Here is a 131710-nt window from a genome sequence, read left to right on the forward strand (position 1 = left end):
TCTGCTCAAACCTTATAGACAAAGGGAAGCAGTGGTGTGCATGATGGTAAACGTTCCTGAAGAGCTTCCGGTCGAGCTTCCGGGACTAGGCTCAGTGACGAACAGGGAAGACACCGGTCAAGTCATTAGTGACCTTATCAGTAAAGCACCGCTGTCGCCCGAGCAGAAAACCGAACTACACCAGCTATTACAAGAGTTTCAAGGTCTGTTCTCTGAGAGGCCTGGTAGGACTTCTGTACTTACTCATGATATAGAACTTACCTCCACAGAGCCAGTACGATCCAAGGCGTATCGGGTGTCACCCCGCCAGAGCGATATTATGAAGGCTGAGGTAAAGAAAATGCTACAGCTCGGTGTTATTGAGGCAGGTGAGAGTGATTATACCTCCCCTTTGATTTTAGTTGAGGTACCGGGCAAGGAACCTCGTCCTTGCGTCGACTACCGCAGGCTTAATTCCATCACTAAGGATCAAATTTATCCGATCCCTAACATCGAGGAGCGCCTTGAGAAAGTTAGTAGCGCTCAGTTTATTTCCACCCTAGATCTTGTCAGGGGTTATTGGCAGGTTCCACTTACAGAAGAGGCTAGTAGGTATGCGGCGTTCATTTCACCAATGGGAACATTCCGTCCTAAAGTGTTGAGTTTTGGTTTGAAGAACGCGCCATACTGTTTTTCAAGCCTCATGGATAAAGTGTTGCGGGGACAGCAAGAATTCGCTTTACCGTATCTAGACGACGTAGCGATATTCTCCGCATCCTGGTCTGAGCATATGACACACTTGCGGGCAGTGCTAACCCGCCTGCGCGAAGCAGGCTTGACAGTAAAGGCTCCTAAGTGCCAGTTAGCACAGGCCGAGGTTGTCTACCTCGGTCACGTGATTGGTCAGGGTCGTCGCCGCCCCTCTGAAATAAAAGTGGCCGCTGTGCGAGACTTTCCGCAACCGCGCACCAAGACCGATATTCGGTCGTTCTTGGGTGTCGCCGGCTACTATCAGAGGTACATCCCTAGGTACTCTGATATCGCGGCTCCCCTGACGGATGCTCTAAGAAAAACAGAGCCTCAAACAGTCGTCTGGGACGAGACAAAGGAAAGAGCTTTTAGCGCCCTAAAGAGTGCCCTAACAAGCCAGCCTGTGCTACGATCGCCAGACTATACAAAAGGGTTCATTGTTCAGTGCGATGCTAGTGAGCGAGGCATGGGCGTTGTACTGTGCCAACGGGAAAATGGAGAAGTAGAACACCCCGTCCTGTATGCTAGTCGTAAGCTGACCAGTCGTGAGCAGGCGTATAGCGCCACCGAGAAAGAGTGTGCGTGTCTCGTGTGGGCCGTTCAGAAATTGTCATGCTATCTAGCCGGCTCGAGGTTTATCATTGAGACGGATCACTGCCCTCTCCAATGGCTGCAGACCATCTCTCCCAAAAATGGCCGCCTCCTGCGCTGGAGCCTCGCTTTACAACAATATTCCTTTGAGGTGCGTTACAAAAAGGGGAGTCTCAACGGTAACGCCGATGGCTTAAGTCGAAGCCCCTAACGTAGGAATCAGCCTCAAAATTGTTTGTTACTGATGTTTTTCTTCCTGAGGCAGGATTTTTTTTTAACATATTGCTTTTGTTTAGTGTTTCAAAGTGATGATATGCTTTCTAGTGCAATTTTTCAATTTGTGGACGCGTTCTGAGTGATGCTAGACTACTGTAAGGAACTAGGCAGTGGTATAAAAAGGGGAAAGAGCCTGGCAGGGCTTAGTGAGGGTTGTGCCGTGCTTGCTGACTGAGCGGTTGAGTTTCAGCGTAGTTCTAACGCTTGCCGGGAACGAGAACAAAAATGTGAACTCTCCCGAAGTCACTTTGCAGTGTCCCGTGCGAACCTGAACGAGAGAACGAGGCCTTCTCTGTGCGCTGCGCTCAAGAAACGTCGAGGGACGCCCGACTTCGGTTATGTGCATCATCGAGCGACATCCCTCCGGACAGCGGATGCAGTCCCCTGTCCATCGGGATCTCCTTCCCCCGGCGGGGCGGTCTGTTGCGATTCGCCTGCGACACGTGGTTTTGCCGGCGCGACTGCGGCGGGGCGGCAGACATTTTTGGCCCGATCGTCGTCGCCGCAACGCTCATCGCCAGGTGTTTCCAAGCGCGACTGCGGCGATGCGACCGCATAGGGATCATCCTCGCATTCCAGTCATTGTGCCCGAAACAGGCGATGCCAAAGCAGGGACCATCCTCTCATTCCAGTCATTGTGCCCGAAACAGGCGATGCCAAAGCAGGGACCATCCTCTCATTCCAGTCATTGTGCCCGAAACAGGCGATGCCAAAGCAGGGACCATCCTCTCATTACAGTCATTGTGCCCGACCGGCAGCGCTACAACAGGGTGCTACGAGATCGTGCTCGACAGGGTGCTACGAGATCGTGCTCGTCATGGTGCTACGGCATCGCTACGACAGTGTGCGTCACCATTAGCCCATTGTACATTCACGTGCTCGTCTTTTGAGGGGTTCCTTCTTGCCCTCAACTGCGAGAGTATAAAAACAGCTGCCCCCGGACGCAAAAGGGAGGGCTCCGATTTCTGCTGTTGAGTGAAGTGCTCTCCCGTCTCTCTACTTCGGTCAACCTGACCGCCAACTCTTTGCGATGTTAAAATAAACAAGTTGTTTTGTTGTTACCAGTCGACTCATGCTTTGCCGGGACCTTCGGATGCTTCCAGTTGTACCCCAGGCCGCCAGGCCAACGCTACCCTTGGGGCTTGCGACCCAGGTACAACCACGGGCGTCAGCGCCGAGTTCCCAACAGATCGTACCAGCAGTCCGATCCAAATAAGCCCTTCACTCGCCGTAAAAGTGATCGACAATACACTTCACAAAGCGCAATCGATATGCAAACCATTGTACCGCATCGTGCCGCGAGGCGTCCTATATCGACAACTCAGCCGGAATTCCCATACGCTACTCACCTTGGTGGGCGGGGCGAATGCCAAGGCGTTGTTCGGTGACGAAAGTGCGTTCTCCGCACTGAAGGTCATGATTCCCGGGAGCTGGGGTACGGCAAAACGGCAAGGGGGACCAGACTGCCGACGGTCGTCGTCGTTGCAAGGGCCGGGCGGAGGTCTCGCCTTAACAGTGGTTCTTACGTCTGCATAGGCAGCCCCCCCCCCCCCCCGGACAGTAGCTCGCACAGTGACCAAACACACGTACTTGTCGGAAACCCATCAACGTATATTCTTTTTCCCTGCGCCAAGAAGGCTGCCGTACCATTGTTCACAAAGCTTCTACTACGTGTGTGATGTCACCACGGCGATCGTCTTTTTATCATGCCGACCGTGCCGTTATCACGATGCTGGTCAATCAGGGAAAAACCTTTTAGGTTCGCGGAATGTAAAAGGCAGAGAGAATAAAGCAAGCGCGTTCTGTTGCTTAGGTCCCTCTCCGATGAATTCTGGGTATTAGAACAAACTGCCTGTTTGCTCCGAATACTATCTGTACTTGGAATAAAGAACGCTTCATAGCGTGCAATTTTATTACGGAACTTGATAATACTGTAAAGACCAAGTTAAGGAACATAATAAATGTGAGAACGACTGATCTTTATTTGAAAACTATTCGAAAAGTATTCGATATTTGATTCGATTCGGTATCAAAAATTACTTTCCGCATACGCCTGCAGTAACGAGACGGGATGCCTTTTTTTTCTTCAAACGGATGAAAACACCGATATGATCTACAGGTACCAGCGTCATCTGTTAACGTATTCCTGGCCCTTGCACCAATAAATCACAAGTATTATCATCAGCTGTGAACATAACTGATGCCGACTGAACCAAGGATAAAGCTGCCGGTTTATACCATCACCAGCTGTCCCCTCTCCTCGTGTCATCGCTGTTGAATCTGGCAAGCCTCTCGCGAAGTCCATCGCGATGTTCGTCGCCACTGCAGTTGCCGAATCCAAGGGGTCCACGTTGTCCGTGGTCCCCGCGTCCGGCTGCAGGCCACTGGCGCTGACAGCGTGCCGCGATGGGTGGTGACGAAGATTTCCAACCCGAGCTGCTTGTTGTGCACCGCCAGCCCGTGACTTCTCCAGCCTCGCTTCGTCAGCGTACTCCGCGGACAGCTTTATCGATTGTGTAGATTGCGCCATTCGTGAATCATGATGGTGATAACGAACACTGCAGTAAGATAGCGTTTCTTCTTCCTCTATAGTATACTGACGGTTAAGCACGCAGCCCGTGCCCAGACAAGCCATAAATTCAATGTCGACGAGAACACTTCACTATGATATCTGGCTCCATGGGCCCAACCATTGTATATACAGTAGTTTATGCCGTTTTGCAAACTTTCGAAATTAAACAAAGAAAAGAAGTTGCAGTTTTGCCCAAAAGGCGAAGCATCGATTGTGATAGCAAATTAGTGAATAGCCATACGAAATAAGGATTGTGGCTTTATCGGCCGTATAAACTGCCGAACACTCGCTCACTAACTAAGTTAACAAGCACGGTCTCACGCGCTCACAAGCAAACATAAACACATCACGTGATTAGCGCGGACACCCGTTCTCAAAACGCTGGCGTGAGGAATAGCGGCAACACCAGCGAGCGAATCGACCTTCGTAGTGCGTCTCGTTTCAACGCAAAACTAAGCGGCCAGAACGCAGCGCGCAGGAAGCTATGAGCCGCCGCCGAACCTACATAGACGCTGTACTCATGGGAGCTCATTTTAAAGGGGTACTAAAGGCAAATACTGAATCGACGTGGATGGTTTAAATACCATACAGAAATCTCGCAACGCATGTATCGCGCCAAGAAAGGACTTAGTTTACGAGAAAATTGCATCATAAGGGTCCAAATACCTCTTTCGTAATTCAAATCTCCCGCCACCCAGTCGGGGGGGGGGGGTTAAAAGTGACGTTGCATACGTCGTCATCACTACCCTCTGCTGCTGTTGGTGAGTAAAACGGCGCCCGACAGACGGCGGTACCGAGCCAAGATATTTGAAGAAAAAAGGAGCATGAAACAAAACCAGGTTGAAAAAGAGCTGGTGCTGGCAAATTTCCACTGGAAGAAAGCCGAAGAGAAAATTCCTAAGCGCACAGCCACAGCTAGGGTTAGACGAGGTTCCCGTTAGGCTGGTTAATGAACTAGGACCAAAAAGTAAGGAAGCTCTGGTGAATGTATTGTAACAAACTTTAAAAGATAGACGAATACCAGACAGTTGGCGACAAAGTAGAATTATTTAATTTATAAAGGCTGTGGCGATGCGCGACTCTCACACGTCCCTTGATATTTTGTTTTCCCGCATAGCTCCCGTCTCCTGTAGTGCGACTTCGTCGCGTGGTCTGGCGCCCGCAGCGGTCGGAGTGGTTGAAGCGCAGTGCGAGAGATGGCACGAGTGTTGCGCTGCTAGCGCCGCCTCACGGCGGGGTTACTTCGGTGCGGGAAAGACAAGGCACTTCCTCTTGGGTTCGGTGCTGCGAGCAGCGCGGACGTGCCGCGCGTGCGCCGATCCATGCTTCTGCGAGACCGCCTCGCGTGGCCGCCTTCGAACGCGCCACCCGCCGTGGTTGCTCAGTGGCTATGGTGTTGGGCTGCTGAGCACGAGGTCGCGGGATCGAATCCCGGCCACGGCGGCCGCATTTCGATGGGGGCGAAATGCGAAAACACCCGTGTGCTTAGATTTAGGTGCACGTTAAAGAACCCCAGGTGGTCAAAATTTCCGGAGTCCTCCACTACGGCGTGCCTCATAATCAGAAAGTGGTTTTGGCACGTAAAACCCCAAATATTATTATTACTATTATCGAACGCGCCACTGTTCGCGTGACCGTACACGCGAACGACCTGTGTTGGGATCCAGCATGGGGCGAACATATTCGCTCGTTATCCGGTCGCGGTGAGTGGGGCTCCTAGATTTGTCGCGCGCCCATCGGCATGTTTTGTGGATAGCAACTCGGCTAGCAGGACCCGCCGTGGTTGCTCAGCGGCTATGGTGTTAGACTGCTGAGCACGAGGTCGTGGGATCGAATCCCGGCCACGGCGGCCGCATTTCGATGGGGGCGAAATGCGAAAACACCCGTGTACTTTGATTTAGGTGCACGTTAAAGATCCCCAGTTGGTCGAGTCCCCCACTACGGCGTGCCTCATAATCAGAAAGTGGTTTTGGCACGTAAAACCCCATAATTTTTTAACTCGGCTAGCAGGCATTGATCTATGAAAGGTACAATAAATGCCCTTGTGATTGTTTGCGCTACTGTGTTGTCGTTCTTTTGTCCCAAGAGCATGGGTGTGAGAATCCCACATCTGGCGCCCAACGTGAGGCTCTTGGGACATCGGACGATAGATTTAACAGTTTTGCTTCGCTCGAGACCTTTGTTTGAACCGAAGCGTAGGGCTAGCGTGAATTTTGATCGCTAGCGTTGCCGGCATGCTTTCTTGAGCGAGGCGACGGTGACTGTAGTGTGTTTGAACATGTAAACATGCTAAGCCTTTTCGCTAGTGTTTTTTTAATGACATTCATCGGTACGAGAGCCACGTGGTCTGCATCCTGGGAGAGCGAGGCTTAGCGCCCGCGGAGCATTGGCAAGCCTGAAGCGAGTGAGTACGGAAGCTTCGTGGGTGGTCCGAATTTCTTATGTACATAGCTTCTTCTATCTCTTTGACTCTGATGAAGTCGCGGCTCTTGGAGCCGGGTGGCCACGGGCCACGGGTGCCACTACGGGCTGACTGGTATTGCGGTTGTTGTCAGGGTAGCGACGCTTTAGGCCTAAGGCTTAACGAAGCTGCCCGTCGCATGCGGAGGGACATGACCTAGTGGACCGTAGCGTTGAGGTGTTGCACTTTGCTTCCCTCATTCTAGTTTGCGTCGCACGAATTGAAATTACTCGTTCGACTCAAGGAAGCGAGCTTCGTTCACGTGAACTTAGCATCTGAGTAGCTGCCCGATCTTTTGCTAGCCGAGTTGAACATCGTACCACGTGGGCGTTGCGCATGCAGACTTCCTCTCCCTTGCACTACTTTAGTGTTTGCCGAGTGCGTTGAATGTACGCAGCGTGAGCAGAGTCAACCCTGGTTTGCTGTCACCTGCACATCGTCTGCGCTGCTGCCCCGGACTACATCGAGCCACCCCGGGCGATGGTGATGCTGTGGCCAGTTCGGCGCAGCGGTTTCGGCGGCCGCCTGTATCCAGCTCACAAGCCTCGGCGGCGGAGAAAGAGCCGGCGGTCACCGACAGCTGCTGCGGCTCTCGCCAGCAGGGCGCGTCGGTGCGAGCGACGCTTGCTCGTGCCGACTACTGCGTTGCTGTTTCCGGAGTCCTGGCCTGGAATCGTGCCGTCGAGTCTGCAAAGCTGCTGCTGTGACCAGCGGACGCCGGCGGTGTACCCAGGGACAATGTCGGCTCGCATGCTGTGGACAGCGTGTGGACATTTCCTCGGCGCGGCCACTGCTGCATATTTATTTATTTATTTATTTATTTATTTATTTATTTATTTATTAGTATTACCCTGAGGCATTACAGAGGGGAGTGGAACATACGGGAACATACGGGTTCTACCTTGTTCGCGAAGCGCGCGTTGATGTTAGACCGTATGGCATGTTTCACCAGAATATGTAATAAACGAGAAGAAAGGGGGTTAAACGAGGGGCCCGATTTTTATTAGTCATATGAGAAGCCAACAAACACTGACATTAAGGACAACATAGTGGAAATTACTTGTGCAAAGGCTGTGGGTTCGGTTCCTACCTGCGGCAAGTTGTTTTTTCATCGACTTTAATTTCCATTAATTTATCGTTTCTTCATTCTATTTATTAAGCACAAGTAATTTCCCCTATGTTGTCCTTGGTGTCAGTGTTTGTTGGCTTCTCATATGACTAATAAAAACCGGGTCCCTCGGTTAACCCCCTTTCTTCTCGTTTCTTACTAACGAGGGTCTCGAATCCGGCAACATTGATGCCTTCAGGTAGCATATGTGGGTTTATTGACGAGTTGCTTTCACCCAAAAAGATCACGTTCTCGTGACGCCTGCGGCAACAAGGACGTTCCACGGTCGCCGCCAAGGTCTGTGAGTGGTGGCGCTGGCTAACACTCCCAGGGTTTACTAGTACTCATAAATACCCAAGAAAGTGGATGGGGAAACAGCGCCGCGGTAGCTCAATTGGTAGAGCATCGCACTCGAAATGCGAAGATTGTGGGTTCGGTTCCCACCTGCGGCAAGTTGTTTTTTCATCCACTTTAATTTCCATTAATTTATCGTTTCTTCATTCCATTTATTAAGCACAAGTAATTGCCCCTATGTTGTCCTTGGTGTCAGTGTTTGTTGGCTTTTCATATGACCGGAATATGTAGTGATATAAGGTTGGGGGGATGTGGGGATGCGCGACCCTCACGCGTCCCCTGATATCTTGTTTTCCCGCATAGCTCCCGTCTCCTGCAGTGCGGCTTCGTCGCGTGGTCTGGCGCCCGCGGCGGTCGGAGTGGTTGAAGCGCAGTGCGAGAGATGGCGCGAGTGTTGCGCTGCTAGCGCCAACTCACGGTGGGGTTACTTGGGTGCGGGAAAGACAAGGCGCTGCCTCTTGGGTTCGGTGCGGCGAGCAGCGCGGACGTGCCGCGCATGCGCCGATCCATGCTTCTGCGAGACCGCCTCGCGTGGCCGCCTTCGAACGTGCCACTGTTCGCGTGACCTTACACGCGAACGACCAGGCGTTGGTATCCAGCATGGGGCGAACATATTCGCTCGTTATCCGGTCGCGGTGAATCGGACTTCTAGAGTTGTCGCGCGCCCATCGGCATGTTTTGTGGATAGCAACTCGGCTAGCAGGCATTGATCTATGAAAGGTGCAATAAATGCCTTTGTGATTGTTTGCACTACTGTGTTGCCGTTCCTTTGTCCCAACAGCATGGGTGTGAGAATCCCACAAGGCAAGGGCGAGAAAGATAAAATTCACTCGTATAGACCGTTGGCCATTACATTGGTAATATACAGGCTAGCAATGCAGGCAATCAAATTAAAGCTGCAAGCATGGGCAGAGAATAATAGCATTTTGGGAGAACTTCAGGATGGCTTCAGAATAAGTAGGCGTTTGGATGATAACTTATTTGTTCTTAGTGTATTGAAATAACAAAAGTAGACAGCAGAACGTTATATGTGGCATTTTTAGACATTACAGGAGCGCATGACAACGTAAACCGCAGCATATTGTGGGATATTCTGGAAGGGGAAGGCTTGGTGACGATTGCATACAGCTTTTAAGAGAGATTTACCTGGAAAATACCGTTTGAATTGAATGGAAAGGGGCGAGGAGAAAGTTGCTATCAACAAGGGACTGAGGCAGAGGTACCCTTTATCGCCACTGCTGTTTATGAAGTACATGGTAAGGATGGAGAGGCCGCTACAAGGAAGAAATATCGGCTTTAATCTATAGAAACTGGCGGATACAGTAGTATAGCAGCAGCTTCCAGGTATATTTTATGTTGACGACACTGCTCTGCTAGCTAACCCGCAAGGTGATTTTCAACATTAATCAAAAGACTAGCGCAAATAACAGGGACACAGACAGAGAAGATGACAGGACGAGCGCTAAACATCAACTGAGGTTTTACTGCGAGAGAATGTACATATATAGATTCAGTGGTGCATGCGCACACGGGGTTAAAACAGTACAAGCAGAATCTAATCAAAATGTGGCAAACTATTCTGTATGTACAGTTTTTTTTTCTTTTTTGGACAAGGCAGGTGATGTCGTGCTGACACAGTTATCACCTTCCCTGTCAATGTGATATGCCTCACAACTCTCGCGCCCCCACCTTGTGCCTCCCCTACCAAGCACACACGTGGAATCAAACGCAGGCCCGCAACCACACCGCTTACAATGCTTGGCCAAATGGCCGCCCCCCGCTAATGAATCTGCCAGCGTTCGTAGCACTCGTAACCGTTCATTTAGGCAGCGGCCAGACTGCCCCACGTAGCATCTACCGCAAGAGAGAGGTATGCGGTATACGACCCCAACAATGCAGGGTACAAACTTGCATTCATGTTTTATGGCGCAGACCGGTTTTATGGCGCAGACCGGTATACCGCATACCTCTCTCTTGCCAGTTTTGCGTGCGCTTCAGACAGTTTCCGTAAAATTGCGCGTATTGTACGGGGACCGTAAAGCCCCTTAAACTTCGTAAAATAGCGACACTCTCCTCCTCCGTCTTCACTCCTCCTCGTTTCTCCTCTCTTTTACGCTCCCTCCTCGACCGTGGCGCCACCTGCACTGCTCGAGCGGAGCAACGACGCCAACATGCACTCCTCGCCACTCCGTAGACGCTTCTCGAGCAAAAATGGCGCTGAAGCAAGGCGCGAGGGCCCACGTGATGCTATTAAGCCAATAGCGACGCGGCGTTGGCCTCGGCCAGAGCGCGCGAGCAGGAGGTGGCATTCTTCAAAGCGTGGCGCTACTTTACAAAGTTTAAGCGGTTTTAGGGGGCCGGGGTATGTGGAAAGGTGTAATGGTTCCAGGACTTACTTTCGGAAATACGGTTGTGTGCTTGAAATCAGGGGTACAATCAGGACTCGATGGGAATTAAAGGTCAGTGGGACGCCTCGAATTGGGCGCTCACGGGAAGACTACAAATGAAGCTGTGCAGGATGATATGGGCCGGACTAGTTTTGAAGTGAGGGAAGCTCGCAGTAAAATTGATTATGAAGAACGACTGAGGAGTATGGAAGAAAGTAAATGGGCTAGCAGAGTGTTGAGGTATCTGCACAGGAAAAACACTGATTCACAGTGGAGGAAGAGAACTAGGAAGCTTACCAGCAAGTATGCGGCTTGTAGTGTGAGAAACACAGCAACAAGGAACGTCAAGCGGAAAGTCAGAGATGCTGAAGTAATCTCATGGGTGGCGGCAATCCAAAAGAAACCAGCCATGAGTAACTACTTTAGAGGAAAAAACGAAATCAGGAAAGAAACAATTTATGATAACTCAAAGGGAAGCTCATTACTTTTCGAAGCGAGATCGGGATGCCTTAGAACACGCACCTATAAAGCGAGATATAAGAAGGAACAACAAGCATGTGCTTGCTGCGGTAAAGCTAGGGAAACTATGGAGCATGTTTTATTAGAATGTGAAGACGTCTACCCAGCGGTCGATTCAGGCACCACTGGCCTCCTTGAAGCCCTTGGGTTCAGCGAGAGCAGGAAGAAGTAAGCATGTCTGCAATAGAGATTAGGACTTCATAACACTATAGATGAGCTAATTGAGGCGCATTCTATGTCACAAATTGCAAGGCTCTCCAACACTAAGCCAGGGTGCAAAATTTTAGATGAAGTCGGAATACTGCCTCGAGGAGGAGACGTCTCTAAGTTCAACATACCCAAGGAGATGGAGACGCAATTACTTGTGGACCCCACACCTAGAAATATTCATCCTGTCCACAACAAGGGCAGAAAGGACGCCAGGGCCAAATACATTCTGGGTAAACTGCACCAACAACAAAGCTCAGCTCTTTTTGTCGATGCAACTAGTTATGGATCGGGCAACCGCTACGCTATTGCCGTGGTCGATGAGAACGGAAAATAATAAGCACGGCGTCACTAAGAACGAGCTCAATCCATGCCGCCGAAGAAGCAAGCATAACACTTGCAATTACAATGAGAAGCTCCACGATTTTCTCCGATTCTCGTATAGCTATAAGGAACCACTAAGCGGGCTTCGTCTCAATGGAAGCACACAAGTTACTTATATACAGTCTTAAAACTCATAATTACGAGCAACTGGTTAACTCACACTAATCTGGTTTCCAGCTCATCAGGGCGACTCGGTCAGCCCCAATGGCTGCAATCCTAACGAGCAAGTTCACTCTGCTGTGCGAGATCTCACATGCCACGCATCAGATCAGGAACTGCTCCAGGATGACTGCGGCTTCTACAAAGACCCACTTACTACTTTTCACGAGATCACCTCACACTATAGGGACGGCAGGAGATTTTTTCCTTTCCCCCATCAGAAGCTCAACCGAGCTCAGGCAGTCACATTAAGAATGATTCAAACTAAATCTTATCCCACACCTTTTGTGCTTAACAAAATTGACCAGGATTTTCCCGCGGAATGTAAAAGTTGTGGACACACTCCGTGTGTATTTGATCATATGTTCTGGCTGTGCCCCAACCAAAGGGTTTCGGATCTCAACAGTGAGGAGGATTGGAGTCGGCGCATATCCAGCGAAGTCCTCCGAGATCAACTCCTGGCCGTCCGGAGAGCTCACGACATCGGGAAAGCCTTTGGTCTACCGTTGCCTACGTGGGCGGAGCCACCGACTTAGCCTGGGGGCTTTTGCCCACGGGCCCTAGTTTCTCTGGACCAAAATAAAGTTCTTGCCATGTCATGCCAGGCGATAGGAAGATTGGTGCAAGAGAACTAGGGAAACGACAAAAAACGGAGACGTACAAAAGCAAAGTTCGCAAAAGGGGACCAGAAAATTTGGTTATGGGAGTTCATGGCGTTTTTTTTTTTTTCGTTTTCAACCTAGGTAGGACATAAGGCAGTATAATAACAAGAGCTTGGTGGCGCAACCCACCACCCCATTCCAAAGGGGGCGAGAGAGAGATAGAGAAGTTTAATGATACGAAATGCAGAGAGGTCGGCCTGAGGCATATTTATCTAGCCAGCTACTCGTCTTTGGGAGAAGGGTGAGAGGGAAAGAAAGAGGGAAGGAAGAGGCACATGATGGATGACGATGACGAGAGAAGGAGGATGTAAAACATATGGCAAGCAATTTGGCATGTTCAAAGCCTACAATCCAGGCCCGTACTTTTCAAAAAATTCAGTAACGCCTGGATGGCCTTGCAACTCGATTGAGTGTCTGGCCAAGGGACTAAAATAACGTCCAAAGGGGACGCTCATAGCACCCATCCATCCATCCATAAGCGAACGAATACAGCGAAAGATGAAAGAGCGAACGCGCAGCGGGAGGTGGATAACGCGAGCCACGATAGTCGAAGACCGTTATTAACTCTATGGCGGAGACCATAGAGTTTCATATTAGTATAACTAGAGGGAAATCTGGCGCTGCGATCGTTCAACCATCATGGGAATGATAGGAAGTACAGGCTACGGATTGGCATTCTGTTGACTGGCAAACTAGTCTACAAGTATTTTTTTGGCAGTTTCGGTTTCGCTCCAAAGCGTAATTGCTGTAACCTGCAGTGGGACTGTGCAACGCAAAGCTCTCTGCCTTTGTTATGTTGCTTCTGTTGCTTCTGCCTTTGTTTGTTATTGCTTCATTATGCATTGCTCGTTTGTGTGCTCATTGAAATTCGTGTTTTAGGACTTTGAGAACACAAACTTACTTGTGGTAGGAAAGATTGCTGCTTCCTGGCTGTAGTCTAGCGTCGCAAAATGGGTATGTGCACAGCCACGCCGTAACGCTTCGGAAGCGGTACGTCAACATAAAATAAAATGAAGCATACAGCTGGTAGGAGGCCTCAAGCATCCCTGCTAGCAGTGGAGCAGATGTGCTTAAAAGTACTTGAAGACGTTCAGCAATCGTGACAGCCGACACAGCCTTTCGAAAGAGCGAGAGAGTTCGCAAATGCTTGTCGTCTGCGAGAAAAGTCCCGCGTTCGCTGCGAGCAGGCGTCGTAGCAGACAGACGACACTTGTAGCATTCCTCTCAGGGGCGCAACACTCTCTCACAATACAACATTTTTATTTCCATAAATACTTGATGAGTATTTTTATATAGGTACATGCACGGTTGTTATTGCAGTTGTAAAAAGAAATAAATAATTACTATCTGGCATCAAATTGGGAACAGAATTGCACAAGAATGCATACCCTGTTGTGTCCTGGTGATAAACCATAGTAAATTCCAAGTCATACAAAGTTTATGTAACGTGTTGTGCATATTTTAAGACACTGCAGAAATAAAATTAGATTTTACACCATAATATTTGAGTATAGCTTTGTTTACCGCGCTGCAAGCAAACGCCACTAGTCTAAAGATCGAAGTCAATCCGAAGCCTGTACTTCCCTTCATTCCCAGTAGGTTGAGGCAACGCTCATGAGAACCCCGGTAGGCACTAGCGCCACATTTCCCTCTAGGGTATTTATTTAGAAACTCTATGTTTCCATCCCTCCATAAAGTTAATTATAGTGTACTAGAATAATATTCTAGCACACTATAGAGTTAATATAACCAGGATAGTAACTCTATGCATTGCTCCCATGTAGGTTGAGGCAACGCTCAGGAGAACCCCCGTAGCGCTACATTTCTCTCTACGGTATATATTTAGAAACTCCATGGCGGAGACCATAGAGTTTCCTACAAGAAACTCTATGGCGGAGACCAATGAGAGCGGCCCCTTCAGTCACCGTTTATAAAGCTTTCTTTTAGTTTCGAAACTGCTCCTCCCAAAGCGGGCACTTTTGGCTCCGAGGCACTCAGATGGCGCTGCGGTCGAAGTTTGCGCTACGCTAGCCACGCTGCCGTGCAGCAGCGCTGCCGACGTTGCAATAGCCGTGAGCATTTGCATCGCGTTTTTTTGTCGAGTGGTCCTGATTTTTTTCCCCTGTAAGTGTGTGTGCATTATCATGAGTAGTGCGTAAGCTGCGCTTCAGCAGCTTTCGGTGTATGGTATGGTGTTGTCGGTGTGGGTTCTCATGTTGCCCTTGGGACCTGCAAGCACGGGCCTGCAAGTATGCAAGTAGCGGGGGCTGCTACTCTTAAACGCCAGATTTTTTTAATTTTTCGCTGTCAGAAGGAAGGTGGTGCGTGTGATTTATCTTTGTTAAAATGTGTTAGGATTGGCCTGCAAGCACGGGCCTGCAAGTATGCAAGTAGCGGGGGCTGCTACTCTTAAACGCCAGATTTTTTTAATTTTTCGCTGTCTGAAGGAAGGTGGTGCGTGTGATTTATCTTTGTTAAAATGTGTTAGGATTGGCCTGCAAGCACGGGCCTGCAAGTATGCAAGTAGCGGGGGCTGCTACTCTTAAACGCCAGATTTTTTAAATTTTTAGCTGTCTGAAGGAAGGTGGTGCGTGTGATTTATCTTTGTTAAAATGTGTTAGGATTGGCCTGCAAGCACGGGCCTGCAAGTATGCAAGTAGCGGGGGCTGCTACTCTTAAACGCCAGATTTTTTTAATTTTTCGCTGTCAGAAGGAAGGTGGTGCGTGTGATTTATCTTTGTTAAAATGTGTTAGGATTGGGCAGCCAAATGCCAACGTGCCGGCGCAACACAGAGAAGAGGCACTTCTCTCCGCCGACCGATCCGCTTCTCCTTGCAAAGTGGGAGAGAGCGATGCCCCGGGCAGACAAAGTTTGGAGAAAACATGCAAAGTGTGCGACACCCACTTCCAAGAAGGGGACCATTGTGAAGTCGTATAAACAAATAATCTCCGGAAAAGTGATCGAAATCGAGTGCGGAGTATGGTCTCTCAGGAGTGATGCAGTTCCTACCATATTTCCCAATCTCCCGCAATACTTATTGTCAAATTGTAAACGGAGAAAATCTCCGAAAAAGATATCAAGTGTCGCAACAAACGCAGGGGCAACTAAGAGCGACGCTGCAGAGGCCACCGTACAAGAGCAACCGGAGCCCGTGAAAATCAGCTATGTGAATGTTTATGAGTTGGTGGAGAAGACCGCGTCTTTGCGGTTGCCTCGACAGTGTAGATCGGCAGCTCTTGAAGACGAAAGTGTACAGCGATCACAGATTGTTCTCTCAGAGGCAGGAATGGAGGGAGAGGTATACACAATATTGAAGAGTGTCGTAGTTCGTGAAGATATGAGCTATATAGGTAGTATCTGCCTGCGGAAAACTGGTGCCGACGTTGCCCTTGGATATGGCAATCACTTAAAATCACATAAAATGATGAAAGTGACCTCCTTCATGAAGTGCAAAAGGGATACAATGGCTTCACAAGACTCTCTACCTCCTGAAGCAATTTGCTTGTGATTGAACGCGAGTTTGTGACTGGCAGCCTGCATGGTTTGTCCTTCAAGAAAACTCTGCGTGAAAAGCATAGAAGAGACCGTTGTGCAAGCATAAAAAAATAAGCCTTTGGGGACCTTTTCTGGAGGGTTTTAGATGCCCTTGCCAAGACAAGGACAAACTGCATCGGTTGCCCAGAGCATAGCTGTGATTTTACAGCACAGATTGTACTCTTATATTTGCAATTGGTCACACGGATGCACTTTTTTCCCGTTAGAAGAGCCAGGAGAACGACATTGCCAATAGAGCTCGGAGGGAACGCAAAAAAGCAAAGCTCGTGTGAATGGTAAATGAAGTGAAAAGGAAGGTCTCTGTAAGTGTGTGAAAAGATTTAATAAACTATAATATGCAAATACAAGTCCACTAAGAACGTCTCTGTAATGATTTTATCTTATAACTATTTACCAGAGGTAGCAGAGCATTGCCAACATGATATCCATTTATCAGGTAGCCCTCTATATGTGCCTTAAAATCTAAGAAGTCGTACATGGAACCTCTCTGTAGGTGACCCTGGCGGGTGTATCTCGTCCTTTATAAAATCGGGGGAAATGTTCAAGCTTTGTTTCAATGTTTGTAAATTCTGACTTGCGCGATTTCGCGTTCGGAAAACAGGAATAAAAATTACTCGCCATCAGTGTGACACGGAGAGGTAACATTACCTTTCAAGCGCAAGTGCGAAGTAAACTCATTTCGCCATACAGATGCCGAAGGTATAAAACGCCAGCCCTGAGATGCACAGATGATCAATGAGATTGACACGATTTATACCATTGCTTATAGATGTTTTGGTCAATAAACGTTGATTCACACGCCATATATGCGACAGCGCAGTTTTCTGCAGCAGGTTTAAAGCGTTTAAAAGCAATAAAAACCAAAAGCGCGAAATGCACACGCACAAAAGCGACTATTCTGCCGAGAACGAAATGTAATCGCCAATGCCCATCTTTTTCTAAATCACTGATCGATTGTACGCATACGTGGGCTAACTCCTCAAACTGGTACAGCGCAGATAATGATGCCGTGAAGCGTGAAGTTAAGCGCCGTGCGAAAGCACAACGGAACGCTAAGCACCTGTAGCAGACGACGCGCTCCCTTTGCGCAAACTTCGACAGCAGCGCCGCGGTGGCGGGTACAGAGGCGGGCTGCATACGCGCTCCGGGCGCGGCGAGGAGATGCGGAACTGAAAAGGATCTATAAACGGTGCCTTCAGTGACGTGCTCTCGGGAAACCAAACTCCATGATGCAGACTCACCCGACTGCTCGTTTCATACTAATCGTCTGCTCGCGCCGCTCACGCTTGTTTGCTCAGTTTGGTCTCGTTCGTGCTTGTTTCTATTGTCACGGTGAGGAATAAATTGGGTGAACAGATTTACAAAACAATTCACACCGCAAGAAACCGTGCAAAAGCAACACACGTATACCAGCGCAAAGCATAGAAGTGGTCGCAATTGCGTGCGACGAACGCGAGCGATGATGTGATATCGATGAGGCTTCACCCTTTAGAACGAGGCCCGAACATAAAGCGCCGTCACTTGGAGCAATTTTTTGCTTGGAGGATGGCAGAAGCGCACGCAAGTTGTTGACGCGCCCTATAAGCACGGCAAGGCGCCGCCGTTCGCAGACCTCTGATAACATTTTTACACCGTGCTGCAAAGCATGCGTCGTGCCAGCCGCTCATCCCACTTAACTAAAATAACAAGAGCGTGATAGCGCACCCCATCGCTTTGTTTAAAAGAAAGTACTAATAGCATTTATCCACTTATTCACCTTTCGTTCAAATCTCAAAGGCTATGTTTTTGCTGGTCGAATACGGGGGAAACAATTTGGACGCCGAACATACGTAATGAAGTCGGATTTTGGGTACCACTCCATGGTACCACTTATCATTGAGCTCTGCAGAAACATGCATGACCTCCGCAACTATTGTAACAATATGTCTCGGAGCCTCAGTAGCACTCGCCGCTTGCCAGCGATGACTCCAGGTTGCAACGACAGATGACGCTGCACTATTCGTGCGTGCTCCCTCACTCCAGGTCGTCATCGCAAAAAGATCCACGTTTTCGCCGCCGGACGACACTGCTGTCCTAAACATAAGTGAGTGTCATCATCATCACGATTATAAATTTGAGTTGTGTTTAGCCGTTCTTCAGTCAGCCATGAGTCAGCCGCATCCAGCGGCCGATAATGGCGTTGTTGCGGGTGCCGTCTGTGCATTTCATCAGCTGTTGCTTCGGAATATAAGTGTGAAGAGACTACTAATTAACCACATGCACTGAGTACAGAAACGCGACCTTTCGTGCCAACGGATCTAAAAAAAAAAGTGAGTAGTCCGTTTCCTAAGCTTCCTTTTTTTTGGAAGCTGTGCTCGTAGTTTCGAAATGCACACCTTCTCGTTAAAACAACGGGGCGTATCGTTGAAGCATCAGCAGTTGATTTCTTTTTTCTTCTTCTCGAGTACTTTTAGTTCATCTTAGCCTCAGCTTGACTTCCCAAAGCAGCGCATATACTGTCGTGTCATACTGAAGAGCTGCCCCAGGCTTTGTTTTTCGCCAAGCAAGCGCCCCTTACTCTGACAGCTATTTAGGCAAGTGTCACATAGGACAAATATTTAAAAATCTTTCTATGCACCGTAGGGTTCGCGCAGATCGTATATAAGGGCGCCACAGTTTGCTGCCCGGTTAAATGTAATATTGAATTAAGCGGGTTGTCATCGTCGCAGCACGGGAGCGCAGGCATTTTGTAGTGCATACTCTTGTTTGCGTTTTACCGTTTCGCATTTGGTTGACTATGACCGTTGTTTGTGTCTCATGCCGTGTCCTGCGTAACCGCGCTCAACGCAGTGTAAATTATGCGCCTTCATTTGTCACAGGCTATGGGCGCGCCAGCCTTCATGAAGGAATTCCGCGAGTTCATGAACCTGCACAGTGACGGAAGCCTGTTCGGAGGCAGTGCCCAGGCCCGGCTCGGCAGTTGTGATAGCTGCCTGACCAAGTTCGGGCTGCTCAAGCGGCGCCACGCATGCGACCAGTGCGGTACGGACTTCTGCGCGGCGTGCGTGCGTGGCCGGCGCTGCCCGCGCTGCCGGGCGCTGGCAGCCGGCCGGCCCGCACTGCTTGCGCTGCGTCCTCGGGACCTGCGCGCGCTGCTGCACGCCCGGGGCCTAGCACCACCGCTGGGGGCTCGCGAGAAGGCCGAGCTCGTCGACCTGCTGCTGCTCGAGTCTACCGCCAGCCCGGTATAGTGCTTATGTCATCAGAGCCAACGAGCATGTTGCAGCTGACGTCGAGACGCACAGCCAGGTCCTCCCTTAAAGCCATCGAGCTAGCGCGTTTGTCGTGAAATAATTGTTCCCCGTGTATAGTCTCTGCATCTCTAGCAGACAACCGTTTCCTGTGGTTGCGTAGTACAGCGGCATTATTTTCATCAACAACGGCTGTCGCCGTGCCTCGAAAGTGCAAGCCAATTATTGTAGTTCCTTTAACAGTGCCCAATTTTATATTCAGTGTTGATCACAAGGTAGCCTGTGCGTATATTACAATATTGTGGCCAGATGTATTGCTTCATAGCACAACAGAGGACATATTAGCAATAAGGTGATACAAACGGTAATCTGCGAATTCACAGCTATTTTATTTTCAGTTAGAGCATGTGGCTTAAAGACCCAACAGAAAACAAACCCTTCTTCTGCTACGCTACAATGTAACACATCTAGCCACAGTGCTCCATGACAGCAACACTAGTCTATTACAAAAACACATGCAGAAGTAGGTCACCCGCCACAGTGGCCCAGAAGCTATGGCATTGTACTGCTGAGCTTAAGGTTGCGGGTTTGAACCTGCCTGTGGCGGCTGCATTTTGATGGGGGCTAAATGTAAAAACGCTCGGCTACTTAGTTTAAAATTCAAGGGGAACTGAGCCAGTTGGTAGGTGTTTATTGTTAAAAGGCAGCTCCGGCGGTATTTCGATGTCTAATAATGTTAATAAAATTTCGAATATATGTTTTTTTGCATTCTGATTATCTGTGCCAAACTATATAGCTGCAAGTTTTTTAGTCTTCCTGAAAATGAATTTTAAAAATTGGTTGCATTCCCCACTCATGACTTTCTACTGGCTTTACTTCTTTGGTGTTAGCACTACATGTACTGCTTGTTTAGCATGTGTTCCGCATGTTTACATCATAGTAGGGTAGGATGTGACGTCATTGACTTATCGTGACGTCACACGAAGCAGCTACCTGTTTCTGTTTTGGTACCTCGTTTATTGCTTACATAAAATTATTCGTGCAGTTCTAAGCAAATTGAACCACCCTACCAGTGACAGGACTGCCAATGCCATTTGAAAGTGATATTATTCTAATATGGTTAAAAAAAGAAACACCGGAGTTGCCCTTTAACTTTTCAGCATGAAAATACTATGCAAGGACTAAAGAGAGAACCACACAACACGAATGCCAACTATCAAAGAAACGTATGTAATTACATATTTGGCTATGCACTGTTGTGTCTGCGGCTGCACGCAGAATTTAGGTCGCACTTTACTTCTATTCAACCACAATTACCAATTCACCAAAAAAATCGTTAAGGCATCTTGTATAAGCAAGAACGGGACTTGTTGTGTGGGCCAGTCCTCATTGTTGCATGAAAGAGGTTTTCTTTTGGATAGTAATGGATAACAATCAGTATATCCTTTATTTATTTATATTTTTATATATTTATATATTTATATATATATTATTATTTTTTATATTTTTATTTATTATATTTATATCGTAATTTTCCTCTGTAATGCCCTTCCACAGCAACAACTTGCATCCAGTAGTAGTGTGCATCCTTGTTTTTGATCTTTTACTTAACATTTTCTTCAAATAAAATGTTCAGTTGATAGTGCTCATGTCATATGGTTATCTGTCCAGTCCTTGTTTAGTTTTTTCGCATACATACATAAGGTGTACGGAACACCATGTGCTCAAAAATAATTCAGAGTGTCGGCGACTCTTATAACCGAAGCAGGTCAGCATATTCAGAATTGCATTCACGTCAGTGCTGACGCATCGATAAAAATCCATGCACCTCTCCTGATTTTTGTGGACTGTGCCAATGGGGCTCTGCATATATTTCATGTTTGACACTGCTCTGATTGAAAGCCTGTGTAAAGTGTAATGCCTTGATGAAATTACACACTGGATTCAAATGACACAACATTCAGGCACTCGCCATGAATCAGAAGAGCTCTTTATACTGTTAAACCGTGATATAACGAAGTACGTAAAATCGGCAATTTGCTTCGTTATATTGAAATTCGCCCTTTTATACAAATAAGTACAGTCGCCGATCGATTTTTCTTGCAGGGGGCCACAGAGCTTTCCGAATTATCAGACAATCGAAGAAAGCAGTTTTTGGTAAATTTCGGTGTTGGCGATGAATGATACGGTTTCGTGCCACGTCAACAATATTTTCATGCCAGTAGTACGAATTAAGTGAAGCCAGCCATGCTTTTGTGAGCACTCCTCTTCCGCAGCTGATAGTGTCGCCCGCACTGGGGCGACGCTATCATGGAAAGTGCCGGCAGTGGAGAGCGAATACTTCGGCTGCCTCTCACTCCAATGAGTCACCAAAACTCAAGATTACATAACTTCCAATGCTAAACACCATGCGCCAAAAGTCGCGAAGTGCCTCCCCTGCCCCTCGCGTGTGCTTGATTGCGTTACAAAGAGCAAGCTCCCCTCTCCTCTTTCCCTTTGCTCGCATGGGAAGGCGGCACTCGTGAAGCCGGCACTCGTGAAGCCACCACTCCTGGCACATTTTCATTCATACCTAAAGCATAAAGTGCGCGGGCCATGATAAGATCTTATTGCACTTGGACTTCATACGGAGCAGGATGCGGCTTGTTGCGGCTAGGGTTGCGTTCCGGGCACAGAATCCAAGCCCATCGCCTACTACGTCAAGTTGTAAAAAATGAAGAAAAAGGGTTTATTTAGCTTTAGGTTTATTTAGCAAAATGGCACTATTCCCTTCCAGAATGCAGCTGGTATCTCGGTGGAAGGTATTTTAATGCTTTTAGAAAGCTGTATTAATAGCACTTTTATCAGTTTTGACCAACACTTCATTCTGCAAAAACGTGGAATCTGCATCGGCTCGTGCATTGCACCGCTTTTGTGCAAAATTTTTTAGCTACCTTAGACAAAACACTTGATGAGGCATTTGCAGGTGCGTTTTTAAACATTTTAAATGTTTCTAGCTATATGGATGACTTTTTCATTTTTTTTAACAGGCAAGGCAGTTTAACTACCTGTGACAGCATTCTGGCCATTTTTAGACCACTCGGTGAAGGGCTTTCTTTTACTCACAAACTTCCACTTGACAATTCCCTGCGTTTTTTAGACCTAAGCATTTCCTTTGCAAAAGGCCACGCGTGCTGGTAGTACTTCCCTCGGGCACAGAAGGGCTTGGTGCCATATGACTCCTCCCAGTCAAAGATTGTAAAACAAGGAGCAGCGATGCTTTGTTTAGAATCGGCTCTCCACAAGTTGTCTGTGCACAGGATGCAGCTTGCTTTTGGCCGTCAGATCTCCGGTCTTAACTGACTCAATGGTAACGCCAGCGGTGGAAACCCTCCTGCAGAAGGTAAAAGGATCTAGGAGCAAAGCAAGGGCGAGGATGACTACTATGGCCGTAAGACCTGAAGTGGTCACTCACAACCTAAGGAAAGTGGCAGGCAGGTTTGGAGTCCCCCTTGTCTTTTCAACCCCTTTTAAGCTGGTGCGGTTCTGCCCTTGCACCTCCTGTGATTCTAAAGGAAAGCAAGGCTGTGGCAAGAACCATACCAAGCCGTATGCAAAATTCAATGTAAGAGTTGTGTACAAAATCTTCCTGGCGTGGAGCAAGTCCTACATAGGGCAGACGGGACGGTGCCTGAATGATCGAGCTAGGGAACATGAACAAAAGTTAATGAAAGATGAATTGGCACACTTGCCTGTGCACTGCCATGTCTGCCCCTGTGCACCACTTTTCAAGGAGATAAAGATTTTGGGGAGAAGCCAGGACCAGACTGAACGCAAACTGATTGAGGCATATCACATAAAAAAGAAACACCAAGGCTGTGTTAGTGACACTTCCATTAGGTTGTTTCAATCGGAGATAGATTTTTTCAATAATTGGTTGCCACTCTAGGCTGATGAGTGTTCTTGTTGCTGCGTTCTGCACATGTTCTACTTGTCTATATATTGCCATGGGTTGCCGTGAATAAACAAGTTGAAAGTTGCTGCCCGTGTTGTTTTTGTGTTCTCTTCAGCTGTCCCTGTCTTTATTTGCGGCCAATATGATATGCAGTAAACACCAACTAGGCCAAACTGGAGTTCTTCTACAGCTGGCTAGTAGCAGGCCATGCTAAGTGCAATGTTTCATATGTCTGAGTGGCTTGTCAGGTTTTGTCTCCCATGCTTGGTAAAGTAGCTACACAATGTTTGACCGATACAGGCCAAGATGACAAGGCTGTGTTCATTTTAGGTTGTCCAGAGTCTCATTTTCCTTCATCATGTACCCTTTGGTGGTTGTACAAAGGTGCACAAAGTTGAGCTGCAGCTGATACAATTAACTTCTGTTAAATTTATCCTGACAGGACCGACAAAATTAGTCAAATGAATCGGTGGGTTGAATTAAACCAAATTGCAAAAAAAAAAATGCCATAACGTTTCACTTAGTAATATATCTGCTTTTAAAGTTAGCTTCGCTGCAATACAGCTGTGTTATGCGGTGAAGCATACCAAGTGGCGAAAGTTGCCAGTATGCTTATTGGGCATCTAGGTGCTCATACTGGAACTGGAGGCAGTGTGTGCAAACCTGTATAATGAAGGAATGGATACTATGTCTTGGGAATCACAGTGGTCCCTTTCCATTCTTGGTATGCTTCACCAGAATAAATGCTTCACCGTGTAACATGTATGCGTAATTGCATAACATGCCTGTATTGCAGCTAAGCTGGCCAGTCAAGTCCGAGTTATCCAGCCAATTTTGAGAACAATATAATGGTGGTTTGAGCCCATAGGAATGTATAGGTGCTGGTTGGGACTTTCGACCAGGATCAAATTAAGCATAAAAATTGGATTATTGGACTTCTACTGTACTGTGTGCAGGAGGCTTCCACAGGAGCAAGGGTGGAACAAGAATGGCCAGAGCAGCCAGGTTGGACAGAGCGACCTCCATGGTCGGAGCAACTAGAAAGGCCACAGCGTTCAGAACGGCCGGAACAGCGACAATGTTCAGAGGTGCCAGAGCAAGCAGAAAGGCAAGGAGAGCGAGCTGAGGTGCCATTACAGGCAGACCCAACACCCACAGCTTATGTTCCACCACCCCGATGGGGTGGGCCATTCCCTGGCATGTCCTCTGAGGTGAGCTTGCCATTCATAGTTCTGTATACGTAAACTCACTAGTGGCTGAGCTTTTGTTTTCTTTCATTTAGCAGCACTAATGTCTAGTAAGGCTGTTACAGAAGTAGAAAAATTACAGCAAATTGAAATGCATTGATACGTGTAAAAGCTAATGAATTCTGTGCGCCCAAAGCCTGTGCAAACCTAATATAACCAAGCAAACCTAATATAATGAAATGCCTTGTATGAAAATAATCATTCACAAAACTCTTGACACAACTCGGAAAATGACGCTATGCAAGCTGAATAAAACTGCATCTGCCTTGTAAGATATGTTTTAGGAGCCTAAAATCACTATACACAACTTTGCTAACATATTTAAAGGTATGGCACATGCAGCAGCATCGCCAGTGCATTTCACTTTTTATTTCATGAGGAAGGAAACTTTACTTCAAACGATGACTTTGGGCACGAGGAAAAGGATTCAACTAGAGAATGTCGTTGTCCAGAGGGTTCATCTGTGCAAATTTCAGTATAGGTGTAATTATTTGTATGAACGTGCTCATGGATAGTTTAGTAAAGTAGCTTAACTTTTCCTAACTTGAAATGTTGAAAATCGAAGTCAGTGTTTTATATTTGGGACTCCCTAGGGACTGCAAAAATGTAGCGAAACTTCGGGCAGCCTGCAAAAATAAATTCACGCAGAAAACACCACTTTATAGGTATCTCTAGGATGGAGAGGGTCAATGACAAAGTAGCAGGGTCCTGAAACTCTGGAAATGCATCATTGAGGTGGCTCTGAAAGGAGCTGCTCATTTAAGAAGTTGCTAAGGGAAAAAAAAAAGCATTCCCAGAGCAAGTCAAGTAGCGTCAAAGTGCCGTCAAACCACAGTTTAGAATTTAGTGCTTGTAGCTTTGACCACTTTCCTCGCTAATCTCTTTTTGACCCTGAGGGTAACTAAGCAAAATAAATAGGTATAGCCGGCACTGCATAGTGGCTTGAAAAACTGATCAATTTGCTTTCGTTTGACATTGTGCTTGTGTATGATAACATCTGCTTGAACTTTGGCTGGGGTCATGCCGTCACTGTACACTGATGACAGAGAAGAAATTGCTGCACATTTCATTGAGCTTGTGGATTTCTTCAGTCATCAGCAGCTCCATCATCAGCAGGCTCTTTAACCGCTTCAGTGAGGCCAGTGTGCGGAAAGCACTTAGCGACTCTTTCTTGCATGACGCTTTCTGAAGCAGCTTTAAAGGGACACTAAAGGTTACCAGAAACTCAAGTTAAAGTGGTAGAGCAATGTTCTAGAACGTCTAAGGCGTCAATATAATCGCGAACAGAGCTTTAGTAACCGAGAAATTGAGGTAAATGCATGATACGATTTGAGACCCCCCAGCGACATTCCGGTACTAGCCCGATGACGAAAGGACTCCTCATAATTTGTGCTACTAATACTCAACTACTCGTATTAAAAATATCATTTCATTCGATTATAAGACGGAAAAAAATGCTACTTGTCTACGTCTATTCGATTCTAAGAAAAAATAACATATTGACGTTACCCTACAGTAATATGGGTGTTCGAAAGGTTTCGTTTTCGCTCGACTCTGCGTGCTCGACTCTGCGCCGCGCAAGCTTTGGAGTTTCAGTAGTTTCGTTATCGCGTCGTGCTGTGAGGGTTCTGCTGGCTCGCGAAACTTTCATTTGGAACAAGCAGCGAGAATGCCACGTTCATGTGATGTCATGGGAAGCCCTCGTTGCTTTCCCGCTCCGGAGAGCCGGTGTCGAGGCCGCCGTCGTAGTACGCAACGACGCCGGCAGTGCGAGCCCTCAGCAGCAGGTCGCGCTCGTCGGTGCTCAAACTGCTGAAGTTGAGCCCACCATCGCGAGCCAATCTGTCGGTGTCAGGGTCCATTGTGACGAGCGTCGAAGTTTGCGTCATAGAATGAAGTACCAGCTTATGGGCGTCTTGCGCTGGAGTTTGAGGTATAGTAGCGGCGCCTGGTGGCGGTGCGGGAAACGACATCTGGGTCGTGCCAGCTTGGGTCGTATTGAGCCCTGGCTGTGGCGAAGCACGTTTCTAGGCCGAGTTCTGCGTCGATTCGCACTTTTTTATGCCCTGTTGCGAGTGCGAAAAGGCTCGTCACTTCTCACAGACCACGCCGACCACGCTGCGAGCTCGCCGCAGCCTATAGTTTAACGAAAATGGGCTCTCCGTGTGCCGTGGGACGTAATGCTGGAAGCAGAAGGAATCGGTGATGCCGATCCGGAGAGACCTATAGCCCAGCCTCGAAAAGGTGTCACCGTCATTACTTCTGCGTCGTGGGCTGCCATGAACAAGAAGGCCTGAATCCCAACATCAAATTCTACCGTTTTTTTCAAGGCCTCACGAAGTGGAGCGTCGGGCGCGCTGCATAGCTTCAGGTCGTCGCGCTGAGTAAGCGAAACTTCGTGCCATGCTGACTGCTTCGCCTGTCTTGAAGCTTGCTTGATTATCTGCGTTCGAAATTTCGGTCTTTTGCACCTACAGTACCGACAGCAGACCGACATAGCAGCAGGCATGGCTGGTAATTCACGATTCGAGACCCGGCCACAGCGACAATTAACAATTCGACCGATGCGAAGTGGTGAAGTGTGTGCAAATGAACACAAATGGTCGGGCTCATTCGATGACAATTCACTTCTACTCTACGAGCAGCACAGGTTAAGAGAGTTAAATGCGGCCATCCTTGATCTCAAGCCAGCACGTTGAGGCAGCGCAGCAAGGCAATATTGATTGCAGCACATCGATGTTCGAGTGCTGTCATTAAAAGCTACATCAAGCGAGCAGCGCACGAGCTCGTGCTGCAGCGCGATTCGCATGTACGTGTGAGCTCACATGCATTGCATCAGTTTAGCGGCATGCAGTCAACAAAGATTGCACGAGACCCGCCGTTTGGCGGCATGTCGAAAGACCGCTGCCGTCGCGGCGCGTACGATCGTGCGCTCGAGCAGTTCGTACATCACGGCGCGTACCGTCGTGTGCTCGAGCAGTTCCGTACACATGATGTCTGCTTATCGCTGCTGTGGAGTCATTTATAGCACGCATTTCCTCGCGTTTGCGCGCCTGAATCTAGCAGCTAGCGTGCAAACCTTACCTGTAGTTCCACTTCGTACGCGACTCGCTTCACTTGCGATTGACACCGTGCTAAAACTTCGCCGCCTAATTCTTGAACGGCGTACACGTGTTCAGCACTGCATAATTTCTTGCCTTTACGCTGCGTGCCACCCCTGAAAAAATCTTCGGCGCCCGATATACGCAGCAGGCCGTGCTACAACACAACCGAAAGTGGCGGGTCCATATTGTAAACGTGCTTTCCGAAGCAGACGACCGAGCTTGGTACGACCCATTTTAGGACAGAGGGCGCTTTTTAGCACCTTTCTCGCAGCGCCCCCTGGGCAATGCAAGAGTCCCAAGGTCGCGCGTTTCTCCTTCCACTAGCCACCATACTCCCGCTTTCGCTCTGCTGTCGGCTCTGTCTTGGCTCTGTTTCTGGCCGCGCGTTTGCGTTTTGCGCAGAAAAGCCGTAGCGCCGTCTGCGGACGCCGTTCTACTCACCGATGGCGCAACGTCACTATGAGACCATGATGTCAGTACTCCTCGATGGGAGGGCGGGTGATTTGAACTGCGCTAGAGGTACGCGGACGCTTCAGAACGCATTTTCTCTTTAATTAAGGCTCTCCTTGGCACGAAACAAGCGTTTCGAGGTTTCTGTGATGGTATTTCAACAGTCCATGTTGACTTAATAGTAACCTTTAGTGTCCCTTTAAGCACTTTATATTGTGCCAAACAGGTTACTATTCAGCTTTTCATTCATTCGAAGCTGAACAAAGTAGCCTCTCGATTAGCTTTCGCTTGTGGAGAATCTTGAATGCAGGAGTGATGCCATGATCTAGCAGCTGGAGCTTGGATGCGGTACTTGGCAGCACAAACTTCAGCTCCAGTTGCTGAATGGCACACTTGCATAGTGTGCCGAGTAAATGTCAACGAAGAGGCACACTTTCTGACGCTGATCCCCAAGCTCTATCCCAGTTCCTCAACCATTTCTCAAACTGTTCACGTGTCACCCCCAATTTTCTGTTCAAAACATAGGACACTGAAAGGTAGCAGCAGTTTTTTATGTAATTTGATGTTTTGAACTTTCTTGTCACGTATTGACAAAGCTTCATTATGCCATTCATGTTTGCAGTAAGCAGGACCGCTATCAGGGATTTCTTCTGCTTCCCACCATGACGACTCTGCCCGTAGATGACATCTTCTAGATGAAGTGTGTCTCGTCCACATTAAAAATGAAAATGTCTCTCGGTTGGTACGTGGCAAGAATCTGAGGCCACCCTTTTTTCAGCCACTTATCCATTGTTTCGGTGCTGGCAGACTCACTTTCTCCTAAGATGTCTTTTCCTAATGTGTCGTAGTGATTCTTGAAGCACTGTAGCCACTCCACACTGGAATTGAAATCTTTTGCGTCAAGAATGAATGTAAAGTCATTTTCCTTTTTTGCTGTTGCATTGGCCCAACACTGAAAAATATTCCGAGCCATGACGTCAACAAATGACCTGCATATTTCCATATTTTCAAAGACAGTGGACCGAACTCTACATGCATTGAAATGCTTGCCTCCATCCTTCTCAATCTCCTTCATTGACTTTAGAAGCGAGCTTAATGTGCTGCTGGGTATCTTAAATGCTTCATCAATGGCCGACTTGCCTTCTTTCAACCTGCTGAATTAATTTCTAGCTTTGTCACATATGTCTCTGTAGTTCATTTCGAATTTTCCACCATTGTCACGGTACACAACGCTGACAAGCTGCGGACCACCAAACACAAAAAGGCAACCAGCATAAGCAAGAAATGGCGATGAGCCAAGTCATCCACGCTTTCTACTGCTCACGCCACTATGCTCTAGTGACGCTTCCGGCGCATTGAAATTAAAAATGGCAGTGGCCAGTCGCAAGAGCTCACCATGCCATTGCAAACTGCTGATGTGCTGCAGAGAAGCCTAATGCACTATTTTGAAGCACTTGTACTCTCGCCCTGAAAAATTCGCTATATCCATTGCACAATTAAACACGTTAACTATAAATCTTTTAAAATGCATGTAATTCTTGAGAAATATTGGCTCGAGTTTGACATAACAAATAATTCGTTATATGTGCCTTCATTCCATCAAAGTCCATTTGTATTGATAATTCATTTGTCACACTATTTTTCAAATTTTGCAAGTATAATTCAGTTATATTTGGTCATCACTGGTTGAAATATTGCCATAAAAATGCAGTCATCAACAGACAGCCCGATAGGTACAGAAATGTTGTTAGTTCATTTATAAATAGCAAAAAAGAAAAAGAAAGGTGCGTTACCTAAGACATCAGAGGTACATTACAAGTAATGCCAGCTGTGATTTGCAGTTTCCAGTCTGACCGTATTGTTCCCTGCAGTTGAGATAAGATGAAAAAAATGCAGATAGATTAGGATTCTTACCACTGTATTCAAAAATACATCTTATTTTTGAAGCCTAACCGTGACATGATCTACATAACTCCTACTGTGAAGATGTTCATTGTGCAGCCTTCAGCGTGTTAACAACACACATCATTGAGATCCAAGTGCAGCATGGTCTTCAAGTTTCAATTTTTGAATACGGAGGTTAAAGGTATATTATCAATTTTAAGTAATCATGTTGTGTAAGAAACTTTATGAAATATCTTAGCAAAATCTAGAAGTACTAGGGTTCCAGAAATCTTCAATTTTGAAGTGAAGTTGAAAATTTAAAAGCAAGTGCAAATTGAATATTTTTTGTATATGAATACTCTTGATTTTGTAAAAGTAATTTTTTTCCCCAACCAGAGGTATGGAGGAAAAAAAGTAAGTTTATTGCACAGCAAATAATACACAAGAAAATTATGCTTTATGGTCAACACAGTTCTCTGGTACAACACTTTTACATGGCAGTGTTATAACTGCAGCTATTCAATGTTGTGAAGAAAGAATAGCTGCTCGATATGTTTGGGAAGCGGCAACACCCTCCTGCATGTTGCAGTTCTTTCCGACACCGAAAAGAGCCGCTCACTTTGCAAGCTTGCATGTTGCAATTTCATCATGCAGATATCCTTAAACCTGTGCTTGTGGCAATGAAAATTGTTGTTTGAGGAGCTTATCAGTCTTTCCATAGTGCTGATGTGGAAAGAACCTCTTTAGAAGCTTTCGTTGTTGAGGTCATATCGGACTTCTTTGGTGTTGAAATTTTCTGTGCTTCTTCTAAAACCCGATTTTAAATCTAGTTTGCCATTGAAGCATCCTAGTGGTACTCAACTACTCAAGAATTAGAGAATGAGGGTGAAATGGGGGGGCTTGTAGTTAGGAAACAGTGTTTTTAGCCGCTTAGCCAGATTTGTAGCAGACAGAGGTTTCTACCTGGTGGCTTGTGTTGTCCATATGCATGAAGAGGCAGCATAGTGTGGGTACTTGACTGATAGTGTTGGGTAGCCATAAGCACCAGCAAGGGCCTTGTGACAGTGCCACCTTGCAATGTTTGATGTGCCTTGCTGCACGGCAATATGCTTCACTGTATACAGTTTATGTGCTTTGCCACATAACACAGGTGTAAGCGGTGAAGCTGACTTAAATAACCGACCGTGGCAGTGTTCGGGGGTTTGAATAGCAACAAGATGGAAAATTGGGTGCATTGGGGAAGCTTCATGGTAGCTACAGATGCAGACAAAAGGAATAGGTGACACACTATGGCGCTGACTAAAACTGAAGTTTATTAGAAGAAAACATTCAATATATACCACACATCACACATAAAATAGTAAAGTGTCTTTCGAATAGAATCAAATACTAACCGATTTGAATTGGATAGTTGCACACTGATAAAAAATATGTTAGTTTATAATTTTGGAGCGGTTATTGACTTTCTGTAAGCTGTGTAAAGTCAAATTCCGAAGCCATGTTGGCGTTATTATATGCTGTTATATGCTGAAATGGTTTGGACATGCATTCCTGGAGGAAATTGGATGATAGTTACTACACTACTGCCACTTTCTCAATGGGTGTGATTTTTGTGCACTTTCATGCTCTGAGAAAGGAACTAAGAATGGACAATTGAAATAAGTAGTTGCATACTTATTCCTGTAGCATAACGAAAATGCTTTTGAAATTTGCTTGAGGCCGGGAGATTTCTGCATTTATATTAAGAGATATAGTATGCCATGCTCATATCATTTAAGGGGGCCCTATATCTGATAAGTCTGCATAGGTGAGCAAAGCTCCATCACCTTTATAAAAATGGACACGAAAGAGCTATTAAAAGTAGCCACACATTCACTGTCACTGCTGTTTGCTTCAGCTCATTATTTTTGGGAAGTAATCACTGCCAGAACCTGCCAGTAGCCTTAGCAAGAAATTGCCTTAACACTTTCCTGCCTCTGAGAAAGCTAGTTGTTTTTGGGTGGTCAGTTAAATACTTTTTCCTCACGCTCATATCCTTCATATTAAAGAGTATAGTACCAAATTCTAGAGGAAGAAATTCTTTTACCACTGGTACTAGGCAGTTCGAATAAAAATGCGAAACTCCATGTTGAAATCTTACAAATCAAAGTTGTCTTCTGCATCAGTGCTGTGGTCATTGTTCAAAAACTTGTGTTCAGATCCATCTGAATTGTCATAAATGCGATGGTTCCTTGGCGGGGCAGTGCTCCGTGTCGCTGCCATCTTGGGAACTACGAGTGCTCATCATCCTGACTATGCCCCAACTCTGGGTGTGGTTTAAGAATTGCATGCCAGAAAAAGAAAATGGGAATGTGAAACTTTGGAAATAGTTTCTATTTAGCCCATTAGATGACACTAGCTATCCAAGAGCACTCGGAGAGCAGCAAATTGTGAATTTGAACGCATGATGTGTAGTGACTGAGAGCAAGAACTGCTTACGACGGTATTGGCCTTTACAGGAACCTGTTCCAGAACCCGCTGAGAGCAGCAGCAGTGGCTCAGGAAATGGTGCAGACATACCACCACCGTCTGCTCCACAGTGTGAAATGGCTCTTGAACATTATGAAAGCTTAGATGAGCTGGGCCAGCTCACGGTGATGCAGATGAAGCTCATGCTAACACGCAACTTCGTCGACTACCGTGGCTGCTGCGAGAAAGCCGAGCTGCTTGAGAAGCTAAGCTGGCTGTGGCAACAGAAGCGCAAGCATCAAGGTATGCCACCACTCAAATGCCCTTTTGACCAGCGTACCATTGTAACCCCCTAACCTTTCTGAATATAGTTAAATGACTTAGACACTGTTTCGTGACTCGCAGTTGTTCCAATATCTTGTTCTTCACCATTACTACATGACATTATTGTTATTGTTGTTGAAGTTGCTGTTTGTGTGCATTAGAGAGCATGCAAGGATCACAGGTCATGTCAAGTGCATCACTTGCAATAACGCACGGTCGAAACCCGCTACAGTTGTATCCCGCTAGAACAAAATTGACGGGGCGCGCAAAATATTTTGTTGTCGTGATATTATGAGATACATAGATGACACATGACTCGCTGATGCAAAAAGCAAGCTTTAATTCCAAAAATTGGTCAACTTATTTTGCGCTTCTTGCCACGTGATGGCACAACGAGCCTCTCGCATGCTGCCAGCAGAGCCATTGCCTCATCGTCGTCCTGGGACCCGATGCAACGCCTGATTGTATCAAATGCATCCATGACCTGCGATGTAGTCGGTGTTCCGGGCTCACATTGTGCGGCTGTTTCATCTTTGTTCGATGAAACGCAGTACAGTTAAACCTGGATATAACGAAGTTGACAAAAGCTCGCAATTTTTCGTTACATGCAGGTTTCGCGTGAAGGCTCGTACGAATGATGCAGAAACGAAACCAAATAGCTCAATATATCTGTGAAGGTGAAGTCACCCTTCAAGCATTTATTTTACAACGAAAAACTGCGTAATTTCCGCTTGCTTCTTCGGCACGAGTGAAGGCACAACACTCCGCTCCAAAGAAGCTAAATCGTGTAGAGCTCCTTCATCGTCGAGCGAGCCGACGAAACGGCGCATAACATCCATTGCGTTCATCACCTCCTTTGCAGTAGGCACGTCACACGGATCTGCCTCACAGGCACCATCATCACCGCCATCGGGATTTTGCACGCTTCCAGCTACTGCTGCATCAGACATTTCTTCTGTAGCCACGGCGGCATTGTCGGCAAACAAAAAGTCAGTCAGTTCAACGTCGTCGGGTACACCACCGTTAGTACATAGCTCTTTCCACGCTTCGGCCACATCGGACGGAGTAGAAAGGTCTTCCTCCTCCTTGTCGGCACCATCCCGCGCGTTTTTGGCTATTCCGGCCTTTAAAAAGCAATTCGCGATAACTTCTGCCTGGCCTCTTGCCAGGAGGCAGCAAGCATCTCGACTGCTTGATAAATGTCGATCTTCATCTCCCGTTCCAGACGGATGTCGAGAAGTATCTTCAGGATTAGTCGGCGCTGGTAACAGCATTTAAAACTGTTAATGACCCCTTTGTCCAGGGGTTGTATTAGGGACGTGCAGTTGGCCGGGAAGTAATGCAGTTCGATGTTCGACAGCTGCAGGCCCTCGACGTGGTGCGCTGAGCAATTGTCCAGCAGTAGGCAAACTTGACGGCCTTGCCGCTTGACGTCCTGGTTAAATTCCTTTAACCACTCAGAAAATATTGGCCGAGTCATCCACGCTTTGGAATTCGCCACATACTTCACGGGCATACGCTTCGTTCCCTTAAAACACCTGGGACGGGCACTTTTGCCGACAACTAGCAGGACTCGCTTGTCTGTGCCGTCGAGGTTGGCACACAGCAGAATCGTTATGCGGAGCTTGCTCTGCTTTCCGCTGTGGCAGTCATCGCCTTTTAACGCTAGCGTGTGGCCCGGAAGCATTTGATAAAATAGAGCTGTCTCGTCGGCATTGTAGACATCAGCCGCCTCGAAGCGACTCAGGATTCCAGGCAGCTTGTCAGCTACCCACGAAGCAGCAGCATCGCTGTCTGCGGAGGCAGATTCGCCGCTGATTACTCTTCCGACGACACTGTGCCGGCTCTTAAATCCCTGCAGCCACCCGTTGCTTGCCTTGAAATCATCATGGCCCAAGATACACGCAAAATACTTTGCCTTCTGTTGTAAGTTCGTGCCACTTATGGGTACATTTCTGGCTCGCGTGTCCAAAAACCACGTGAACACTGCCTTTACCACATCAGTGTATGTGGACAGCTTCAGTCTTTTTTTCTTCGAGCTTGTTCCCGACTCCACTGCATTTCTGATGCTGTGTTCCGCACTCAAAATCGTTAATAGTGTGCTCGCTGGAATGCTGAAACGGGTGGCAACGTCCTTCTTCTTCTCGCCCGCGGAGACTGCATTTAAAATTGCGAGTTTGTCTTCAAAAGACAGAACTTTTCGTTTTCTGGCAGTAGAACTCATCACAACCAACCGACGACGCAGTTAGAAGCGGAGACGCACGACTACACGCCAACAGGCAGGCCTAGCACCGCCAAAACAAGTTGGACAAACCAGTACCAGAGCACAGTTGACACACGCACACGTGCAGAACGCAGGACAACACTCAAAATGGCGAATGCAACGCATCCATAGAGAAAGAAAAAAAAGTGACGCATATCGTTCGTCATCGTCCCTCTCCCTTCCCGCGCCCTGGCAATTAAAGAACCGGCTATCAGCGTTGCTTTTCAAGTGAATTCTTACACATAAGTGTGTCTAAGCCGTTGAAACAAATGAAAATCACAAAACAAGAATACTTGTCCTCAAATCCATACAAAACAAAATAATTCTGCAAGAGAAATCAGCTGCCGATACCAATGCCACCTGGTGCCACGCTAGACAAGCAAAGCCTGAAAAGACTGCTACGTTAGGCACGGAGCGGCGCTAGTTGCCGCCATCATCATAATCATCACTAACTTTGCTCGGTCGCGGCAATCCCTGGCGTTCGCGTAGCTGCTGGCTCCTTACAGCATTAATATTCAATAATCTAGAGCATTTCTTCGGCCGAATTTTCCTTAAAAGTGCAAAAAGTAATGACTGATCAGCTTTGGGAGTTCGTTACATCAAGGCTAACCGCCGCAATGCGTTCGTTACATCAAGGTCGAAAATACATGGGCTTCAATGGGGGCAGCGTTGGGGAATTCAAAAACTTCGTTAAATCCAGGAATTTGTTACATATAGGTTCGTTACATCCAGGTTTAATTGTATTCCTCAACACTCTTCAGGATTCCTTAGTTTATCAATTCTTCGTGCACCACCGTGCACGAGTCGGCTTGGATGTACTCGTTGGGATGTACATTGGCAGGCACATCTCCACTTCCCTGCAGGGCTGCCCACGCGGCTGCAACTTCATCAGACGACGACCTGTCTCCATCGCTACCTTTGTTCTCAGAGTCCATAGTCTCGGCAGCCTGCACAGTGCACCCAGCATGGCGGAAGCAGTTGCAGATTATGGTGCTTCTCGTTGTGCACCATGTAGCGGCAGTCACTTGGAGCACCATAAAGGGGCCCACTTTTGTTTCAAAGCTTAACTGTGTGTTCAGAAGCAGCCTTTGAATAAGGCGATCACGGTAGGCCTGCTTAACACTCTGGATGACTAGTTGGTTGAGGGGTTGAATGGTAGAGGTGCAGTTCGGCGGGAAAAACTTTCAACTGCATGTTTTCCAGCTTGGCATCTTCGATCATGTGGGGGAACAATTGTTTAAAAGTAGACAAACCATTCGGCCTTGCCTGCCCATGTCCTCGTTGAAGGCTTCGACCCACTCTCCGAAAACATCCCTGGTGATCCATGCCCGATTGTTAGTCAGGTACTTCATGGGAAGGCTCCGATTTCCTTTGAAGCAGCATGGTTTAGCACTTTTTCCAATGACCAAAAGCGGCCACTTGTCTCTACTGTCCATATTAGCGCAGAGGAGCACGGTTATTTTCTTCTTACTGTGTTTGCCTCTATGGCAGCGCAGCCCCTTAAAATCCAGGGTCCTGGTGGGCAGCATCTCGTAGAAGAGCCAGTCTCGTCGGCGTTATAAATATCTGATGGCGTGTAGTCTTTCAGGGTGACTACGAGGCTGGCTGACATCCACTTAGTTTCACCATCACTATCCACCAAAGCGGCTTCACCGCACAATACTTTGCCGATGATGCTCTGACGTGACTTGAATCTGTACAGCCAACCTATGCTGGCCTTCAAGTCATTTATTCCTAACATGCAGACATAATCCAGCGCTTTTTGCTGCACGATATCACCGCTAAGGGCAATTTTCTTGGCCTGCGTCTCCATGAAACAGGTATAATCTGCCTTGTCCAAAGCCTCGTGCACCAGCTAAGTCACTTTCTTGCGCTTCACTGACATCCCTGAAGCTAGCACTTTGGCTATAGCATTCTTGCTCTTCAATATTGCCGAAAGAGAGCTCGCCGGAATTCCAAATTCTTCTGCGATGACTGATTTTTTTTTAGACAATAACTCGAGCCATCTCTTCTAGCGACAGAAACTTTCGTTTCTTTGTCTGCTGTGACATGCTTCAGCTGACGATCCAAAAGCTTCGAGAGACACTGACCAAATGGCCTGCAATTGTTCATTGTGAAGCATGCGTTGCCCAAACGCCTTGTCGCACCCTACTGGGATTTGACCTCACAACCGCTACTGCTTATAGTAATCGGTGTTGTACACCGGAGCCATTTTCATCACACTTTGTATTACATGAATAATTAGAAATGCTATAAAAATAATATTATTGCCTATACAGTATTTATATGTGCACCATTTTCCTAACCAATATGACCCAAGACGTTTCTTCGGAGCTCGGATGTCCCTGCACAAGGTCGCGAAGCATCGCCGTCACCAATGCGGCATGACTGCTTTCTGTATTGTTTTTGTTGTGTCATGGCTCGAGCAACTCCAGTTTGTGTTTATTTTTGTCTATCAAGGTCGATGGTTTGTCAAGGTATGAAATAGTTATAGGGGTTTCGATGAGCTATGGTTTCAATAATTTTGCTCACGTTTGCTGTATAGAAACTTCCTTGAAGTGGAAATGTGTCCACGAAGTAGTTCGTTTTGGAGAGAATTTTGATGCATTATGTTCAAAGGGATAGTGACAGGATATGAAAAAACCTTCATTGTGGCAAAAATTTCTTTAAAGTGGGCTTTGTTGTGCTAGAATTCGACTGTATAACGAAACCCCTTGGCAACAAAATTCTCACAACAACAAAATATCTTTGTAACCCCTGTAAACGCTCATAGGATTAATGCATTTCGTACCTTTCGATAACAAAATGTCGCTTTACTATAATCCAGCGTCAGTGAAATTTGCCCGAACGTAACCCTGCATATTACCGTATTTATTCGAATCTAGGACGATGGTTTTTTTTCAAATAATCCAAACTCTAGGGTTGGCTTAGATTCGAGGATTTTAAAGAACGCGCCAGTTTCTCATTGAAACTGCTAAATATGGTGCATAACTAGCGCAATCTAGAAAAGTCAGTATCGCAGCCGCTACTAGCCGTGCCAGTAGCCAACCGTACACAAGCGAGGTTGCCATTTCGACCTGTGTCGTGTCGGCCGTATCGGTGTGTGGTGTGGTGTGGTGTGGTGCTATAGCAATGGCACCAAGCAGGAGATGCCACTACAGTGCCGCTTTCAAGCGAAAAGTTGTGATAACCGCATAGGCATCGTCGAATTTTCAAGCCGGGCAGGGCTTCGGCGTCGACAAGAAAAACATCCTTCATTGGAGGGGACAACAACAGCAGCTTTTTGCATGCGCCGTAATGAGGATGGCATTTAGCGGACCAAAGAAAGGCCGTCACCACGAAGTGGAGACAGTTTTGGCCGACTTTGTTCGGACGCGGAGAGCAGCTGCCCTTCCAGTGACAACAGAAGTGCTCCAAGCGAAAGCTAGCGAACTTTCGAGGGAGCGAGGCCTAACACCAAAGGATTTCAAAGCCAGCCGGGGCTGGCTTCAAAAATTCATGCAGCGCTTTGGCTTCAGCCTCCGACATCGCACTTCAATCACCCAGAAGCTGCCAAATGATTTCGAAGAAAAGCTGATAGCTTTTCAGCGCTACGTGCTGCGATAGAGAGAATTGGCAGGCTACAACCGTGGGCAAATCTGCAACGCCGACCAAACCGCTGTGCATTTGGTGTGCCAGTGGCGTACATCGTGAATGAAAAGGGTGTCAAGGAGGTGAAGGTGGGCTCTGCAGGCTATGAGAAGCAGCTCGCAACTGTTATGCTGTGCTGCACAGCTGATAGACATAAACTCCCTTCTTATATGATATTTAAAAGGACGGCACTGCCTGCTCGAGAAACTTTCCCAAGAAATGTCATTGTGCGGGAAAATGAGAACGGGTGGATGACGGGTGCGATGGTGGAAGAGTGGGTTGAGATTGTGTGGCGACGGCATCGAGGAGCCCTTTTGACAGAGAACTCGCTCCTTGTCGTCGACTCTTACCGTGGGCACTTGACTGACAACGCGAAGGCTGCGCTCGCCCAAGCAAACACGGACCTCACTGTCATACTGGGCGGCATGACGGGCCAGTTGCAGCCACTTGATGTCTGCATAAACAAACCTTTCAAGGATCATCTGCGGAAATATTACACGGACTGGTTGACTGACAAAGACCACATGCGAACGGCAACAGTCCGCATCAAACGTGCATCGCTATCGCAGCTGGCGGGCTGGGTAGCTGCAGCGTGGGACGATATTCCAGGTACTTTGATCGTGCACGCCTTTAAAAAGTGCAGCATATCTAATGTGCTTGACGGTACCGAAGATAGTGCACTGTTTGACGGTGACAGTGACAAGGAACACAGTGACGAGTCTAGCAGCGACGATGTTGAATGAGCTCTGCACATTCAGATTCAATAAATGCTGTTTGCATTATGTGAACGCTGTCCTGGCTTTTTTTGTTCAGCCTACATTCAAGGTAATATATATATTTTTTTGTTGGCTTCTGACTTTAGGGGGCCAGCTTAGAATCGTGGTCGGCCTAGATTCGAGTAAGTACGTTACCTACTTGCACAAAGCCAGCAGGCTCCAAAATGTGCTCAAATGTGATTGCTTTGCACAAAAATTGCAAAAAATACACCCACATTACACTTGCATGCACGCAGCCATTTTTATTTAGAAAAACAACCAAGCGCTGGGACCAATTGCATGCACCGAAAACACATCATGGCTGCCATTTTGTTTGATGATTGCCCATTCAACACAGCATGCATGTTGCTGCAGACGTGACGACGGCTTTTGCGCACCTATACTCGGGGGCAGCTTATCATGGCAGTGCATCGAAGGCTATTGATGTGGGGCTTCTGCAGATTCATGCTACTCTGCTAGTAGTCCGGCAGCTTGCAGCCGATTTCAGTTTCGGTTTTGCTATCTCGCAGCGTTAGTGCATTTAGAATAATGTATAGATGCAAAGTGTGAATGGGAGAGAGACATTCCATTTCTTCAGTGTGCATATAGGTATCTGTTTACTCTATATACAATGATATTCTGAAAGTTTTCCATTTTTCTCTATTGAGTGCATTTTACGGCCTTTGTAGTGCACTGCGTAGTATGTGCCTTGGTGAGAAAAATGCAGCAAAATCAAGGAAATCCATGTGCCACTGTCGTGGAATTGTTTATGGTGCTTGAGATGACATTTGCGGCATGGAGTGCCACACATCGAGCCGTGATTGAGCCGTCGTCCAGGAATACGCATCCCTTGCTTCAAGAACACTGGTTTTGGTGCCACCCAACAGGCATCACTTGCAAATTCGGCACTGGACATAAATTCATGCGAAGGGGCCATAATTTCGATCGATTGCCATCGGGTATACAAGATATGATCTTATTCACGCTTGGCACCGGATGCCTTGGTGCCTACTGGTGACAGCATGCACTAGAGAAATGCTGCTGCATACGTGGAGCGCTATTGCTCCACGTTCAGTGCCGATCTATGGAAAATCTTGCAAAAAGTGATCATATCTCCAAAAGCAATTGACCGACAATACTGCTCCACGGTGATGCTGCCTCTGCTGATCGATGCATGCGGCGCACTTTGTACTGCTGGCAAGCTAGCCAATGTAGGCTAACGGAATTTTGACAGTAGCATCCTTCTGCAACTCATTACCTGTCGGTGCTGTCTCATTTCGCAACAACAAAATTCCCGCGAAGGTGAATTTTTTTGCATTCCCCACCGATTTTGTTATTGCGAGGTTCAACTGTATTTTTAGTCCCCGTGAGATCCAGAAAATCTCGCGGTGACTGTATGCTAGAAAGGTTATAGGTGTTCACAAGTGCTAATCATGCAACAGATCAATAGACTTACAGCTCTTGTGTAAAATAACTTTGTCCATAAGCTGAATACTATGCACACTGATGTGTGAGCCAAATATTTTTTACACTGTGCAGTCAATAGCAATTTTCACATTCCAGAAAAATATGTGCGCATCGCTCACGATCAGCAACCTGTGGAGATTGTGTCCAGATTGTGGGTGCTTATTTGTAATGTTTAAGCTCCGTACAGTCTAGTATACTTATTTTTGTGTAGGACGTTGGCCAAAGGCCTCTAAATGCTATTAACAACTTAAACAACCTCTTAACTCAAGAAAAATTGCAATCGTCACTAACCATTTACAGCGCAGAAACAGTCTGTGAAGCATTGCTTTAGGCCTGTAAGACCACCTCGCCACCTGTGGACTTCCAAAGAAACTCTAGAGCTGTGGAGATACGTTCATGGTGTTTGTTCAGCCATCTCTCCAGTTCTACCACCGTGGTCACCACAATCCTTCATGTAAATTAGCTCATTTGAAATCTACCAATGGCAATTGAGCTGGCTTTCACAAAAGAGGGCTGTTGCTAATAAATCTACAGTGGATTTGGTTTCGTAACTTATTGTAACAAGCAGGCAGCTTTAGGACTTCTTTTCTAAAGGTGCACATAAGCGTTTGTTAAATAGAATAAATATTCATTGAGCTGTTGCTTTCGCTTGGAAAACTGCTAAAACCAGGCTGAAAATCAGCATTTTCAGTGGGAGATAATATACCTTACATGCAGTCACTGGCCTCTAGCACCATCAAAAGAGATGCAGCCATTGGGGTCAGGAATGGGTGTGCTGACCAGCCTAGTTCGAATTACTTGGTGGAGGGCAATTACATAATAAAAATAATGCAAGTTTGCACGCATATGTATGGACACTGGTTGGGATCTTTGGTTAGCATTTTTGGTGTTGTGTCTTGTCAAAAGTAAACAAAGCCTTCCTTACAGAGTACAACATCGTTAACAAAAATAAACCATGTAGCTCTCGCGAAGGAATGGTCTGACAGCAGTTCAACGTCACACTTTGCTATATGTTGAGAATGTATGTCTTGTCCAACCCCTGCAGTGAGATACTGTACTCCCATTCGTTTAGTTAGCATACAATACCACTTGCTTTCCCTTTTTTTACCATTCTTAATACCATTTTTAGTGCTGTACTTTGCCTTAAGGTAGAGACGAGGGGCTCTGGTAGAGACTCGTATAGCATGAGAAGCTTTACGGCTTCTCGTGGTAGAAACATGGAGGTAAAGATCATGCAAGTAGCATATCAAATATTGTCAATGAGTAATACTTTAAAGGAAACAGGGCGGAAGTGTTTTTAACCCTTTGAGGGTCAATGACCTGAATATACGGTGCCGCGAAAAAGTCCAAAATGGTCGATGCCGCCTGTACATTTAAAAAGCACGACAATTTCTTAACGTTTTCTTTTCAGGCATGTGCTGCCGCTATGTGGGAATACAGAAAACTTAGTTCTCGCGCCTCCCTTTCTCGGTTTTCGTTGCACAGTTTGTTTTAGAGCTAGTTTGCTCCGGCGCGACTATATACTGCCGCTCGTGCATTTAGCGTGCGGGTGGGCGGGCAGCGGTTTGCATTTTGTTCCGCGGGCGGTTTCAGCTTGTTGTGCTCACAAAACTGATGGCCATCTCATTACTAATCGCTCAAAGGGCGACCGCCTGTTTGTCGCTCGTTTAATGTTCACAGGGGTGCGCATAGCAAGGATGCTGCAGTGCATGCGTTTCCTTTTGCTTTCATTTTTTTGGAGACTCACGAAAACTAATTGCCTCTGGTTGGCGATAAGATAAAGATTAGCGGAAGTTTGTCACGCATATTGCTTCTTTTTTGACGGGCACACAACCACAGTTTTCTCGAGTGCGCTCACCTACGCAGTTCGATTATGCTATGGACATAAATATTAGCGTAAGAGCAGGAACATTTGACACATGCGAAATATTCTCGTGTGTGCATTTTCTAAGTCTTATGTGTATAACAATGCATCAAATGTTTCATTCTTGTAAGTTTATTTCCTCTTTTTAATGTTGTTATTCATCAATCAAGACAGGCACGTATGCAGGATCTTTTTTCGGGGGGGGGGAGGGGGCAACCCAAGGTAACTTTTCTATGAAAATGAGGGGGAGAGTACTTTTACTAGTACAAATGTGAATAATGCCCACCATTTGCCATAAAGACGTGGAAAGCCTAAACAGAGAATTGAAATAACGTGTATGGTCACAGGTACGCCCTGTCAGATACACCTCTTCTTTACTTCGAAAACAAACAACCACATCAAATGCACTCGCGCATAAAAGAAGCGCAGGAAGAACACTGCCAAGAACAAGTAAACAAGTGAAAGTGTAAAATAAATATCTCTAGTAGCGTTTTTTGAATTAGCTCTAGAAGCATTATAGAGAAATATATATTTTCGGAACAATCACAGTCCTCTTGGATCTCTCGTTTACTGCTCTACCAAATTGAGACCCAAAACCGACTCGTATTGTTATTTGGGAAGTGGCATAACGATGCATGGTCATCAATCCCGCACAACCACCTAGAGCGCAGGACGCTATGGTTCTAGACGTTCTGCGCCCACCGCGGAAGGTTAGAAAAACACCCACGTTAGCATAGCAGGGAAGTAGCTACGTCAGGCGGCTCGATTGATAACTGTAGAAGCGTCAGTCAAAACACACGGAATTATTCTCCACTACCGGCAGTGTTTTCTCTACTTCCTTTTTAAATAAAACGATGTTGATCCATAAATATTTTCACAAACAATTTTCGCTTTTCCTCCCTGTTTGGCTGTTGCTTTGGCTTTCTCCCTTAGTAGATCGCTTAATTTCTCATCTCCTTGCAATTCTTGTTTCCAGTTGCCAATTTTGCACGAAAATGCTGTACAGTTTAGGGAAAACCAGACGAGGTAACGGGTGACAGTGATGTTGCTTATGGGTTGAATGGTTATAGCAGAGTTTGATTATGGGCACTGTTTTGCAGTATTTCATTTTCCACCTTATCTAACCCATGTCAACGATATATGGTTCCGAGGATCTGCCAGCATCATGGAGAGCCGTCACTCGAGGAAATAATGAAGTAAAAGGAAAAGTTAAGCGCAACTGGCGTTTTCTCCGCCCACAACTCATTCCACGAGCATACAGACCAGCTGACTATGAACCAAATCCCTTTCCTGGCCTCTGGATCAGTCTAAACAAAGAAGGTTGAATTAACGAAGCAACAGTGACGCGCGTGATCATTGAATAGATGGTGACATAAGGATTGGGTTGGGCATTATAAATAAAATAAAATATTATAACTAAAATAATAAACTGCACACTGCCTGCTGCAATAGATGGTGACAGAAAATGAGAGAGGCATAAAGGAGAGATGCCTCGACCTGCACCAGATATGGCGACAACTGAATTCATCTTGAGTTAATCGCACGGGCACCGAATCAATGAGAAAACTGACTTCCGCTCTCCAGGAGATGCCGATAACTACAGCTATCCAAAAGGAGTGAAAAAATTGACAACCATTCCGCTCTCTCAAGATGGAATGGCAGCGAAAGCTGACGACAGTCAAAGCTCTCAAACAAAAAGCAGAGTGTTTCACCACCGCTGCGAGGCGGCCTGAAGATTGTGCAATATCGGACCGACCCGCGGCGGAAGTGATGCAGGCGTTAAGCGCTCACCATATGTGGGTCCATCCCGAAGGTAGCGCAATGCCGGGCCGACCCGCGATGAAGGTGAAGCAGGCATTAAGAACTCCCCATACGTAGGCCGATCCCAAAGACATTGCAATACCGAGCCCACTTGCGGCTGAGGTTAAGGAGACTTTAAGCGTTCGCCATACCTGGGTCTATCACAAAGGTAGTGCAATGCCGGGCTGACCCGCGGTGAAGGCTAAGCAGGCATTAAGAACTCCCCATACATAGGCCGATCCCGAAAATACTGCAATACCGGGTCCACTCGTGCCGGAGGTGAAGCAGACGTTAAGCGCTCGCCATACCTGGGTCTACCCCAAAGGTAGTGCAATGCCGGGTTGACCTGCGGTGAAGGTGAAGCAAGCATTAAGAACTCCCCATACATAGGCCGATCCCGAAGATATTGCAATACCGGGTCCACTCGTGGCGGAGGTGAAGCAGACGTTAAGCACTCGCCATACCTGGGTCTACCCCAAAGGTAGTGCAATGCCGGGCCGACCCGCGGTGAAGGCTAAGCAGGCGTTAAGAACTCCCCATACATAGGCCGATCCCGAAGATATTGCAATACCGGGTCCACTTATGGCAGAGGTGAAGCAGACGTTAAGCGCTCACCATACCTGGGTCTACCCCAAAGGTAGTGCAATGCTGGGCCGACTCACGGTGAAGGCTAAGCAGGCATTAAAAACTCCCCATACATAGGCCGATCCCGAAGTATTGCAATACTGGGTCCACTCGTGGCAGAAGTGAAGCAGACGTTAAGCGCTCGCCATACCTGGGTCTACCCCAAAGGTAGTGCAATGCTGGGCCGACCCGTGGTGAAGGTGAAGCAGGCATTAAGAACTCCCCATACGTAGGCTGAACCCGAAGATATTGCAATACCGGGCCCACTCGCGGCAGAGGTGAAGCAGGCGTTAAGCACTCTACATACGTGGACCCATCCCAAAGGTTCCAAAGGGCATGCTATAGGTTCCCGAGTCCACATGGGTGATGTGCCATTGATCATGGACCCTTTCTGCATTATCACCAGGATCGGCCCACATGATTTTTTTCTCTTAACGGACGCCGAAAAAAACTACGGAGGTTAGTCATACACTGCTTTCGCTGTAAAAGGCAGCAAAATGTTGACCCCCGAGTAGACTGATTTCTCTATGCTTTAGGAATGTGTGTGAAGAGTGGTCCTTGGGGGGGCGGATAGGGGAGGGGGGTGGTATGCCACTTAATTTCGGGGGGGGGGGGGCAGGGGCCTGGGCCCCCTTGGACCCCCGCCTGGGTACGTGCCTGAATCAAGGGTTCATATATAACAACATAAAATTTTTTTTTCTCACTTTACGGTCACCCTAAAAAAATTATGGTAAATTTTTTTCGAAATATGTCTCTCAGAAGAATTGGAATCTGCAGTGAGAAAATCGACCCTTGGCGGTTGCATATGGCGAAAGAAATGGACCCTCAAAGGGTTACCGTATTTACACAATTGTAAGTCGACTCGAATATAAGTTGACTCCCCACCACCACCCCCCACCCATATCGCGTGGCACAGGGAAAAAAGAAAAGCATACCCGAGGGTGCATTCGATAACAAAAATTTATTGGTAGCCAGCATGGTCGCTGGACTACTCGTCCGCACTTGTACCATTGTTCTCACTAGCGCTGCTATCGTCATAGTTGCTACGGTCCCACAGTGCGTCGTCGTCCAGCGAAATTCCACATTTGGCAAACGACCGCACCACAACATCTTGTGGAACAGCAGCCCATGCTGAATGCATCCAACTACATGCAGCTGTCAGGAAGGCTCTTTTGACAGGTTCGGTTGGCGCAAGTTCGCGGTCTTCTGCCGCCAACCACTCATACTCACGGCAGAGCAGGTCCTTAACAGGTGAAGATCCGGGCTTGTTTCGTGACCATGTCACACTTCACTGGCAGGTACTGATCGCACCTTTCAGCGACGTATGCCTCAAGCTTGGTCTATAGCTCCGGAAACCGTCCCCACTTTGGCCTGTGGGAAATTCTTCACTTGCCGTCACAGGTGAAAATTTTGCTTCGCTGCAGTTGCCACTCTTGCACTACCCGTTCAGAAACATCGAACTTGCGGCCCGCTGCGCAGTGATTTGTTTCACCGGCGTAAAGGACGGCAGCCCTCTTGAACGCTGCTGTGAACGAGCGCCATATGTTTAGTGGGCCTGGAGCACTCATGACGACTGAGGAAGCATGGAAGCAGCACCTAGCCGGCAGTCAAGCCGGAACGCGTCAAACTGAGAAACACATGAGCAGTGTCTGCTCTTCCATGAGCTATCGATATTCCCTGCAAGCGCCATCGTTCTGGGAGTGCCGCCACGAATAGAACAGCGGCACTTCCATCAACTATCAACACCCCCCCATAAGTGTTGTGTGCACTGTAAAACTAAAAAATGTTGAAAAACCCTTCCAAAAAACTAACAAATGCGCGGGATAGCGAAAACTACGGGTAGGGCCATAGAGCAAAGATAAAATTGTAGCTACGTTGTAGCTCCCCTGATATCTTGTTGGTCTCGCTTTTTTGGTGGTGCCATGTTTTGGTTTCGATTGTAAGTTGACCCCCCCACTTCAGATTTCCAAATTTAAAAATAATGGGTCGACTTAGTCGTGTAAATATGGTAAGCAACAATAAAGCGCAGTGCTTGAACTATCCTGTGATGCTTGAACTATCCTGTGTGATTCCTTTGAGAGCATTGCTTACTTGGCTGTGTCATATTGGTTTCAGTTCTAGCCTGACATTCATGGCACTGCTAAGTTGTTGAAAAGCCTTTACCTTGCTCTGATGCAGGGGATGCATTGTGCGAAGAGGATGTGTGTAAAATCTGCATGGAGGGCTGTGTGGACTGTGTGATCCTGGACTGTGGCCACATGTGCACCTGCACAGGCTGTGGCAAGCAGCTGAGTGAGTGCCCTATCTGCCGCCAATATGTTGTACGCGTTGTGCACGTGTTCCGCGCGTGACCCCAGAGGAGAGAGGAGCAGTACTGTATGGCCAATGCTGCTGACATCAAGCTGTGCTTCTGCAGAGAACACTATGTCCAGAAGTGCAAGGACTTGCGAGAACATGTGCAGCAGAGTGATGGGCTCCAAAATGGACAAACTCTCTGGCAGTACACAGTTTTAGTCTTGAGTTGGCATCGAAACAGCATGCGCTGTTACTGCAGAATGCTGACCACCGGAGGTGCAGTTATAGTTGTACCCATAATTAGTGACAGTTTCTTGTAGGCAAGCAGCAGACTGTATGAGTGTTTTAAATTTGTTCTTTAGTGGCAACAAGAGCAGACACACTATCAATGCCAAGGCAGGCAGAGGTGGCTGGGGTCTGGCGATGTTCTTGGGCTGTAGCATCCCACGCTTCCAGGTTGTGGTGACATTGCTTAACACCACAATATTAAATTTGTGCAGTGTTATGCCCTCCAAGGCAACTTCCTTTGCATGCTGCTAATGCTATACTGCTGTGTTCCTTGGTTTTATTGGAATTGTAAGCAGTTCTGCAGGAGATAGCAGAAAAAGAATAAGACAGACTGGATTTTTTGTTTATGGTATTTCATAATATTATTACTGTGGTGTTGCTACCTACCTAAGGAAACAGAACAATCAACAATTCTAGTGTATTTAGTTGCTGTAGGTAACTGAATTTTCGTTCATCAATTTTAGTACTATTTGCAATGTGTTGGAGTCTTTTAAACAGATGTGTAATGGTAATGATTACTAGAAGATTTTGTTATGGCTTTCTTGCTTCTTTATTCTGCACTGTAAAAAGTTGGTAACATGACTGTATTGTAACGATTGTGCTATTGTACACTTGTAAAGGTTAGTACTCATTTGCTTTTTGTAAAGATGCGCTGCAATTCTTTGATGTAATAGAAAGATGTCTTCAGGCAGTAGCTGTTTTCTTTCCACTCTACAAACCTTTAGTTCCTTTTTGAGATTCACATATCTGCTGCAGCTGCTCATAAGAGTGTAGTTAATACATTGCTATAATATTGTAACGTCTTGATGAGCATTTTTCTGTGTATATCACTCAGTAATGAATTTTAATTCAAGTTTGTCACAAGCTAAGCTTCATTTGAATGACTAGTAATACCGGAGACATGAAGTCATTGCATGAACAGTTGGTCAACGTTAAGCAGTATGGATGCTTTGTCTGGGGCATTAGGAATGCTCTTGTACAATTTCTTACAAAAGTAAAAGTGCGTGAAGTCAGCAGTTTGGTGGCTCCCACGTAATGGTGAGGGCTGAAAATTATTTTTGTCATGAAAGTTCATCTATTATTGAAGTGGCACACTGGGGGAATTGCAGTGTAACATCATCAGTTCATACCTGACAAAAATGTGGCATAACTACGCACTTCATGGCAGTACAGTACACACGTACCAGTAGCTACAAATTGTATTTTTGTGTGCTGCCACCAATAAAGAAATGAGATGCTACAATGATTGTTAATTAAAATACTCACTTAGAGGTTATCCTCTTTCTTTTCTCTTAAAAGTGGTGAAAAACAATGCCAGCTCCTTTGCCTGATCATGTGACAGAACACAGGCAATACAGAACAGCAGTTTAGGAACTAGTAGGGGAGCTCAATGGGAGAGCAGACAAGGTATGATGTGTGTGTGTATTACATGCCTGTGCAATGATTGAGAACCAGTGACACTACTATGTGTACATAGATTTAGGTGCACATTAAAGAACCCCAGGTGGTCCAAATTTTCGGAGTCTCCCACTACGGCCTCCTCATAATCAGATGGTGGTTCTGGCATGTAAAACTTCATAACTTGGCATTACTTTGAAATATGGTACCAGCTGCTGCATGGTGCAGATAATCCCATGCAATTTGTGTGCAGTGCGTTGCCTACTAAGTGCATGCTCTCCTTTTGCCAAGGCTCATGTTGTATGCATTCGTGCGAGCTTTTGTCTCTGTGCATGTAGAGACAGACACTCGCATTAGTGTGTGCGAGCTTCTGTTGGTGCACAGATTGTGGTACATAACTTGGTGAGCGAACATGGCGATAGCGTTCTGCGGGCTGCAAAGTTCTTCAGCACATTTGGGTTGTCGGAAGCACACAGTATGCTTCCAATACAACTTCACACAATGCAATGCGCACTGCCAAGCAGATAAGTGAATATGCTTATCATAATAGGGTGCACCTTCAGTGCATTTTTGATGCTTATCTATAAAGGTGTCATTGCATCCACACCAAAGCTGCAACCAGCGAAAGACTAACCTGCGCACATTAAAAAAATGTGTCCAAAAAGAAGTGTCGCAGCACAGCATGGCGTCAGCCACACAGGGAGTCGTGGCAGCACAGTTAGTTTCTACAGGGGAAAATGTGATCATGATACACACTAGCTAATATGCATACGATGAGCCACTATGGCTTAAACAGTCACCCAATATATTACACCCTAAGGAGTCAGAGTTTGGAATTAATTTTACCTATGTTTGAAGCATTTGTGCATTTTGCACAAGTACATATTAAGGAGATTTTACTGTATTCTTTTAGCAACAAGTGCTGTATTTTTGCATGTATAGCGTACATCTGCATATAACCTGTACTTCAATTATAACCCTGGAAAAATGAAAAGCCATTCATAAACCCACACAAGGTAGCTTGTGTGGCATTGACATTTACTTTAACAACCTGGCACCATTCAGCTCAAAGTGAAGCTCCACGAAGAACCTTGTTAACTTTGCCTTTACTGCTTCCACTGCAGCTTCACAGCAGTGATGCACACATTCATGTATAAATTTTGTCTTGAGATGTGGCTTCACAGCAGTGTGCTTTTAATTTCCACAGGGTCGCATTCAAAACCAATAAATTTGCATGTAATGCATGCTCCCTGTTTTTACTTGCATTTCTCTAAATTTTGATGCAGATTATATATGCAAAATTATGCTTTTTGTGTGAGGCATGGCTGTTGCAGTCTTATTTAAGTGTTGCCATACTTACACGAACTTAACATGCACCTTTTTTCAGTGAAAGTGGTTCCGAAAATCGCTTGTGTGTTACAGTCAGATATGAAACCAAAACTGCGTTCACGGCATTGGCAACACCCTTCTGTCAAAGGCTGTGTTCCAATTCTGGCTTGCACTGGAGACAGTATATGTAGACAGCTAAGGAGACAGCCGGAGACAGCTTCAAGCTCAAGTAATGGAAAATGTCTCAAACCGTCTGGAAGAAGCATGGAACACGCCTCTGCAATGTGATGCCACCTCGAAGTGACAAGACAAAATTGAGGAAAGCACACATTATTTCTGTATTTTAACTCCTTGCATCTGCACTCCTATGAAAAACACTATGTGACTTACATTAAGGACATAAGAAAGTGGGACTACATTTTCTTGTGTGCAGACATGTGCAGACAACCTTCCCGTAGTATTTCCAAGAGTCCTGCTTTGCCGCCAGCTTGTTTGGACAGGAAAGTAGCCTGCATAATTATAGACTTCGATGCTATCTTTGTGAGGCTGTCTTTTTGATCTTCGTCAGAATTAGAACAAGACTTAAGATGGCCACTGTCCACTTAACCACCTAGTTTCCAATCTGCGGCAAGTATGGGGACACAGCCACAGCCGTTAGACGCAGCGTCATTGCCATCATAAGATGGCGGTGAACACATTTTCGTTTTAATGCCTAGAATATATTTCTATGAAGGTTGCTGTGGTTTCATTTTGAGCTCGACTATGATCTCTAGTGGTATTCCCGATTAGTCACTTTCGGAGGTACTATCACTTTCACAAGATTTCGTGCAACTTAGTGCGTGATGTACTGGCGTATGATCGCCTGCGCTTCTGGCTCCGTGCCTGACTCACTATCTGCACACAGTGCTAGGAATGCTCTCCACTATATTGTTTTAAAAGTCTGATGCAGAGTTGTGTAAAATAATGGGAAAGTAATATCTCTACGTTATCGCTCAACCACCCTGGTGTGCTTGGCGTCTGTGGCCAATGAAGCACAAATGGCAACAATGACAGTGTGCCTGCATTATGAAAGCTCTTTCTAAAAAGAAGGTTCCCCTTCTGTGGAGGTAAAGTCCTGATGTCTTGTTTTATTCTGATTGCAAGCGTTTGGGGCATGCTATGTTTGTCTTTGATATATGTGATGCATGTTACGTTCGGATGCACTTTTATTTTTATCGTTTTACATTAACACTTGAAAGTTGGGCATGCATTAGATTTCGGGGCACATTAGGATTGTTTAACTATGGTATTTGTTGAGATATGTGCCTTTAAAGATTACGGAGTGCATGGTAGTTTTTTTTTTTTTTTTGCAGAACAAATTTCTTCTATGAGGACAAAAAGTTTGTTGTTTCTGACTGGGTTGTTCTAAGGCCACATCAGTGATTTTCATGATCAGAAAGAATATTTGGTAGTGCAGAATGGGATTAGTTATTGTTTCAATTTTTAAAGACAATGTCTTATCGAGTACCTTCACTTTTCCATATTGGGTATGTGGGTTTCTGACCCCTTTTGTGGGCCTATCTCGCAGATAATGCAGTCTAAAAATATGGATCGATCCAGAAGATTTTGCAGTAAAAAAATTGAAGTAGTTTGACACTCCTCCTGCATTTCTCCTGCGAGGGGTGAGGAAGTAGAGTGCAATGCACAGTGACTCTGCCTCTTTTGCACCCCAAGCTCGACCAGGATGACATTGTCTTTGAATGACGGCAGCTAAAGGTTGAATTGCCTTACAACTTTTTGTAACAGTGATAAAGAGGAAGAGCACAGGTAGCAGGTGTGTATGGTGGTTCTGCAGTGTAATGGCAAAGTGGCCGGGACAACACATGCATAGGCCAAGTGGAGGTCACACGTGTTGGCATAACCTGTCTGGCATGCCGAGTGGAAAGCCTCTCTTTCTGAAAACATAAACAGTAGGCTTTTATTTCGCATGTATAAATGCACCAACAACTGAGGAGACGATATGATGAGTGCCACTTGTATATTCCTGTGTCCATGTATATGTATAATATACATATATATGTATATATATATATATAATTTGCGGTATATGAATATTTATATTATGCATGTAGAAGACAGAGAGAGAGAGAGCGAAGGAGATTGATCTTGTAGAAATAGAGACATGCTACATATCTGCGCGGCAGTGTGATCACAGAGCATCGTCACCGGCATGTCAATGTGTAGGTGGCTGAAGGGTGCCCCTCTTTTCTTTTGTGGTCCCAGCAGGAGCAGGGTTATTGCGATCCGCACTGGGCTTTGCGTTCTGCTTCCTGTATGTGTCTGTTTGTGTGGTGTTAACTGTCGCGGCGTGCCGTCCGCTGGTCCCGGCTTTCCCTGACGGCGGCAACAGCGACATCTGCGCCGAGGCATTCCGCGCGTGCTGGGTTTGCACCGCGCGCACTGTGGTTGGCACGTGTCCCACTTTTGGTGGCCGGCCGCCAACTGCTGCTACTGCTGGACGGCTATGGCCAGAACTGTAGGCAGTGTTGGACAGGGATATGAGGAGGAAAATATTGCATGGTTACAATCATGAAGACATCCAGCATGACACAAAAACAAATGAGAACGCGATACCCTTAGTGCATCAAACGGGGCAGACATGAACTTCAAATGGTTTATATCAATTGTGTTGGTGATACATCTATATTTTCAGCAACAAATTTCCGTTTGAAATGTTGCTGTGATGGTGCTTGAATGCTGAGCACGTGCACACATTTTTTATAGTATATGCTTTTATTTTGCTTGAAAATAAACCAGTTGAAGTTTGTGCATAGATGCCCCATTGCGCATCCCTTTTAGTGCACTAACATGTACTTATTGAGATCACTACTGTCAGTTTGCCCAGCAACAAGTAAGTACTAAAAGTAGGTGCAGGCCTGGCTTCACCAACACATGTAATCAAGAGATTTTATGTCTACAGCTTGCACTGCCTTCTTTGCAGTGCTCAAACAGCTAGCCATTCTGCTTATCTCGTTTTTCTCTATTTGACAGGTCCACTTTCTCATCCTTTACTCATTGTCGCCACCAGCCTCAAATGCTAACAGCGATGCTTCTTAGAATTCACTTTCACATTGCACTTTGATTCAATTGCTTAGTCTGCGAAGTGCCGTGTCTTTGAACCAAGAGGCTGCACGTGCATAGAATTTTGATTATCATTAGGTGATGTTGGGTGATGAGTTTCATGGCCGCTATAGTTCCCTATGGGTTGACTAAAGCTTGGTTGACATTGACAATAAGCTATTCGTGATTGAAGAAGATTTGGGCAGAACCCATCTCGCAATGAACGCATGAACGTTAAAGGGCCCCTGAAACGGTTTGGACAAACTTTGTGGACGTGTAGGGTACAGCTAAAGCTAACCATTCGCACCACAATTTGTGTGAAACATGTCGTATTAAGAGAGCTGCGGACGATTACAAGTTACCCTCCTCCATAGTCGTGCATTTTCTCCTCAACTCGTTCGCCGAGTGATCGGGGCTAAGCTCCGCCTTCACTGGCTCTGCGTCATGATGGCATGACATGTCGACTTGCGGTTCTCTAGGAGTGAGTGCACGAAGCCTCTCCAAACTCTCCGCCAGCTGCTTGGCAGTCGACCCCAAGTGAGCGCTATCGCAGCACCAAACATGTCTGGTATTCCGGTAACCACAGGCTAGCCGGGTGTTTCCTGGGTGTTTCGACGGAACGGTAGAGGCATAAACTCAAGTTGATGAAAGAACTTAAGTGTAGACGTACGTGAGCTGCCTGAGCGGTCTCCACGTTCCAGCCACCCGTTGGCGCAGAGCTTAACCAGCCAAACAAAGAGCTAATATTGCTCTAACCAAGTGTAAAACACTTACAAAAACATGTTAACGATTACACTCCTGCGAAAAATTTACACTAGCAGCAAAGAAGAATACATTTTGTTACTGCTACTGTGTGTGGGTGAGTTCTGTGCCACCAGGTGGCTGTACCGTGCAGACCACGTTTGCGCTTCGGCTCATCCCGTGAAACGATACGCAAGGGGACACGGCTAGGCCCTGTCCCCTTGCGCTTGGGTTTACCCTAATGCCGGACTCGCGAAACGCTATTGCGTTAGTAATCTTCCGGTGTTAAGTGGCGGCCGCAAACGTGCAAATCCTGGCGCCGATCGGATAGCGGCAGTCCGATGCGCTGCAGCCAGTCCGCTCGTCTGCTGCCTTGCAGAGGGACACGATGTCGCAGCTTGACATATTGCCAGTCGCTAGGACGGTAGGCTTTTTCAGCCCGTGTTTTTCGCGCAGCAGATTTTGTTCGCGAGACAGCCTGACTTTGAAGCGTAGTGTGTAAGCATGAAAGTTGTGTTTTGGTTCTCTGAGTGTGAGTTGTCAGCAATAGACACACTCAAGTAATCATGGCGTGGGTCTTCGTCTTCAACGTGCTCGCTTCGCTGAAACTGTTGTTTCGTAGGCTCTGTTCTGACGCGCGTCGGCAGCACACGTACACTATCGGCGGCTCGTTCAAAGCTCCCACCTATCTGCTCCGGCCAGCTGTTTGGAGGCGCAACGGAAGATGGCAAACCAACATGGCTGCGTTTCCGGCTTCAAAAACGTGGTGCTGAGGTCTCCCCTATTTTGTTTCTTTTCTCCATGGCCTCCGTTTATCCGCTAAAACAGGATGTATACCAACACTCTAAGAACAGTTTACACCCTTTGGCTTGCCCCTTCTGCCACACAAAAATAATCATCTGCCTTGATGCGTTTCCTTTCGTTATCGCTGCAAGCCCGGAACATTCCAGTGACAAACGGCAAGCGCGTTATCAGAAGGGGCACTCCAAAGGGTGTAAACTGTTCTATGCTGATAACGCGCGTGCCATTCGTCACTGGAAAGTTCCGGGCTCGCAGCGATAAAGAAAGGAAACGCATCAAGGTAGATGACGATTATTTTTGTGTGGCAGAAGGGGCAAGCCAAAGGGTGTAAACTGTTCTTAGAGTGAACCGGGAATTCTTATAGAATTTGAATAGTCTGGACATACTCAGGGAAAACTCGGGGAATTTGTGCTTCTATCAGGGAAAATTATCTGTAACTTTATTTAAAGGGAACTAAAGTCGTGTTAATGCTGGCTCCAGTAACAGAGGAATCGCAACGAATCGTCATTGACTCCGTGTCATCGGCGCGATGCATTGCCAGACTAGTTAACGACCGATTTTTTCGGGCATGCCCGATAATTCGCACGGCTTTGTGGCACCACTACATACTGCAGTCACGGCAATGTATATTTGCTCTGACCGCAGGTTTGAAGCCACTACCGCCGCCATTTTGATTATCTCGCCGCCTCTAACCGGCACTCTCGCACGCAGATCCACTGGTAGCCGTACACTCTAAGAACAGTTTACACCCTTTGGCTTGCCCCTTCTGCCACACAAAAATAATCGTCATCTGCCTTGATGCGTTTCCTTTCTTTATCGCTGCGAGCCCAGAACTTTCCAGTAACGAATGGCACGCGCGTTATCAGCATAGAACAGTTTACACCCTTTGGAGTGCCCCTTCTGATAACGCGCGTGCCGTTCGTCACTGGAAAGTTCCGGGCTTGCAGCGATAAAGAAAGGAAACGCATCAAGGCAGATGACGATTATTTTTGTGTGGCAGAAGGGGCAAGCCAAAGGGTGTAAACTGTTCTTAGAGTGTAGCCACACTGCGGCAACGTTAGGCCTAGCTACTTCTACGTTCGCTATTAAGGTTCTTGTCGTGCGGTGACGTGTTTTAGAGCGCAGCTCTTTGGCGTCCGTTCCTGGGTTTCGCGTCGTCGTCGTCGTCGGCCTCGTAACCAGCTCCGCCCCCCTTTCATCCCCCCAGCGCTAGCAGCGACCGACTGATACCGCTGGATGCCGCTGACGCCGCTAGAGAGTCAAGATAACGTGACTGCATAGAACACCGTCGCCGCCATGCAGAAAGAGGAGGAAAGGGTCCCCCCCCCCCCTGTTCTTGTGTGGCGGATAGCTGGGGTTGACTCACTATCGCCGTCAGCGGCATCAGTCAGTCGCTGCTATCTCTTCCCTCCTCCCTTTATCGTGTTGTCCGCTTGCTGCGCGCGCTTCTGCCCCCATCGTTTGGCGCTGGGTGTACACGCCGCCCCCCTCCGCTTCCGCTTACTGCTGGTTGCTCTCGACGGCGGCGATGAGCCTCCGCTTCGGCGGCGCGAACTGCAGGGTCTTCTCGGCGGCGGCGATGAGCTTCTGCTTCAGCCTCGCTTACTGCTGGTTGCTCTCGACGGCGGCGATGAGCCTCCGCTTCGGCGGCGCGAACGGCAGGGTCTTCTCGGCGGCGGCGCTTAGCCTCTGCTTCCCCCACGGCTGTGACAACCTCGCGAGGCACTTGTATAGATCTCGTCTTTGAGAATCAAGCATTGGTGTACCAAGTCGAACGTATATCAGTCTATTTCTCCGACCACAAAGCTTCCTTCATGACTGTCAAGAACTGTTAGTGGAGTCTTTGTTAAAGGAATACGTGTGAAAAATAAAAAAAAAATTATGTGATAGCGCATACATGTGTTGCCCGATTTCTTTGCCTCAATCTATCGAAAAGGTGAAACAGCTTATTTGCTGCGCTCAAATTTCGCATTAGGAAGTAACGTAATCGTCGGTAATTTTTTCATTGAAAGAATTCGCCGTTGTCAGCAATGGCACCGACTCCGCCTTTGTAATCCTCGCGATTGTCTTCGAAACTCGCAGAGCACAGCGCGTTACGTAATGCCAGTCTCCGAAAGTTAGCTTCGCCTCAGTACAGCAATGTTAGGCGGTGAAGCATAACAAGCGTGAGAAAGGGCAATTGTCACGGGACACAGTATGTATTCCTTAATTATACACGTGTGCATCCCCGTCTCCTGTCACAGTACGAGCACCGATATGCCTAATAAGTGTACTGGCAGGCCTTAAGAGCTTTTTCGGACGTGCCTGTGGCAATTTGATCCCTTAAGGGCAGTTAAAGACATGCATTCATTTTTTTCGGACTGCCCGATTTTTCGGATGTATTTGCGGCTCCTAGGGAGTCCGAAAAATCGAACGTTGACTGTACAACTGACGAAGAGGATGCTTCAAATTATCCATGGGGTGAAAGCGTGGCAGGAGGAGGATGAGAACAGAAAGGACCAACGCGGTGAGGAATTGACGGGAAAAGAAGCTTGCCACCGCCTCTTTGAAGGAGCTTAAGTTCAAAAAACAAAGTGTTGGCTGACGCCGAGATGCAGGTGTCCCTCACCCAAGCCAAAGTAAACGCCTTAAAGCAGTGAAACCCAGCACTGAGATGTGTGCGGGCTGAGAGTTTGTCAGGACAGTTGAGGTTGGCTTCTCAGCGGCTGAGAATCTTAGTTGTGATAAAGTTCAGGCCTCATACCAATGAGCTTGCTATCAGTTGAAAGAAATAGCTCATATTCAAAAATAGTTACTTATGTATGCATCTCCTTTTCATTCGTATTTGAAAATTTTCGGCTCAATTTGGAATGGATTTTACGAATTTTTGGATGTGCATTTTACTAACATCTTTCTCTGTTTTCTTTTTAAATAAAATAGATATTGCTCTTTACGATTCAAACTGGATTAAGACATTTTTGTGTTTCAACAGGCTTACTAGAGAGTGACAGGATCGGGCCACATGGTGTCAGCCTGTCTTGACATAAAACAGAGTTCTGGCTCATTCAGGGAATATCGCAAAGGTGCTCAGGGAAAACTAAGAAAACTAAGAGAATTTGGAAGTGCCAACTTGGTAGACACCCTGTAGAACGTCCAGTCTGCTTTCGGATACCGGAATGCCGGACAGGCTAAACTCTCTATATTAAAGGGATTTTAAAGAGAAGCTTCCTTTGCGACCCCCCCCCCCCCTCCCACGCTTCTCTTGCTGAGCGTGGCTTCTACCTGCTGCTGGTGCTCGTACGTTCTCGCCGAATAACTCACACTCGGAGGGATGGGTGGATGGATGCTATGAGTGTTCCCTTTGGAGTGGGGCGGGGGGTTGCGCAACCAAGCTCTTGTTATTATATTGCCTAATGTCCTACCTATATAAGAAAAACAAAATGAAAAAATAAACTCCCACGAAGAATTCCCATCACCAAACTTTCTGAACCCCTAGTGTGAACGTTCTTTTTTTTTTTTTGTACACCTCCGTTGTTTGTCGTTCGCCTACTTCCAACAATTTTCCAATCGCCTCTTACTAATATCTATATCGGACATGTTTACTTTCCCCCAGCTTTCGCTGAACCCAAGGGCTTCAAGGAGGCCAGTGGTGCCTAAACTGACCACTGGACAGATATTTTCACATTTTAATAAAACATGCTCCATCGTTTCCCTAGCCAAAACGGGGGGGGGGGAGTGTGTCATTTGCCCCCCCCCCCCACACACACACTTTTGAAAGCGGGCAATTTTGGCTGCACGCTGGATAGTCGAACAAAACTACAGATGAAGCTAAATTTTCTTTCTGAATAGAGTGAGCGCATCAGTAATGCTTTTCTTTACTGCGCATCTCCTGCTTCGACAGCGAGGACTGTCTTTTGTGCCTTCTTATAGGGCGACGCGCGGGGTTGGCCATCTACAAACTCGCGTTGCGGAGAACGCCTGACGCTGGGCAGTTAGCGCGCTAACAAATGTCAGCTTGCGCAACTTGCATCATGCCCATGTTTTTGGGACCGCTGTTTCCGTATTCGAAAACACAATCAGCTTCGTACATTTAACCTGCAGGCGAGGGGGAGGTCTGAATAAATCATTACAATAAGCCACGCCCAACGACTGGCGTGCCTTACGGCATGAAATCGTTGGTTTATTAAATGCTGGAACTATTTAATCTCTGTCTAGAGATCGCCTAGGTAGCGTTAAGGCGTTTATTTGATCGGACTAGGAGCAGCGAAACGGCGACAGTTTGTAGGCAGAGCACGGACTCCGAGCGCGAGCGGCATTCACGAGAGAAAGCGCTGAAGAGGACGACCCACTATATCGTTGCAATCCTTCTGAATTACCCCCGGGAACAAAAAGGGAGCCACCCGACGACCTAGCTTGTCACTATGAGTGGGCCATAGTAGGTATTGAGACGGTCGACGTTGACAACGTCTCCTCCACGTCCGCAATGACAACACGAGCGGTGCACACCGCTATGGGGTGAATACGCTGGGCGCTGATTGTACATCAGCAATCTAACCAAACCATACAATGATTCCAGGACTACAGAAGAAGACAGATCTACCGGCCCCTGCTCTAAAGCAGCTGAGCTTACTTCTTTTGCATGAAGAGTACAGCAACCACGTGCATATCTATACCGATGGATCGACTACGTCGTCCAGTTCTGGTGGCGCGGTGGTTATACCAACGCGAGGAATAACACTGAGGTTCAAGACATCGCATGTCATGACCTCAACGGCGGCAGAACTAACGGCTCTGCGTCGTGCACTGGCATTCATTGATTCTGAAAGACCTAGAAAATGGGCTGTGTTCTGTAATTCAAAACTGGCATTACTGTGCACGCACTCAGTTCTCCGACGCCGTTGTCATGACCATTTGACATACGAACTCGTGAAACTTCATCATCACGTCCAACAAAAAAGGTCACGAGGTTGTTTTTCAATAGGTACCTGGCCATTGTGGAATCAGTGGCAATGATTCCGCCGATAACGCTGCTCGCACAGCACATCAAGAAGAGCACAGCGTTCCAATTTCGCTTTCGAGGACAGACGCCGCAAGGCAGCTTCGACACCTGGCACGCAGTCTCTCACTGACCGAGTGGAACTCGCCAAACGTACGACTTTCACGACTGCATCGATGAAACCCCTCACTGCAACTGCGACCTCCACTCGGACTTCCTCGACGTTTCGACGCTACGCTTCTCTGTCGCCTTTGGTTAGGAGCTGCCTTCACAAAGGCGTACTCTACATTAATTAGAGTGACCGACAGTGCAGCATGCGAGGTCTGCGGCACCGAAGAAAATATCGACCACCTGCTGTGCCACTGTCCACGATATGCCCCAGAAAGACAAGAACTTGCCAACGCTCTCCAAAAATGGACAATTGGCCGCTTTCTGTGCAGGTGCTGCTGGAACATCGCCCCCATCGCTCGTCGGCCCATAAAGCGGTGAAGGTGCTTTTGTGCTTCTTGAGGATGACTGGCTTGTGCGAACATCTGTGACTATTAATGCAATTTCTATAAGACCACACGTGTCAGCGAACTCACCGATAATTTCCTTCTTTCCTTCCCTGTTCTCTCTCCCTGTCATCTTTGTTTTCCCCTTTCCCATTCCCCCGGTGTTGGGTAGCCAACCGGACGTTATCCTGGTTAACCTTCCTGACTTCTGCTTTTCTCTTTCCCCTCCCATTTCCCTTCCGTGGCAGGCACTGCGAAAACAATTACGGTCGCGGGAAACTGCTGCGGAAATTTTGAGGAGGCGTCGCCAGTCTTCCTTAATTCACTTTTTCCGTCCTTATTCCGGGGTACTCAAGCTTCCGCTGACGATAAAACGGGCTTACTTGCAATAGCCTACGTGTATTCCGCAAACGTAGCTCAACTGAACGATCAAGTTTCGCTTTCAAAATGCTTCGCTGCATGAAGAGTCCCGAGCAAGCCGGGTAACTTTCAGTGCTGCGCCCTACGCAATTCTCGAGGCAAACGCTCGACGCGTAAGCCACGCCAGAACACGCCGGCCGGCAGTGCAAACATCACTCCGGGCTCGCGCGACACGCGATATCGTCTTCCAGCGTGGCGTGCGCGCCGGCGCTGGCCATCGGCTCCCACGGACATCGCGTGACCCCGCGCGGACAGCCGGTGTTGTTCTCACGACGCGAACACCGTGCAAACAAAAGGGGCGGCCGTTCAACGTGCGGGCGTTGACGACCTGCTGGAGGAATTTCCCTGTTTTGGTTTTTCCGAGACACGTGGGGCGAGGGCACGTGAGTGACTGACAGCTTTGTCTGGCAAGCCGCTCTCTTCTTGGGGGCGCTGCGACCAAGTTTCTACAAGTTTCCGGCGTATGTGGAAAGGTGTAATGGTTTCAGGACTTACTTTTGGAAATGCGCTTGTTTGCTTTAAATCAGGGCTACAATCAGGACTCGATGGGAACCAAAGGTCAGTGGGACGCCTCGCATTGGGCGCTCACGGGAAGACTACAAATGAAGCTGTGCAGGGTGATATGGGCCGGGCTAGTTTTGAATTGAGGAAAGCTCGCAGTAAAGTTGATTATGAAGAACGACTGAGGAATATGGAAGAAAGTAAATGGGCTAGCAGAGTGTTGAGGTATCTGCACAGGAAAAACATTGATTTACAGTGGAGGAAAAGAACTAGGAAGCTTACCAAGAAGTATGCGGCCTGTAGGGTGGGAAACACAGCGACAAAAAAGGTCAAGCAGAAAGTCAGAGAGGCTGAAATAATCTCATGGGTGGTGGCAATTGAAAAGAAACCTGCCACGAGTAACTACTTAAGAGGAAAAAACGAAATCAGGAAAGAAGCAATTTATGATAACTCAAAGGGAAGCTCATTGCTTTTCGAAGCGAGATCGGGATGCCTTAGAACACGCACCTATAAAGCGAGATATAAGAAGGAAGAAGAAGCATGTGCTTGTTGTGGTAAAGCTAAGGAATTGATGGAGTATGTTTTACTAGAATGTGAAAATATCGGCCCAGCGGTCAATTTCGGGGCCACTGGCCTCCTTGAAGCCCTTAAGTTCAGCGAGAGCAGGAAAAGATAAACATGTCCGCAATAGAGGCGATTGGAAGATTGGTGAAAGAAAAGTAGGGAAACGACAAAAAACGGAGACGTACAAAGGCAAAGTTCGCCATAGGGGATCACAAAATTTGGTTGTGGGAGTTCATAGGGTTTTTTTTTTTCTTTTTTAACCTAGGTAGCACATTAGTTAATGTAATAGCAAGAGCCTGGTGGCGCTACCCACCGCCCTGTTCCAAAGGGGACGCTCATAACATCCATCCATCCATGCAAAGGAAAGCTGACCTATGTTCGTATGCACGATGTGCGAATACACTGACGGTGCACGGGCACAAGCACTAGAGGACAGGCCCTGCACTTAGGACTTACGAAAGGTGTGAAAACTGTCGCGTACGGCTTCGCTGTTTTTAATGTGTGACTTGCTTGGATCGCGATACATATGAGAACGATACTTCTTTTTTCAGAATGCGTAAGCATTTCTGTGTCTACCCAACGAGGAAACCCGTCCGTCCGACACGTGATCGCTTTCAAGGCAGGCCTGCAGCGGAGAGCGAATTGACCTTCGTGCTGCCTCTCGGGCTTCAATGCGAACTAAGCGGCGAGAACACAGCGCACACGAAGCTATCGGCACTCGGCGCACTCTGACTCCGTCGCAGATTGCTTTCAAGGCCCGCGCGGCCGCGCCATACGCAACCGCCGCCAGACTACGGTTGATCGCGGTTAAATACGGTTCGCCTCCAGAGCAGGCAGCGTCATCGACCCCGTCTACGTACGAGGTATACCGAACGTGACACTGTTCGATTACGTCACGTATTCGCTCCATTTACAAAATCTCTCTGGTCATTTCATCCCACGCACACATCTTCTGGGAGTTATCTATAACATGAGTGCACATTGTTAATACTCGCCTCTGCGTCGCCTCACGCTGGTCTTATTTAACATTTAACAAACGTGTTGCAACCACGTTTCTCCGTTTCACGATTACTTCGCGGTGTTTCTCGCAAATACACCAAACACAGCAGCATACGATGACCGAACAGCAGGCTATTACAAGTAAATGCTTGCGCATCATTTAGATAACTCCCAGAGGAGATTTTTATTTCGCATTTTGGTGACACTGCAGTGCTGTAACATATGCAGTCTTGTGTCCTTCTTTCGCAAGGGTGTTTGTTTCTAGACGGTGAAAAAGCAAAAGTTGCCATGAACAACCGGGTCATGAAAAAAATTAAAAATGAAACGGCCACTCTGCACACATGTGTATAGACAAAAGTTTTCGCATTAATTAGAGAAGTGACTTTGTATCTACGTTTCTCTTGTTAATTGCATTCTCTCTTCTATTTCAATCTCACACTTGCAAATTTGGAAAGAAGCATACTACGACAAGAAAGGTGTCCTTCCTTTCTTTTTCTTACTTTTTTTAACATGTGGACGTTCATCTCGGGACATATCATTATACAGCGCTTTGAGCAGCTTTCTAGGTAGTCGCACGAACTTTTACAAATGACGTATAATATTCTATACGCCGAACATATACTGATTATGGTTAGGAATGCCTATGAAAAAAAAACTGTTAGGGCGAGGGGGGGAGGGGGGGGGGCTGTAGAGTTATGGCGCGCGCGTACACGTGCGGAGCCTGAAAGAAACGTGTGGTCTCTCGGCAGGTTTCGGGATTTGTGGCGAACCAAACAACATGGCGAAACTCCGTCCACCCGCTTTGTAATGATGCAAGAAAGGAGCAATGAGAAGAGGAAAGCACGCCACAACTCATCACACACAGAGTATGATTATTACAGACGAGAGTCTCGTCCCATAATCAGAAAAAAAAAATATTTTTTTTCTTTGTAAGGAAGTTCAAGCAAATCCTTTTGGTAATAAATGATCACACTTAGAAAAACATCAAACTGCTTGAGTTTGCTCAGCTGTACAGAGCGACAACTGTCGAAAGTTGTGCATTGTAAAAGTAACCACTCTAAGTGTTTCGCTGTAGACCAGCGCGCTGGGAGATTTGCTTTAGAGGCGATAATAGGCGTGCAGGTCGCCTAAGAAATTTTTTCAGGGGATTAGGGGGAGGGGGGGTTGGCACTAACTTGACCGGGGAGGAAAGGCGGATAGGGGTTGGGGAGGAGGCCACATGCTAACAGGAAAACCTCGGCAGGGGGTCGGGGGCAAGTGCCTGATGTGTCAGCCTCTGGCCTGGCTACGCCACTGCTTCAACCGGGGTGCGCTGGAAGCAGTGTATGAGCAACGTTTTAATCGTCTCTCCATGCCGCACGCGACGGACACTTTGGGTGTCGGTCGAAAGGCGTTCAAAAAATTCCGTCCACCGATGTGTTAAAATGCTCGCTTCACGGACTTTTTCAAGCAGGTGCTAAGCGCACGTGCTGCCATTCTCTTAGCTGATGTGCGTTTGTTTATTTGTAACAACGCTCACGGTTCGCGTGCTAACGCTCCTGTAAGTAAAAGCCATAAGTTTTCGCCTCGAAGGCTGTCATATAATTGTTAAAGGGTGCTCCTCCCGGCAATGATGCTTACTGCGGTGAAGTCAGCTTTAGTAACGTTTTTTTCTTCTTTTTTTTTTTCTTTTTTCTCCCTGTGACATACGTAATCATGCACTCACGCACGGGCAGCCATTGAGGCTGCGTCGTCAGTATGCTCTGTTCATATTTTGGTGCAGACGCGGTCCTTCCCTCTTCATTCTCCCTGATTTCTTTCTAAATTGCTTTTGCTGCGTGAAAACTTGCCGGAAGTAGAACCGCGCGCAGTGCATAGCTCACCGTCGCAGGTGGGTCAGAGCTGGACGTCCATATCGTAGAAGTTGTTGTCGTCGGTCTGCGTGGCAATGCTGGCTCGGCTACTTGTCGAGACCAACGAACAGGCAGAACGCTGCTTGTCGCTCATCTCGTAGTCAACTGCATGAGATGAAAGAGAACATGGCGTCTACAAGCGGGACGACTCATATATTTTGTTAATTTTCAGTTTATTTACACGTACACTGATTGGGTTGATATATAGGGTTAAAGGCCAGATTAGCTCGTCAAACTGAAGTAACGCCGCCCGTGCATTGTTCAACCAGCGGGGCTGAAAGGGATAATTGTCACACAACCGACTGTAGCACTTTAGCTACAAAGGAAACTAAATACGGGTTTTTCAGAAAGAAGGCTTCGCAGTGAAGAAAAATTCGTCCTGAAACGGGGATTGAAACCGCGACCAACGACCAACGCCTTTTCGGGGTGGTCGCTCTAGATTCGATCTAACCAGGAGGTTAGCCGATCGAATTAATCGACAACTCGAATCGCATGGGCGCTGAATATGCCGAAATTGAATCTTTTGGGTTTCCTTTTTATCCACAGTCGGGCGGTTTGTCTCGACCTTGCGGGCTTCCGCTGAACTGGTTTTGCAAGAGCGTGGGTACAGCAGCAAGCAGCTGACCAACTCTACGCGTTTTTAGTGCGCCATTCAGAATAGCAAATAGGTCGTCATCATCGCAACGTCCATGGCGTCATCCGCCGAACGAAGATTTCGTTAACAAAATGTCCATGTGCGGAGTTCTGCAAGTGCGTTTTTCTGCGCTTTTCGTTTGACCCGACTCGGATGGTAGGTCGAGATGCCAGTGGACCGAACAAAGGCGGCGTGATCGCGCAGATCGGCGTGATCGCGCATTATGTCAACGTCAACCTTGCTGCTTCGCTCTCCGATCATGCTACTGTCAGTTTTGACGGAGGTAGGGTGATCATCTGGTTCCAGGGAAATCGATAGGCGCTAAAACTTGCTTGCGGATTCCGCAAACATGCGACTTTCCTGTCTTCGTGACTCTGACAGATTCTACGCAGCTTCTGTCTGCCTGACTTATCCGGGAGTAAGCAAGTTAAATTAATATACCTGTAACGATTTCTTTTTTGTTGAAAGCCTTAGAATTCCTTCTGATGCGTTGTCGCTGTTTCAGTTCTTGCTTTCGTACATTCTTTCTCATCTGTTTCTTTCTTTGGTTTTCCACCTAGTTAAATAGCGCGAAACGAGACAAAATAGGGGACAAAGACAAGCGCTGTCTTCGTTCCGCCTTTTCTCGCCCTCCTCTGTCTCGTTTAGCGTTGTTTAACAGGGTGGAAAACCAGGTAGCTCTGTGCCATACCTTATTGCAGTTTATTTCTAGTTATTTCTTTGGCACTGCAACATTAACGAAACAAGTTCTCAGTTCCCACGAGCGAAATAATGGAGCAGGTTAACGGGATGACAATGAGATGAAGATTGAAAGGAGCCGCCGCATTCGTTTATGGCGTATCGGTCAGCACGTTGGGGACGCGCCGAACTGGGTCGAAATAATATCGATGGTTTTACATCTGCTATACATGACTAATTCTAAAATAATAATAATAATAATAATAATAATAATAATAATAATAATCGACGAAGGTCTCCCTGCGATCACCAATTACCGCTGTCCTGCGCCAACCGATTCCAACTAGCACCCGTGAATTTCCTAATTTCATCGCCCCACCTAGTCTTCTGCAGTGCTCGACTGTGTTTCCCTTCTCTTGGTATCCATTCTGTAACCCTAATGGTCCAACCGTTATCCAGCCGGCGCATTACATGACCTGCCCAGCTCCATTTTTTTCTCTTTATGTCAATTAGAATATTGTCTATACCCGTTTGCTCTCTGATCCAAACCGCTCTCTTTCCGTCTCTTAACGTGATGCCTAGGAATATTCGTTTCATCACTCTTTGCGCGGTCCTTAACTTGTTCTCAAGCTTCTTTGTCATACTCCAAGTCTCTGCCCCATATGTCAGCACTGGTAAAATGCACTGATATTGTACACCTTCCTTTTCAATGATAATGGTAAGCTTCCACCAGTCAGGAGCTGACAATGTCTACCGTACGTGATCCAACCCATTTTTATTCTTCTATGAATTTCCTTCTCATGATCAGGGTTGCCTGTGATTAAATGACACAGGTAAACGTACTCCTTCACAGACTCTATAGGCTGACTGGCGATCCTGGCGTTCCTTTGCCCGGCTATTCACAATTATATTTGTCTTCTGCATGTTAATCTTCAACCCCACTCTTACACTCTCTCTCTTAAGGTCCTCAATTATTTGTTGTAACTCGTCTGCAGTTAATTCTGTAGTACAAGGAGAAACAGCGAATAGACCTAGGAGAGACTTAAAAAAAAGCTTAGTGTCGACCATTTGTGTCGACATGATTATGTCAACGTGACATATTTCATGTTGTTCGTTTTGTGCTTCTAGTTCGGAAATGACATCAGAAACTGCAAAGAGTGCCTTCGTACAGCACTGCTATGGTGTACGGACTAGCTTCTGCCTCTGTAAGTATGCCGGCTTGCCACATCGCTGCAAATCTATTCTGTAAGAACGAATTGGCAGGTCTAATTTTTGTGGCAACGGTGTTCTCGCCTAGCGATTTAAACGTAGGCTTCAGTTCGGGCGCTATAGTGGCAAAACACGGTGAGTGTGACCAAGCGTAGAATGGTTGCGTTTATCTGAAGGGGGGGGGGGGGGGGGGAAGCGCGGAGTGGTAATGATTTTAACCGTTTTGATCGACACAAGACAAAGTTCATGATAATAACGCCGTTTCGCGCATATTTAGCCTGTTTACAACATATTCAGGAAACGGCGTCGCTATAGTGACGCTTAGCCAGGCAGACGACCTGTCAGTCGCAACGTAGACAGAGCAGCTCTTTACGCAGTGCCACAGCCGTAGAGCGTAGAGCTGCTTTCGGGCTCACTGTCTTAACAACGACTAAACAAGAGCTCAAGAAGTGCTGGATTCAGTGAGCTCTTCCACAATTAAGCGTTTAAAGCGATCAGAGATAGCATCGCGACCACTGATGGTTCACCCCCTTCCACTGTGTTTCGTGGGGCAGGATCAGCCCGTAGTACCGTGTTACAACATCGCACTGGACTATCGACGCAAACGGCGGTTCCGTAACGTGACGCGACCCTATACATTTACAGACGAAGTTGGCTCGTGCACAGCAGCGATATACAGAAGCGTGCTCACCGTCAGACTGCGTGGCCGACTCGACGCGGTTCTTGAGCGTGCCGTACTTGGCCATCATGGACTGGCGCACGTTCTTCTCCGGGTGGAGCACGATGATGTACAGCTTGGGGAAGAAAAAGCAGATGAGGGTGACGGTGCCGCTCAGAGAGACGGCCATCGCCATGGTGGTGAGGTTGAGGAGTACGTGGTGCCAGGTGGTCAGGTAGATGGGCAAGAAAGCCAGCCAGATGACGCACGTGGCGTACATGGCGAAGCCGATGTACTTGGACTCGTTGAACGCCTCCGGGATCTTGCGCGTCAGGACCGCGTAGACGGTGCACACGATGACCAGCATGAAGGGGTAGATGAGCGACAACGTGTACCCGATCAGGTTCACCGACGCCAGGCACACGAGCAGGTTGTCCTCGCGCGTCGGGTGGTGGTGGACGGCGCGCGGCGGGTTCAGCGCGAGCCACACGGTCGCCACCAGGCCCTGCACCGACACCAGGGCTCCGCACAGCGCCAGCTGCGAGCGCGGCGATATGCAGCCGGGCCGCTGGGCCGACCGGCGACCCGCGTGGAAGATCCGGTGGATGCGCACCGCCTTGGCCAGCACCGAAGAGTACACGACGGCGAAGCAGAGGCCCAGCGCGGCGCGCTGCGCGCCGCACATCACCGTGCTGGGCCGCTGCACGAGCAGCAGCGCCGTGCCCTGGCACATGCAGACGCCGCCGAGGAGCACGAAGCACAGCTCGCGGCCCGAGGCGCGCACCACGGGCGTGTCGATGTGCCGGAGGAAGATGAGCAGCGTGGCCGCCGTGAAGACGGTGCCGAGGGCGGCGAGCACCAGCGTGGCCACGGCCAGCGGCGACGAGGGGCTCATGTGCGACTCCGGCACCGGCACGCAGCGCTCGTGGTGCGCGTCCGGCAGCGTGCCGGGCGCGCAGTCGGCGCACACGCCGTTCTCGGCGGCGAACGTGTAGCCCGAGCAGCGCACGCAGTGCCAGCAGCACTGCTCGTTGTCCACCATCTTCTGCGCGGAGCCGCGCGGGCACGGGTCGCTGCACACCGAACGCGGCAGCTCGCTCGAGCCCAGCCGGAACTGCAGCTCGGCTAGCTGCAGGTGCAGCGTGCCGTCCACGTACTGGCCCACGGGCACCCAGCGGTACCTGCCCGGCTTGACCTGCTTGAAGTGCAGGATGTTGTAGCGCGCCGGACCGTCCCCGCTGTCCGAGAAGCGGAAGTGGTCGTCGCTCAGGCCTGCGCCGGGGTCAAGCGCCGTTCGTGTGTTTTGGCGTTTGTCAATGAATGAGTGAGATAGATAGATAGATAGATAAACAAATAAATAGTTCGCCTTTATAGAAAGGAAAGGAGCGGCCGCATAGAAGCTGCTGCACTGGGTAGCTCGACGATGGCCGCCCCCTGGTATGACAGCAGCGGCAGGAAAATAATGGTCCTCACAAATTCTTTTGAGTGGTTATTTAATCAGTATGCATGGACACGACATTATTACACGAAAACAAGGAAAAACACTGTTAGCGTGAAAATAGAACACTCAACAAGTAACACTAAACGGGAAACATAAAAGGTGGAAATGCAGTTGAAAATGAAGTAGGAAAAGAGTCAATAGAATTCAAAATGCAATAATTTAATCAATGGAATTGGTGAAATGATGCGGAGACTCGGAAGAGCCTACTAGTCGCAGCGGGCAACTTTTCAAGGAAGGCGCTTCTGCACATTCTTGGAGGCACAGTGTTCTTTTCGGGAATTGACGTCCGGCAGGTAAAAAAAAGAAAAAAAGAAAAAGAATTTGCTCGAAGCTAATAAACAGTGATCGAATAAGGGAGGAATGTCAACGTTTCAACAACAAGTGGACTGGTTTTCGTCGGTGTTCGAGATTAATAGCAGCTGGCTTCGTCACCTTCAGAACTGGAACCTAAATGATTTCGAGGATATTCGTGCGAATCAGGGTTGCAGAATATTTGACACGCCATGGGTCACGTAAGATTACAGACACTCGTTCACGGGCCCTACGCTGCTCAGCGTACTGCTGGGGTGATCAGCGTTTGACAGATGTGGCGCTCACTGAAAAGATCCTTGGAGTTTGTATTTTCTCTACAAGTCCATATTTATACAGTTACACGCGTTCATGACCAAAAATAGAGGGGGACAATTTTTTTGAATGGCTACTGCACATATCATGGACACATTTGGAGGCGGCTGCATATGTGCGTACTCACCTGTGTCCACATATGTGCTTTACAGTGTTTGTCCTCGTTTCTCGTCCAGTGAGCTGATCTTTCTTACTTTTTCAATGTACTTTTTGCTTCTACTCTGAAACTTCGGTATGGGGAATCAAGTGCATCCATAAGGATGATACGCGCACTTCTTCGTTTGATTTGTATTATTTTGCTTGAAATAAGTTTTGTTTACCTCTCTGCAATATATATATATATATATATATATATATATATATATATATTTATATATATATATATATATATATATATTTATATATATATATATATATATATATATATATATATATATATATATATATATATATATATATATATATATATATATATATATATATATATATATATATATATATATATATATATATATATGTGTGTATATTAAGTTCCTGGCGCACCCGCAACACACCCATGCCCAATAGTGAATAGATAGACAGCTTTATAGGTCGATCCACTCCTACTCAAACGTGCGTGAAAACTGGAGATATGTTATCGTTAGGCAACCGCACGCACAAGTTTCGATCAGAGTCTGATGCCTTAGTTAAATGATGAGAAATTTAATGTTCGTACGGCGGGACTTTCACTCTCCGAAGAATGCCCGCGAAATAGTTGTATAAAATATTTACTTTCTCGCTCAGTGTGAACTTCAACGCAAATGCGCGTGGATAAACGGTCGGGCACTGTAGCTCATACTGAGCGCGATAGTACGGGACGTGCTCATAAAGGACATCGTGTTTTTTTTTCCTTTCTTTTATAGGAAATTTGTTGAATCTCAGCTGCAACACTGAGCATAGTGGAGACAGCCCTCGCGACGTCAATTAAAGGCTTTCCGACTGTGTTCCTTTTATTTCAGATGGGTTAAAATGAAGACCCGTTTTCATTTGCAGTATATCATTGGGGGAATTCGTGTGGTAAACTTATTTTTACAGAGCTTGCTAGCAATTGTTCCGCGTTTAACGCCATTCTTGTATTATCGCTCCCCTTGCTCTCCACGGTGCCCTGCGCGTGTTGTCAGGTGCACTTAGTGGAAACACCAGGGGCGCTGTTAGTGTGCCGTGGCTTGTGGCGTAATGGAGTGCACGAATCAGGGCTCGCCCGCCGTACTGATATTTGAAGTATTACGTGCTGAAAGAATCCAGTGGTTTGATAAATGAAATCGCAGGCGCCCACAACGGCTTTTCCTGTGGCCTTTCGCACGTAATACTTCACTACGTCAAGTAACCGTGGAGAGAGGTAATTTATGCGAAGGAAAGGCAGAGAGACCGGCCTGAGCCGGCGCACTCTATAGAGCCGGCTTCCCTGCACATGGGGTCATCGAGTACATAAGCGACGACCGACAAGCGCACCTTGGAATGTGACGTTCTTCAGGTAGGAGAGCAGGTCGGTGCCGTTGACGGGCCGCATGCTGTCGCAGAGGCCCGTCACGTTGCCGCATATTTCCTCGTGCATCTTGCGCAGCGCGTACGCGAAGGCGAGCACGGCGTTGCTGACGAACTGCAGCTGTGCCTCGAGCTTGTAGGCTTTGTTGTCGCTGATGCGCTCCTCGCCCGTGCAGCTTCTCTGGTGGTGCTGGTTGAACGGAGTCACCAGGCTGCCGTTCCATTTGCACCTGCGTGCAGGGCGCGGCTTGGGCGAAACGCAGCGGCACGGAAGGCGGAGAAGCTGCGCAACGGGTTAAATTACATTGCTACTCTTCGTAGCGTCAAAACTTCTTCAACGATTGTGCTCGAGCATGTGCCTTGTGGTTAACATGAGGTAACCCTTAACGGCGATCGCTAGTGAAGACAAGAAAAGCACACATAATATAGAGAGGCCGTCCTGCGTATATATATACCACCATGCAGAACCGCAGTCAAATTGCCAGTGGAGCGGTTTCTCTCGATCAATTGCATTTAGGAATTTCAGTTGCACGTAACCAAACCGTACACTTCAAAACGTTGCCCGCATATGACTAGCCTCCTTAGAGCGTCTCCCGCGTGCACACAATGCTTTGGAGCACTTTCTTAAGGAATGTTTAACAAGGCCGTAGTTCATCCACACACATTTAACTTCGCATAATGCACATGAGCTGCAATGTTGCCCCTATTTTCACCAAATTTGATCTCGGTGGCTGTTCTCGTTCTTCTAGAACAGCGAGCTCAATTATTCGCCGTTATTAAAACACTTGTAATGTTCTGGAGCTGTTTCATAAATAATTCACTGCAAACACCTCAATTAGACCACACATTTTGAACTTTTCCGCCACATCAACCATAACGTTCCCCGTATTTCTGCGAACTTTATTTATTTATTTATTTATTTATTTATTTATTTATTTATTTATTTATTTATTTATTTATTTATTTATTTATTTATACCTGGAATGCCCCTGGTGGAATGGGGCAATACATGAGGGGTGGGTTTTTACATTTGTGGGTGCTCTTCGACGAATGACTTGAAGAGGCTAAGATTGCAGCTGTGCTCGGTGGGCAGATTATTCCACTCGTTCGCTGTTCGAATGACAAACGAGTTGAGATGCGCAGTAGTGCGCGCATGCGGTAGCTTTGCAATGAGTGTTGCGGAGCGAAAGGCGACGAACAAGTATGATAATCGAGCAAGCAAGAGACGAATGATAAAAGTCGTACTAGAGGGACAGGCGCGCTATTTCCTTTTTTTTTTTTCGAGACTCAAGACTGTGAAGATTAGCTCTATGTTTTAGTTCAGAGACGCTAGAATAGCCAGAATAATTTCAGAAAGCAAATCTGAAGCGCGGTTTTTAATGGACTCGGGAGCTTTTTGTACATTAATCTGATGCGGGTCCCAAACTGCGCGTGCTGTAGGATGCGGAGGTCATGGCCTCGTTGTCTGGAGTCACACAGAGGTTCGCTCTCTAGCGTACGCTACCAGGGCGTCACACGGAGGCTTAGCGGGCCCACGCCGTCGTCCGAGCTTTCTTGACGAGGGTTACTTCTTTCGTGAAGATTACGAGGTCGAGAGGATGGGGAACAGAACAGGGGGTTTAGTTACATTGGAAAGACAAACTTATTTGCAAAGAACAAGGTGTACTCGTACTGGCCGGAGCACGGAGCGCAGCACATCGTTCTCGTAGGATGGACTACAGGTCAGAGAAGTATACTCCTACATCTTTCCGGCGAGCACACATCAGAGCACACACTAGCTACATCAAAGGTGTCCAATTTTAAACCCTGTGTCTTCTTCTTCGTGGTTTGGGTGAGGGAAAGTACGCTTATTCTGCAGCCCCATATTTTCTTCTTCACTGCTTTTAGGCTTCCTCCGTTCCTGAACATGTTCTCAGGAACGGAGGAAGCCTAAAAGCAGTGAAGAAGAAACTAGGAATTGGCAAGAATCAGATGTATGCTTTAAGAGACAAAGCCGGCAATATCATTACTAATATGGATGAGATAGTTCAAGTGGCTGAGGACTTCTATAGAGATTTATACAGTACCAGTGGCACCCACGATGATAATGGAAGAGAGAATAGCCTAGAGGAATTCGAAATCCTACAGGTAACGCCGGAAGAAGTAAAGAAAGTCTTGGGAGCTATGCAAAGGGGGAAGGCAGCTGGGGAGGATCAGGTAACAGCAGATTTGTTGAAGAATGGTGGGCAGATTGTTCTAGAGAAACTGGCCACCCTGTATAAGCTCCAATAGGTCCTAAATTAGAATACGCTACTTCTGTATAGGATCCAGGCCAGGATAACTTGAAAACAGCCTTAGAAGTTGTCCGAAATAACTCAGTTCGATTCATCTTTTCTAATTATAATAGAACTGCGAGAAGTTCTTAAATGAAACATAATCTTAGTCTTCCTTTGCTGTCTGTTCGGCGTAGAATTGCGCGTATAGCACTCTTTCATAGGATTTATCATCATTCTACACTGCACACGCAATACTTTACAAAGTTGGATTTTCCCTTTATTAAAGACCTCATTATGTATCACAGCGTGTTGATCGCCGTCACAACGTTGAGACTTATCTATGCCGCACAAAGCATTTTTCTCAGTCTTTTTTCCCTCGCACATGTATAGATGAGAACCACCTTCCCGCTGATATCGTAAATACTACTGATAACAACCTTTTTAATGATACTTTAGCTAACTTTGTAAAACCAGGAATTTCCTTTTTTGACACAGCAGCTAACTTATTATAGAAAGAAACCTCTTGTATTCTAGCATTGTCTTTTGTTCATATTAATCGCTGCGTTTTGTTTACTTCCTTTGTACCACATTTTCTTTTGTACCACTCTCCTCTATAATGCCTCTGGCCTTGCGGGTATGATAAATAAATAAATAAATAAATAAATAAATAAATAAATAAATAAATAAATAAATAAATAAATAAATAAATAAATAAATAAATGAATAAATAAATAAATAAATAAATAATAGAATCCAGCACGCTGTTCGCGATATAAGTAGAGATTATAATTTCAAATTGGCAAAGAAAGTCTCAAAAACCAGTAAGTGGCGAGACCTGGCGGTGAAATCTTGATACTTCGGATGCATTCTATGAGATTAGTGTACGTAAGTCGACTGTTATTAAGTACATCATAATCATTACTTATAATTGCAGTTGGTATATTATTAGACACTCGCGCATCATTATATGCTTCGGAAGTCAAAAATGCACGCGTGGCTATTCACCCTACTACTCAACCCAGTATCCCACGTAAAGGCGTCGTTTCGTTTTCGATCCGATTGGTTTCGTTTTGACTGGTTAAATACTAAATCAGTTGGAAAGGAAACCACGAAAACACGTAGCTATTATCGCAGAAATCATTCAACAATTCTGAAAACATCAATCGCAGGAAGATCGACTTGATAAACGAAATCATGCATTGTTACAGCATGGTCACACTTGTCGTCTGCCTCTCACTAATGCCTGCGTATAATTGCTATCGCGCTCACCTATCACCGTTTTCAGCATGCTTCTAGTGAACGACTACATTCCCACTGCAGGTTGTTGCAGAAGAATGTTCCACGGCGTTTTCCGAGTTAGCACTTTTGATTAAACGCTCTGACCAATAAGCTTTCCATTTCACTAAAAAAATGGGTACCATGAAAATTTGTAGTCAGTCCCTTTAAGGAAGTTCTTGCAAAGGCCGTAATACATCCATCCATATTCACCTTAATTCTCGCGCGCATCAGCCGTAGTGTTCCCTCCATTCTCACCAAATTTGATCTCGGTGATAGTATAGCTCTCCCAAATCAGCGGGCTAAATTCTGCGCTGTTTGTGAAGCGCATAACACTTCGGAGTGCTTTCTTATATCATCTACTGCTAAGGCAGTAGTCAACACATCGCCCATAACCTGCCCATCATTCTCGCCAAATGTAACCAAGGCGAATCATGTATAGTTCACCAAGGGCGCCGCAGACGCCTCCTGTAAACCGCGAAGAAATTGCAAATTTCGAAGGTTCAATAATTATTTGCAACGCTCATAATTAAGCCAGAAACACTAAACTTTCTCAACACATCAACCTAAACACAAGGTCTATTTCCATTTAATGTAAACTAGGTGTTACGCACACTTCCTTCAGGACACCGATAAACTATGCAAATAACGGCGCTATAACGTCTTCGAGCAGTTGCGTTTAGAAATGTCTTTCAAATCCCGTAATTAGCCAAACACTAATTCATGCAGTTTTGTCTTCACAGCACCTATAAAATGATCCGTGTTTCCTCGAAATGTCAATTTCCCGGCATATTGAGTTCTTTCTGGACATTGGGCGAGCTTTATTTAAAACAACTTCATTGTGTCGCGTGTAATTGAACGATGCCTTTACGAATGTCTATTCATTCCTAATAGAAACGGCCAAAAGTGCGGCGTGCAATTTTTGCCGGGATGGCGAGACAATAGAGCACATTCTGTGCCACTGCCGATCCTTCGACGCTCAACGGTGCGCTCTGCAAGCTTGACTCGGCCGCTTGGAGAACAGAGCGGGCTCGGAGTAAAACATCCTGGGACTTTGGCTTGTAGGCATTCTTGCATGCGCAAGACCACAAAAGCCATATTGCATTTCTTGAAGGCTACTGAACTGAACTTGTGTCTATTAGCGAACATTTCTGTGCAGGTGTGTTCGCACTGACTGCATCTTTATTATCTTTGTTATCTTTACTTTTTCTTCTTATCTATTATTCTACCCTTCTCCCTCCCCAGGTTTAGGGTAGCCAACCGGGCACGACCTTGATTAACCTCCCTGCCCTTTTCTCTTCATATCCCCCCTCTCTCTTGGACAGCAAACTTATAACGTGGTTCATAAAATATACTTTTTAACGTTGTGGAGCTCTTATATAAGTAATTTGCCACATATGCTGTAATTAACATATAAAATTTAAAAGTTCATGATTCATCACCCACAATACGTATAGCTTTATTTCAAACCATGTATAAACAAAGTACCCCGTTTCGCGTTCTGAAGAGACTAGGGAAACTGAGAGCACGCCATATATGCAACGCATCAAAATGGGAGAAAACGAGTATACAGGAATTATTTTCAAATCACCTAATTAACCGAAACACTTCGAACGCTGCGTACACGTCACGTATAACATGACCTCCATTCTCGCTAAATATGAAATTGCTGCCACCTTAGGTTTTTTTTTTTCAGATAAGTGAAAAAAACCTATGAGCGTATCATGTAGCGCCTCAAAACAGGCCGAAAACGATGGTTTAGGAATATTCACTTATCCCCCAAAATAACCCACATACTTCAAAATTTGCCTCTACATAACCCCTAATATGCCTCTCATTTTCCTTGTGTTTTTTTTTCTGGATATAAACAAGGTGAAATAATTAGTTCTCCCAGGATACCGTGAAAATTCACCTATAACGTTTTAGAACGCTTCTATAGTCGTACTAATAGCTTCGCTGTAGAGGAGCACTTAGGCAGAGCAGATTCGGCTAACTTTTTCATCGTCGGGTGCCGAATCTGACGCTGCATAAGGCACTTCACTTAGCAGTGAGCCTCGGGATTCGACCAGAGCTCATTCTCCCCCTTCCCCTCCCCTCCTCTGCCTTTGCTCTCTTTTTGACTGATTATGAGACAGGACGTAGATAACCAGCAACCTTCGACGCTCCATTCGACATTGCGGCACTGTTTTGCTCACAGTGCGAAAGCAGAGACTGTGGAAGCAAATTTAAATCTGAAATCCTTATTGTGGACGCAGCGGCACGGCGCCATCAATATACGTCTCCCCAGATGAAGGTAAACATACTTGATATCAGAACTAGGAATTGGATCAATGAGAAAGTTCAAATAACATAACCAGAAACATGCGACATATTAACTTTTCGCTTTCTTGCGCGCTTCTGGTCAGTCGCAATAATTTGGGAGCCGGTCACTGCTGCGTCTGTGTTATAACTGAAGCGGATAAGTATACGGGAAAAAGAAAAAGTTGCCGATCACTAATTTATACCAGACCACATTTTAGGAGGTCCCAGCATGCATCGTCGAGAAAAGGGCTCGATATGCTAATGGGTGAGGTAATGAACGAACGCTCGCTGTGGAGTATTCTATTATTAATACATATCTCAGGTCGGGGCAACAGGAGCGCGCCATGTTTGTCTGCTGGGGTCTCGTTTGGGGCTTTCCGAAAGTAACACCTGCCGCGAAGCGAAACTCACGGGTCATCGATTTCCAATTCACCGGCAGTGTGTATAGGCGCAACTTGGACGTTGCCCATCCGGTAATACACCTCGCCTAACTGCGTTGAGCATAGCGAGTCTTGAACTGGCGTGCACGTGACACAATGAGCGCGCTGCCGCGATGGCGAGCGGCACCTGGAAAACGCAGATCTAGCCACGGAAGTTTGGGCTTTTCTCCGAAATCAGAGTGAATTAGAAAAGTTACTGAGTTTAACAGGACTCGCTAACGGAAAAACGAGCAGAATTAGCTGGACTTACGGCACAATCATTGCAAAGTGTACAATCTTTGAATTCTACCAATAATGACATGTGGAGCAGAAACTTGCAAGTTAACAAAGAAGCTTGGTATGAAGTTAAGGACGGACCAAGGTGCGTTGGAACGAAAACTGATTGGAGTAACGTTGATACAGCAACACAGCGCTGTCGGTTAGAAAGCAAACATGGTAAGCAGGTATATACTAGTTGGCATTAAGAGGAAGCAGTTGAGCTGAGCAGGCCAAGTAATGCGTAGGGCAGATAACCGGTGGACCGTTAGGGTTACAGAGTGGGTGGCAAGGGAAGAAGGGGAAGCGCAGTCGAGAACGGCAGAGTACAGTATATAGGTGGGGTGATGAATCTGGAAAACTCGCCGTCATAAGATGGTGTTCTCTGGCGCAAGACGACGACTATCACGGTAGCGTCGCTGGTGAAACCTTTACGTGAACACACAAAATAAATAACAGAGTTTATGCTTTTCCGCCACAACAGTGCATGTTGCATTGTAGAAATAAACGATTAATTCATTCATCTGCATGGTTGGCGGTGAGGCTGACTGTTACGTCCTTCAATTAATTTAATAATTTGATTGAGTGATTTCATTGTCTTCCTGCAGCTTAAAGTGCCTGGCGACAATACCAATGTGAAATAACACATCGCATTCATTTAACGCTGCGCATAGATTTCCATTTCTTCGGCAGTGGATGTCTGCGCCATTTAGGCGTCGTACACTAAAGAGACGAGAAGTATTAATGTACTAAATCGATAAGCTAGATGCACTAAAGAAATCTTCGTGCCGTACGAGTGACATAAAGGGTTGAAGCAAAATAAAAATAAAAGAAAGAAGAACGAAGAAAGACTTTGGAAAATCGTATAAGAAAATCTTGGATGTATATGTATGCAACGCAGTCGTATGTCGTATAGCTCTGCGTAAAGATATTCTAATGCATTGTTAAAAAAGCAAGCGACGATGACAGATGTGAAGGTTCATAGCGAGTACATCTGAGCGCCCCAGCCATGAACACGTGACAAAAACTAAGATAAAATAAGTGGTCGCAGAATAATTGTAAAAAAAAAGTGCGATGAAGTGGTTACAAAGCTAGAAATTAGCAGTCGTGCGTTTTCGTGTTTGTCTATTCTCGTGACTATCCAGCGCAATTACGCATCTTTACAGAAGCTCCAGCAGTGCCTTAGTTCACGCTGCGCTCAAAACCGAAAAAAGGAAGACATGAAAGCTCTTGGGGACCTTTCCCTTTTTTCTTTTCTTTTTGCTTTCTGTATGTCTGTCTGTCTCTATCTCCTCGACGCAATTAAATACTACGATGACGCAAGTAGCTCCGAACAAAATTATATAACACGGTGCATAATTGGTGTTAAAACTTCACGTCTTGCGCAAGCCTCCTCTCGCGGAACAATGAAAGGCCTAAATCCAGCAAGACGGCGATGGCGTCGGCCAATATGTAGTCGCTACGCGTCGTATACGGCGAACGCGCGGCGCAAGGCCAGCTCCTTATTCCCTGTTGCCGTGCCAGCGCGCAACTCAAACGCGGGCGGCATTACGGCGATCGCCCTCGTCACCACCGCAGTCAATTCTCTCGTGGGGTCAATCGCGCGCTGTAATTTCCGGAGCTTCTATTTAGAACGCGGCAATGTATGCGTGTACGCGAGTCATCCGCGAACGAGATTTTCTCACTTGCGCTAGCTGCTCCGTTTCGATAATCTCGGAGCTCAACTAAAGCTCGATGACCCAAATCCATTGCATGCAACCAAAATTCACGCTGACCAAAGAGCGCCAAAAGGGATGCCAAAAGACACAATGTTATCGTTCAATTTGTACTTGAATCATGTGCACATTTGCAAATTGATGACATGAAAACGTAAAAGCAAACATGAACAAAAGACAAACAAGTAGAATATATACACCGATAGGCGCAGGCGGAAAGTTTTCATTTTTCTGGGGGAGGGGGCCTTATATGAATGTTTACAAGACCTCATAGTAGGATACAGTTCAATTTCACAGCGTGAGTCTTCTCGCTCCGCCAAGCATCTGACGTCTCTCGGTGGTGTAATCACCCTTCGTGGAATTGTCGTATACTTCGCTATCACTATTACTGCTTCGCCTTTCCGTAGAAACTGCAGCTTTTCTCTCTCTCTCTCTCTCTCTCTCACTTTCTCGCTCGAGTATAAGTGCTGCTGCGCATGGCTGCTGTTGATTCTGATTTCGAGCGAATCTGGCGTGGCCTCATTTCAGTTATTGAGAGAATTGTACAGGGTGTCCCAACTGCCAAGTCTTTGTCATGGACCAAGTTGATTTATCAGCCGGAAAAAAATTAATACGCAATCAGTACGTCGCTGAATATACTGCTGTTATATATCCATTGGCTGTGCCTAGAAATGCCTCACTGACACTTCTATAATTAGGATAGTACCTCTCGAGTTAGATAGTTATTTACAATTATCTAAAGAAATCTCAGGAACGAAAAAGCTACTGACGGCTACTACACTGTACTGGAAACAATATGCGCTAGGTTTTTTTCGAGTAATACAATTTCACTTTCTTTTTTGAATCTTGGTGTATCATAGTTAATTGGGACACCTTTGCATGCAAGTGACGATGTTTCCATCCCTAATGAATGGAAGAGTTTCTCCTTTCTTTTTCACGAGTCGTTAGCATTGCTTAGTGGAAAGAGAAACAATACTGAAACAAATATCATTCACGTGCATTTCACACACCATTGATAAAATGCTCTGCCGAAGGGGTTGCTAAAGTCTGCAGTTTTTTTGTTTTTTTTTTTGCAGGGTCAGAAAAGCACGCAAAGCAATTTGAAGCGAGGTGAACATACAGCAAATATTCATTTTCTAGGTATAGACTATCTATACCTTTAGAAATAATTGTTAATAGGCTACATGCTCCTGTTTCAAACATATAATAAACTTTGTCCTGAGTATGTATCTAAATATATTGTATATGTGCATGGTGTTTACAGTAGAAATTTAAAACAATGTTGAATTGAGCAAACACGAATGATGCCGCCGCCGCTGGTACTTGTAATGCGCTTGTTCTCCTATTGTCAGAATTTGCCGAAATAAAGTGAAAGCATGAATTAAAACCCGTTCACGTCCGCGCCAACAATGATGCGGTAAGCCATTAGCCGCAATAAAATTTTAAGTGAAAAAGTCGAGGCAAGTCAAAAGAAACCTCAAACGATGTGGCTGACAAAATTCTGGCAATGACACGTTGGGGGCGGGGGGGGGGGGGCAGGGGGAGGCTACGGCATCGCCAGGGGGGGGGATTGCTAACCCCCCCCCTCGTAGTCGGCGTCTATGCCGATAGGTGTTAGAGGCTACAGCAGTGAGGAAGAGATGAATTAATTAGATGAAAGGCCGGGACAACGGTCCTTTCAGTATTATTAGTGCCTTTATTTAGCTTCTTGCCTGCCACTCATTACCTATTCCCAGTCCGCTCACACTAATACCACTTAAATATGATTATCACGAATGACCATCTGATAATAATGACATTGTATACCGAAAATATGGGGAAGAATTTTTATCTGGTGATGCTTTTACTGTAAGTATCGAACCTCAATAACTTCCGGCACTTAACCTTAATCACCCAGCATATATAGGGTTAACTAACCCTGTAATTCTCAGCGTACTATATATGCTAGGCTCACTTTGATGCTTCAGAATCCTAATTTAAGCACGGGAACCCTAACGTACTCAAGGAAGAATGGCGTAGACGAACAGGGACGAGATAGAAAACACGTACGAGCACAGAACGCGGAAAAGAGCCCAAGGAGCTAGTGATGTGATTTAGAAGTGCTGACTGTTGGTCGTGTTTCGTCCATACTGAAATATGTCGTCCCTGTTCGTTTGCGCCATTCTTCCTCGAGTACCAACAAACCCAACAGTCAGTATTTCTAAACCTTAACGTATGGCATATAGCCGCGTTTTTGATGCGCTGGTTTCAGTTCTTGATAGCTCAGCAAAACAATTACTAAGAAATAATGAATATACTAATTAAGCTATACCTGAAATGTCATTCCGTTATTTCTTTACAAGTATGTTATCCGTGGCCAGAAATTCACGTAAATAAATTACAAGTCTTCATTTCAACAAACTCTCACGTTTAGATCTTGAAAAATGACTTTGACTTTAGACTTGGCTGAAAAGGGCACGGCAGCTGAGCTTCCGCACAGATGAATAATCTGCTTGTCTTCCTCGTGCAGTTGATCGCCAGCATACTTGTGATACCGGCGGGAAACCAACAACCGTGTCAGCACTTCCGAGCCGCCTATGTGCTTCTGCGCGAGAATGACAGTTCTTCGGAGCCTCCGATACTGCAATCTACGGATGGTTTCCGTGACGTACCATCGTCAACTCCTAGCGACAGCAGCAGTGCAGTCTTCCAGTCGTGCGAAGCGGCGCTGCGGGCTTCCTGGACGATAAAAGCTGTCGACGAGACATCACAACCCAAAGGGCGTGGCAACCGGGCTTGCGCACAGATGAATAATCCGCTTGTCTTCCTCGTGCAGGTAAGAAAACGCTTTGGAAAATGCTCTCGTTCTTGTGAGCCTTGCCTTGTCGTGCTGTCGTGCCCTGCGGTACTTCTCGATGCAGTGTCTGACATAGTGTACATAACAAAGTTGCTATTGCTTGCCGGCGATGTTGAAACTAACTCCGGACCCAATACGGCGGAAATTTCACGACAGCTACAGCAGATTGCAGAGGACAGAAAAGTAATAAAAGAAGAACGGTTAACATCAATCGACAACAAATTAGAGCGCTTAACTTTCTTTAAGACAAGCTTTCCTCGTGTACGGAACAGGTCCTTGGAACTAAGGCTAGACGACATCGAGAATCGCTCCAGAAGGTCGAATCTCATATAGTCTTCGGTATGCCAGAAGAAGAAGACGAAAATCACGAGTCGCTGGAACGCTCAGTGTGTCAGAAGGTTGTCAAAGATTTCTTGAAATTGGACGAAGTCGCGATCGAGCGCATCCACAGATTAGGTAGACCGGAAGAAAACAAAATAAGACCAATAATACTGAAGCTTCTAGATTTCAGGGACAAAGCGAAAGTCTTGGAAAACTGTCACAAACTAAAGGAGACTGCGTTTACCATCAGTGAAGATTTTTTACCCCGCGTTCGCGACCATCAGAAGAAACTTGCGGAAATACGGCAGACCAAAAAAAGATTAAGGCGATAAAATCTCTCTGGTTTATAAAAAACTAAAGATAAGCGGGGAACTATATTTTTGGGGCGATGTAAAAAAAGACGTGTGCCCTGTTACACGTGCTTCCAAACCAAACAAAATACCAGGACACGGAAGCACGAACCCTACGCCCGTGCCGCCAGCAACGTCCCAAATAACTTTCATGAACATAAATGCGCGTAGCATTGGCAACAAGTTCGGTCACCTTGAGTCATTACTAGTGGTTTTCGAGCCCTGCTTGCTTGCCATTACGGAAACCTGGCTAACAAAAGACATTAACAATATTGAAATAATTCCCCCGAACTACGCTATAGTTCGTAAGTACCGACCGACACGTGGTGGAGGCCTGTCATTGTTGGATGCGTTTATTTCAGCCTTTGTTCTGATTCAGACATATTTCAATCATAACTGCGAGTCGGCCTAGTTGGAACAGATTCATCTTAAAACTTTTTGTGCGTAAACAAACAGGAACGAAGAATAGGGGCAACACAAGGACTAGCGCTTCCTTGTGTCCGTCCTTGTGCGCCCGTCCTTGTGTTGCCCCTATTCTTCGTTCCTGTTTGTTTTCGCACAAAAAGTTTTAAGATGAATGTTTCAATCATTGTATACTTGCATACAACGTCATGTTAAGGGCGCCTGACTAATATTGCTAGGGGACTTCAATGTTCCTGACACTGACTGGAATACACTGCAATATCCTTCACCTTGCGCGGAAGTTATTCTCGTTATAATGCTTTCTTTCAACCTCACGCACATCGTAACAGAACCTACCTGCGTACAAGGAACTAGCTCTAACATTTTAGATATAGTGTTCCTGAGCAATCATTTGCCCTATGACGCGAACGTAGAAGTACTAGAAGGCCTGTCTGACCACGAACTAACAGTGTATTCTGTCCCGTTTCATTACACTACACGCTCTACTCGATCAACAATAACATATCCTGACTACAGCCGAGCTGATGACACTAACATACTTGACACATTATTTGAAGAGCTACCATTGTTCCGTTAACTCTCAGATGACACTAATACCAATATGGAAACCCTATGGCGTAGGTTTTAAAATATTCTATGGTATTGCATTACTAATTTCGTTCCTACCAGGACTAAAATAATGCGAAAGAATAATCCATGGATTACTCAAACTGTAATTCATGCCAAGCGGCAGGTCCGACGACTGAAAAAAATGCCCCGACGTCACCCATCAAAAGGAACAGCCGAAAAATTAACATTTGTCATTAACGATTTAAAATCTGAAATCAAAATAGCTAAAACTTTCTGTTTTTCAAATACGCTAACAAATTTCCTAAAAGATTCTCCCCAAAAGTTCTGGCGTTACTTATGTCCTAAAGTACATAATGAAAGTCATCCGTCCTCGAAGGAAAACCGAAATACTGCAACCACACTAAATAACTACCTTTGTTCTATTTTCACTACAGACGATAGAAATGCACCTCGCAATAGCCCCTGCACCGGCAAGCAACTAGGGCCCCTTACTGTGACCTAACCTGGAGTCTTCAACCTTCTACTAAATTTAGACACTAAAAAAGGGCTGGGGCCTGATAATATTTCTAACACATTCCTGCGCAGATATGCCGACTGGATTGCGAAGTCTTTAGTAATACTCTTTAACAAATCCCTCTCTTCCTGCACCTTTCCTAAATAATGGAAAACAGCTAAAATAACACCAATACATAAATCAGGAATCAAATCAGGTCTCTTAAACTTCAGACCAATCTCACTAACCAGCACAATATGCAAGCTACTTGAGCACATCATCTTAAAGCACATAACAACCTATCTAGAAGATAACCAAATTCTAACACCTTTCCAGCGTGGCTTTCGTAAGAAACTTTCTATTGTTACTCAGAACTCGTGCATGACGTAACCACCTATATCGATCACCATAAACAAGTCGACCTCATTTTCTTAGACTTTTCGAAAGCCTTCGACTGTGTGTCGCACCCAAAACTTATTAGGAAGCTTGAAATAACTTTAGGAACTGGCCCAATTTTAGACTGGATTATTGATTACCTCACTAACCGTATTCAGTTTGTCGAAATTAACAACGAGAAATCCTTCACAGCTGATGTCACATCAGGTGTACCACAAGGAAGTGTCTTAGCCCCAGTGTTATTCCTAAGTTTTATAAACGACATTCCTGCTAGCATTTTAAACAAAATCAGACTTTTTGCCTATAACTGCGTACTATATCAGGAAATTAACTCTCTCATCGACCATATAGCTTTAAATAACGCCATAGCAGCAGTAACCAAGTGGTGCGAAGATTGGCAGATGACTATTAACGTTAACAAATCTGTTCTATTATCTGTCACCAGGAAGAAACATAGATCACTCTTTCAGTACACACTAAAACAACATTTCTCTTGCTTCGGTCTGTGAATACAAATACCTAGGAATAGTACTAACCTCTGACCTCAGATGGGATGCTCACGTTAACAAAGTCACGGAAATCGCACTAAAACAGTTATTTTTCATTAATAGATGCCTCAGACTAGCACCATCTGATATAAAGCTACTAGCATATAAAACATTTGTCAAACCGGTACTAGAGTATGCAAATGTCATTTGGTTTGCTTTCACTAACAAGCTGATTAAAAAAAACTTGAAGGTGTTCAGAGAAAGGCGCTCAGATAAGTTTTTAACAAACATAGGCTGGAAGACTCATCGACAGAACTACTCTGATAATCTGGGATGCTAGCCCTTCAAAACAGAGCAAAATTAGCACGCCTTAATACCATTTACCAACTCATAAACAATCAATTACATCTGGATACCTCACTATACATAACGAAATCTCAAACGAGGAAAACACGTCATAAACCCCCCCACACACACTCAGCGAGTTTGCATTCCGTATTGACACTTTCAGGTATTCATTCTTTCCGCAGACTATACGCGATTGGAACGCTTTGAACGTGAGCTCTGTTAATAGTTCATCACTAACTGCCTTTATCACGCTTGTTGAAAACGAGCTACTCACATCTAAGTAATTATTTTGTTTATTGTCAGAATCACTTTGTTACTACCTTTGTTTTGCATTTTGTGGCACATTTATCTGTCCAACCTAAATCTTGCAGCACCAACCTCATTGTATATTTTTTACTCCCGCTGATGTATAAGTTTATTCAATGTAATAATGTGCATTTCTGAACCGTTCATCATTGTCATGTTTGTATGTCAATGTACTTTTCTGAATGCCCTTTCTGTTACGATTCCTGCCGGGTTTGACAGTATTAAATAAATAAGTAAATAAATAAATAAATAAATAAATAAATAAATAATTATTCAGTCAGCGCTAATTCGCTTACTACTCGCGCTCCATCTATTTGATACGCGGCAGTTATCTCGTCTAGGAGCTGAATGAACTGTGAAATGTAAAGAAAATAATCTCAGCAGCTCAGTACTTGGGTGTTGACGAGGGACAGCGCGAAATGTTAGCCCGCTAAATGATAATGGCGCAACGACGAAACCACGCAAAGGGGAAGAACTTGAGCCGGGATATCCTATGACGCCGCTCCGGTCCGAGTACAGCGGCACCTAACCCTTTTCACCCCCTGTGCGGTATACAGACGACCAGGCGCAAATTACCCCGAAGGTGGCATTAGCATATTTTGCAAGACCCCCGGCTACTCGATGGCTCGACCTTCCAGACGCGGCTCCCCGCTTCTGGGGAACGATTGCTTGAGTTTGCGTCTGCTTGTTAGTCCTGTGCTTCACTGCAGGGCATCGTCGCTCCCGCCTTGGGCACCAGCGAAGCCTCCTTGCAGACACCGTCGCCTCGGCGCACCAGCCATACTTAGCCCAAGTGAACTCGCTCCGTTTCGCAAAAGTGTGCGTACGGCGGCTTTGCCTCAGCATGCCCATATTTACGGCGGTGCACCCTTTACAGGAGTCACTGAGTGCGCGGGATCTGGCAACGAGAAATTACCGGCAATTTTCTCGCCATTGTTAATTTGGTGCAGCTAAGAAGAAAATCATAAGAAAGAGCAAGCGCGAACGCTTCGGTTCTGTTAGCAGTTCTGACGAGGGCGAGAAAGAAAGTAACGTTTGTGGGAACAACTTTCGTAAAAGGACACAAGCGTCGGATTGGTGAAAATCATAAACATTACAGCGTACAAGAGTACTGAAATCTGGCTGTAACGAAAACTGTGGAGGGCGACTCTGTACAAAACGCTCGCTTAGGAGCTGTGCTGCGTAATAAAATATTTTTTGAAGTCGAAGTAGTTGTCCACTGACATTTCTTTTAAAAGTGACTGATCATTTTTCTCTTGATTAGCAGAATTCGACGAGTCCTCCAGCTCTGAACGCATTTTACGAGAGGCTCTTACAACTGGCTATGTTTATTGAGTGGAAAGGAATATATGCTCTATGAAGAAAGAAGAATTACGTTATAAATACGCGTGAATAATTCGCACAGGCGGTTGATTGCTTTTCAATATGACTAAATCTAATGAGAAAGAAATATTGCCAGTTCACCGCTTGGGTCTTCCAGAATAAAACGGAGACTACGCTCTTACGCATGTTCTGACCATGGAAACTTTATTCCTCCCCGCTTATGCACCGCCTTAGCGCAGCAATGATTTTGAATGCGGCGAACAAGCAGGTGTGGAAGATAACAACGATAACACGGAAATACAATGTGCACGAAAGCATTGAATGAATGGTACAACAGGGTGCGTGAAATCTACTTCCGTAAACACTGTCATCACAGTTAGAACACTCTGGGCGATACTGAAATACCGCAGCTGTTTAATTTTCCTATTTCTGCTATAGCTTGCTAATGGGACAGCAGACAAAACTTTCTCTATAACCACTTCCTACAAAAAAAAAAAAAATCGTCAACACGCCGAATTTTGTGAAATTGTGTGTCTCAGAATTTCCTATTATCGCTGGGCGCTGTTGCGGATGGGATCAGCAACAAATGGAAGCAGTTATTACCGAGGCCCGCGTACCATTTTGCCTGTAGCGGTGCCCAACATATGGCGTTCTTATATCACGATGATGCCAAAAACATATTGTTCCGTACATTTAGCGCTAAATACCTGTCGGGAAACCCTAGAAGAATCTTCAGACCGCCCTGCACTCTCGGTAGAAGGAAGAACTCTGGCGAGGCTATTAAAGAAGAGGAGAAGGATGATCTGATCCTCGTTGGACGATATACATGGCCGCCGAATAGACTGGAAAGTACCGTGTACTGCAGCAGATGAAAGCAAAAGAAATATTGCACGATAACGTGGTAGCAGAACGGCAATCTGCCACAAAATTGACAGAATCCCCACCAAGACAGCAAACATGTCTGCTAGCTCGATATCCGCAGATAATTTCAACAGCGCTGCGGTGGTTGAGGCTGCAGAATTAAGCTATGAAAAATCAAACTTCAAAGACGGCGCCTGCGGATAGCTAAAGCCTGGGAAAAAGAACAGCCTTGGGAAAACAAGGGCGCCGTGTTCGCTAAATGCCGGCTCAAAGAGGAAGGTAAACAATTCAGCGAAGTTTTTTGCACACCCCAGGCCCCACACATCGACACGAGCTTGTTGCGTTCCTTGGTGGTAACGCTAAACCGTCCCTTGCAGGCAAAAGGCAAGGAAAGCCTGTAAAAGAGAGGCTGTACTTATCAGAACACGAGATTATGTTTTTGGTTGGCAAACTTACTGCACAAGTGAATAGCACTAAACAGAGTTTCCAGCTAATGCTTGTGGTCATGAATCGTAAGCATAGTCCGGACGTCGCTGGAGATTTAGGGTGCAAGTACACTACGTAGTACATTTAATAAAAGGCTTTTCATAGTTTGAAAAAATAACCGTCTTTTTCCTGCTTGTATTTTTTTTCAGGTCACTACGTGATCAGATTGACCGTTAAAAACATAAATATTTAAAAGCACTCTTATGTGCTACCCGTTCGACCACAAACTACGGGCCAACCAATGAATGGCTAGATACAAACAAACATCCAAAGATGATGCACACATAGAGACACAGCCCTCGGAAAGTGCTTGCAGTACCCTACGAATGCTAACACATTATAATAGACCTGGACACTTTCGGAATCATTCAATCATTTGCTGCGCAAGGCGGTTAACAGCGCGACAATGGAGACACTAAGATGGCGCCACTATGACAAAGGCGATGCGACGATGATGGCAAAGGCGGTGGCCCGATGACAACGCTGACACGACAGTGATGGCAGTGACATGACAAAGCAACAACGACGACGGCACGAAAATGACACCTCGATGACTGATATATAAATTTGCAAAGACCTTCGTGATCGGGAAACACAAAAATAAATGCAGTGCTGAAAGCTGAGCGGTGAATGAGAGATTCACGTGGCTTTGAATTAGCTCATATGTAGCAATCAATTTTACCCATGCTGATTATCCCAGGACCTTCAAAACAGCGAGCCGGGTGGTTTCTAGGCCAACATTGTACACAAAAAACAGCGCGAAAGAAACAGTAGGCGAAATGATTATTGATAGCGCCATGTGTTGCATAACTGTTTCTTTCGACCAGCGTGTCCTTGCGCTGTTTCTTTCTTTAGGAAGTTACCTGGTGAGCTTGTTATTTCACATATTTTTTCTGCAGGTTTTCGACTTCCGCTATGTCAAATGTTATCTCCGAGTTTCTTTTATTCTGCTTCGGAGAACGATTTAAATCGTGCTCTTCGGAATGCGCGCTACAAAGTTTTGCTCAAGAACAGTTCTAAGGACGTTGACGTTTTACGCACTAAAAGGAGGCAAAATATCTCCGGACACCAGTGACTCTCTGATTACCTTAACTTAATTAATTTCTGCGAACGGCCCTTATGAGCTCCCGCGAGTTATAGATAACGTTTAGAAACTCCGACATTAAATTGCGAACAGGGGCCCTATAAGGTAAAACTATTCCAATCTGTTTTTATTCCAATATCCTGACGTCAAATTTACGTAACCACTGATGCAAGCATCGGGCGGTAACCAGCAGCGTTGTTTCAAACGCTTAATCAAATACCCTCCTCGTTTATAGGGTGCCACTTTCTTTTGCTTTCAAAGCGAATAGCATTGCCTACATTGAGCAGCTTTTCTTATCTAATGGGTTGAGAAGAGGCGAGGAGCCCGCTCAAGTGGAGAGTTCGACGGGGCTGAACCAGCACAGTGAAAATAGATAACCGGTTGAGGAGGGTGGTACCGGCGTCTGCGATTGGTCTGCTTCCCCTTACTAAGCTTGCTGTGGCTAGTCGAAAATAGCGGCGGCGTGCAACGGAAGGTTAAAAATGCCGCTGAAACGGATACGCAGCAAGGTAGAGTTCACAGATCAATGTCGTATACGTGCTCAAAGGTCTCAATCACGTCATACGGCCACGCAAAATCTTTTATTATACGCAAATAAATACACACTCTCCGGCAGCTCCGAGTAGCCAGTGCCACAGCGATCGGCGGGCAGCCATCTTCTATTCCTTCCGGAACGGGGCAGTGGCCCGCTATTTTAAAAAGCTGTCAATTTTGTTCGGCATGTTCATGCGTCTTTAACGCGTACACGTCACTTTGACGCGGTGAGCATTTACGTTCTTGTCATGCCGCGTCACAGACAGGCGAAGTGGGTGCAACCCGGAAATTTTTGGCCAATAGCGATCGATCAAAAGCGCCTTTTTCGCTAATGACGAGAAAGGCATCGAACCAGAAATTACTATTTTTCTTTCGTTCGGTGTAATCATGCATAATCAGCGTGCGCATATAATATTAGATGAGGTGTTTTCACAGTTTTCATGACATCGCGTGACGGACAGGCGCATGGTTAGTGGCTCAAAAATGTTTTGACCAATCGTGGACGGCTTATTGCAGAATTGGAATAGAATTAGAATTGCAAAATTGGAATAGAAAAGTTTGGAATAGGTTTACGTTTTAGGCGCCCCAGCCCTCGTTCGCTCGAATAACTTTTAGAAAAGTCCAGTGCCACCTGAGGGACTCGGGAAAAATTCCGGATAACGCCGACACTCTATACACAAAGCGCCGATTTATTCGATTAGCTACCCTACCGCATTCGCGCAACGTGTGAATACGTTTCAGAACTTTTGGTGCATTATGCATCGGCAAACATTTCGAAACTTTCACGGCAAATAAGCGACGGATCGATCCGTCGCTTGAACAGATCGCTCGGTCTTGTCGCGCGATCGCTCGGTTCTGCAAACCTAGAATTCGTCGCTCGTCGCCCGGAAGTGCTATGAGCGACTAGCCAATAGCGCGAAGCCAGAACTGGATGTACATAACTCAAGTACTTCCGATTGTAGCACGGAACGAGCAAACGATTGAATTTTTTTACGTGCGAGGATAAGAACCTACCGCAAGACTTTCAGAAATATTTTATGCTGCTTGTTACAGTAAAACACATCAACTTAAGTTAATAAAGCACGCGTCACGCTAGTTTCGGCGCCTGTATTGCTGCCCTCATACCGGCAACACTGGGAAGACGTCGCTCGAAGTCATCGTTCGCATGGGGTGCGACTTGTAGGCGACGAGCGAACGCGACAGCCATCTCCATCTCGTCGCTTGTCGCTGTCGCGTGCAAGATCGCTTGCATGGGGTTTATACTTTAAGCATGCGCTGCCTTATACACTTTAGCTACTATTGCTTACAAGCAGGCAATATTTTTTTACCTCTATTCGGTAAGCATTTGTGGTCTCTAGAGTACAAGTTTCATTGGTAGAACAGGTCCTTGCTCAATGTCAGTGATGTTGGTCATCGACATTGACGCTGGCCAGTCGCCTGTTCTACTAATAGTGATTTTACCTGACCTGACGGTATTCCGTAGAACCCTTGATTACATCCGCATTATACACATTGTTCGCAATGTCTATCCGTGGTCCAAGTAGTTTTCCCAACGAGTACAGGCTTTGAGATAAAGCACAATGAGACATAAATCGCGCACTTTCTTACACGTACCGCAGACAACGTTCTTAGCGTGAATAAATTAATATGTTGGCTGTGTTTAAAGGTGTCATGTTCTTGTTATTTATGCTTGCAGAAATTTTATTCAGGCGCACGTTAATTTGATATGAATTATATGCCAGTAATAAATAAATAAATAAATAAATAAATAAATAAATAAATAAATAAATAAATAAATAAATCCTCATATCTTAGAACAGCATATCTAGAGTTCCGTAATTCCGTAAGAGAAACGTACTTATATTGCAATTGTAAATGGTGCGCTTGGCAGTGCACTTGATTTAGGCCTATATGACGTACGTCTTACGCTAGAATTTAGACATCAAACTAAACTATACGAATAATAATAATAATAATAATAATAATAATAATAATAATAATAATAATAATAATAATAATAATAAAAAGAAGAAGAAGCCTTTATTTCCATCCACGCAGTGATGGGGAGAGAGAGAAAAAAACCCTGAGATATCTTGTCTAGCTCTTCCCTCTCCAGTAGGGGAAAGAACGTACACAGATTAGCACTATTTTATGCCAAGAATGTTTGACTAGGCAATAACTAAATGATTAGGTTTTTTAAAACTCCAATAAAGAATAAACAAAGCGCGATGTTGGTGAATTTATGGGAATGAGAGTGTTATGACAGAATAAAATAACGCAGAAAAACAAAGCCTGGAAGGAAGCATCGAGAAACGCTAAAATGGTGCCGCATTCTCAACGCCACCATCAAAAACAGGTTCTCCGAACGCGCCTCCGCTGCGGGACTCCCACTCCAGCGCGCATTGAGGGAAAGGAGAACAAAGCAAAAAAAGAACAAAGCGAGCGTTCAAGGGATGCAGGCCTTACGTACTGGAAGAAGTGCTCCCAGAACTCGATGAACCACGGGTTCCGGTAGTTGGCGGACGGCGTGAGCGCGCGGAAGTACTCGTCGAAGCCCCTGACCGCATTGCCCGTGGGCTGCACGGATAGCGTGCCTTCGACCTGCAGCTCGTTGCCGTGGGACACGAGCTCCCTGGCGCTCCAGCCGTCGCTGCCGATCCAGGCGAAGTGGGACGTGGCGTTGTTCCTCCGCACGGCGCGCATCACGCCCGCCACCTCCTGGTCCGAGCCGAAGATGATGACGCCTGCAGCGACAGCACGCGTCGTTCAACTTGGAGGGGCGCGGCCCCCCTTCCGGAAACGCGTATAGCGCTGCTCGTGGCCACCGAGGTCGTTCATTTCACATTTCCGCTGCTGTTACGGCCGTTCATATCTGTGGTTCGCGCCGGGACAGCAGTCGACTCTAAGCGTACCTTGTTGCTCTAAAGAAAGGTTGCTCTGCTCCCCGAGGTCACACCTGATTTGCGAGAAGGAGACTCCAGATTCTTGCCCTGTAGGATTCCTCACGAGGCTAAATACACGGGCGTTTTACAGAGAAGCTGTTTATGGCTATAGGGTTCCGTGGATTTTTCGTGTCCATCAACATATCTGTATGTGCAAAAGCTCAGCTCCCGAATTTGATGCGAAATCACTTCATTCTATGCAAGAACTTATACGTATTATCAATTGGATATGCAGTTTCAGTAGATGAGTTATCAATAGGCGCCATTTTCAAATCAGTAGACTCTCAGGTAGATAATATTTTTTTTTTTGCTTGCTTGCTTGCTTACGGAGGTATGAGTCATTGCTTAAGGGAGTAGGAGCCATTTATTGTCTTAAGTGACGTACAAATGTCTCGTTGTCTAGACATAGAAATGCTTACGCATTTACTAACCCATGATGCGATAATTCGTGTGCGTACCTATCGTCACGATGACCACCGATCGGGACAATAAATGTGTTCGTATACCTTTGTTCAAAATTATGCGTCACCTCTGCGTCGTGTTCTGAACAGCTTCGCTGGTCCTCCACCTTCACACAGTGGAATCGTGGCTTCTTGTGTCACGTGCCTATCGTAGCTGGCAATTGGAACTGCAACCTCCAGTTCAACTACACAATCTCATGGCCCCTCAGACACTACTGCAGGCTCATCATGGCAAGCTGTCAGAAGTTCAGCGCCAACGACTGGACTCGTTGCTAAGTGTGCCGAACAACGTCCTTCCTGGACACAGTGGGTGCTGTCCGGTGTAATTATGTTCCACATATTTCGCGTAGATGCACAACGCTTTGCCACACTGCAAAGTTCCACATTTGATTTTTCGGTATTCCGGGCTTCTCCTGGAGCAATAAAAGTTCCGGTCCTTCGTCCTCCAACCGGCTTTCCAAGCTTTGAGCGTTCGTAATAACGTAGGTCTAAAGAAAGTTAAGTGCGGTGAACGACATCATTGGCTTTCCTGAGTGATGTTGTTATTATGCAAAGTATAAAGGGGTGGGGAGGGGGGAGGGGAGGGCTTCATGACCAATGCAAGCTCCGCTAAACAGTACAATAGTGGATTTGCCAAATACTTTTCTTCGCCCTACATAATACGGCCTACCGATCGCTAACGGCACCATTGAGCAGAGCGTAAGCTTGCTAACAGGAAGTAAGAAAGAGATGGTGGCTAGTATGGCGGAACCAGATCGGGCTTTATTTTCACATTTAGGGCGACGTTCGCCACCTTGTGTATGCCAAGACTAGACGAGCAGGAAAGCGCGCCTTACAGAGTTCCACACATTTATTATTAGCGCCCTGCGAAAGCTGGCTTTTCGCAGATGTAATATCCAACTCGTGCAGTTAAATATACAAAGATATGCTGATGAGTATTGAGCGCTACCCAGAAGAAAATTGAGCTGCTAGGTAGCTGTAAATTGCAGGAAGTGTTAGTCTGCGTTCAATTGGGGCAGACTCAGCTACCTATGGTTTAAGCTGATTATGTTTTTCAGGTTCATAGAGAACGTGGCAGTACCTCCAGAAAAATTCAGTGTGGAAGAGCGTATGACCACACATTCCTGTGTCTGTACGGGAAACGTGCGAACTATATCCACTATGAAATGTCACAAACTTTGCGTGACAGTGACACTTCAGATACTACATGTGAATGTTAAGCTGTCAATCTTAAAACTGGCACCTTCGGTGTTGAAAGTGAGGAGCCCAGTGGAAGGCATGTTTCTGTCTATGCCTGAAAATATCAAAGCCATCTATGGCATGATAACCCGCCGCGGTGGCTTGGTGGGTATGGTGTTGCGCTGCTAAGCACGAGGTTGCGGGTTCAATTACCGGCCCCGGTGGCTTCCTTTCAATGGAAATTCCGAAACGCTCGTGCACCGTGCATTGGGTGCACGTTAAGTAACCCCAGGTGGTCAAAATAATCTGCAGTTCTCCATCGTAACCATACTGTGGTTGTGGCACGTAAATTTATTTCACGACATGACAAATGAGGACCGCTGAATATAAGCCAAAACTATCGCTGCATATCCGGATATATCACTCCATAAAGTTAATGGCGTCGTACTCAATGACTTCGAAATGAACAATCTTAAAGCAAAGTTGATTCCAAAACATTTGACAACTGAACAAAAGAAGAAACGTGCGCAGACATTGGCGGCTGTTTTGGAACTGTCTGCAAAAATAAAAAATAAATAAAAATAAAATAAAGAATGAGTTAGACCTCCTAAAGAAACCGGTAACTGGTTATAAGACGTGTATCTAATGTTTTAATCGCGAAACAAGGTAACAGTCTAAGGGATTGAAACGCAGTGGTTACTCCAGAGCAAGAAAGCACCGCGTGCAAAAGTCACTGCAGAAGCAAATGGCAGCAGTCGATAAAAGCTCTTCGAAGTTCTCATCCTGCTGCATGACAGTGCCTCATCACACACTGCAGATGAAACAAAGCAACACTTGACCCCCTCAGGCTTCGAAGGGATGCCCTTGTGGCTCCTTCAGACAATCACCTTTCCATAATCTCGATCTGGAGGCAATTAATGCTGCAAATGAGTGGTTAGACCAGCATGCGGCAAAAACGTATTTGCAGGGACTTAACAAACTGTAGGGCAAATGTCACAAATGACTTGCTTGGTGAATATGCAAAAATACTTTGTCGAGATACAGCCTCCTTGCTCAATTTTGTTCTGCGTAAGGCTCAATACTTATCAGCACCGCCCTCGCGCTGCAGTGGCTGGCGTCGTACCTCGGGCCCGAGGTTTGCTGAGTAGTCTCCCGATGATGTCATCGTACGTGCGTTCGGAAGCCACGCCAGAGTCCTTGGTCAATTTCTCCTTGGTGGCGATGCAGACGTTATGATCGGTCAGCTCCTTCTCCAGCACGTCGAAGGCCTGCGGAGCGTAGACGCTGCTGAGAATGCGGCTCGCCGGCGTGCTTGGCGGAAACACGCACCGAATTTCCGTAGGTGGATTCCTCGTAGAGGATGGACACGTACGTCCACTTGAGCAGCGTGACGATGCCGACGATGGCTTTCACCTGGCTCTCGTCCGAAGGCACCGTGCGCAGAAAGTACTCGAACCGTTTCTTGTTGCTCAGCTCGGGGCTCGTCGAGAAGAAGCTCACCTGCGCAGAGCCGCGTTCAGACGTGCCGCTTTGTCGCCCAGTGTGGGTTCTCACTGCGGACGCGAACACGAAGCGGGGCTGGGAACGCAGCGTCGCCGTTTTCTTTTTCTCTTTTAAGCAAAGCTCTTTAGGCCAGCCTTCCCGGGCTTTCCTGACCGTGGCTGCTGCTTCTGCTGTGTGGCTGAATAGCTCGCACACAGGACAGCACTCATATCACGGATCGGCTCATCTGTAGCCCTGTCTGCACTACGTACCAACGACAAACAGTACTTAAATATCCTCAGTGCGACATATATACCCATTAAAACGCATAGGTCTTTTTCTTATCATTTCGAATCGTTCTGTACCTCCTTTCCTAGAGAATGGCGCGTCTGCCCGGTCGACACTTGTCCAGAAAGGTTGACCGGTCCTGGATATAGCGCAACAGTATGGGTGTACGAATATTTGAAATTTCAAATGCAAAGCGAATAGTCCTTGCTATTCAATCCGTTTTCGTTTTGACAAGTCAGTATTCGAAGTTATGAAATATTCGTTCCTTTCGAATATACGATGAATAAAAACATGGTTATATTGCGCTCAGTTTTACAAACACGATGTTAAGGAAGGACAGGACGTGGACGGACGGACGCAGCGCAGTTCCGTCCGTCCACGTCCTGTCCTTCCTTAATATCGTGTTTGTAAAACTGAGCGCAATATAACCATGAACGTTCACCAACTAGCCCCCTTCATTGCTTTACTAAAGGAATAAAAACACTTAGTGGAGTCCCAATAAAGAAAAAGAAGTGGACGTGAGGAGTGTTCCGAATGGTTCTCCTGCAGGATAGCTGCGATCTTTGTGAAGGTGCAGCAGTTTCGGAGCTTACGCATGGGACAGATCATTTTTTCTTAGTACTTTCCAATCATTCAATAAAAGTGGCTCGCTCTTAGCTAGCGTATACACGAATCTGTACTGATTAATTATTTGACCAGTCTCACCATGTTTGCATCTCTTTAAAACGATGTAGGATAGTGAACACAACACTGTACGTTCGCTTGGTAACATATGCTTGTTTCACTGCGGTCATGACCATGATGTCCCAGATAATGGAAGCAGTTTAGCGTTTGCAAGCTCCTGAGTTGTCGATACATGTAATTCGGAATGGTTGCATACATTGGCGTCAATGTAATAAGCGTGGTTTTTCTTTTTCATACGGACTCCGCGCAAACAACATTGTATTCAACGTTGGTTTAAACAGGAAAGCGCATATATATATATATATGTATAATGATGCTATTTTCCAACCAAGAGGTTTCCATGAGGGAGTGATAGCGCTACTACGGCATAATTGAGGAAACAATTTATCTAAAAGGCGCTGCACGTAAGTAGAAAGAGATGCGACAAGATTGTCACCGGTTCGCGCGATCTCGTTAGTCGCTCTCCGTTGGCGTCGGCGAAACTGGGTATCAGCTTCGCGTTCGCGCCAGTGAGAACAGACCATATACGGCACCCGTGTAACTTGTACCATTGGTTGGGCACTCATACACTGTACATGTGCCCAGCATTGTGGTTCATTATTTGTGTATTTTATTCATCACTTCTCTTCAGTAAGCTATCTTTATGTAAATTAAATTTGTGAACTAGTGTTTTGTGATTCTTTTTTATTATTCTAGCAGTGTGTACCGTATGAAGTGCATAATGTTGGTACTGGACGTCTTCTCGCGCGTAGCGAAGTTTAGAAACTTAGAGCACTACCTGCAGGTTCAAAGTGGCGTACACAGGTAGCATTTTACAGTATACATCGTTTAGCTATGTCTTGTGCTTGCGGCCATTCAGTGGAGAAAGTAGAACACGTTATCATAGGCTGCTCTAAGTTTGTTCTCGTGTGTATTTATTTGTTCAATTATTATATTGGGGGAGGCGGAGCAGACACTGCAGAATGTGCCGTTTGGTTGCATACCTCGTCCCCCCCCCCCCCCCCCCAAGAAAAATAAAGAATCGGCTGCTTGAGCACGCTACCAAAATGTGATTTATTTCTAGAACGTTTTTAATATCACTTGATGTTATCATCATTTCACCATTCAACAATTTATTGTTTGTGAAGAAACCAATGATGCAGTGGTTGCAAAGATTTCTAGTTTCGCTCTAATCGACACTCACTTTTATACTGAAGCAAGGTTTTGGTTAAGGGCTAGTTAGTAATCCATAGTTTCATACATCACTGACAGCGCATACAAGGACAAGGGACCAAAAGAGCGGCGAAGACATGACGCTTTGTGGGAGGCGCGCTTTTTCTCTTGGTGTCTCAGTATATATGCGTGTCACTCAAAATAAAAATCATTTGGAAGTCAGCGCTTGTCTTCGTCGTTCTTTTGGTCCCTTGTCCCTGTATATGCTGTAACCTGGTGCTTCTGCAGGCGTACGGAAATATCCGATTCACGTGAAGGCAGAATATGTTTCCAGCGCTTTCAGTCAAGATGACGACGAGAAATATGTTATCAAGATATCAAAATGGGAAAGCTGGTAACGATCCACACTGCGAGAGCACCACTTACAAGAGGGGGGAGCATAGAACATAGGAAAGATGCTGTGTCCCTACTGTAAGTTGTACTATCGCGGTGTGGACGAGAGAGATGACTGAGATAGAGTTGTGAGGAGTGTTTCATTCTGCGGCGCAGCGTAAACTGCGAGAAGCCGAAATCTGACACGAGGATCCGGACGGGGAGCTGTAAACATTTTTACCACCACCACTCGGCCTGCACGCGCTCCCTGGCAAACGGTCAATCGCGGCAATCTAATCCGCGCGACAGGCTCGCCGTTGGCCTCAGAAACCAGCAGGCGTCGTCGCTCACCAATCAACAAAGTTCTGAGTTCACACTCATAAACGTAGCTGCAGGAAGAGCTCCGGTTGGAGACGAGAGGCCAACCACGCGTGCTTTGCAATCTCGAGTTTGAAAACTAACGGCGATGTGCACACTTCAGTTTACTTTCATGTTATGCTACGAGTAATCTCATGGAATGTTTTTGTTTATCCACCATAAAGGTCAGGAACTTATCGTCATCCAATTTTACCTTTACGCACTGTCTCGTTCACAAGCTCTGCCGAAACGTGAACTCCAATTTACGCGGATGCACAGTGTGAGATACGCGGCGATGCCACGAAGGCGATGCGTGACGGTGCTTGTCGAGGGAGCAGCGTGGATGACCGGAGTGTGCACGGAAGAGTACGACACGTGTCGGGCAGCATTTAATGATTCTGTATCGCTTGTATCATGGTGGGACACGCGTATTCTGGAGGATTGGGCAACCACATAGTGACACGCGCTGAATGGTTAAATACAAGAAAATAAATCAACGAATGATCGCGTGCCTCTAGTCTGAATCTTCGGATAAAGGGCGATCGTCGACCTGTCGCCTCGCCTTGAGAGAATTCGTATGCGTTTGATGCAATATGCAGCAGTATGTATTGTTGAGTGCCCACTCTGCCCGTGTTTACGCGACTGAAAACGACGACACTTGTCAACGACAGCAGCGGCTGAAGTGCCCGTTTTCTCCAGCAAATGCGGCAAAGCGCGATGTGTAATACAGAAGGGATGCATCGACTCGAGTTGCTCGGACTTCTTTCAAAAAGGCGACGGTGTCTTATTGCGCGTTTCCCCGAGATTCGCGGCAGCGCCGCAGCGGCGTCCGATGCACGCACCTGTGGTATCTTGAAAAGGCGCAGCAGGTTGGCCACCTGTATGGACGTGACCGAGGAGGCGGCGCCGAGCACGCCGGAGATGACGGTCTGCTTGATGCGGTCGGGGCTCGAGCCATCCGGGCAGCGGTAGGTGCCGTCATCGATGTTGCTTATGGAGCCTGCACCGCGCACCAGCACACGCTCGCCCCAAACGCTCTCTGGCACAGTGACGCAATTCGCGCCGCGCAGTCCGTGCACTCCAGCTACGCCAGCGTCAGGGGGACCATGCCACTTGATTGCGCGCTGAACGAAGCGACTTTATTTCATTGCGAGGCTCGAATGAAAAAAAAAGGAAGAAATAGCGCGCTGGAGCACGCTGAATTGATTCTAGCACACGCGTGTGCAAGCTAGGCGCACTCTAATTATCAGTTATGACCTCATGCACAAAGCGAGCTGCGGTCAGAGTTTTGAGTTGCACAGGTTTCACGGTGCCATACAATTATAAATACGGCACGCTCGGTATAACTTATTGTGCTCGCAGTTATCTCATAATCGCTGTGAACCAGCCTATGTGTACTTCAGCAGGGGCTGACGTCTTGTCTCTATACTGCTACAGCGCCTGAAGTTTTGCTATATAGCAGTACTCAGGGCTCTTTCCCGCATCATTATTATCAATTTGACTGTGATCCGCTCTTTAGTTTTGGCGCAGAAAAGAGAAGAGAAAATGAACCACGATATTGGGTTCCTATATGCTGCATCTCATTCCCGGGTCTCCAGTACCTTAATGTTCAAAAACAGCGCTAAAGACGTACACCGGGCAACAGAAAAGATGATAGGACACACACGGCGCTGACCTACAACTGTGTGCGTGTCCAATCCTCTTTTCTGTTGTCCGGTGTACGTTTTTAGCGCTGTTTTTAAACATTATGTAAAACCACCAACGCGCCCAATCTGCCGTTCTTCTTTACTCGAGAACCTGTCCGCGCTCCCTTTCACCGGGTAACAGGGGCGTAATTGCGCACGAAATTGATCACGATGCCTCGCTGCGCAGTTAGCAATACCTTGAAAGACGATGTTTCAAAGGGATTGGTACATCAGTATTCACCATTATTAGCCATTCTGAACCGCGTTACTTTGGCCATGCGAAGCTCGCGCACTCTCCAGTTCATCCCTTTCCTCACTCGCTTTTTTTTTCATTTATTTTTTATCTTGTGGTACGCCTTGTTGACATACGGAGTATCCATTTAACTTGCGCGCAGACTCGTAGCGCACGGAACGCACACCTGTTGCGAGGCAGCCAACTTAATCGCGCCCATACGCGCTCTTCTGAGCCGGCGTATGGGTCTCGCTGAGTCGATGGTTTCGACTGTAGGTCTGCGCCTCCGCTCTGAAAGCACAGCGTTCATGACACGGTGCAGGCTGCTGAACTACATTCGCTGATTCGTGCGCCATTCGCGGGGCGAGGAGGAGGAGGGGGGGAGGCAAGCCGTCTTTTGTCTCTTTTGTCGGGCACATTTAATTGCCGTGATAGCGCCATCGCCGTGATGAGCGGTGCGGCGGCGGGAAAGGCAGCAATGCGGGCTTTGCGCAGAGGCGGGCCCGAGCCGCGATCCGCCGGCCGGTCGCTCGCACGCGCGCTTGTCCGGCGTGCACGCGGGAAGCGAGGAGGCGGGCAGCCCGCGTCGTATCGATCGATGGCGGCGGCCGGCGCTCGCCCGGACGAGGTGCGCCTTCGTGCGGCCGCGGCGCAGATGCCACGAAGGCAAACCTAGCCCAAGCGAGAGCGCGGCCCTCTGAGCACTCGAGGAAGAGGAGGAGGCGGCGGCCGGCGAAGCCCACTCCCCCGACGTCGGCGGCTCACCCTTGATGAAGTCGACGGCCTGCTCGAGCCCGTAGGTGTCCTTGTCGCAGTCGTCGAGCACGTAGGCGCCCAGCGAGAACGGGTACCCTTGCCGGTTCACCCAGTCCAGGGTGAAGAGCATGCACTCGAGCGCCTGAATGCCGCCCTGCGGCATGATGGGTCCGCACGTGAGCCGGTCCTCGCGCTCGTGCACCATCATGAGGCCGCCGAGCATCACGTCGCCTTCGATGACCACGGCGCGCTTCACGGGCCACACGGGTACGCCCGCCGCCGAAGCCGCCGAAGCAGCCGCCGCCACCGCGCAGCCTGCGGGAGGCGGCGGCCGCACCAGCAGCAGCAGCAGCAGCACCGGCAGCACGACCCGCGCCATGCGCGCTGCCCCGACTGGCGCAGGGCGCAGCGCCTGCGCGCCGCCGACCGCGACGCCGGAGACGCCGCGGCGCGGCCGCGCTCCGGAGGAGGACGTGCGAGCATCCTCCTCCCGCGCCTCCCGCCACAGGTCGGCGCGTGGCCGGCGCGGCGTGGATCGCGCGCGCGGGGGGCACGCGAGAGGAGGCCGCTTCGGCGCACGGGACGTCGGCAGCTCACGTACCAACTCCGCTTACGGGCGAAGACGCCACATCCAGATGCCGCCTCTTGGAGATTGAGCCCGAACAATTCTGAATCGCATCCGAACACTCAGCAGTCAATCGAGTAAAAACTCGAGATAGGCAGGAGTAACACCTTTCACATGCTTGCAAGAAGTGATAGTATGTCAGAAATAATTCGGATCGCGTATGTAGTAATGCGGTTGGCCACGACCATGTTATTCGTACGAAAGTTGTAAAAAAACGCAGCCTTTCCTGCCGACAACTATCACATTTCGTGCATTTGCCATAGGGCCTTGCCCGGATATGGAGGAGATGATCGAAGTTTTACTCTTGCAAAAATTAAGCAAGCAACGTCGTCGGTTTAGTTGAAGCACTTACTGCGCACTGTCGACATTAAGTGTTTAGAAAATATAATTAGGACCGTCATCGGCAAAGATCTCAATAATTCTCGCATATATTGTCCTTAACTACACGACTTACTTTGTTACATGGAGGTCAATTCCAGCAGCATTTGTTCAAGTTAATTAGAGGAGTTCTTAAATATATTAAATTTGTATTCCTTCTTTACCTGAAATAAATATATAAAATAATTGACGGTATATCACGCGATCTTGCTAAAAACGCTAGAACCTTGCGGGATTACTGATAAGACAGCGTTTCCTCCGAGGTGTCTTCCTCATCACAAACAATGTGTAATAACCAATGACTCCCTGCATGGAGACCTGAACTAGGTAAGATATGTAGATAAAGAGAGAATTAGTAACAGGGAGGTAAGAGGTAAAAATTCTGCATCAAGGAATCATCTACTTCTTTAAACAGCGCATCGTGCTAAGCTACTACATTACAAGTGATCAGCATTGTTCCAAGCAGAACGTAATTCTAATGCCGCCCCTTTAAAACTTAAATTTGTGTAACCTGAAGCTAAACAAGTGTGCTCTTGTATATCTACGAATTATCTTGCTTGTACTGACAAGTACTGCAGTTAAGCGAAAGTTCAGATGCTGGTGATGGCTATTGCGAGCTAGCCGATTCACTCGTACGGCCGCTTGACATTTTCTGTGGGAAGAGCCTGTCTCACACAAACGTTTTCTTCGTCGCAATTTAACGCCGTAGCGGGTGCGAACTTTCTCTTTTTTTCTATCGTATCAATTTTATATGTCTGAATGTTTATCAGGGGGGCACGAAACTCAATAGGCTGTGCTGGCAGCAATCTTCTGTCGATATATAGAGAAAATGACACAAATGAAATTGCGTGCAATCTTAAGGGATTGCTCTCAGTTCGTTACCACTGTAGTTGTGCTAATTAGGATTTCGAAGTATAATTAGGATGAAACTGAATGTCACATCGCTTACAACAGCGGAGAAATTTATACGGCCCTCTGTCCGTCTAATGGCGCACCAGCATTCTCAATAAAATTTTGAGCATCCGAGCAGGAGGCACGCCAAGATCTGCAACAAACGAGGGTATAAGGAACGATAGCACGTGCGAAAGGAGATAGGCTCGCACGAGCAGTTCGTTTAGCAACGACGCATATTCCGAAGGATTGCATCAAACCAGCAGCGTTAAAGAGTCGACTCCAAGAGTACGCCCTGATCGAAAAAGGCGTGATTGAAGCAAGATGTTGCCAGCAAGCGCAAGTGCGCGGTGGCTGACACGTCGATAAATAGATTGACACAAAGGCCAAAGAAAAGAGGGAAAAAACGAGAGAGAAAGTTACTCCAGCGTTCGCGCCAGATGACTCGGGAGCGTCAAGCACGAAATGAGCTCGTAATCGTGTGGTAATGTCGGGGTCAGCGCGATAATTTTGCCCCGGAGGTGTGTTCGCTCGTCGTCGGAAGAGCCCCGAGGAGCCGACGCGAAGGGCACCGCAGGATGGCTTTCCCGCAAAAGCCGATGGGTGCAATTTATACGGCCGAGCATGCGCTGGCATGGCTGTGGATGTCGGAAACGGCGAGTCAGCAACGAGAAAACTGGGTGGGTGTTCACGTAAACACTTAGTCCTCGCGCTCGGGCCTCCGGTCCGCTTGCGGCGCGAGCTCGACCACCTTGTCTCGTTCTGAGTGCTTCGTGCCTGCCCTCGAAACCTCACACGAGGAGCGGAAAATTTCGTTTCTCGTGGCGAAGCTGCCATGGGGCGCAGGTGACTGGGGTTTTACGCGTGCACACTGCCGCGTGCGACGGGGCCGTCCAAGAACGCCAGACAAACCCTGTCTGCCTCAACATCACCAGCGACGGGTTCGCTTTTTGCTAAATTGCTGCACTCAATGCAAGTTAGTCGTGGAGTTGTACTTGTTCCGCACTGCAGAAAAGGATAATAAGGGCACTTCTTAATCATTCATGTTGCTGATAGCCGCAGAGCGACTCCCATGCTACGAGATGCGCCGTAGTGAGCTTCCGATCCCATCGAACTCCTGATCGGCGCACCTCAGTGCATTCCAGCAGCCTGCATTGGCCATTAATTCTAACTAACGCTGCCGTCTGCTAGCCTCAGCTGATAGTGCGACATAGCTGTGACTGGTATAGGGCTAGACTTCCGTACCAGGGCTAATTATTCTTCATGTATGAACTTTACCTTTTTGAAACACCAGCGGGTTTATTTTTTCGCTTTCTGCTGAAGTAATGTGAAGAGCAAATGTTAATGTACTGGTTGGTTGGCTGTATGCAAGCGCTCTCAGAAATACTGAAAAAATAAGAATGCTTTGGAAGACACCATCCGAATCGTCGAAAATTAAAAGCATCGCCTCCTTGCAGTGAACTAGTAGAGAAACTGGTCAAAAAAGCTGCTGTATACAGTAAAGAAGGGTATCCTTGAAAATTCGTAGGCAGCGATATGTAATATATACGGGTAGGCATCACAAGAATAAAGTATTGTGTAAGTGAAAACTGTGATCACAAATCCTGAAGAGGCCAAGAAAACAAGACGAACTCTATTGCGAATCAAAAGGAACCGACCATCTGGTTGCTGTTATCGTCTGGTAGCCTAGCTACCTCGGCGCCACGAGTCCATATGACATCACAGACCCTTAAAGTATTTTGGTAAATCAATTTTGCGGTAATTGGCAAGGGTGGATGAAGTTTGACGATATGCAAAAATGTCATGCACCAGAGAGTATATACCGCGAATCTACATGTGAAACTAACGTGGGTTTCCTTTGTAGCTTCGGGCTACTCTCGAGTGTATGACAGTTTTCTCTTTCGTGCAAAGTATTCTCTCGTACTTAGATAAATTTTGATGCCATAAAAACCACTGAAACTTGCTAGATTTAGTCTTTGGTTCCGGTAAATGGTACGTAGTCCTTCTCAGCCGACAAACGATAACGAGACCCGAATAGACGCTGTCAAAATCCACGCCGTCATAGCGCCGAAGTGCGGGAACTACAGAGCAACGTCGCGACACTCGCCACTCGTCTTTCGTTTTCTCATCTATTAATGCGTAAGCGTTATTTGGCGAGTACCCCGGAGAAACTGTATCTGTCTCGTAACGCCTTCTAACAGGGAAGTAAGTGCGCAATTGGCCAAGTTAAGAAATTTAATCGTTATAATGGCGTAACTGTTGATGATTGGTAGCTTTAGAATCGATAAAGAAAAACGGGCCACGTCAAAGCGTTCTTTGACGAGTGCCCCGCAGAAACCGTGTCTGTCTCGTAACGCCTTGCACCTGGGAAATAAGTGCTTAATTGGTGAAAACATTCAATCGCTGTAATAGTGTAACTGAAGCTGATTGGAACCTTTAGAATCGATTAAAAAAGCTAGCCAAGTCACCGATACCTCGACATAGTCCTTTGATGCAATAAAAAAGTATAATGTGATAAGAATAACTGATTGGGAGATATGTGGTTAGGCAAGAAACGCGTTGTGCTTGTCTCAGTTTATACGATCGCCTTGAAAGGGTCGCATGTGCCGAGACTAGTTCTTGCAATGCCACCGAAGAAATGTAAGCTACGTGAAACGGAGAAGCGGCACAGAAACGCTGAACGACAGCGGGAACATCACAGTCGCCAGAAGGGGGAACAACGGGAACCGCGACGGGAACTAAGAGATAATCGACAGCAAGGAAAGGAAAGGAGGTGTTCAGAAGCGGATCGGAAATGACGTTCAAATTTTTTATTTTTTCCGAACATGCTTGGAATATGGTTTCCAGAACTAAAAGCTGTGGTCAGCAGTTTTACAGAGGCCCAGAAACCAGATACAAGGCAGGGCTTTTTAATTCATGCGCACGTGATGCCCGGGCTTGATCTCCACGCCAAACCGTGAACGGATATATATATATATATATATATATATATATATATATATATATATATATATATATATATATATATATATATATATATATATATATATATATATATATATATTTATATATATATGATTAGTGATGATGATATATGATTAATAATGAGTGGAAAATGTAGAGAGGTTGGCCGGAAAATGGAGCATCTGGCCTACTACTCTACCTAAGGGAAGAGGAAGAGGGTAAGAAAAAGGGTCACAATGGGGGATGATAATGGGAGGAACGAGGTGAAGGACACATTGCATAAATGTTATCACAAGCGCGAGTCCAGGCCCGTGTCGCCTAAGAAACGGGAAAGAGCACGCATTGTCTCTGTCGTGTGCCAGCTCTGTAGCCATGCGCCTAGCAAGAGGTCCTCCGACAGTGGTCTATTGTATAAATGTCTCAAGGTAGCTGCCATTGTCAGTCTTTCGCGCGCATACTCAGGGCACACCACGAGCACATGGTATACAGTCTACAACGCCACACACTAAACAGCCCGGGGAGTCTGTCCGTCCAATGATGTGCAAGTATTTGCGCGTGAAGGCGACGCCTAATCGCAGTCTGTGCATCAGGCATCTATGAGGGCGTGGAATTACACGCAGAACAGGAAATTGCATATCGGGATCCAGCCTTTTGAGGCGGACGTGACGAGCGTCTCGCTGGGCCCAGTGTCTTCTCGACGCACTCCTCGTTAATTCCGACAGGAGGCGGGTGATGTTCGGTCTGGAGAATGGCACTACAATTCGCAGTCCATTGCTGAGGGCGCGCCTTGCTGCAGCATCGGCCATCTCATTACCATTGAGGCCACAGTGTCCTGGGATCCATTGGAACACTATGCGGTGGTGTTTTTCTTGAGCGCATGAAAGTAGCTCGGTGATTTGCAGTGCCAGAACCTGATATGCTAACAAAATAATAGAGTGAACGTGTTACAGTACTAAAGTATCCAGGAAAAATGGTAACAGAGAGGCTACAGCAAACATATCAGTAGGTAACAGAGCATTAAAATAACAGATCAACGTAAATATATTCGATAAGCATTAAACAATTCAACGGGAAATTATTCACTGTATAAAACGCCACAACGTGAAGCACAAATAATAGCAGGATAAGTTTGTCCATGTACCAAGAACATAACTGAATGAGAACATAAATGAACGCATGCAAAAATTATTCAATTAACAAGATAGTTGACGTAATAAATTTAGTGTGGGCGTCGCTATATTTTTGCATCTATTAGGGATTAATGGAAGGTTATGTTTCAAGGGCTCCAATTTATAAAAAGTACGGAAACGGGATGCTAGCCATAAGTCAGTACCACGTTGCGAGTATTGCTATACTGTTGAAACAGTACAATTGAAGTAGTGAAATGCTTCAATTTTGGTGAAGATACATAGAATGAGTGCAAGACTCGAAATTCGTACATATACTGCATTTTCTTTATGTTGTGTGACTAGAAGTAATGTTCTGTCGAATATAAATAATCAATAGTTGCAATGTTGCGAATATCCTTCTTTTGTATTGAATAAATATTTGTAATATTTTTGTGTGTTGTAGTCAACTATACCAAACTGCAATAATTAATATGTGAAGCAGATAATGCGGAATAAATTTGTAATTTGGCTTGCACTTGAAGAATAACACGACAACGCAACAGCACTCTTGTACTCAATGAAAATTTTTTTACGCAAGTTGTCAATATTGGAATCCCAAGTGAGATACGAGCTATATGTAACGCCAAGAGTTTTATATTCATTGACAATTTCAATTCTGCGTCCGTCACAGTATCCATCCTGTTTCAAGCTTATTGCTTTTTTGGGGGCAGGGAAAAAAAGTACCTTAGTTTTGGTTGGGTTAATCTCAAGACAGAATGGGACCAAAATACTAGTTTCCCAAGGACGTGATCACATTTTGACGATATAGATCGCTTTCCTCATGGCCAGAGAGTAAGATAGTGCTGTCATCTGCATAGACAATAAATTATGGGCTTGTATCAATACTGGCAATATTGTTTAGGTATACATTAAACAAAAGGGGAACTAAAATACCGCCTTGAGGCACGCCACATTTTATAAGGAGGGGAGATGAATGGATTACCGATACACACACTCACTGAGTCCTGTTGGTTAAATATGAACGGACTAATTCGAGCTGCCTACCAGGAACAGCGCAATTTGAGAATTTTTGTATAGGTATATTATGGTTGAGTGAATCGAAGGCCTATTATAATCGATGAAAAGGCCTTTATATGTTTATTTTCAATGTTCTGTAGCACGCTCTATTTAAAGCTTACAAAGCTGTGTCGGTAGAACCCCCTATCCTAAAACCAAACTGGGTGTCGGAAAGTAGATTTATTTTGTTAAAGAAGCTGCTTAATCGAGAAAACAGTATATTTTTTAAGCCTTTTGAAAAAATTGGTATCACAGATATTGGCTTATAATTTCTTGCTTCGTTTTTATTGCAGCCTTTGCAAATAACAGATACATTGTATCTTTTCGTTACATCAGGAAATTGACCTAATTGGACAGCAAGATTAAATATGTAATCGATCACAAGCGTAATATATTCAATACATATTTTCTAGGTTTTGCCTGAAGGCTATCTATATTTAAAGCCTTACTGTTGTTAAGACCTATAAATGTTCGACAGATTTCAGCTTCACTTATATCATGTCAGGCAAAGCTTTCAGCAGGGCAATCGATTAATGGTCTGATAACCCCTAAGGTTGCTATCTGGCAAAGCATGTTCAAGAAACACTAGGTTAAAATGATGAACAAGCTCCTGACCGACAATTTCGCGGTTGTCGTGCCTTAACTTTACGGGTGCTTCAGATTTGCTTTCTCGACAAAGAACCCTGTTTAACACTTTACACGCATAGTTATAGGGCGACGATAGATAAAAAAAGAAAAAGAACATCCTACAGAAGTTCTCAGAATTGTTTTCTAATGCGTAAGCATTATTTGGCTCTCGAAAAAGCGTTGGGCAGACATGCATAAGCTGGCAGCATAGGTAAGCGAAAGCAGAGCAACATCCGAGCCAAAGAATTAGTTCACAAACGTCATATTTTCTGTAGCATTCTTGTGTGCCTTTCCTCTCTTACCAAGCTTCCTGTGGCCATAAATGTGACCGTTTTGCTATTTGAGAAGCACGCTTTACTAGCTCAGTTCAACGTAATGCTCTAGGCTGATGTCACTTTAAGGTTAAAGGACGCGGCGTCACCTCTGTTGACGCATGCAGTACACCACCTCTCCTCCTGTTGCCCTACGAACAGCGAACACTCCGATGGAGTTCTCAGGCGAGGCCGGCTCGAGTGTATGTCTCGCAAAATGTCGAGGTTGGGCGGGTTAAGATTTATTTCGAACACGGTCTGCAGCCCTAACAACGTAATGGATGAGGCACGTGTCGTTTTTCTTTCTTGGTCCTTTTGTTTTGCTCGTGCTGTCTACCACGTTAGAATTTGAGTGTATGCTTGTTTGTCGATTTATTTTACGGCCGTCATCACAATCACCGTCCCCTGCTTAGGCCACCGAACCGTTTTCCTGATTAAAGCTAATCTTGTCTCACTCTCGAGCCCAATCTAGAGCGCGATCTCAAACGCCGGACCACGCTTCGTGGCCCTCACTCCAAAGGAGCATTGTAGCGGAATAGCGCAGACGCTGCGAGGTCATCAGTGCCTGAATACTTTCAGACCAGCTACGGATGGCTGTAAAACGCGCAGTGTTCTTTTCTATTTTTATTTCTTTTTTCTACATGTATTCTGCCTTCTTATATCTAAGGCCTCTTTGTCCCATCTATCCCTTCCTTGCAGAGTAGCATTTAGACGAATACTTCTACGCCAGTAAATGTATGTTTTCAAGTGAAAAGTAATATATCTCTTTCTCTCTCTCTCTCTCTCTCTCTATCTCTCTCTCTCTCTCTCTCTCAGTGCATGACACGGGACGAAGCCCTGTGTCACTACCAATGTAGAAAGAGGAAGCGACAGAGACGATCACCATGTATTGATGCTACAACAACAACGATCACGATAAAAGAGCAGGTGTTCTCGCCGTACAATCTTCCCTCAAAGGAAGATACGAGATCAGTGGTTGGACAGAGGTTTCAAAGTATTGCTGTTATGAAAGGGTAGCCAAAATCTTAACTAACCTCTTTGGTTGACTATCAACGTGCTTTATTCCCTTGAAGCAACATATTCTGCGGGATACGACATGTAGAAATCACGTTCATGATGCTTTATAGTCGTGTTCCTACTTTTATGAATACAGATCTGATCTGAAAATGCCCCCTTTTTGCTCCTCCTGCTGAGAACCCGGATCAATAAGTAACTTTTCTGTCTAAGACGACGGATTTACGAATTCTGCTTAATTGATATGTTAACTGTGTGAGCATAGCATTCAAGTTTTAATAAAGCGTTTCTATTGTTGCTCACAATCAAAGGAATACTGGCACTTCAATAGAAAATTTCCCGATTGAGTGTCGCTATCTATCTGCCTACATCTCTTTTCTGCCTTTGTCTCATTGTTTGTTACATTTTTATATATTTCTCTCTCTCATTCGAATTATACCTCTCTTAAATTTAATTTCGTCATACAAGTCCGCTCTAATCATACTGGCCCATATCGCACAGTGAGCATATTGGGCCAAGAAGCTGTGTCAGCTTTGCGAAACGAACCAGCCATAACTCTTCCTGAAGCAATATAAATCTGTAAATCACTGACCTGAGTGGAACGTGTAGTGTTAAAAGCAAATAAGCACTGGCCATTCTCTTTCCATATACTAACAAAACGTACAGTATGAAATCGTTTCACGTAAACAGTTTACAGAGCGAACGGCGCGAACAGAATCTCAGTTTCATTGTTAGTTCAATCCCTGTGCTAGTGCCGGACGTTCCAGTTGACACATGCGAAAACTGGGTAAGATTTAACGGTTTACAATGAAGGGGTAAAAGTTGTAGAAGTTATGTGGCAAGCATGTGTGTGTGCGCGCGTGTGTGCATGTGTGCGTGCGCGTGTGTACGTGTAAAGAGAAGGTCATACTTCGAAGTTAAATAGACCACAATGATTAGGTGAATTCAGCTGTGTTATGTAGTTGCAATGGAATTATTTAATTTCGCAATCACCAGTTACTAGTCTTGTTTCAATTTATTTTCCTGAAATTTAGTATTACTTCTTCTATTGAACAGGTGCATGCACCGCCCGAGTTCATAGCCGAATCCCCGCAGCGGGTTTCGCCAGTTCTCTGAGGAACAATGAACCCTCTGTGCGTACGTGCCACAGAAGATCATCACCAGCAGCAGCATAATCATCATCATCACATTACCTTATTTTTTGTGCAAGCAGCCTGGGTCGTTCCAGAAAGGAAGCTTGTGAGTCTGAGCACGATCTTATTGTTGATACGGGAAGACTGACGTGTTAAAAACGTTGTTCACACGGTGTACACACATTCTCCTTACTTTTTTTTCTTACAGGCTGTTAAGAACGGCCCTCTGTCATGCAAGTTTTAGCTGTTATGAATGGCCTGCCGAGGTGGCAACGTGCAAGTTTTGCCACCCAGTTGCGACAGCGGCGGCAAACTTTTCTTGGAACGCCACCGCAAACCTCTAGCCCCGGTGTCACTAAGTCGACTGTGTGTGGAGAATACGCGCGTCCTCGACTCTCCGTCGTTGGAGCCGAGTTTGACGAAGCAGGCTTTGTGCCTGAACCCACCACCGCGGACCTGATCTGCTATGAGCGGGGGAGTTGCCGCGGGAACGTCTACGGAGACCCCTTCCCACGCGCCGTTCAAGAAGCAAGACAATGGACACCATGGCGGCCGCGCTGAGGGGGTCAGCCCCGAGTTCTGCGAAGGCCCTCGGCCCTCGGGGGGGGGGGGGCGTGAACCTGTGTGTGTGTGTGTGTGTGTGTGTGTGTGTGTGTGTGTGTGTGTGTGTGTGTGTGTGTGTGTGTGTGTGTGTGTGTGTGTGTGTGTGTGTGTGTGTGTGTGTGTGTGTGTGTGTGTGTGTGTGTGTGCGTGCGTGTGTGTGTGTGTGTGTGTGTGTGTCCCTCGCGACGACGAGGCGGCTCGTCTCCGGGTCGAACGTTTCAATCACCTTGGGATCGAGGGAGGACCGAGTGTTGATAAACCGCTGTTGTGTGGCTGCTCAGTGCACTTTTCTCTCGCAGTCATGCTAGACTGATGAACTGCAACACCCTGATGTAGATACTGTAAATAAACCCATATTCCTCGTTCTCGATGAGAAGCAGTTTTTCCCTTCAACAACGTCCTCAGCGTGGATAGGTTGGACGACGGCATGGACCAGCTACCTTCTAATTCATGCGCGACTCCAATCTTGACAACTGATTATGAGCGATGGGATTGAGCCCCCAATCCTGACAAGGCCCACCGAAAATTGTCCTGTTCACTTTTCAGATATTTATGCCGCGTTTTCTACATAGTGGTATCATTTACCTCTAGATTAGTGCGAAGATAATGTAATTTCTACAGTTTCCCGGTTTACCTTGCCTGATTCCTCCTCGTTGTTAGGAGCCATAGTTAAAAACGAGAACAACGACGACGACGACGAAAACAACAATGCCCGATGTAGCCCGTATAGTGACACTTTTGTGTGCTTCCGACTTTTATCTGTTTGCGCCTACTCCCTGTTAGGATCTTTCCTCGTTTATTTCTTTTTTATTCATTATTCAATATGCCCGAGTAATGTATTTGGAATTTCGGGATGGTCGGTGCTAAAGAAACCTACCTTCCAATTTTTCTACATTATAAAAAAAAAAAAATAAATTGGACGCCGTTCGATCAGACGCCCACTTTGATGTATACCCTGCTCAAAATTGATGCACGGCTTTGAACGTGAACGATATCAGCCGGAGCAAAGAAAGAAAGAAAGAAAGAAAGAAAGAAAGAAAGAAAGAAAGAAAGAAAGAAAGAAGGAAAGAAAGAAAGAAAGAAAGAAAGGTCCCACATCGGGTGCAGTCTTGGAGAGTCTGCGTGTGGCTCCCTGCCAGCCTAACGCGCCACCGCAGAGCTTTACGTACGACCGCTGCTTGAAACGCGCCGCATAAAACCGCGTACGTAGAGCGGCTGCGTCCTCAATTCGTGCAACGTTCCGAAAAAAAAAAGAAGTAAGATGATGGAAATAGAAATGCGTCAAATGCGAAACACGTAATATAATGGAGAGAAAGAGAGAGATGTCCGTATCGGGCGCACTCTTGTCGACTTGGTATTTCGCTTAGAATGCTCGGGAAATATGTCCACCTCCCCCTGCCACCGACCTTTTGCATTTCAATAGGGTGCGCGCAAATCCTCCATATTTTTTTTCTATCAATAAAGTTTTCTTCATTTACAAGCTTTGATATGGAATCAAAGTAAAACGGCCTCTCGATATGTAGGCATTTTCTTCAGTCTGCACCTGACATCTATAAACAGGCTTGCCTTCACAAACTGATAGCGAAGCAGACACACCATGGGAGAACAAGTGTGGATTTAACAACAATCTGTTTACATTTATTACTCGAAGCACACGTTCGAAGAAACGACGAAGCAGGGCTACTTGTAATCAGCCTTGCTGGTGTGGCGCCGCCTCTCATCCCGGAGGAAGCTTCGGGAGAAATAACGTGATTGAATAATGTCATATATTTATTTGTTTGTTTTTTGGTTGTTTGTGCCCCGCGAGGACATTTAGAGAGTGGGGCAACGTAGCTCACTGAAACTCTGTGTTTTATACATAAACACCTTATTTGAACAATACCAACAATAGAGAGGTGATAAGCGCAGTTTCATTTGATGCAGTAACATGACAAGTAACGCACATGTGAAACTCACTAGTTGAGACGCATTTTAGGAAAGCAATAATATAAATAAGCATAAGAACTGACAAGAAAACACACACACACACACCAAATACAAAATAAGCGGCACATCTTGTCTAGATTTTATGTACTTGCGTGACTGTCGGAAGACGAAAGTGCACGTAAAAGAAAACGAAATGCAGTAAGTAAGGTTATCGAGCACAAGTATTTATTACCAATCAGCTTATCCTCGTTTCATAACACTATAAAAACACTATAAAGAGAATATCAGGTTAAGCTCTTTTTAGTAAGTTGTGTTTGTAGAATACCGAAAACCTCACTCTAACCATAAGCAGTGATTTCGCAAGTGTGAAAAATGAAACGAAAAAAAGAATGGGACAGAGTAGGACGGGTGGCGACTGCCTCTTTTGGTTCCCGCACTGGCTTCCCGTGATGTCATGTATTTTGACAGTGTCTTTTGTCTGGTTATCTGTTTATAAACAAAAAAGGATTACATTGTAATTTAAATGAATTTAAACTTAGTGGCAGCCGATGGGCCCGATTTTGTTCGTCCACTTTCATTCTCCTTTACTTTATCATTTTACAATTAAACTAAAAACCAGTAATTTTCCTACGATTTCCTTTTCTCATTGTATATTGGTTTCATAAGATCGTGACTAATTGAATCAGACACTAACTCTAAGAAGTGTTGAAGGGCAGGAAAATATTCTTCAAATTGTGACGCAACACTGAAATACCGGTGTTGCGGTTGAGATGCGTTTTCAGGAAAGAAACTGGGCCTTCATTTTCTGCGCTACTCATCAACAGTTTTCCACCTAATGAATGTCCCAAGTGAGAGTTTCGAAATAACACTTTACCACTCTAAACTGGCTTACTTGTTCTGTTCTGGGATACCTTTAACGCCGTGCATGTAGCAGTGCCCAGGACACGAGACAGGTTAGACTAGGGACCAAAAACTCTCGTCCACCCATTCAGAGCAGGCGCGCTTAATTCCGACGCCATGTCGCTGCAGCTTTCTGCGCAGTCCGCACTGAGCTGCCGATTCAATGAGGGGGCAGCTGACGACAAAGCAGTGACGAGCGAACACCGGCGTCGAGCATGCGATAAGAACAGGCCGAGCGTTATCGCGGTTGCCCTTCGTTTTTTCCACCGAAGAGGCGTCACCGTGGCCATTATGCAAAAGATGGCTGCCCCCTAGAAAATCTGCAAGTTCTGGTCTATAAACACATAGAGTATAAGCAGGTACTGCGGACGCAGCTGTGAGCCGACGGCCCAAGGAATTTCCGGTCGCGCGTCCCATCACTTTACTACGCCAGAAAAGTGCGCTTTGAAGTTGGTTCAACAGTGCGCGATATTTATTTTTACGTCTTCACATATTGTTGTGCTTTGAACGATTGACATAATCTATTTTCATGTCCCATCGACATGAACTCGACATCGACTGTTGCTTGTTTTTCTATTTTTCCGCCGCTCAAGTTCGCTCAATACAGAATTCGATTCTTGACTCACAGTTTTAAAAATGGTTGCTTCTTCACCGTTACTTTTCAGTAACTTTTTCGTCACCGTTACATCAGTAACTTTTTTCGTGCAGGTTACAACGAAACAGGTTTGCAAAACAGCGATGAGCTGCAGAGGAAAAGTGTTTAAAATCTGGCTTCTGGTGGTGCATTTCGGCGGCTCACCGTTGTCTTTTTCGCCAGAGGACTGTATCTGTGGGCAAAACCGGACGCTTTCCACAGTACCTGTTTGCAAATAGCAATAGGCTGTATGTACAAATGAGCACATATATCTCCGTTCTGGGAGCACACATACGCACACACACACAGCATTTGTGTTGTCTTCTCCCTGATGCCCTTGTCTCTTGCTGCCCTGTATCGCACTTCAGAAACCATGCACCACCAACTAGCCGAACGTCACTCATTGTTGCTCTTCGATACTTGAGCTATTGAGACGCACTTGCTACCTCATGCTCCGTAAATGTACAAGGAAGCCTGTCAATTGTTTCCCAGTTCTCCGACTTTGCTAGCTGGTCGAGCAAGAGATTAAATAAAATAAATTATGAGGCTTAACGTCACGAAACTGCGCAGTGGGTGTTTAAGGGACGCCGTTCCCGAGATAAAACATGGCGTCCATGAAGGATTTCCGACCTTCCGGTTCCCACGTGGGAGCGGCCCGCTTCGTGAAGACTCACGATCTGCAGGACCTTCATTAAAGTTTTACCATACCATACCATACCATACCATACCATACCATACCATACCATGCCATACCATACCATGAAGGATTTCCGGCTCCGCAACCACTTCCGCCACACGCAGTCAGCTAAAGCATGGCCCGCGAGATGTGTATTTGTCAGCGAGTGTCAACTGTCGCTGAGTCGTGAATTTGGATGTCCTGGTGAGTTCATCTTGGCCACCTCGGGTTCTTATCGTGCACTCGATGCTTGGTACACGAGCGTTTTCGCGTTCCTTCCCCACCGGTATACGACCGCCTCTGCTGAGAATCGAACCACCGACCTCGTGCTGAATGTCTCAATGCCATAGCCACGAGCCACTGCGGTGGGTTCGAGTAAGATCAGTCGCCCTTAATCGGCAGTGGCGCCATATCGAAGGAGCTCCGTGACGGCGTCCTTCGGCGCCGGTACTCCATCTGCACGGCTGACACGCAGCTGTCACGTCCGTGCATCGTCACTCCAGGCGGCGCTATCTTGTGTTTCCATTGGTGCACACAAAAAGCGACCTTTCCGTTGCTTCGACCCGGTCGGAACGTCCGGTACCAGGCCATTTACTAATTGCACTGGCCGCTTCGGAGCACACCACACTGTCAAGATATATCTTCCTGTGTGAATACAACAACCATCGCCAGAATAAGACCGTCAGGCACGTTAACGGAAAATGAAAAAAGAAAAGCCTGGACTGTCTTGCAATAAGCGTTATAGCGTTAAGCTAATACTCTATACTTGAGGTATAGTAAGCGAGAAGATATGACTGAACTTGGCGCATTTTCTTAACGCCTCCCTATCGCAGCACGATATCTCGGCGCCTGTCTCGATTGTGCATGGTCTCCGTGTTGCTCGGTGCTCGCTTGTCACCGTCCAGAAAGGCGTACTCAACGAGTTTTCTCGTCGCTTTTATCTATCTAGAATTATCCATAACTAAGTGCAGAGATGGCGGGTGTGCCGAAATTTGTTTTTCTTGGTTTGTTTGTCAGTTTCCTTACTCTAACAACTCTCGTCGTGATTGATATTGCAAATCGAGAATCACGAATTTATAACTTGCGACCACTAATTCAACCCTGGGTTTACAAAAATGAAATTCTGGGGTTTTATGTAGCAAAACCACGATGTGATTACGAAGCGCGTTTTAGGGGAGTGCTCCAGTTTATATTTTGACCACATGGAATCCTTTAACGTGCACTTATAGCGCGGTGCACGAGTTTTCTTGCATTTCGCTTCCATTAAATTCGACCGCCGCGGCCAGAAATCGAACCCGCGACCTCCGTGAGCATCAACAAAGCGCCATAGCCACTAAGCCAACGCGAGATATTTTCTTCTCTTCAGAGTCTTTCTTTCTTTTCTCTCTCTCTCTCTCTATCGCAAACCGCTTGGCTATGACACCTGTCTTATACGAAGCACAATTGCCAGCGCACTGCTCAAGCAGCGACTGCAAGGGTGAAGCACTGTTCTTGCTGTGCAATTCACCCTCTTGTGGCAACAAGAGGAGGGCAGTGCGCGCAAGTGGCCAACAGCAAACAGACGGCCAGTCGGGTCATTTGACCAGGCCCTTTCGGCGTGTCCGGTCCATTAACTGACGCCTTTGGCACACATCCTAATGGTCCAGGGTGGTTCCGAGAGTCAGCGGAGCGTTTTAAGTCAGCTCCACGTGAACGCCATGTGCTGGAATTGACCTTTGTTCCTCTAGAACTGTGCAGCGGGGTGAAAACTGCCAGTGGTGCCGGTAAATAAGATTATGCTTAAGCATAGGGTTTTAGCGTAGCACTCATTTTATGTTATCTCTACCGATCGCCGGCCCTTGTCGTTGCCTGAATTTATTTGCACTGCTTGTGCTGGGAGCATATTCTATGCCGGCAAGCTACTACGCGTGAACATTGGTTTGTGACCGTGACTGTAATAAAATTGAAACTAAATTCCGGTGTTTTGCGCACCGATATCACGATCCGATTATTAGGCATGCCGTAGTGGGGGACTCCAGATTAATTTTGACCACCTGGGTTTCTTTGAAGAGCGTCTTGCTCAAAGTACTTTAGCGTCTTTTGCATATATCGTGTTCGTCGAAATGCAGCCGCCATGACCGGGATCGAACCCTGAACCTCGACCTCAGCAGCGCAGCGCCATAACCACTAAGCTACCGTGGCGGGTCGAAACTGTGCGTTCGTAAGTATGGTCGCCGCGAGACCTCTAGTCACCGGAAGACAATAGGCAGGCACAGGGAAGTTCCTGAACTCAGTGTCATATAAGACCGATCTTGTCAGGGCCTGGAGCCGCCGGTCTGCACGTGCCACACAGCGGATCATTTTCTTGGTCCTACCATGTCGCCATTTACTCCGAGAAAGACGTTTTTCGTTATTTCTCGTCCTTCGGGCAACCATTCTACACCTGTGTAGAATGGTTGCCTGAATAACGCCGCCAGCATTACGGTACTGTTATGAGGGCCTACAACATAACGAGAACTTCGGAGGGGCTCCGGTTTTCCGATCCGCCCCCCCCCCCCACCCCCCGCCATCCCCACCTTAAGTGTCATTACCAGTTTTCTGACCCACATGACTTGAGCTATTTTTTTTAGTTACCTCTACCTACTCACTTAATGTTTTATTGTGGTTAATAGCTTACTGCATCATTGTTGGGGTGGACGTGCATGGCTTCTAATTAATGATTTCGCTTTATTTCTGCAAATCCTGACAATAGGATGACAAGCGCATCATAATCAGCGGCGACCGCCTCATCCGGGTTTGCTCACTTCAGCATTATTTTAAATTTCTACTGTTAACACCATGCACATACACAATATATTTAAAGATGTAGACAGAACAAAGCTTATTGTACATTCGAAAGAGAAGGAAGTAGCCAATTAACAATTATTTCTAAAGGTTTGAATCGCCTATTCCTACAGAATTAATACGTTGCTGTAATATCTCGCTTCAAATTGCTTTGCGTGCTTTCTTGACCCTGAAAAAAACCCGCAGGCTTCAGTGACCCCTTTGGCAGAATATTTATATCGATGGCGTGTGCAATGCACGTGAATGATATATGTCTCGGTATTGCTTTTATTTCCAGTAAGCAATGCTAACGACTCAATAAAAAGAAAGGCTCTTCCAATATTTAACATTAGTTAGGCATGGAAACATCGCCACTTGGATGCAGAGGTCATGAATGTATACAGGGTGTCCCAGCTATCATGCATCAAGATTTAAAAAAAAAAAACAGCAATTGTGTTACTCGAAGAAAGCCCAGCGCATATTGGCACGTAGCCTGCATTCAAGTACCACACAGATCGCTCTGGAGAGCGCAAGCGTTGCAACAAAGCGAAACACCGCCAGCGTCCACGACACGCGCAGTGCGCCTCGCCTGCCTGCCAGCGCGCGTGCGCACGAGCTCCCCCACCGAGGTGCTGCCCCGCCAATGGGAAACGACCGCGTGTGGTTTCATCGAGGGAGGCCGCAAGCGGCGTTCGAGGACGGTGGAACGCGGCAGAGGACGTTTTTCGACTACCGTCGCTGCGCAGGCGACAGGGTGAGCTTGTTTAGCTCTTGACACAAGCTCGCCCCTTAATAAATAGTTTAGTTTTATAAACTTGCGTTGACTAAAGTCGCCACAATATTGTTCCCATGCAGGGGAGTAGCCGCCAGTATATTTTTCGTTGCTGAGATTTAAATAGGTAACAGTAATTACTTATCCAACTCAAAACGTACTGTTCTAATTATCGAAGTGTCAATGGGGAACTTGTAGGCACAGCCAAGAGACATCTAACTGTGCTATTTTCGGTGGCGTACTAATTGCGTACTAACTCTTCCGACTGATAAATAAACCCTGCGAAATATGAAAAATACCAGGTGACTGCGCTCCCACCCGCATTAGAGTGCCTCGATGTCCGCCTTGCCCGCAGCGGCGGGCGAGGAGGACATCGAGGCACCTAACCCGCATCATAGAGCTGCGCCCTCTTACAAGCTCCCTCTCAGTTAGCCGGAAGGAAATAAAGGAAATACAGAAAGACATCGTGATCTACCTAGTGCCTTTTCATCTGCCGCGCCCCGGCAGAAGTAACACGTCGCGTTTGGTATTAGTTCGAAATAAGCTGCGATAGCTGTTGTCTTAACGTAGAGAATGTAGACGGATGGTTTTTTTTTGCCACATAGCCTATCACCACAAAAAACCGAATCGACAACGTCAGCGCAAAGGTTTAAGGGCGCGATTTGTTTCGTCCAAGTAGCCATGTATTTCTATAATGAGCAGAAGGTAAAAATGATCATTTAACTGGGAGTTGCAAATGGCAACAAGAGGAAGGCCTCAAATATATATATATATATATATATATATATATATATATATATATATATATATATATATATATATAAGTCATGGAATTGTGGCGGTAGGCCAAACGCATCGACGATCATCATAAATTATGAAAACTTGAGACAAACCGGTAGCTTCCGAGAAGAGCGGGGGAGGACCCCATCTTTGGGTCCTAGCGTACCTACAAATGCTCTAGCATTTATGGCCTCAAACCCTCATGCTAACGTGTGGGACGTGGCCGCTCAGGTGCCAATTTCGAAGTCATCAGTTTGGAGGATTCTAAATGACTCGATCTTTCAACCGTACCACCTTAACCTGCATCGACGCTTGGAAAATGGGGACCTGCAGAATCGTCTAGATTTCTCGAATTGGGTCCTCGCAAAAGCCGACGAGTCACCAGGCTTCTTGAGCCACATTAGGTGGATAGACGAAGCCAATTTTTGTATAAACGTCCAGATAAATTTGCATAATGCAGACTATTGGAGTGACTCCAATCCGCACTGGCTAAAGCGCAATGGGCACCAGTGCCAGTGGTCGTTCAATGTATGAAATCAAATCAAATCAGTTTATCCCAGTTTTCTTGGAAAAACTGAGTGAGGGCGGCAAGGAAAAAGCAGTCTTTACGACCGCTTGACAAGCCTCGCCACCCCTACAAAGAGGGCAGTTTTGCAGCGATTACAACAGGTACATGAATGTTCGCACATATCAGCTGATGACACATGGAAAAGCAAGACATATTGCAGATCAGCAAGTTTTTTTTTTCTTTGTGCTTACAATAATGTGAAATGTGTACAATAGTGAAAAAATGAATGTTCATATGATTTACAATTTCACACACACTTGCACCCATTGCAGGGCCCTACAAACGCGTTCCGTACAGTCGCGGCAGACATACCGTGTAAGATATCATAGAATGTCGCGTTCAGGTATTTAGGAAGCATATATATATATATATATATATATATATATATATATATATATATATATATATATATATATATATATATATATATATATATATATATATATATATATATATATACATATACATGGTTCGGAATTTATGCCGGTGCTGTAATCAGTTCGCATCTTCGATCACACACTAACTGGACAGCGTTACGCGGACAAAATCCTTGAATGAGTGGTGGATGCGTTTCTCAGCGAAGTCCCGCTGTCACGTCATCCACTTCTGTGGTATATCTGCAAGGTGGGGCGCCAGCACACAGCCGCAGCCGAGCGCGAAAGTGGCTGGATGCGACCTTTCATGCGCAGTAGATTGGAAGGAACGGGCCTGTAAATTGGCCGGCTAGGTCACCTGGCCTCTCTCCACTCGATTTATTTGGGGTTATGTGAAAGATCGTGTTTACATGATCGAGACGACGACGTCGGATGAGCTCAAGGCAGTCTGCCATATAATTCCAGGGTCGGTCATCAAGAAAGTCACTGAAGATGTGATAAAGCGGACTCAGTGCTGCGTACTGCAAATATATATATATATATATATAATAAAGAAGGGACCGACTTGAACACGTCATCTAGGCGGCAGCTGGTGTTGAACGGCGCTTACGAATTCACTGATAACAAGAGACACTGAAATATGATCGCTTTATTTTTCTGTTGTTTCTTGCGCAGACGTCCCGATTGCTAATTCGGCTCATCTAGAAGTGGTACATTTACTTTCTTACACGCATCGGTTTTGCCTTTTCTCTACAGATGGGTCGCTTCCCGGACTTTTTATTTCACTTTGATTTTCGCCACGAACCTGCTTTTGCAGCACGTATGCACTGTCATGAAAAATAAACCCGTCACTTTAATTTGGCTTTCGTCCGAAGCAAGTTTCTGACGCGAAATATAGCTGCGCGCGCACTCTTTCGATGTGGTGCGAGCAAAGCCGGGATTTTGAAACATTCTGTGCCTGTTCCATTGCTTTTTGCGTTTCGTGCGGGGCCAGAGTGGCGCTTCGACCGCGCTCTCAAGGGGCTTTTGTTATCAATTTTATCAGTCGGCCTTGAGAGATGGATAATAAGTGTGACGTAGAAATGAGAGGAAGAAACAGCTGCGAAGCCGCGAAACCTGCTGTTGGTGCTACTTCTGTACCATTACCAAGGTGATGCGCTGTCTCTTCGGGTTTGCGAAAGGCAAAGTGGTTGCTTTCAGTAAGCTTATTTTAGGGCGCTGCTTTATGGTACGGGTGGGAGTGCAGTCACGTGGTATTTTTTAAAATATTTCTTGGCGTTTCTTTACCAGTCGGAAAAAATTAGTACGCAATTAGTACGTTGCTGAAAATACCGCAATAAGATGCAACTTGAGGGTGCCTACAAATTCCTCATTGTCATTTTGATATTTAGGACAGTACTTCTCGAGTTAGATTATTAATTACAAATACATAGTTAAATTTCTGTTACGCAAAAATTATTGGCGGCTACTCTACTGTGTTGGAAGCAACATGCACTAGGATTTTATTTTTCGAGTAACGCAATTGCTGTTCTTTTTTTTAACTCTTGGTACAAGATAGTTGGGTAATCAACAGTGTGAATTTTGTTTCTTATCTTCAGATCATCAGCATATAGAAGGAAAGGTATATATATATATATATATATATATATATATATATATATATATATATATATATATATATATATATATATATATATATATATATATATATATATATATATATACATGGGCCGGTTAGGGAAGCTTCTGAGGCCCCCCCCCCCTCCCTCGGAAAAAATGATAACTTTCCGCCTATGGTCACGTACATAGAATGACTAGTGGCGCTCATTACCCTCCAGTAGGGACATAAAAGCTTTATTGTTGCTCATTCATGGTTGATGAACAAACGAACTCCGCCGAGGCCTTTTCTTTCAGCCTGCTTCAGAGCATCTTCGAAGTACACTACCGTGTATTCTTTATTCTGAACTTGTCGACTGGGATAGTCGACACACAAGAACACAGGTTTGTGTGTGCCCATATGCTCGTCCCCGTCTGCCACTGCGTTTAAACATTGCTCAGTTGACCCTGATGTGTGGAGGCCCCAGTCAGTCACCCAAAGTCAGGGACCAGGGAGAGCTAGATGTGATCTGGGAGTGTAGGAGTAAAATATCGGTATCAATTAGATGTGATGGTTGTTTGGGCGGCCGCCGCAATCAATTCCGCAAGGGATATCCTCCGTGAGGGAGGAGACCTCAGAGAAAGTGAATGTGGGCTGGGGCGGGGAGGTTGTTTGTTTATATTTAGCGGATCGTATGCCGCCTTTGTGGCGTGCGATGTGAATACGTGCAGGACAAGAAACTCGCAGCGGCTTTATGCATATGACTCAAGGGACCATGGGGCTCGCGATTGGGTACATTCGGGGAAGTTGAGCGCCCGAAGAAGAGCTACTCAGGTGAGCAAGTTTGCACCTTCATTATCCGGCATGTCTTCGGGTCCTGGGATCCAGACAATGTCAATAAGTACGTTGTTGCGTACTCCTGGGTAGCGTACCGTACTGCTGCCGAGAAGTAGCGACGCCTGCCTATCGAAGCTCGACCGACATTACTTATTGGGTAGCGTGGCGTTGTCGGCGGGCTGCAGGCACCCGGTAGATCATGGCGACCAAGCAGGGGCGAGACGATTTGCTAGTGCGAAACTTGCACTGTTTATTCAAATGTAGTTGAAAGAAAATAAAAAAAGCATGAAGTATGAAGTCTCAAGTAAGAAGTATATCAAAGTACATTTCGGAGCCCCTTAAATAGCTCTCTACAAGTGTGGGCGGGATCTTGCTTCCATCGATGACACGTGAGAGGCACGGAGAGAGGGCCCCTCCTCCTGCAATACCAAGCACGGGAAGGAGAGGTCGATCCTGTCATCGACGAATCCGGGGAGAAGGTCGGGTGAATGACCCGTCTGGTGCACGTGGGCTCCGGTTCAGAGAAGGTCGGGTGAATGACCCCTCCGGTGCACGTGGGCTCCGGTTCAGAGAAGGTCGGGTGAATGACCCCTCCGGTGCACGTGGGCTCCGGTTCAGAGAAGGTCGGGTGAATGACCCCTCCGGTGCACCTGGTGTCAGACGCCAACCCTAACAACGTGTAGCTGGCAGGAAACTAGCCGACCATCACCTTCCCAATCGCTTAACTCTACAGCAAGAGAAATGTCCTCATAGTTGTTCCCTCATTTGTTCTTTCCGCGGTCCTTGTGCCATAAAACACCATTAATCTTCATCATCACACTTGTTCCGTGCCAACCGTGCACACTCTGTACGCTCTAATAGCATAATCACATCGCCGCTCTTTGATTCAGGTGAATTCATTTTAATCACGTGCACCAAGCTAAGGCTAAATAAAAATTTCTTCGCGCTCAATAAACCTCTCCCCGCCTACGTCATGACAGTCGCTGACGTGATCTTCGGGTACACGTGGGATTGTTTGAGGGAGGGAAAAAGCACGCCGCACGCGCGTTGGCATGAGTCGACAGTATCCTGTATCGCCGGAGTTCTTTCTGTTACAGCGAAGCTGGATATGGCTAGTCGATTCATCCGTCCGGCCCTTTGTCTGCCTGTCGCCTGTAAACCGAAAACTCCTCCGGCGCAACCCTAAGCGCATGCGCGAAAGAAGAAAAGACAGAGAGGAGCGCGATTGGCTGCGCCAGTAGTGACGTCGTTGCTATCCGTCGGAGCACGCGCGCAGCAGTAGGCCACGCGTCATAAGTACTCCCGAGGAGCAGGCAGCTATCGATCAGCAACGCCGCGAGCAGAACCGGGAACGAGCTTGTCTACGCCGTGCCGAGACTGCAGTCCGGGCACGAGAATAGGCTCGTGCAGCCGAGCGCAAGCAGCAACTGCGTACCGAGGATCTGGAAGGCTACCAAGCCGTCATTCAAGGAACTGTCGGGATTAACCCAGTGCTAAACACCGGGGCCGCACTTTTCAGCTTCGCTGGTTAACCGTCTCTGTGGAGTGTGTGTGTGTGTGTGTGTGTGTGTGTGTGTGTGCGTGCGTGCGTGCGTGCGTGCGTGCGTGCGTGTGTGTGTGTGTGTGTTTGTGTGTGTGTGTGTGTGTGTGTGTTTGTGTGTGTTTGTGTGTGTGTGTGTGTGTGTGTGTGTGTGTGTGTGTGTGTGTGTGTGTGTGTGTGTGTGTGTGTGTGTGTGTGTGTGTGTGTGTGTTTTGTGCGCGTCCGCCGATCCGGATCGTCGTGCCGTCGAGTCGTGGCACGGTTCAATGCGTAAATCAGACGAAAAAAATAAGTCAGTGGCATCGGACTTTTTCTGTTTCCCAAGAGACGAGAAGCACCGACAAACGTGACAGCTGGGAAATGCGCCGCGATATATCGCAGTAGACAGACGCTGACAGAATCTGCAGACTTCCCTTGCGATTGATTTTCTCGAAAACTCGAATTAAGCGGCTGCTGCTTTGACACTGTCCTGCTGCTTTCGTGGTGGATGATGTTAATTTGGAGCGCGATGACAGGAAGCAGCCATAGGGAAAAGTGCGGTCACGTTCGCGTTTATACTTGATAAAACAGCACATGACACGTAGGCAGCTCTCCCCTTGACATATTTTATTAGATTAGTGTGAACTACGTGAACATGACTTTTCTTTGCTGAATTGAACAATCATTCAAACCTCTTGCCGGATCGATTGCTGTCACGTGGGCTTTTTTTGGTCGCGGCCGAGCCAGATCCGGATAGAGTGCTGCTACACGGACATTTCCGATCGTGATTTTGCTCAGTCAGGATCTATTCATTGGTCATCGAGCTTCTTGATCACAATCAATCGTCTGCACCGTTTGGTTGGACTCAGTGAGTCCAACCAAATGTACGCATGTGTCCCCCATAGAAATACTGTACGCCGTAAGTGAGCTGTGCGATTTCATGCGCATGGTCCATTCGTGTTCACGAGGTAAGCATATATGTCGCCGAATTGCGCGTTCGGCCAGCGCTTCGGATCGAGAGAGAGAGAGAGAGAAGGGGAGAAGGAAAGGCAGGGAGGTTAACCAGACTGAGTCCAGTTTGCTGCCCTACACGTGGGATCGTTTTTCCAACAGTCTATGAGGAAATGATCGGGGTACTGCTCCCCGCAGGCCTAGAGCTTCTCCACATACCGCTGACGGGCACATTCTGGCGGCGAACGCAGCTACTCGGACAAATCCATCCCAGCGGATGCCACGACGCGAGAGAAATGTTTTGCCCACCAGCTCTTTGTACGCGTCTCGCATTTCGTTTTGCGCACGACCTGTGATGTCACGCTGTTTACGAAAGGGAGAGGTCCATAGGTGGTGCCCAAATCCAGCACCCAGCGACCGATTCCGTAAAGTAAGAGAAATATATCTCGAAAGTGATGATTCTTCTCTTTATTTATTTATTTTTTTACACAATACTACGGGCCAACGTGTGGCCCAGGCAGGAATGGATTGTCGTTTATACAGTTCTGATGCCAAATACAATGTCATTTCACAGAGAATAAGGAAAATGCCAATTGGCCATTTAGAGCAGGAAGTGCGTTACAGCCACCATGTTTTGGACACCACCTATCCCACCTGACACCTGTGCCTGGCACTTATCATATTCCTGTAATGATCAACCGTGGTGGCCGAGTGGCTCATTATTCTTCTGAGCGCGAGGCCGCAGGTTCAGTTCTCGGACGTGGCAAACGCATTCCAATGGGGGCAGGATACATAACCTATTGCTTACGACATTAACGCTCGCGTATGAGCGTTGGAAGCGCGTTAAGGAATCCAATGCGGTCAAAATTAATCCGCAGTCTTCCGTTACGGCTCACAGGCACTGTGTTACTTTGGTTGTTAAACGCCGTCCTTCAGCCAATCATGCAGTTTTATCGGGTGAGGGCTATCTGTAATACGTGTCCTACACAAGCCTGCTCCTTCCTCTTAATTTCAACTGCGATACCCCGAACTGTCATGCACATGCCTTAAACGGGCAGTCCCGCGGATAGTTTGATTTGATATTTCTTGATCCGTATCCCGAACGTTGCTCCATGATTTCTAATTTCCAGTGTAAGAATTGGAGTCGGGCATGAAATAAATGGTAGCTGGCCCATGCCGTCGTCCGACTCATCCACACTAAGGACGTTGTTGAAGGAAGGGACTTGTTCTCATCGAGAACGAGGAATATGGGATTTATTTACAATATTTAAATGAAAGGTGGAGAACGTTACATTTCATCAGCCTAGCATTATTGAAAAAGAAAGCACAGTGAACAGCCGACAACGGCTGCTTAAAAACACTGTGTCCTCCCTAGATCCTTAGGTGAGGGAAAACTGCCGTTCAAGCTTCGACCAATGGGCGCGTCCAAAGTCATCGTAGTCAACCCGCCTTTGAGGGGGAGGGTTCACACACTCACTTCCGCACTTTGGTTTCACTGAACACACCGTGGTGAGAGGGTTCTTGTAGACAGGGGTCTTGACCCGAGCAGGCGCCTCTTGATCCCAGAGCTGACCCCGCAGTCAGTAGCCGCCGCCTCTGTCCATTGACTGTAACGACCTCTGGGGCCCGTGGGAAAGCACCGCAAAACATCCCCTTCCAGGAGTTCCCCGCTCCAAGCAAACCGTGAAGGCGACAGCGAATCAACTAACAATACTCGGTCCGCCGGACGTGGCTAGACTCGCTGGCGCCGCTGGCTGTCCGCATGAGGCGCATTGTCTGCTTTACAAAGCGAGTCGTCGCAGCGTGCCGGGAAAGATACGAAGGTCGCTTCTCCGAAGATCGCTACTCCTGCAAGTCGACCAAAACAACTGCAGCGGGCTGGGAACAGTTTGCAGTTCAGTACCCCTGCAGGCTGATCGTAACACCGGAAAGTCCTGCTGCAACTTGATACGAGGATTGAAAGCTCTGCTAGAATTCTCAACCACGGGAATAGACTGTTCGTACTCTGGTTGTGATGTCATGTGTCGTGCCTTCCTCTTCTTTTTCCATTTTTGCCTCCCTCCTCTTATATTTCCACCCTTTTTGACCGCTCTCTGCAAGCGGGTGGGCGTACTGTCCCTTTAAGGAGACAAAAGCTTCTTGTCATAAATGTAAAGCTAGCTTCTTTTTTGCGAGGTAGTTTGTCCTAATAACGGCGGCGTAGTCATTTTTGGAAACAGCGTGTACAAGCACAGTTTGCTTGTATTATGACATGGAAAACGTAGACGTAGCTGTCGTGATGAAATCATATGCGCAAACAACAAGCCTCGGGATGTGCTGATAGCACTTCGTCTTCATTTGAGCGATGACCGGTGCCGCCATTAGTTGGGCGAATGAGCAGTGAAGAGCAGCGTACTTGCGAATTATGTAAAGAGTCTAGCAATCGTTTCTGTCTCTCTGGGCATCTGTTTACATTGTTTACGTCAATAATAATTATTCCCGTAATTTTCTTCGGAATCGGTTCATCTATTTCAGGGCACGCTTCGCAATGTCCACGCTGTAAGCATGATTAAATTAAGTCCGTGATTTTGGTTGCTTGTTGACTGTCTCGAAAGAGAACATCAGTTTACGATAGGTAGCGAGGCACTGGAAGTGGTAAGGGAATACATCTACTTAGGGCAGGTAGTGACCACGGATCCTGATCATGAGACTGAAATAATCAGAAGAATAAGAATGGGCTGGGGTGCGTTTGGCAGGCATTCTCAAATCATGAACAGCAAGTTGCCACCATCCCTCAAGAGAAAAGTATATAACAGCTGTGTCTTGCCAGTAGTGCCATATGGGGCAGAAACCTGGAGGCTTACGAAAAGGGTTCTGCTTAAATTGAGGACGACGCAACGAGCTATGGAAAGAAGAATGATGGGTGTAACGTTAAGGGATAAGAAAAGAGCAGATTGGGTGAGGGAACAAACACGAGTTAATGACATCTTAGTTGAAATCAAGAAAATGAAATGGGCATGAGCAGGACATGTAATGAGGAGGGAACATAACCGATGGTCATTAAGAGTTACAGACTGGATTCCAAGGGAAGGGAAGCGTAGCAGGGGGCGGCAGAAAGTTAGGTGGGTGGATGACATTAAGAAGTTTGCAGGGACAACATGGCCACAATTAGTGCATGAACGGGGTAGTTGGAGAAGTATGGGAGAGGCCTTTGCCCTGCAGTGAGCGTAACCAGGCTTATGATGATGATGATGATGACAAGTTTATTTCTGACTTGGATACGATCATCCATTGAATGTGGCCACATGGATAAAAGGCAAATGGTGTGGGTTGTAAGGGTTATATAACATTACACTTCATAAGGAAGCATGCGTACATACAGAGGCATGCTAACTTCCATTTGATGATCCGGGACAGGTGGAGGGTGCAGCCACGAGCGAAGCTCCGTGAGTCTAACTATATCAAACGCACTGACTGTACACGAAACATATCCGCCGACTTTATTGCACTGGTCGCCAACAGAACCGACACAACGTCCTGAGTACGTTACTATAGCGACACTCAGTGCACGATGTCATTTTAAACGTCGACCACATGGAATGACCATATGGAAGTCGTGATAACTTCGTTGGCATCAAGCCCCGCGAAATGACGGAAGTTAAAAGCAGAGGTACTGTAAATGTGGCCGCCTCTGAAAAGGCGAAACACGCAGAGCATTTCTTTAAACGCCGCCAACGTGATGCCATGTTTCTCGATGTCACCATATATTGATCAGCCAGATCTTCTGCCGTCAATCTTTCCCCATTGTTTTATTTTACTAAACAGTAGCAACAATCGCTTGTTTTTGAAGCGTTTTGCGATAGAGTTTAAAAATACACGCGGAGTACGCTTTAGATTGACTCCATTTGCGACCATCGACTGCCGAATGAGCGGTGCATGCTTGCAACTCAAGGCTAAACCCGATGAGCGCAATTTTGTGCGCGACAGCGACGAGCGACGGCTTCGAGCGACGGACCGGGCCGTCGCTTGAACAGATCGCTCGGTCTTGCCGCGCGATCGCTCGCTTCTGCAAATGTACATGTAAACTGGATGTACATAACTCAAGTACTTCCGATTGTGCCACGGAACGAGCAAACGATTGAATTTTTATAGAGCAAGGATAAGAGCCTACTGCAAGACCTTCAGAAATATTTTATGCTGCTTTCTACAGTAAAACACATCAACTTAAGTTAATAAAGCACGCGCCACGCTAGTTTCGGCGCCTATATTGCTGCCCTCATACCGACAACACCGGGGAGACGTCGCTCGAAGTCATCGCTCGCATGGGGTACGACTTGTAGGCGACGAGCGAACGCGACAGCCATCTCCATCGCGTTGCTTGTCGCTGTCGCGTGCAAGAT

At 46.5% G+C, this 131710-nt stretch overlaps 2 protein-coding genes and 1 non-coding gene across 3 annotated transcripts; 2 read left to right on the top strand and 1 right to left on the bottom strand.

Annotated features, from left to right (window-relative positions):
- The first annotated feature begins 8116 nt into the window (after nucleotides 1–8116).
- TRNAS-CGA (transfer RNA serine (anticodon CGA)) lies at nucleotides 8117–8189 on the top strand. The gene has a single exon. It is a non-coding gene; the product is annotated as a tRNA-Ser (tRNA).
- A 9919-nt stretch (nucleotides 8190–18108) lies between these two features.
- Nucleotides 18109–50223, top strand: LOC142575216 (E3 ubiquitin-protein ligase RNF34-like). The gene is made up of 5 exons (XM_075684354.1): nucleotides 18109–18274; nucleotides 18824–19189; nucleotides 24086–24340; nucleotides 32313–32565; nucleotides 47168–50223. The coding sequence occupies exons 2-5, from the start codon at nucleotides 18827–18829 to the stop codon at nucleotides 47338–47340; spliced, it is 1044 nt and encodes a 347-aa protein (XP_075540469.1). The 5' UTR covers nucleotides 18109–18274; nucleotides 18824–18826; the 3' UTR covers nucleotides 47341–50223.
- Nucleotides 50224–52236: 2013 nt separating this feature from the next.
- On the bottom strand, nucleotides 52237–102791 carry mtt (mangetout). The gene is made up of 9 exons (XM_075684352.1): nucleotides 102273–102791; nucleotides 100433–100590; nucleotides 96585–96755; nucleotides 96379–96523; nucleotides 93144–93417; nucleotides 71581–71843; nucleotides 67998–69236; nucleotides 64756–64890; nucleotides 52237–52812 (listed from the first exon to the last, which is right to left on the bottom strand). The coding sequence occupies exons 1-8, from the start codon at nucleotides 102640–102642 to the stop codon at nucleotides 64769–64771; spliced, it is 2742 nt and encodes a 913-aa protein (XP_075540467.1). The 5' UTR covers nucleotides 102643–102791; the 3' UTR covers nucleotides 52237–52812; nucleotides 64756–64768.
- Nucleotides 102792–131710: the final 28919 nt, after the last annotated feature.

This window comes from Dermacentor variabilis, chromosome 3 (genome assembly GCF_050947875.1).
Source record: "Dermacentor variabilis isolate Ectoservices chromosome 3, ASM5094787v1, whole genome shotgun sequence".
NCBI classification, from domain to species: domain Eukaryota; kingdom Metazoa; phylum Arthropoda; class Arachnida; order Ixodida; family Ixodidae; genus Dermacentor; species Dermacentor variabilis.

Bases quoted from the DNA above. Each gene is read 5' to 3' on its own strand.
- LOC142575216 (XM_075684354.1), top strand. From the start codon at position 18,827: ATGGGCGCGCCAGCCTTCATGAAGGAATTCCGCGAGTTCATGAACCTG. The intron at 19,190-24,085 runs GTATAGTGCTTA...TACTGTGTGCAG, and splicing joins TCGAGTCTACCGCCAGCCCG to GAGGCTTCCACAGGAGCAAG. The intron at 24,341-32,312 runs GTGAGCTTGCCA...TGGCCTTTACAG, and splicing joins TCCCTGGCATGTCCTCTGAG to GAACCTGTTCCAGAACCCGC.
- mtt (XM_075684352.1), bottom strand. From the start codon at position 102,642: ATGGCGCGGGTCGTGCTGCCGGTGCTGCTGCTGCTGCTGCTGGTGCGG. The intron at 93,418-96,378 runs GTACGACGCCAG...CTGTCGCTGCAG, and splicing joins CAGCAAACCTCGGGCCCGAG to GCGTCATCATCTTCGGCTCG. The intron at 64,891-67,997 runs GTGAGCACGCTT...CATCTCATGCAG, and splicing joins GTCGGCCACGCAGTCTGACG to TTGACTACGAGATGAGCGAC.